Here is a 121896-nt window from a genome sequence, read left to right on the forward strand (position 1 = left end):
CAGGGGAGAGCAGTTAGGGGCAACCAGGCTGGCAAGGGAGGGCAGTTAGGGGCCATCGGGCTGGCAGGGGAGCAGTTAGGCGTTTATCAGGCTGGCAGGTAGAAGAGGTTAGGGTCAATCAGGCAGGCAGGCAGGCGAGCAGTTGGGAGGCAGCAGTCCTGGATTGTGAGAGGGTTGTCCAACTGCCTATTTAGGCCTGATCCCAGTGGGGAACCAAGACAGCTTGTGGTGTAATTCAGTCCAAGTCTGAAGGCCTGAGAACTCAGAACCTGTCCAAGGACATGATATGATGGATGTTCAGCTCAGGCAAAGAGCCTGGGATCGGGCCTAAACGGGCAGTCAGACGTCCTTCGGGGGGTCCCAGATTGGAGAGGGTGCAGGCTGGGCTGAGGGACACACACCCCGCCGCAATGCACAAATTTTGTGCACTAAGCCTCTAGTATTCTTAATAAATGTCTTGCCACCTTCTATACCAACACTTGATCTGAGCCACCATCAACTCTCACCTGGGTTGTTTCAAAAGCCTTCTAATGATTCCTCTGCTTCCATGCTGCCCCCTTTTAAGCAATTTTCAAAAGAATAGCTAGAGCAATTGTGATAAAACCCCTACTCTTTTCCTCACTCCCCTCTACATTCTAGGTCATGGGTAACGTTCTTTGGGCAAATCAGGCATAAACATGTCTCAGGGCTCTTACACTTGCCATTTCCACTGCCTGGAACATTCTTCCCCCAGATGTCCAAAGGGTTTACTCTCCACCCCTTCCTCCAGGATTTACTCAGAGATCAGCTTCTCAGTGACCAACATGTAAAATTGGACATGTCCCCTCAATATTTCTTATCCCCCTTCTCTGCTTTTCTCCACAGCACTATGTATTGCATACACAAACTGTGTATCACACTTGTTTATTTGGCTTATTGTCTAGATTAAGTTCCAAGTGGACAGATATTTTTGTCTCTTTTATTCACTGTTATATACTCCATGCCTAGTGTATATAAGCATCCAATAATATATGTTGACTCAATTAAGTAATTATTTTACTGAGTGTTAATTTCAATATAATTCAGTGTTTTATCAGTATTCATGAGGGTTGTATCAAGAAAAATTATGTCCTATAAATATCATTGGCACCATCAAAAGCCAGGTAGATAATATCCTGACTTAAAAGCATATATTTAGCAATCAGAGATGGGTACAAACCCCACCTCTACCACCTTCTGGTCATATTATGAAAGGAATGTTCGTTAATCTCCCTGCATCTGAGATTTTTCATCTGTAAAATGTGGGTGACAGCTCTTGGATTATTGAGAGGGTTGAATGCAATAGGCATAAAAAGTGCTTAACATAGTGTGTAGCACATAATTAGTGATTTATAAGCATAAGCATCATCATTATAACCACATTATTAGTATAATAAGAAGATGAATAGATTAATTCTTTGGAACTCTTTGTCCTTGTTTTTGTACCTGACCCAGTCAGCCCAAATGTCTCTGAACAGAATGTATGAGGCATTGAACTTCTTTCCATTTACTTTTTAAAAATAAATAAGAGGGTAGCAGAACTGTTCTGTATCTTGATGTGGTGGTGGTGACATGGCTGTATGCATTTGTCAAAACTCACAGAGGGTGAATTTCACTATATGTAAGTTATGACATTTCAAAATTATAAATGAGAACATTAGGGCAAATATGTGGAACCAATCATAGTAGTCAGAATTAATTACTTGCTTCCTCCCAATGAGAAGCAACACCACAAGGGATGATCTAATGACATCAGAAGTAGGGAATTTCCTCCTCAGTGTATGGGAGACACAAAATGACTATGCTTGCCTAATTCCAGGTAAAGACATTATTTCAAAACACAACAAAATAATGTATGTGCTAGCATTGCATAGCAATTGGCTGACTCTCTTGTCTCTCTCATATACTAAGGGAAAGGTAGCAGCAGTTACAACCTTGACCCAAATATATGAAATAACCTTATATGAAATTATACATGTATAATTTTATAGTTCCTAATACTTTTGAAGCAAATTTAAATTAATCTAAAAATAGCTCTTAAATGTAATATCACTCAGAAATTTTTATGTTTAAATGCTAAAGCAACATATTCAATTTTTTACTATTCTTTTGATGAATTAATGTTTAGACTTTAACAATATTGTCAGTCCTAATGAAATTTATACAAATATGTATCAATGAGTAGAATAGAAAAAGAATGCTGGTTTAAAATATATGTTTATAGTTTAAATGACCCAGTTTCCTCAAAGATTAAAGCTGCAATAGTTTCCAATGTGGCAACATGTAATGTGGTCAACAGGGAGGAGAGAAATCCAAACCTTTATTTTTAAAAGATATTTTCAAAAAGATTATATTTCAAGGTAAACTTCCACTTAATTCATTTATTATAAATTTTTCCTAAGTGTTTGGCAACGCTGACTGGCTGCCATATAAAGAAGGACAAATAAAAAAACAATTGCAAATTATTTGCTTAAAGCTAATAACCAAATTTTTGTAGAAATTTCTCACTAGTATGCACCTTAAAATAAAATAAAATTAACAATTCTTATTTCCTAATCCCTGATTAAGGACTCAAGGCAAAATTACTCAGAGATTTAGCTAGACAAGCTAAATAAATACAGCAGAAACAGGACCCATTTGAATTGAATTGAAACAGCTGTCTGTGGTGTCTAGACCATAAATGATATTGTATTTCGAAAACAAAATGCTACATGGTTAAGTATTTCCAGGGTCTAAGATAGAAGCACAAAGTGAAATCATTTCTGTCTAAGCATTTGGATTTCCCCAGATATTTCTTAACACCTGTCTCAAGGAAATATTTTTTTGTTTAAATGGTGAAAGGATTCAAATCAAGGAATAAGGTCACTATGACATGGGCTTGAATTCCTAAACATATTAATGTGTAGGACGGTAACTGGCAAGGATAGAATTTTTTTTTTTCCTAGAGAAAGTAGTCTAAATGAAACATAATAAAGGGCAGATGGTAAATTGGGGAGAGTTGGTGGTTAGAATTATGGAAGTTATGCAGTTCATTTTCTTGTTGTAAAAACTATTTGTAAGCACCAGATCAAGTATAATTTTTATATTTCAAACCACTGAGATTAATACAAAGCAGGGTGGTTTATGGACAATCCTGCTCCTTGTGATGAAAAAACTGCCTCCGAGGCAAGCCAGAATCTGCGGTGGTGTGGTGACGATTTAAAACAGTAAAATAAAAGTAGCAGTAAGCGTCCTCAGAGCCTTGTGGGATCCTACTCTATGCAGTCACTTAAAAGTTGAGTATTGTGCACATTTCTGGTCTCCACCAATTACAAGAGATATAGGGAATCTGCACAAACTTCAAAGCAAATCAATACAGATGATTAAAGAGTTGGAAAGCATGCCTATGGGCAAAGGTGAAAGGAACTGGAACCGCCTTATTTAGCTCCCTCAGGGCAGGGATTTTGAGTCCTATTTCTTTTGCATCCCTCAAAACAGTGAGTACAATATACCAGGTGAAGTAAGTGCTTGGTAGAAACCTGTTGGTTGGCCTAGGGAGTGGTCAGAAAACTCATTAGTCAACAGAGCGGCAAACCGCGGCTCGCGAGCCTCAGTTTGCCGACCACTGGCCTAGGGGGGGAAAGCGAAAAGAATGACATGATAACGGTCTTCAGATATGTGAAGGGTTGTAATTTTGAAAAATGGTAACCAGCTGTCTCCGTCTCAAGCAGTAAAAAGAGCAAAGATAGAAGGAACAAACTCATCAGGATAGGTTAGCGTTCATCTACAGTGACCAACTTGTTCCAGTTTGCCCAGGACTTTCCCAGTTTGAGCAATGAAAGTCCCACCCAGACAAACCCATAACTCATGGGCAGTGGGTCATCTGACACTGCCGATGTCTAAACAGAAGAGATTTTTATCTGACTGAAGGAAGTTAGATGAACTTACCTAAATGCAAGGAGAGAAAAACTAAGTATACTTTCATGAGGTTTTTCAGGTATGCGTTCTACTGGTATCATTACTATCACAATTATTAATTATCAGAGGCAATAATGACAGTGATAGAATAGTAGTGGTTTTATCTTCTACCTGCCAAAGTGAGTTGTATTGACATTATTAGGTCACCAAAACTCCATTAAGTTGGTGTTTTAACCCTGAGCAGAAGAGCTAAGAACATTCCCATTTATAAAGGAATACATGTGAACCACAAAAAATGGAGTTCTGGCTGCATCACAGTGATGACTTCTAGATGCATAACAAGCCAGTCTATGCTGGGATGTGCTTGAGGTTGATCAGGCCAAATAAAGCATGGCCAAGTGGTTAACAGCAGGCTTAGAATTCTGCAGGTCTAGTGTGAGTGCTTGTTGCTGATGAAATGGCCTCAGACAAACTACAAAACTCTCTAAGCATCAGTTTCCTCATCTATAAAATGGTAGATAATGTCATCACCTGCTTGTAATAAGAAGTTTGTAAGACTTTGTTTTAGGGAGCCTCACTACAAAATAATGGCATCATGGAAAGTAAGTCTATGAAATGAAGACATAATTGGGTTCAGGAACTGAGGCCTCTGGTTACAATAGCTAATATTTTAAATACTTTCTATGTGTCAGAAACTTTCTCAGCACATATCATGCATTACACGTTAAATATAACAACCCTTTGAGGATTATTATGCTCATTTTCATTTTATAGATTAGGGAACTGAAGTACAGAACATTTAGGCATTTTGCCCAAGATCACATAGGTAGAAAGCAGCAGAGTTTATATTATGGTCAAGTAGTATTCCATTGTGTAAATGAACCATAGCCTTTATACCCTCTCATCTACTAATGGACACCTGGGCTGCTATTGTAAATAACACAACAATGAACAAAGGGATTCATATAGTCTTTCAGGACTCTTTGAGTATTTTATCAAAAGTAAAATCGCTGTGTCCAAGGCAGTTCCATTTTTAATTTTTTGTGGAAACTCCATACTATTTTCCATAGTGACTGCAAAATTTGCATCTCCACCAACAGTGCACGAGGATTCCCATTTCTTCACATCCTCACCAGCACTTGCTGTTTATTGAGTTATTGATGCTAGCCATTCTGACAGGTATGAGGTAATATCTCATTGTGGGTTCCCTACATCAAACTAACAAGTTTTTGCACAGCACAGGAAACCATCAACAAAATGTAAAGGCAACCCATTGACTGAAAGAACATATTCATCAATGATATACCTGATAAGGGACAAATATCCAAAATTTATAAAGAACTTATACAACTCAACACACACAAAAAAAAATCTGATTTAAAAAAAAATGGGCAAAAGACCTGAATAGACACTTCTCCAAAGACGGTATACAGATGGCCAATAGGTATGTGAAAAGATGCTCAACATCACTAATCATCAGAGAAATGCAAATTAAAACCACAATGAAGATTATATGTTTTTAGTCTCTATGTCATTTACTTCCACTCTAATCTTTATTATTTCCTTCCTTCTACTTACTTTGTTTGTTGTTCTTTTTTCTAGTTCTTTTAGGTTTAAAGTTAGATGATTTGAGATTTTTCTTTCTTTTTGCGGTAGGCCTGTAATGCCTGCAGTGTGGAAGAGTGACTAAGCACAGGGATCCTGGTAGCTGTCCCTTCAGCTCTCCTCCAAGAGCCACAATCCCCAGTCTCTCCTCACACAACTCCAGTCCCTCCACCGGAGCCCAGAGTGAATGGCTGTGAACAAGATTTTGCGCATTGGCCCTTTAAGAGGGCACCTGTGTCTCTAGCAGACTCCTGTCTTTCCCTGGCAGACAGAATCCCACTGATTTTTATAGTCAGATGTTATAGAGACACCTTTTCTCAGCTCAGGCATTCTGGGGTGGAGATTCCATGCTCCTCAGGGGGAATCTCTGCAGCTGAGATAACCCTCCAGAATCTCAGATGCCACCCATGAGCAGGGCCAGACCTTTTCACATCTCTGTCCTGCCTACCAATCTCGATGTGACTTTTTCTGTGAAATCCTCAGTTACAAGACTTCAGTTTAGCTAATCTTCAGTTGGTTATTCAGGTTGATTGTCCTGTATGTTAGTTGTAACTTCAGTTTGTCCTGGAAGGAGATAAATTTAATATCAATCTAGTCTGTCACCATCTTGGAAAAGTTTATCTGTGTCTTTTGCCCACATTTTCGAATGAGTTGTTTGTGTTTCTATTATCTATACTAATAAAAGGTTAGTATGCTAATTAGGGTGGAGGTCTTCCGGATGTCCATCCAACAAAGCCACAGTGGCTGCGAGCCCTAGCGGCTGCAAGGCCTGGGACTCAGGCAGCCGTGAGCCCTGGCACCTGTGAGGCTTGGGGCTCAGGCCTAGCAGCCGCCACGGCTGGCAGTGACAGCAGCAGCAGGGTGATGGGGGCAGTGCCTTCCCCTGATCAGCCAGGTCGCCTTCCACAGAGGGAGGCCAGAATGCGGCTTAGGCCCCGGGGGGAGCGGGCCTAAGCCATCAGTAGGACATCCCCTGAGGGCTCCCAGACTGTGAGAGGGGGCAGGCTGGGCTGAGGGACCTCCCCGCCCAGTGCACGAATTTTCATGCACCAGGCCTCTAGTTAACTTATAGGTAATTCTTTATCTTTTCTGAACCCAAATTGTTTGTTGACTTTGTACTTGCAAATACTTTTCCCCCCAGATTTTGGTGTGTCATGTCATTTTTAATGATGTCCTTTGATGAACAGATGTTTTTCATTCAAGCAGAAGTGAATTATTTATCTTTTTCTCTATGTTTCTTTCTATAGCTTGTTTGAAAAATGTTTCCTATCATAAGGTTATAAAACTAATCTCCTATATTTCCTCCTAAAAGTTTTTAGTTTTGGTTTTTACATTAATGTATTAAAAACATCTGGAATAAAGTTTTTAATATAGTATGAAATAGCAATTTAATTTTTTTTTCCATATGGATAGCCAATAATCCTAGCACAGTTTATTGATGTGTTTCTCTTTCTTCACTGCCCCACAGTTTTTTCCTCATTATATAACAAATTTTCCAGATATAAATGGAGCTTTTTAACATCTAACCCTGTATTCACATTATATTTATAAATTGTTATACTTTACAATAACTTTTGATATCTTTAAACTCAATCCTCAATATCCAAGATCAAGGTACCCACTGATTTGGTTCCCACTGAAAGCTCTCTTCCTGGCTTGCAGACTCTCTTTCTGCCCTCTTGCTATGACCACACATGACCTTTCCTCAGTACCTGCTAGTGGAAGGAGACCTCTGATCTCTCTTTCTCTTCCTATAAGGATGCCAGTCATATCAAGGTAGCATCCTTAGTTCTTAGTACTTTATATAATCTTAATTTCCTTCTTATAGGTTGCAAATACAGTCACTTTGGGGGTTAGGGTGTCCACATAATGAATTTGGCAGGGACACACCAGTCTATTGCAGAGGAGATGTGATGGGAAGAATCATGTATGTATGTAGATGCAAGTTACTTGTGATATTGGAGTTGGATGATGAATATTTATTACAATGATTTATAACATATGCTATGTATACTTTTTATCAAATAAGTATATTTAAAAATAATAAGCTAATGACCTATAGCTATCTATATTATAAAGCCTAATATGCAAAGTGTCCCCTTGGGAGTTCAACCAACTGGGAGTTCGATCGCTCACTATGACGTGCACTGACCACCAAGGGGTGGCGTGGAATAAAGGAAGGCCCCGGCCAGCAGCCGGCAGCTGGGGAAGGGAGGCCCCGGCCAGCAGACAGCAGCTGCTAGTGACCCTACCCGTGCATGGATTTTGTGCACTGAGACTCTAGTATGTTAAATAAACAAACTAATTAATTAATTAATTATTTTACCTTGATGTTCCTCATACTAGTTTTGGTTGTTTTGGGATCTTTCCTCCTTATTGTACAATAGTTTGTCAATTTCTATGAAAATCCTTATTAGTCACTAAATTTACTTTGATTCTCCCAATTTGTGTAGATCCGACTTTAAGTTATACCTTTTGTATGTTGCTAGAACATAGAAATACAATTAATTGTCCTATCTTAATTTCACATATACTAAAACTTGTTCAAGTTTGCTATCTGTTATTTAGGGCATTGATTAAGCTGCAATAACACAGAGACCCTGAAATAGAATGGCTTGAAGATACTCTCCCATATTAGTTTCTAGAATTTGTATGTTTTATATATCACATTTAGATTTATAATTCATTGAGGACTGATATTTGTATATGCTGTAAGTGGTGTAACATTTTGTTTCTTTTCATATAAACATTAATAATTCCAGTACCATTTATTTAAAAATCCATCCTTCCCAACTTCTCTGCAATGCCATCCTTATAAATTAAATAATCTTAATAGGTTTGTGTCTGTTTCTGAACTCTGTATCTGTTCCATTTATCTATTTGTGTATACTTAATAACACATAATACTTAATTATTATAGTCCTGACAAAGTAAATCTTCCCACTTTGTTCTTCTTCAAGATAATCTTCATTATTTCTGGCCTTTTCAATTTCCCAATTAATTTGAAAGAATTTGTTAATTTCTACAAATCAACACTAATTTGGAATTTTTATAATTTCCTAGTGCACTTTTAAAAATCCTCCTTTTTTGCTCTGAGAGAAATCCTTCCTCCCCCTGCTTGTCTCTAAAGATGTGGCACTTAGCAGATACTTAATAAATGCTAGTTTGGACCTTGGTCTATTTGGAAGAAAAGGGGACAACTGATTTAAGCTTTTAGTGAAACTTATTTGTGATAATTCAAATATAAAGTTAACAACAAAAAAAGAAAGAAAAAGAAAATGTTGTGCCACTTCCTTTAGACTTTCATAGTTTTAGATGAGAAGTTGGCCATCTTTCAAATTGGTGCTAGCCTATAGGTAATATGCTGTTTCCTTCTGGCTGCTTGTCAAAGGAGTTTCCTTTCATTTTCAAAAGTTTAATTATGAGTTGTCTTAGCATGAATTGCTTTGGGATTATCCTGTTTGGAATTTTCTCAGCTTCTTAAATCTACAGGTTTGCTTCTTTTACCAAATCTGGGGAATTTTAGCCATTAGTTCTTCAAATACTCTTTCAGCCCCAATCTTTCTCCTCTCCTGAGGCTGCAATGGTACAAATGTTAGGTCTTGGTTATCATCTCATGGGTTTCTAATTCATCTCAGTGTTGGCATCAATTGGTTGACTTAAGTTGTGGTGTGTGTTTTTTGTTTCATTTTTTTGTTGTTGTTATTCTTGCTATGACAGGTAAGCATTTATTGTATCACGGACATTTTGTCTAGCATGTTAGAAGACTCTGGGAACTTCTTAATGTATTTTATTTTAACAGGTAGTTACCCTATTTAGATTTAACATATGGGTCTTGGCCTACTTTTGTGTGCCTTGCATGATTCCAATGACAGTTTAATTTTCAGAGCCCTTTCAAAGTTATTTTTGTCTGCTTGGTCTTATCTGGTGCTACCAGGGTTTGCACTGGTTCCTGATGGTACTACCTAATTGGACAGAAAGGATTTCCACAAGCTTAAAAGGTTGCCATGTGTCTCCAGGTCAACAAGATGTATGTTTAGATCCCCCTACTGGTGCCTGCCCTCTAATAGCTTGGTGGTTATTTTTTATTCTTCATTTCTCTTTTTTCAGGTTTATACTTACACATATCTTTAGGATTCTTTGGTTGTTGGTTTCTCGAGGTTACAAGATTCAACCTAGCTTATTAATTTAATAGTTTACATAAATTAGTACTTTTACACCTAGACTAATATAATATTGTCTATCAACAGTAACTGAAAAAAGTGAAAGAAATTTTAAAAAATAAATTAGTACTTTTATAATGTAAAAACCTTAGGACGCTTTCATTGCATTCACATTCTTGTAACTACCATGATTTTTTCATATTGTATTTTAATTTAGATATATTGTAATCCCATAGATAATATTTTTGTTATTTTACACAGTAAATATTTATTTGGATTTACCCACTTATTTAACCTTTTTGGTTTTCTTCACCCCTTTCTACATCTCTCTCTCTTTTTTTTATTTCTTCCTGAAGAACACCCTTTATGATTTCCTTCAGTGTGAAAGTTAAGGTGAAGAATTCCCTCAGGTTTTGTCTGTCTGGAAATATCTTCATTTTACCTTTATTTTTACAGGATATTTTCACTAAATATAGAACTTTAGATGGCATTATATTTTCTTTAAGCATTCAGAACATGTCATTTCATTACCTCCATTAAGAAGTCATAAAAACACTGACAGCATTATTATTGCCCCTTTGCTCTCAGTGAGACTTGGTAAAATTAGTCAGTCATGACCAGAAATGGTAGTTGGTTATAATTTCAATAATCACATTTTCTTCCCATATTTTGTTATTTTTTATAATACTTTTAGAGACTTATTCCTTACTTATATTAAAACTAGAGGCCCAGTGCATGGATTCATGCACCGGTGGGGCCCTTCGGCCTGGCCTGTGGGGATCAGGACAAAACCGGCTCTCCAAGATCCGCTGAGGGGTCCTCAATTGCGAGAGGGCAGTTCTTGGATGACGCACCCCAGAATTAGGCTCCTACCTCTCTGGTTCCTGGTGCATCACCTGAGAACCACAGCTGACAAGTCACCACAGCTCAGCAGCTCCTGCATTGAGCATCTGCCCCCTGGTGGTCAGTGTGCGTCATAGCTACCAGTCGGATGGTCGAACAGTCAGATGGTCGCTTAGACTTTTATATACTTTATCTTTTATTTACTTAATGTATATATAATTATTTTATGTTGTATTTCAGGTAATTTCAATATCTAAAGTTCTTGAGGACCTAAGTTTATTATTTTTTCTAATTCATCACTTGTTTCCTCATTTTTTTGTAAATATTGATTTAATTTTTTATTTTAATTTGTGTAAGTCTATGCCTAGGATGCTTTCATATAAAGAGACTTGTGTTTGCTTCTACTAGAAACCAGATTGCCTTATCTATCTGCAAAGACATTTATTTAGTGTATTAGTTTGGGGTTTGTGAATTGCACAGGTAATATAAGTTTGGACTCCAGAACCACTTGAGGGTAAATGTATGCTAACAAGTTCTCATAATTCTCCTGAGAGTCTGGGTAGAGACACACAATTTTAAATTTTTCTTTGAAAGATCAGATTTTTTTTTATGGTCACATTTTCACTAAGGATGTAGTTCTTTTACGGGGCCCAGGAATATGTGACAATGTTAAGTTCAAGCTGCTCTCCTTACAAATCTACTTCATTTTTCCCATTATCTCTCATTGGAGTTAATATCCCAAACCCTTGATTTTGATATTTGACCCCAAGACAATTCAAGCTGCTCCTTCTACTCACCACTCTTGTTTCAGCTAACTAATGCATGCTTCCTACATTTTCTTTTCTCTTTTTTTTGTGTCCCTTGGGGTTTCCTCTTTCTTCTTTGTGATGTAAGCAATATGTGTAAAAGTATTTTGCTGTTCTTGTTGCTTATCCAGACCTACATATTTCTCGGTGTGAGGATTGTTTTAGAATGTGTAATCCATCCATACTGCTGAAAGTAAGAGTCATGTAACATCTCAAGTAACTTTCTTAAAACTCCTTTTAATGACACAAATTTTACTTGGTTCCTCTCATTTCACTGATGCTTCAGAAGAGCAACTGAACAAACAAAGTCCTTTTACTACCCTTTAGGTTAGACTTGGAAGCCAGGAAAGGTATTCAGCTTCAACTCTTCCACAAAGGCCATAACATGAAGTGAGAAGGAGCAAAATATAGCCTAAAAAGATTCTCATGTGAAGAATCCATAATCCTCCTACAACACCTCCAGAACAGACTCTTTTCAGGGTTTCCACCTCAGGTTCTTCATACATAGTGAGGAAATATACACACAGATTACCATTTTAATTTCATGTGTGATATTTCTGTTTGATAGAATTTTTCTTTCCATTTGTCAGTCAATATATGCTTTCCTCACCACTATTGTTGATTCCACATGATGTTGGATAGATGTTCATGCCATAGCTCCTTTAGATACAAACCCTTGGCATTCTCAGTGACCCCTTTTATATTATTGTCTTTTTTTCTATTCCAAATGTCCTTTTTCTTTCTTTCAGAGAGCCAGTAGTTCACTCAGCTAAATATAACTTCCCAAAAAGTATTTCTTTAGGTGACTTGATAGACAATAATAATAAGTCTGGCTAGGAAACCAAATACAAAATTTATCTTTCTTATGTGTCTGTTGCAATGAGACAGAAGGAAAATATACAAACATCTGCTACAGTTAGAGCAAACTGGAAATACTCCAGAGATTAACTGTATTGGACACTAACTTGGAAAAATATTAGTATGATATGTTTATAAAAATGAAATCCAGAGTTGCTACCCAGTTTCTTTGAGAAAGTGTCTTGCCAATTCAAAAATAAATACATGTGGTAATAATCAAGGCCTATGGCTTTTCTTGATTACTATTAAATACCCATTGTAAAATTAATCATCTATTTTTAATGACATGCTTCTTAATCTAACATTTCTATTGTTTAAAATTCTAATTATTAACATATATATTTTTAGACACTTAAAGTACATACTAGCAGAATGTTAAGATAGTAAAGGTAAAGGAAAGGTTGAGAAAAAGAGGAAGTAAAAAAGTGAAAGAAGAAATAAGAGAAAGCATGAAATAGTTCTCCCCTCCCTCCCAAAAAAAAGGAATTGGGGCAGAGTAGTCAGAGTAAAATAAAGTTGGAGGTTGAGGAGCAATAGACATAGTAAAATTATGTTGGGCGTGTAAGTAGTAGCCTATATATGAATCTGAGCTCCAGATTGATGCTTATAATAACTTCCTGTGCTTTTCCTTTGGATGAATTAGAGACATCTCAAGATCAACAGGATTTTTTAAATTTTAAAACCACCATCTATCCCTAACATACTTACCTCCCCCAATCATCTATCTAAACCTGCTGCACCCATTATTTCTAGAAGTATATCACTCCTAGATCAAAATTCTTCACATCTCTCTCTGCCCTTCTCTGACAGCCAGATGCACAAGACCCAGTGGCAGAGTCAGAGGCTCTAGGATGGCAGAGGCAATCTTAAGATCTAGGAAAGTAGAAAGAATTAGAATGTTTTACCTGCTAATGGCTTCCTTAGGCAAGGTATTATAAGATGAGCATTAAAAAGAATTGGCTTGTTTCAAGCAGAAATGAGACTAAGGTGTTTAAAGAAGCCCATTGTTACTAGACCTCTAATAATAAAAGAGTGAGAAAATCTTCAAACAAAAAATGTCCAGTTAAACTTCTTAGTTAAAATAACTCAGCCTTGTGGCAAAGAATGATGAATGTTTCTAACCTCCTATTCATGCTTATTGTTGCAGATAGCCTTAAGTTGACTCTACTATGTTGTGAAGTATGGGAGTGAGAAAATCATTTTAAGAGGAAAATTGAAAGCAAATATGGGAAGTACTGTAGAAAAAAACACACTAGGAAAGAGTGTGGTTACTGTCACATGAAACTGACTGGAAACAATAAGATCAGAAGCCTCCTACTTTTTTTACCGAGTTGTAAGGACAAAGAAATTATAAACCTTGGCATGAGTATTGAATGAGTCTTAAACATCCCTCAAGCAAGAGTGGGCTATGAAAGCTGCATCTCCTTCAAGAAAGGCAAACTCCCCAACATCTGCCTCGATGTGGTCAAGGAAGATACAAACAGGCACCAACCTCCCAGGGGATAGAACCAATGAGTTTCTCCAAGACAGCAGAGCTGGAACTAATTAAGGAATGTCCCCTACCTCCAGAAAAGGAGACTTTTCATGTCTGTCCAGTGAATTTCAGAATTGCTATACACCAGTGACCGTGTGTTGTCCATTCTTTCTCTTTCTGATGGGAGTGTTCATTTGTGCTTATTGTATTTGGGGGAGGGGTAATAAAATTTGTTATTTTAGACCATTATTCACCAAACTATGAGGAGCCCTGGATCTCAATGTAAATCATCTGCTGATTGTGCACGTTGAGCAGGATGCATGGCTAGATAGGACTTTAGGTTGACTACGATAAGTATCTTCTATGTGACAAAGGAATAGTGAAAAATACACTTGGTGGTTGGAAAGGCAGACCACATCTTTGTCTTCAGCAAAGTTCATTTTCTTCTCATTCTGGACACTCACAGAGCCTATATCTCCCAGACTCCTTTGCAAGTAGGTGTGAACATGTATATCAGTTCTGACCAATAGAATGTGACAGAAGTGATACACAAATTTCCATAAGTGGGCCCTAAAAATCTCATCACAATCCTCCACACACTCTTTCTATGCCAACCAGCTAGATGAAGGATCAAAGGAAGATTCTGAAGCCCTATGGGATTGTAGAGCCACAAAATGGAAAGAGTTTGGCTCCCTGAATGATTGTATGGAGCAGTGACACCCGCACTCAACACTACTGCTATGCATTGGGCCGTGCTATGAGAAAAAAATAAACCTTTACTGAATTAAGCCCATTAAGATTTTGAATTTTTATACCAGTCTATTTTGAATAATATATCTCTAAAGCTGAATACTAAAAATTAGTCTCAATTTCCCTCTCTCTCTCTCGCCTCTTTCATATAATCATTTATGTCTATTTTGGTACCTAAATATCTTTCAAATCCTTCTCTTTTTTGCTGCCCCTATTGCCACTGCATTAATCCAGGTCCTCATAATCTTGCATAAGTATTATTAATATAATCTTCTAATTAATAGCCCTCCATTCCAGTTCACTGTCTATACCCCTAATTCATCTTAGACACTGCTTCCAGAACATTTTTTAAAATGTAAATCTCCCTACTAAAAATCCTTCAGTGTCTTCTAAATACCTTCAGAGAATTCTAAACTTTTAAGCTTAGAGTTCTATAATTTGATCACTAACTACCTTTCTGGCCTCATTCCCCACCCCCCTCTACCACATGCTCTCAGAACTTCTTCCATACACAAGTACCTTCTAGGTTTTCCAATTATGCAGCTTCTTAAGTAACCACCTATAACTTGATTGCCTGCTTAAGGTGTGAAGAGAAAACAGGTTCCTGAAACTCTCATGTTTTATCCACTGGTAATCTCATTCCTCACCTCTTACTCCTCACTGTTCATTTATTACCCCAATTTCTTCTTGTTGTTCATTTCTCAATCCTTGGTCCACTTTCCATTAATGTCCTAATTTCACACATATTGAGAATAGTGACTAATTCTATTTCTTCTAATTCTAGTCTAACTCTAATTGACATCATCATTCAATTCTATATTCCTACTAATGGCTTTCAGGGCAACACCCTCCACTATCGCAGCATCTACTCTCTCTGCTCTTTTCCAGGACAATCAAGTCTTCTATCCTTCTCCTCGTTTTCCCACAGTGGAAGCCTTGTCTGTGTTCCCCTTCCTTCTGGGGGATGAGAACAGGACTTAACATGTGCTTCTTCAAACTTCCATTCCAGCACCCATACTCTTGACTCCATTTAAAGTATGTCCTTCTACTATTTTGCCTAGAAATTCCAAGCCATTTTTTAACTTCCAGTTCAAATATTATCTCCTCTTTGAAATTTTTCTTGAAGCTCAAAGTAGAATTTTACATTTTCTTGTCCATACTCTTGAAGCATCTTTTAATATTCCTATTTTATCACTAATCTCATTGTATTTCAACGTTTTGCTTACTGTTCATCTCTCTCTAGAAAGTAAGATTGCTGAGGACAGACATTTTCTTTTTTAGTTCTGTATTCCTGGTTCATAGCTGAAGATGGCTATGTTTCTTGAGTCACTAAATTCATAAAGTCACTGACACCAAAAATGTAGTTGAGGAAGAATAAAACAGTGGGATTCAGCTTGGCAGCATGGAATGGTCAAAAACACACTGAGTTGGATCACAAGACCTCACTCAGCACTATATCCAGGAGCAAAGTATCTAAACTCCTTAGATCATGGACTCACCAAATCAGTGATTTTGAACCATTTTCATTTTATGGCATGCATACACTAGTTACTAAAATTCTACAGCACACCAAAATATATATATATATGTATATATATATATATATTGCTGATCTGACAAAAAAAGGTATAATTTTGATTTATTCACACCAGAGAACTATTGTTGTGTTGGCTGTTGTCATTTTTTTATTTGACAATTTAAGGAAAAAGAGGTCAGAGCCCCTGACTAAAAATTCTTGCGGCACACCAGTGTGCCACAACACACTGGTTGAAAATCGTTGCATGAGATCAACTCTGAGGATTTTCCAACTCCCAATTCTAGATATCATCCAGATATGTTCTTCCCACACCAAAAATGGTGGGAGAGGGGGATGCATGCTATAATTGGTCATGGACACACCAGACTCTGCGCAGAATTTCTTCAGAATTTGGTGTGTTCAAACTGTGACAAGCTTACTTTCTCATACATTAGTAGTAGCAATATTTTGTTGATCAGAATGTCATCAACTACCTCTCATAAAATTAAGAAAAAAACTTCTTGGTTGCTTTCTCCAAACTCTGTATTTTCATGAACATGCCTTTCTTATTTTGTCTGCCTGATCACGGTCCAGCTTCCAAATCAGCAAAGCCTCTCCCAAAGTCTTGCCAGTTCACTGATAGTTACCTCTGAATATGTAAACAAAAGCACAGTGGTTTTAAAAGTAATTATTTCTAAGTCAGAAGTTAGCTGCTTCATGAGAAATATCTTACTTGTAGAAGAAAATTGCCAGTGATATTTGGCTTGGTTTAGCCCAACTTGGATAAAGGGTTCAGATCTGTCATAACTGATCCTTGCCCAAGCTTATACTCAAAGACTGAGGAACATATGCATGTTATCAAGTCATTATCTCATTACTGCCATTAGTTCTGTGTGTGTGTTGGGTAGCAGCATGTCTGTCTACCCTAAGCCTGAGAACGAAATCTTAATGCCAATAGTTATCAGGCTGCTGGGGAAATGGCAAAAACTAGACTGTGGTAAGATTAAGATTCAATTGCCTATGTAAGAAAGTTTAGAAAGCTTGAAAAAAAATAATTGGCCTGGTGAGCAAGTTTGATTTTATGCTTCTTTAACATATTTAAAAGTGTTAATATGCACACATACATAAATATATCAGTTTTTCAGTAAAGCCTGACATCTCCCAAGCCTAATAGAAAAACAAAGTATAAAAAGTATATAAAGTAAGTTCCCCTTATAGTTAGAAATGTGTCTTTAAATGAATATGTAACTTAAAATGTGTCTTGAAATTCTGAGAAAGCAACCTTTATCTTGTTATTTTTATGTTAGGAAGATTTTAAGAATCAAAACAATGTCAAGAATCTATAGGAAAGGGGTTTTTCTTTCTTTTTCATAGGGTCTTAATTATTGGGGATCCTAGATCCTATTTCCTCCTATATCAGCAGGGAGTTGCAGAAATGACAGTAGCCAGACTGTGGGAACAACGACCAAAGTGTGAGTTTTCCATGCATTTTTCTCCATTAAGCCAGAGCCATATAAGTCTGTGAAAATTTCTGCTCTTTCTAGCTCTATTTCCTCAAATATACACTCTCTGTGGCTTAAGATATAAGTCCTATATTTCTCTGAAATTTAAGAAGCCAAACCCCATAAAATCTATTAGTTAAGAAAATATCTAGTTTCTGGGTACCTAAATTATTCAGCAACAAATGTGATAATTGACTTGGATATTTTGGTGACTCAATTTCTTCCTTTAAATTTAGTATTAGAGCAAAACTAGTGAATACAAATGTAAATTTTAGTATCTTGTAAAACTCTACAGCAGCCTCTATTCCCTGATTGACTCTTCAAATTCCTGAAACTCAAATTTTTCAACACAGCATAATGTACTCAAGGAGGAGGTATAAAAGATTATTAATGCCTGGTTACCTTTAGAATGAATAAAATTCTAAAATCTAATTGACAGCTAGAATCTCTCAACACCCAACTTTTTAAAAAATTGTTGACACTATTACAGATGTCCCTCATTCCACCCTCTCTTTGCCCCCATCTACCCAGTCCCACCCCGAACCTCCTTCTGACCTTCATCACACTGTTGTCTGTGTCCATGGGCTATGCATATATATGTTAAACTCCCAACTTCTTGATATCTTTAATGGTGGCTGAAAATCCCCTGCTATTCCTCCCATCGAGAGTTACAGTCTAATTCTGCTCTTCTTGAATTGGCCTTGGTACATTGATTGATCAGTAGAATGCAGCAGGTGGATTGTTCTGGCACTTCTTGCTTTTTAAAAATATATATTTATTGATTTCAGAGAGGGAGAGAAATATAGAAACATGAAGGATGAGAGAGAATCATTGATCAGCTGCCTTCTGCATGCCCCCTACTGGGGATTGAGCCTGCAACCAGGGCATATGTCCTGCCTGAAAATTGAACCGTGTCCTCCTGGTTCATAGGTCGATGCTCAACCACTGAGCCATGCCAGCCGGACTGTTCTGGCACTTCTGAGACCAGGTGACAAGAAGCCTTGTGGTTTCTCCCATCACTAAGGGAGAGACCTGAGCCACCATGTAAGAAGTCTGACTACCCTGAGACCATCATGCTCTGAGAAGCTTAAGCCACATGGAGTGGTCCTGGAGGATGAGACACCATGTATATATAGAGAGAAAGAGGCCAAGAAGCAAATATGTGAGTGGAGAAGCCATCTTGTAAGTAGATTCTCTAGCTCTAAATACTGCAGCTGATGCCACAAATAAATAAGAGACACACTGCCCAGTGAGTCTTGACCAGAAACCCTCAGCAAAATGAAATGTGTTTTTTTTTAATTTCTTTATTGATTAAGGTGTTACATATGTGTCCTTCTTCCCCCATTACCCCCTGAAATGGTTTTTAAGCCATTACATTTTCAGGTGGTTTATTGTGCAGCTTTAGACAAAACAGAACAGAATTTGGTGCCTGAATTAAAATGTTAATATAACAAAAACCTAAAACGTGTGGCATTAACTTTTGAACCCAGATGTGAGCAAAAGCTAGAAAAACTTCTTCACAGGACATAGTTACTGAAGGCCAGAGGAGAAGGACACCCCTATTTAGTAGCGGTAGAAAAAATGGCAACACTGTGTCCCCCTGTAATTTTTTAAAAGAGAAAACTATACATATATATATATATATATATATATATGAACTAGGAAAAAAAGAAAGAAAATATACCTAATGAACTGATGAATTTGTCTAAAAAGATTTCCAGATAGAGAGCAAAGTGACAAGCAGCCCGGCCAGCGTGGCTCAGTGGTTGAGTGTCAACCTATGAACCAGGAGGTTACAGTTCGACTCTGGTCAGGGCACATACCCGGGTTGTGGGCTTGATTCCCATTGTGAGCGTGTAGGAGGCAGCCAGTCAATGATTCTCTCTCATCATTGATGTTTCTATTTCTTTCTCCCTCTCCTTTCCTCTCTGAAGTCAATAAAAATATATTTTTAAACAAAAGTGACAACCAATTTCTGATAACTGTGTTTGAGAATGTACAGAAAGACATGAATTTAAAAAAAAAAAGCCCTAGCCAGTCTTGCTCAGTGGATAGAGCATTGACCCATGGACTGAAGGGTCCCAAGTTTGATTTCAATCAAGGGCATGTATCTCAGTTGCAGGCTCAATCCCTGGCCTTGGTCGGGGCTCATGTGGGAGGCATCGATGTTTCTCTTCCTCTGTCTCTTCCTTCCTCTCTGAAATCAATAAAAATACCTTTAAAAAATAAATAAAACTGTTTTAAACCCTAGTTTTTCTAGTCAGCAAAGGCTCTCAAACTAAGGGATGGCCTTGGAGTAAGTACCAAATCCTGGGCTCTACTACTGAAGTATCCACCTTAGGGTAATTATATAAAGGATATAGCTATGAATGATCAAAGGGTGTACATACTAGGGCTTCTAAAAATCTTATGGTCCTCCTTTTCAGATCCTTTCTCCTATACAAAAGAGCCACTAGAAATCTTAATGATATTGTTGCCAAGAATCCTGACTCCTAGGTTAAAAAAAAAAATCTGGAAAGCAGTATAGTCTGGCTTTGGAGTAATGGAGTAGATTTTAATTGGATACACACAAATCCAAAGTTTTAAAATAAATTATATTAGTTTGAACTGGAAACTACAAAATGAAAAGAGGCCTTTAAATTCTTGAATTTCTTTGGAGAGACAACAAGCTAAAAAAAACACACAAAAACAACAACAACAACAAAAAACTAGCCAGCTGGAAACAGACCATTTCTTATGGAGAGGGAAGGATGATTCAGTAGGCAGAACCAAGAGCTCAGAGAACAGAACAAATAGCCAGGGGAATCATTCTCAGCAGGACCGGGTCCTCATCAAGGAAGTGGCAACAAGTGCCTACCTGGATTCCATCCTTGCTCTGTACCAGTGACTGTGAATATGACTTCTATTTTCCCGTTTTTGAGCCAGAACATCTATTGTGGTTCTCTTGTGCTGCTCCGACCCTTTTATGTTGGCTACTGGAGAGATGGAAGAAAACTTGTCTCTTCAGTTCACAGTTTTCAAAATGGTACTTAAGAACTTCATCAGAGAAACATATCCACATCTGGGCCTGATTTTGCCAATCAGATCCCAGACTTTAAGTCAATGGTCAAAAAGGATGAGGTTTGGGGTTTTGAAATATGTGAATGTGTCCTTTGTTTGGGGGGATGTAAATATTTTGTGGCCAAAAGACAGACTTTAATAAATTAAAGTTGTCCGCAAATTCTTTGCCACATCTCCCACTGGGTCTTGAGTGGCTTGCTGGACCTATAGAAAGCAGCGTAAGTGGCACAAAGGACTTCTGTGCCCAGATTATAAGAAGCCTTGCAGCTTCTGCCAGGGTTTATTGGAGCACATTCTCTGAGAGCCCTAAGCCACCATGCAAAATATCTGAATATCTTAAGACTGCCAAACTGTGAGAAGCATAAGTCATCTGCTGAGATCCTGTTGGATGAGACACCATATAGACAGAAAGGCCGAGATGCACTGAGGCACCAAATGGGTGCATAAAGAAGCCATGTCTGAAGTGGAAGATGCCGCCTGAGCTTCCCTGATTGTGCCATATGGAGCCATTCCCAAATTCCTGGTCTACATTATTGAGAGGGGAAAAAAGGAAAGAAATGGTCCCTTTAAGCCACTAAGTTTGGATGATTTTTTATACACCAATATATAACCAGAATATTTTTCTTGCTTATTTCTCTACCATGTCATGTCCTCCCCCTCCCGCCCCCCAGTTGAAATCTTTGTATTTTAGATTCTTTCCCACAAGTTTAAGCTTTTAGGCTACAATATGACATATGACACTGACTCTAGATCTGCCCTAATTGTAGATAGTTTATAGAACATTTTTACAAACATGAGTGTTCCTTATTATTTTATTCCTTCTAAACATGCTGTCAAAACTGAACTCATAATCCCACAGAGTGTTCTGCCTTTTAACCACAGTGTATGTTGATGTTACTCATTAGCTGACAAATGCCATATCGTTCCTATGCTTTTTGATAAACTCAGATAAAATTTCAATATGTTACTGTCTTACTGTAAGATCTTACTTCTTACTTAACATCTTCCCTCTCTTGCAGTATTGATCAAGATGATTTTTGTCATTTGTCTTAAAAACTACAAGTTTTCTCTTCCACTTGACTATTGCAACTGACTTACGGTCGTAGGACAGTTTTCATGTAATTTAATTAATTTATTTCTAATTCTAAAATTTCTTGTTCTTTTGTTTGAATAAGACCTACTTATTTCAAGAGTGAACATCTATAGCTGATTGTTAAGATATAATTCTAGATATTTGTAAGGCAAGAATATATATACCATAAAATTAAGAAAAAAAAGTTCTGATCAACTAAAAAAACCTCACTTGAATATATCTTAAATATGACTCATGCAGTGAATTTAAGATTCAGAACTATATAAAAAGTTATTTTTCATTGTTTTTTGAATATCATAAGTCTGAACATACAGGAATAAAATCTGCTTGATTCATCTGTACTTTAAGAAAATTCTCCTTGAGTCTGGAAGTGTAAACCTTGGAGATTGGATCATTGCCACCTTAAGCCCTCAATTAACTGTTGAACTGAAAATGGATCTTGTCTTAATAGCCTTGCAATGTGACTTAATATGAGTCATGGTAGATTCAATATTCAACTATAAGAAATCTCAATCACTATTAGTGCTAGAAGGTGCCCATGTATCAATGATACTCAGGCCACAAGGAGTTCTGTGATAATTCCCTCTGCTCCTGAAATTGGCTAATATTTAGTAAGCACCTACTGAATGAGGAGATGCATGGGATATGGTGAGATGTGAGTGGTGGATATTAATGAGAACTATATGTAGCAGATTAATTTTCACTCAATATCCTCCATTCACCTTACCAAGTGAAAAGATAAAATTGGTTTCATTCTACATGTTTTTTAAAGCATAAATATACTCTTTCAAATATGTCTATTAACTACTATGTCTAGAGTTTGTGTAACATTTGTTTATCTACTACTAGACTATATTATCTGCAAGGGAAAAAGACAGACACTCCTTTTTCTTTAACCATATAAAGATGTGGAATGTTGATCATCCCAGGCTTGAGTATAGGAGTGAATAAGTATTCTAACTAAAGTAAAATTCAAACTAAAAAAATAGTAAGAGATAAGGATAAATAGGTAAAATGTGGCCTAATTATAGACGTATTGACTTCCATTTCTGCTCATCTAATCATGATAGAGCAGTGGTCGGCAATCTGTGGCTTGCGAGCCACATGCAGCTCTTTGACCCCTTGAGTGTGGCTTTTCCATAAAATACCATGGCCTGGATGAGTCTGTTTTGAAGAAGTGGCGTTAGAAGAAGTTTAAGTTTAAAAAATTTGGCTCTCAAAAGAAATTTCAATCGTTGTACTGTTGATATTTGGCTCTGTTGACTAATGAGTTTGACTGGATTTTCCTACCTGTCTTAATTTTTAAAAGAAAAAAAAGCAATTAAAAAATATGAAACAATACTTGACAGACTTTGGGCAACAAGTAGTACAGGACAGGAATCTCTAGGTGAAGGTAAACAGGGTGAGCTCCACAAGTAACCTTGCTCACTCCTGTCTCAAGTCTAGAGATGGTTTTCCCGTGAGGCCAAGGGAGAGGGAACCCAAACAGAGCTCTGAGAGAGGACACAGAATTGAACATCAGGAGACCATTGCAACTAGAACTAGCAGAACAGAGTACTCTAGAGAAGAGAGGTGCAGAGAGAGAAAGCAAGTTCACAAATCTTCAGTGTTCTCTTGCTTTTTTGAGTATCTAACAGTATATGAAGAAACTACTAAGCCAGAGAAAGAACCACCGGAAAGGAGGAGGAAGAATGGTCCCTGGAACTCACACAGGGCTAGGAAGAGTTCCTACTAGTATTTCCACCCGCCAGTGGAAAGACCTCATAATCTGAGCATCAAGGAGAGTCCACAGAAGGGCATTGCCTTAGTAATGGTGCCAAATTAGGCATGGACTACAAGCTACTCTGGACCTGCCTAAGAATGCTTAAAAGCAAGCCTCAAAAGGATCAAACTATGCCAACCAACTAATTGCAACCCAGATCAAAGCCAAGAAATATTTAAAGAAGTATTACCCCCCGCCCCTCAGGGAAAAAAAAACCCAGTACCCACCCTTGTAAAATTCACAATATTTGGCACTTAATCAAAAATCATCAGGCATGCAAAGAGCAAGAAAATACAAATTAATGTAAAGAGCCTTAAACATCATTTGGGATAGTTTGTATTTGTTTCCTGAACTGGAAAGGGTGAAGTTCCAGGGTGGGAAATAAAGAATTTTAATGAAAGATGCAAAAAATAGAACTAAGTCACACAATTAAGGTAAAAATCTAGAAATAAACTAATAATGTTTTACTCAAGAGTTGCTGCTCTTGAATAAGGAATATATGGGATCCTCTCTAAATGTATGAACTATGGGGGCTTGCAAACCATGATGAGAAAGATGTTTAAATGCTCCATTGTTTTTTAATTAATGTAACTTGGAAATGAATGTTATCATAAAGCAACAAAGGATAGGTAAAAGATAAGATCAGCTTTGGATACGTTGAGGGTGAGGTCATTGTGGGGCATATCCAGTTGAAGATGGGCCATATGAGACTTGAAGAGAATGGAAAGAATACAGGAGATGGTGCCAACCATACTGCTTTTTGAGAGTCACAAGCCTCAAGGCATGTGGCTTTGTTATATCCTATGCATTGTTGAGTTATTCAAGTTAAATCCAAAGAGTGAATCCTATTCAATAGGACAACTCTATCAAAAAAACTAGACTTGTAGCTGAATAATCTATAATTTTGTAGGGAATTCCATCTAAAATCCCACTCCCGGGAAAGCCTGGAGACTTCTGACTTGTATCCTTCACCACAGACTCTGGACCCCTGCAGGGACCATTGCTTCTATGCTCTGGGCCCTAGTCTGCATCTCGGCTCACCTGAGCCCTTACATAGCTTTGCCCCCTCTGGCGGGGTTCTCTATAGGCTAGCTCTAAGCAAGTTCTGTCCTGCCTGGGCCTCATGGCTCACTTCTTCTCCACTTGTGTCATAGTGACTATTTCCAATACCGTGATTACCCTCCCAAGTGTGCCCTTCAAGCTACAGTGCCCTACTGCCTGGCTAGGAGAATACCAAACCAGTGAATTGGCATTTCCTCTCTGGGCCTTTGTCGTAACAACCATGTACTTGTGTCCAACCTCATCTGATAGTTAAGTCCAGAAGAATCACTAGCCTTTCTCCCTAAATATCAGACATAGTTTGCTTTAGTTATTGTGCTCAGTTTAATACAAATTGTAGAAATAAAAAAAGCTATGATGTCCGAAGCTTAGTTTCTCCTTTACAATACTTTCTATGGAGAATACTTACACGGTATTGCCTCCCAGTGATTATCAGCCTGGAATCAGAGGATTGCAGACTTGTACTTATTAGTTTCCAAAGCAGTCCTATGTGTTTTATTTTGTGCAATTTAAAAATATTCCAAGAAGGTGCCTGTATGGTATAGCTAAGTGCCCAGGTTATGGGCTCAATTCTCAGTGTGGGGCATGCAGGAGGCAGCCAATCAATGATTCTCATCATTGATGTTTCTATCTCTCTCTCTCTCTCTCCCTTCCTCTCTGAAATCAATAAAAATATATCTACCCTAATAAAAGAGGAAGATGCAAATTGACCGTACCTTCATGACACCCACCAGCCAATCAGGAGTGAGTATGCAAATTAACCCAACAAATATGGCATGTTAATTTGCATATGCAGGCGCCAAGCGGCCGGGGACGGGGTGGGATGCTTGCATCATTGCCATGGTGATGATGCAGGCATTCTGCACTGCTCTGGGCCTCTAGGCAGCGTGGGAAGGCGGAAAGGTGGCTCCGGGCCAGAGCGAAAGGTGGCTCCAGCCGGAGCGAAGGTGGTGCCAGCAGCCAGGGTAAGGAAGGCCCATTCTTGCACAAATCTTCATGCATCGGGCCTCTAGTTTAAAAATAAATAAGTAAAAATAAAAATATTCTGAGAAGGTAACAAAGGCTTCAAACTACCAAAAGCATCTATGCCACCAAAATGATTAAGAAACACAACAGATTGTCTCATTACAGAACTGTATTTTTGGATTCATGAACATATTTGGAATATTAACTACGTAGAAAGGCTTAGGAAGTTTGTGGGAAGAATGGCACATATCAAGGTGTATAAATAGTTCACATCTACTTTGGAAGATTAAGCCACAAAAAGCTGAACAAAATCACTTTCCACCACATTCCTCCATTCTGTTTTCTTCATAGATCTAATAATATTTGACATTATCTCATCTGTTTCCACTTTACTTGTCTGTTATTTATTATCTGCCTCCCCCATTTGAATGTCTGTCTTATTCACTCTAAATCTCCAGACCTAGAACAATGCCTGGCTCATAATAAGAACCCAATAAAGATGCATATATAAACAGGCAAACAATGAACACAAAGACTAGAGCAACTCTAAGACTAAAGTAGATGCTAGCTATGGACTTTGCATGCAGCACCACACACACACACACACACACACACACACACACACACACACACACAGACAGACACACACACACACATTTCCTGCTCATCATTTCCAGGTATCTTTTTGTTCCTCCCTGCAAAAGCCTACACTGAGAGAAGCATGTAAATTCTCTCCCACTCTTTCGCATCCAGAGAGTTCCCTTCACCCCATGCTGCATTCCCAAGAGGGCTGGCTCTTCACCAGTGTCCAAACTCCCCAGGCAGCTGCTGGAACTGTCATTCATCAAAGAAGTAGCAACACCTTCCAGAATTTCTGGTGGACAGAACTCTTCATCTTGTTTCGCACACTTACTTGAAAGGCTAAATTAACAGTGCAACACCCACAAGCACATAAGAGTTCAAAGAAGGGAAGGACCAACGGGCCCCGGAGTTGTCAAGAAAAACTTCATGGCAGGCGTGTGACTTGAGCTGGTGCTTAAGGGATTAGGTTGCAAGGAGTTCATACCGTGCCCTGTCCCAGGACAGGCCCCATGCAGTACAGATCAGCATTTGTAGCACTCACTGGCTGACATACAAAACGGCTCAAGAGGGGAATTGGAGCTACTATTTAAATAGGCCCAGAAGGATCCTCAGCACTGTAGGTCCATTCACAGCTTTAGTTCAAATAAAACTGAACTCTAAATTCTCCAGTAAACTTCATCACCTCCCAAACACTTATCCCTTCAGCAAACCGTGGCATATTCCCTGATTTATGAAATCTTTAGAAGGTGCTAAAGGGCCTGGAGGAAGATATTCAATTGCAAATTCCTCAGTGCCTCCCTGCCCTGGGACTCTATAATGACAGGGATACTAATACTTGGCATTTGACTAGGACTTCCCATGCAAGGTACCCAGAAACTCTTCACACATATCATCTTAGCATAATTTAGTTAGAATTTTGCATTTTAAAGATGCTTCAGGAAGCCTTCCTGCCTCTCTATCATTTCCTTACGTTTTAGTCTCAAAGTACCAACCTCTATGACCTCAAGATACCTGAGCCTACAACCATTAGGGCCACTCTTTTCTGTCTCATGGGCCACCTCTTAAAAACCAGTGCAATTCCTGAGATAGATATCACATCACAAACTGATAGAGTACTTTTCCAGACCCAGGCGGGTCTCTTAAAAAGTAGAGAGTAAGATCCTCAAGAGGTAAAGAGAAAGTGAATAGATTAAGATTGTGATAGAGAATAGAGGAAAAAAAAGAGGATAAAAGCTCCAGACCATAAACAGGGAAGAGTGTGAGACTCTTGGACAGCAAGGTGGCTAAATGAAGTCCGTGGAAGCAATGAGATAAATGACCAAAAAGAAAGAGATAGTCCCCAAACCCACGCTGAACTTACTGGATGCTGATACAGGTGTAACCAGTCTAACTGCTCAGATCATCTGTGCAAGAAGTGATGGAGCCACAAGTTGCCCTAGAACTCATGTTCTTAGTGATAACTGCATATATATATATAACTGCCCTCCCCTACAGGCCTGGTCGCCCCTAACTGCCCTCCCCTGCTTGCCTAGTCAGCCCTAACTTCCCTCCCTTGCCAGTCTGGTCACCTCTAACTGCCCTTCCCTGTTGGCCTGGTCACCCCTAACTGTGCTCCTCTTCCGGCCTGGTCGCCCCCAACTGCCCTCCCCTGCTGGCCTGGTTGCCCCTAACTGCCCACCCCTGCCGGCCTAGCCCCCCCCCCAACTGCCCTCCCCTACTGGCCTGGTCGCCCCCAACTGCCCTCCCCTGCTGGCCTGGTTGCCCCCAACTGCCCTCCCCTACAGGCCTGGTCCCCCCCAACTGCCCTCCCCTGCAGGCCTGGTCACCCCTAACTGCCCTCCCCTGCTGGCCTGATCGCCCACAACTGCCCTCCCCTGTCAGCCTGGTAGCCCCTAACTGCCCTTTCCTGCCAGCCTGATTGCCCTGAACTGCCCTCCCCTGCTGGCCTGGTCACCCTTAACTGCGCTCCCCTTCCGGCCTGGTAACCCCCAACTGCCCTCCTCTGCAGACCTGGTCCCCCGCAACTACCCTTCCCTACAGGCCTGGTCCCCCCAACTGCCCTCCCCTGCAGGCCTGGTCCCCCCCAACTGCCCTCCCTTGCAGGCCTGCCCCCCCCAACTGCCCTCCCCTGCTGGTCTGATCACCCACAACTGCCCTTCCCTGCCAGTCCAGTCACCACTAACTGCCCTCCCCTACAGGCCTGGTCGCCCCCAACATATATATATATGGCAGATTTCTACTCAAATTACTTCCAAGGCTAACCCTTGTATGCATGCTCTCTTCACTGTTTCCATCCCCTCTTCCTTTCTACTGGCATCTTTGCTTTCAGCTCTCAACAGTTCACATCTGCTTCTACCCTCTTCTGTGGTCTCAAAATTCCTCCCCTCCCCCAGCATGGATCACCATGGCTCCCTTCCTCTGTGTCCTCCTCAAGACCAGCAGCTGGTTCCTGATATGAATTCACCATTCCCCTGCTCTTCTCTATAGCAACTGAGCTAATGACACTGAAATTCATGTGACTCCCATTCTTCCAAATGTGTGTGCTTTAAAATTAATTTCTAATCCCTAAACTGCACCTCTACGATGTAACCTATACTTCTCTCATATACTCTGTATCTTTCTCAATTTCACAAGGTGAGGTAGACATACTCTGCTCAAAGAAACATTATTATTTAGAGTGATTACTAGCCTACCAAATTAGTCTTATCTATAGTTGTTTTCACTCTAAATAAAAGACCTGAAATTCTACCCATTCCATGACGTGCAACCCAATTCTGAGCATCTTCTTTTGAAAATAAGATAATAATCTTGATTTGCCTCTCCAGACTTCTTTTCAATTCTATGTACTTAAAATGTTCATGAAAATACAAACAAAACTACAGCTTCTTTCCAGAACTGAGTATCTTCAAGCAAGTCACTTGCCTTGAACAGGGAACTCAGAATAATGAAACATGTGTTTGGCTCAGTTTCAAAAGAAACACTGCTTTCCTGTTCCTCTCACTGCCAGTCCTGCAACCACGCATTGATCCCTGGGGATCTGTGAAGTTTCCACATCTCACTCACTTGAGAGCTTAAGAGAAGAAATCTTTCTAAATTACCAAGTACTAAATGATCAGTTTAAGTAAAGTGCTGTCGCTGCTTCATTAGACTATTCTCTGGACTGGAATTATTGCTCTCTTCCAATCACCTTCATATTTTTTTCCTATTGGATACAAAGATTAATACAATAATATGATAACCCCTGTGAAACTAAACAAACCACTTTTCTTTCTTTTTCCAACAATAAATCTCTTCTTACCGAGTTACATTTTGTCACTAAAACTAAAGATTCTTTCCTTAGACATCCATCAAATTAATAATATCATGCTGCGTAGTGGAAGGGGCATTCAACTAAGAGTCAAAACACCTTGGTTCTGTTCCAGAATCTGCCTCTAATTATGCAATTCTCCTAATTCCACTGGGTCTCAATTTCCTCATTAGTAAAATGAGCAAGGCCAGCTATATGATTCCATACTCTTTGCAATTTCACTGTTCATTCATTCAGCATTTATTGAAAACCTACTGTATGCTAGGCACCGTTAAGCACTGAATATATAAAATGCTATGGCCTCCAGGAGCCCACAGAGAATGAGACTTAAATATAAACAATTTATACAGAGTAAAGGGAACTTGGGAGATACACTTAGAGGGACTCCTAGATTTTCCTGAAGTTGGGAGCCTGCAGAAGTGGTGCAAAAGAAATGACACTTGCACAGGGACTTGCTGAATGCAAGGTAGTCCAGCAAACAAAAAGAGTGGGATGAGAGGCTGAGGATGAGAAGAATGCTAAACATAGAGGAGAGAATGTGCAACAAGATAATACATTGTTAGTTCTTTAGCCTTTCCCAAAGCACAGACATATGCAAAGGAATGGCGTTTGGGGGACAGGGAGATGTTTGCATTCGCTGGAATGCAGTGCATGGTGATGAAAGACAGCAGATGAGCCAGAGAGCAGAGCTGGGCCACACTGAGTAGGAGTCCTATGTGCATCTGGTTTTAGGCTTCATCCCCGGCAATGGGAAGCAGCAAAGGTTTTGAAGCAGGGGTCACATTGGCAGCAGGGTGGAAAGACTGGTGACTGCAAGTCTGGCAGTGGCAAGATCAGTTGGAATATTCCTGTAAGAATCTATGCAATAGATGAGGACCCAAAATAGTAGAGTGGCAGTGGGATGTAGAGCAGGGACCATATGTGACAGACATTTCCCAGGTATAACTGGCCCTGCTGCCTATTAAATATGGGTATAGAGCAAGAGGAAAGAATTGGGAGACCATGTTGATGTTGGTCCTACTCATTAAGATGGCAGGAGGGCCCTCGCCGGCTTGGCTCAGTGGATAGAGCATTGGCCTGTGGACTGAAGGGTTCCAGGTTTGATTCCAGCCAAGGGCACATGCCCAGGTTGTGGGCTCAATCCCAGTAGGGGGTGTGTAGGAGGCAGCCAATCAATGATTCTTTCTCATCATTGATGTTTCTATCTCTCTCTCCCCCTCCCTTCCTCTCTGAAGTCAATAAGAATATATTTAAAAATAGTTTTTTTAAAAAAAGATGGCAGGAGGAGGAAGAGGAGTCATGAGAGGCAAGATGAGATGTTCACTTGGGGACTTGCCTGTAGTGCCCACAGAGGGAGATATCCATTGGGTAGTTACACAGTCAGGTCTGGATGTTTGAGAAATAGATCAAGTTTGCAGCTTAATACAAACATTGATAATAGATGGTAGAGGTGTATTGACTTTGTTTCTTCACCCCTTAATGTTTTTCTTACATCCCCTGCACAGTGCTATTAGAATGAGGGGCTCCAGAAATGCTTTTTGGTTGATTGATTGAGTGAGTGGTTGTGATATTCATATTTCTCAGAAAACAGTACTGAAGGCTGCTTCTCTTGAAATCTGAGGAAGGGACCTGGACTTAGAAATGGAAGTAATTCTTATCCAGTGGGACCACTAAAAATCCCTAAACAAAGCATTCTAGACTAATGCCACATCCCAAAACCATTTCTTAGATTCCTTAGAGAAAAATATTCATAGTTAAGAATTTAGTGGATTGAGGAAAATAATAGAGCTGTAGGGGATCTAAGATAATATACCAATGAATTGTGATCTGAAAGTGGGATTCCACTCAAATCCTAAACTGTGCATTTAAAATTGGTGCCGTTTACTATATATGCATGTGGGCGAATGTTGAGCAAACTGCAGAGGTTTTCAGCCTCAGAGGCATAGATATAAGTGATGAAAGGTGATAGAGTCTGGAGAGAAAATGGCAACGCGAAGTTCCAGCCTGTCTGTCCCTTCAAGGTGGGAAAGTTTAAGGTTTAACGTAGAGTGATAAAGAATAAGAAGGGACACAAACCCCACACCACATTTATGCTTAGAAAAAGATGGCTACCTTGAAATCCTATACTAGTATAATAAAAGCCTAATATGCAAAGTGTCTGACCATTCATTTGACCATTCGACCAGTCACTATGACGCGCACTGACCACCAGGGCAGATGCTCCGACCGGTAGGTTAGCTTGCTGCTGGTGTCCAGCCGATCAGGACTAGGCGAGATGGCTGGACTGCCCTGGAGCACTCCCATGGTCCTTTCCTGGCTGGCCAACCTCCCGTGTCCCTCCCTGGCCCCGATAGTGCACCAATGGGGTCCCTCGGCCTGGCCTGCACCCTCTTGCAATCCGGGACCCCTCGGGGGATATCAGAGAGCCAGTTTTTGGCCCGATCCCCGCAGGCCAGACCGAGGGACCCACTGGTACACAAATCTGTGCACCAGGCCTCTAGTTTAAAATACACTTAAAACTATCAGATGGCCTATAATTTTGATAAGAAATGAATTTCTTTCAAGGTTTTCTCAGTAATCTCTCTGCATGGTAGTTGAATCCATGAAGCCATGAAAGTAAATATTTTTTAAATAAGATATGTAGAGGGAGAAGGAAAAATGGTCAAGGATGGAACCAAATCGAACACTAACATTTTCTCTTAAAGTGTTTTATGTAACAGACTGTTTGAGAATTTGGTTATAGCTATGGACCATCTCCCCAGAAAAAAACAAAAGTAATGTTCATGCAAACAAATTTTAGTATGGAATTTAAGGGGACTCATAACTCCATGATCTAAGAATCCCAAGTCAAAGAGAGGGAGAAGAGGACCCATATAACCAATTTGCATTTACCCATTTTTAAAAAAAAAAAATCATAATCTTCCCAAGAATGCTAATAGTCAGTAAATGAAACCCTTAGGGCTTTTTGTTTGTTTGTTTAATTTTGTTTGATTTTCCTGCCATTAAGAAGCCATTCTAATGTTTCTATGCATGACAAGAGAGACACTGAGAATTGGAAAATGTATATACAACCTGTTATATGTAAATTATATCTTAATTTTTAAAATGTATATACATTCCTGATATAAGATTCCATGCATACACAGCTCAGTAACATGAAATACTATAAGTAAGCAAATTACTGGATGGAGGGAGCAGGTTGGGAGAGGTCAATGGGGGAAAAGGAGACATGTGTAATACTTACAACAATAAAGGATTAAAATAAATAAATAAATAATAAAATTAAGTTTCAAAGATCTTAAAAAGTTGTATACTATAAATGAGTGAATTGTATGATATAGAAATTATATCTCAATAAAATTAACAAAATATGAAAAAAAATAAATTGACACAAGCTATATGATATGGATAAATCTCAAAAATATTATGCTATGTCAAAGAAGGTAGACACAAAAGGTTACATACTGTATGCTTCCATTTATATGCAGTGCACAGAAAAGGCAAGTTTACAGAGTCAGAAAGTAGATTAGTAGATGCTTAGGATTGGCACTAGGAGTGCATCATTTTACAAATAGACAAGAGGGAACTTCTCGAAGTGATGGAAATGTTCTAAAACTGAACTGTGATGATAGTTCTATAAATTTACTAAAATTCATTGAATTGTACACTTATAATGGGTAAAAAAATTGTTTGTAAAATGCACCTCATTTAAGCTATTTTTCAAAAGATGTCTCTGGAAGCAAATCAGCACCTCAGCATCTTCCTTAGGATTCAGAAATGGAGCATTGATAGTTGAATGCACTGTTTCATGATATTTGGAATTTATATTTAAAAAATCCTTCTGAGCCTGGCTGGCGTGACTCAGTGGTTGAGCATCAACCTATGAACCAGGAGGTCACGGTTCGATTCCTGGTCAGGGCACATGTTCACATGCCCACATGCCCAGGTTGCAGGCTTGATCCCCAGTGTGGGGTGTGCAGGAGGCAGCCAATCAATGATTCTCTCTCATCATTGATGTTTCTATCTCTCTCCCTCTCCCTTCCTCTCTGAAATCAATAAAAAAATATATTTTAAATTTTTTAATTAAAAAAAAATCCTTTTGTACCAAGTCATGAACAAACAGATGGATTGTTTTCAGAGAGTCCTATTATGTTAATCCACTGGACTATATTTGTAATTGTAAAGGAGATTAGCCTAACAACAATCTTCCATTAACTACTCTAGAAATTATTGTAGTAACTTCCTGTGGTTAGGAGGGAATGTATGACTGTGTGGAATTGATACATTCAACAGATATTCCATGAGGATCACTCGATTGGACTATCCCTTGGATAGTTTAAGTGATTTGGCTTAACATAAATATTTTTTTGTCTTCAGTAAGTATTTGTTTAAGTAGAACCATCATCATTATGCCATTAGGTTGAATTTTAGGACTTAGGCTTGTTTTTCTGGCTTTTGGTGCATTTATATTTGGTTTTCTTAGGAATTAACCACAGACCATCAGTGAAAACAATACAAAAGCAGAAAGCCTGAGCGGAGGTCTTTGGCAAAGTTTCCAGAGTTTTGCCCAGAGTTCCCAAATTCATTGACAAATATCTCTATTAAAAATCATTTTAAAAGGAAATTGTCGCCCTAACTGGTTTGGCTCAGTGGATAGAGCATTAGCCTGTGGACTGAAGGGCCCCAAGTTCGATTCCAGTCAAGGGCATGTACCTGGGTTGCGGGCACATCCCCAGTAGGAGGTGTGCGGGAGGCAGCTGATCGATGTTTCTCTCTCATCGATGTTTCTAACTCTCTATCCCTCTCCCTTCCTCTCTGTAAAAAATCAATAAAATATATTTTAAAAAGAAAATTGTCTGGAACTATTTCCACAGGAATCCTCTGAACTCATCTTCTCCCCTCCCCCACCACCTGCTCCTTGACATAGCACTCCACTTAGGCACATGGCAAAATATCAAGACTATATTACTTTTTAAAAGTAAAACAAGCCCCAGCCGGTTTGGCTCAGTGGATAGAATGTCCTCATGAGGACCAAAGGGTCGATTCCAGTAAGGACACGTACCTTGGTTGCAGTCTCCTCCTCCCGGGCACAGGCCCTGATCAGTGCTGTGTCTCTCTGTCTTTCCCTCTCTCTTCCACTCTCCCTAAAAATCAATGGAAAAATATCCTCAATGAGGATTAACAAATAATAATAATAATAATAATAATAATAAAAGTAAAAGAAGGTTCCCCTGGCCGAGTGTCTCAGTTGGTTGGAGTGTCATCTACACCAGAAGGTGGCAGTTTTGATTCCCAGTCAGGCACATATCTAGGTTGTGTTCCATTACCAGTTGGACTGCAAGCAGGAGGCAACTGATCTATGTTCTCTCTCTCTCGCCCTTCCTCTCTCTAAAGTCAATTAAAAATTTTTTAAAGAAAGTAAAACAACATTAAGCTGTTTTTGTTAAAGAAAAAGATCTGGAAGCTCCTTTTACATTTTTTAAATTTTATAAATGCCTCCACAACTACCTCCAAAATTCCGATGACTGCAGTAGGGAGGGATGTTAGGAACAATGGAGAAGGCTGGCTTTGGAAGATTCTGGTTTAACCCTCGGGTGGGTGAGGTCATATACAGGGATTATAGGTGAGGGTGAAGGATCTTTGAAAAATCTACCCAGATTAGTTTGCCTGTAGGAATTAGATATTTTCTCCTTAATACCCCCTATCACTTGGAAATAACTCTATTTTTAGTGTTTAGCATAATGTATCATTGTCTTTCTCCCTCACTAGACTAAAATGTTCAAAGATACAACTCTATCTTACACATTGTTCTATCCACAGTTTCTGGTATACTGCCTTTCACATAATGTGTGCCGCTTATTTATGTATAGGATGAATGTATCTAATAAAGCTTTAGAAAGGCTATTATAGATTTTTTAATAAATAAAAGTAATTGTGTAATGAAATAAATTTATTGAAAAAATTAGATTGATTAACAACACATTTTACCTAGGGAAAGCATGTTCTCACTTGAAAAATTTTCATCAGATTTTGTGCTCAATATCCACGTATTTATTTTTATAAGCCAGTTGCTTATGCTAATGTGCAGCATGCTATATGCCCTTGGCACCAAAAAGAGTCACTAGGAGCTTCTCTAATTAATGTCATATCAAAGAAACTTTCAAGCATGCTTTAGTAATGCTTGTGTGAAATTTCTCCCTGGTCATTAAATTATGTCAAGTCTAAATACAGAATATGTTGTATGTAGTGTTTTTAATTCTTTGTTCTGTCCTTTTTATCTATAAATGTTGCCACTTGTTTTGCAAACCAGTCAACCTGTTATGGTGATATCCATATGTAAAGCTATATAATAGTTTTTCTTTAAAAATTAAAGATACCTCAACAATATTATAAAATATTCAGAACTGACAGAACACTTTCTAATTAGATGCAATGTACTTTTGGAAAAAGTCTAACAAAATGTACCCAGTAAATAAGTTGACAAACCAAGCCTGTGAGACCATACCAAGCCTGTGAGACCATCTCTTACTCTGTTTAAGTTTTTTAACTAACATCACAATTTTCACAGGGAAGTTGAACTCTCATCACTAAAGAGTCACTAGTAAGAGGAGAAAATGAAGGGAAATACATCCAAATCAGCTCCCAATACTCTTATGAAGTTAGCTTCTATTAAATTTAAAGTATATTAAAAAAAAGAGAGTATTGATTAAATAAGTTACCACTAGTTATCTCATCACCATTAAACAACAGGAAAGCTAGACCTAAAGTCAACTGGCAGAGATCTGCCGATAAATACACAGCGAGGAAATGGCTGCATTCCAGCGACTGCCATCTGGGGACACCTTATTGAAAAACAGAGATAAGGAACAGAGAAATTATTGTGATCTTTCTTTATCCTGGATAGTTAAGAGGATGTTTACATCCACTCACCTAATGACTACATATCAAAAGTTCCTCAATATCTGACCTAAAGTAAACAGATCTTTTCATGATTGATTTCACCACAATTGAGTTGTTCATGAAGACTCCTCTGAGTCTGAAGCCTGGAAACATGTGAATGATTTTTAAGCGCCCAGGTTGGACGATAGCATGGATTCTTGTTCAAACACATTTTTCCTAAGTGGTCCATAGTGACAGTGGAAGAGAAATGATGTCTCATAGAAAGTGATGAGTTGGCTAAAGTTAAACTAGCTTTAATAGAGAGCATTGAGAGGGACTCAAAAGAATGCTTGCCCCTGGATGGTGTGGCTCTGTTGGTTGGAGCATTGTCGCTTACACCAAAAAGTGGTGTGGGTTCGATTCCCAGTAAGGACATATATTCAGGTTGTGGATTCAACCAACTCTACTCATTTGTGAGGTGTCTAAGAAGCAAAAAGTGGGAAAAGCCACATTTGGGAATCTCTTTAAACCTTCTTAAATAGAATAATGGTCATAGGTTGACTATAACCTAAAGTCTTTAATTAAATTACTTCATTTTTAAATCTGTACTTCAAGGTATATGAAATTTATATGCTTCTTTTCCTAACTGTACTATTGAAAGAATTATTTTATGTCGATGTTATATGAGAAATTTTTTACTAAACTTTTTTCTCTAAGACTAAGTAAGAGGTGTTTTGACTGGTAAAGATTAACCTAAATTTATTCTAAACTCAGAATAAATTTAATTAAGTTGGATTCTGCTCACAGTCAACTGATTTACCCATCCCTTAAGCTGATATATTATTTTAATTCTCTGAAAAAGCTATCATGTTGTAAATTGCTAGGTTTCCATTTGCCTACCATGCTATTACTTTAGAATAACCTCTCTGCCTATCCTAAAAGTCAGCATTGCTGCATGAGGAACGAGCTTGGAGTCTATTAAATAGACCTGGAGTGAAATCCAAATTTCTGTCACCTACTGGTGTGACCCAGGAAAGCTGCTTAACTTTTTCTTAGACTCAGTAAACCCACCTGTAAGAAGAGGCTAATAACTTAAGTGCTTCCTCAAAGGTCACTATAAAGATGAAATGAGATAACATATTTAGAGTGTCTGCAACATATTAGGTTCTTAATATCATTTTGCTTTCTTCTTCTGTAACACTGAAAATAAAACATTTTAATATATCCAATGGTTTTTATGGGTCAAAGATTTTACTGATCTTATATTAGACAGTGGAGAAAGTACTTATCTTCAAAGAGCTTACCCTTCTAATGTAGATAAGGAGTTGTGAGAGGTAAGGCAAGATTTTCCTCTCTCACCTCACCCCTCCCCCACGTTGTTTCATCCTCTCCACACTCTTGGTAGGAAAAGAAACTTTCATAATAATTCATAGAAGTTGTACTTTAAAAAATGTCAATATTATCAAGAGAGAGAAACTTTGGATATGTAATCATCCACTCTGCAGAATCAGAAACAAAACAAAAGGCAGCCCCTTAGGAGTAAGGTTAGAGTCTACCACACATAGAATTAGGTCATTCTCTCTATTTTCACATGAAAACTCAACAGTGTGACAACCTCCAAGTTTGCTGGCTTTGAAAGAACTGGAAGACAGTACCTTTGGCATGGACTCTGGAATTCTCATGATGGACCCCAGATACTGCTAACCATAGAGATACTGTTGGCCATTTTGAGAGCAGAGGACATCAATAAAAAGAAGGCAGACCAAGAGAGAATATGGTAGATACCACTCATAGACTGGAGCCGGTAGACTGGTTGGCTCCCCTTTGGGGAAATTGAGTGCCGAGGGAATTTGCAGGAAGGTGTCAGTTCTATAAGTCCAAGTAGCGGTTGAAATGGGCTACATTTGTAATAATAATATCAAATGCTATTTGCCAGTTACCATTCCACATGCTCACGTGAACCTTACAACTATTTTGAGAGGTAGGCACTATTATTATCCCCATGATACAAATAAAGAAACCAAAACTCAGAGTAGTTCAGTCACCTGACCAAGTAAGCTGTAGAGCTAGTGAGGTAGGCAGTGAGGGCCCGGGGTCAACATTCTTAGCCACTGCACTTCACAGTGAAGATAGTTAAGCTTGGGACTAAAAGTTAGGAATATATAATACACCCCAAATTTTGTGAGATTGTATAAACAGTATAGAAAGCAAGGTGAAAAAATACAATCAAATGTTTACATTTACTTCTGAGAGGTGTCTTCCAGGTGGCTTTTAGATTTTTAAAATATATTTTTTAATATTATCCAACATGCCTATATATAAAAATAATTGACATTAGAGGTCATTTTTAAAAGAAACTTTATAATGATTTCCTTTACTTTCTCTACAGTTCTTTTCTTTGCAGCACCTTATTAAGATAATCCCTAAATCTTCATTTTATACATGTCATAATGGAGGAAAGTAATTAATGCATTTTATAGGCCAGGAAATTGGGACAAAGAAAACAATGACAAATTATTTACTCAACCGTAAATAACATCCTGATGGGTAAACATTTGGGATATGATCACTAGTTTTTGTCAAATATTTCAGATTTTTAAACTAAGTACCTAAAAAGAAAAAGTGAACTAAATATCTGAACCACCATGAAACTTAATGCAAAATTCAAAATAAAACCTAAACTTCATGATTGCTCAACGAGTGATTTTGAGCAATTCCCTGAGTGATGCAATAAGGACTCTTACTTTCACTGGAATAGTCCTGGGTTTCAATTCACTACAAATGCAGGTTCTTGAAGAAGACACAGTGTTCTGCATTCTCCTATGGAGGCAAACTATGAGATGCTGTAGGTACGGCACCACACCACTGACCACCTGGAGCAGAGCTGCCCAATAGAAGAACATTTTATATCCACCCTGTCCCCTACAGTAGCCACTGGTTACATATGGCTATTGAGGACTTGAAATGTGGCTACCTATGATTGAGAAGTTGAACTTTTAAATGTATTCAGTTGTACTAAACTTAGATAACCATGTGTGACTATAGGCTACTATCAGCACAGATCTAGAGCTTTCCCACATATTATCTGTTTTTGGCCTATTTCTCCTATTCTTTTTAGATATGTACATAAATATTTATAACATCAACTCTACCATACTAATAGTTTCTAATAATTCATTCTCTCTCTCTCTCTCTCTCTCTCTCTCTCTCTCTCTCTCTCTCTCTCTCTTTCTCTCTCTCTCCCATTTCCTATGATACAAAAGTCTAGCCCTTAAAATATTTACACTGGTAAGGATCTCCAAATTTATTCTATTCAGAACCTATATTTACTAGAGATTCAGAAGCAAGATTGTCTGTTGAAGGAACACTCACTTAGGTTTGTACCTCACAGGAAGATGGTGTGTCACCTTGATTAAGCTTGAAGCAGTGTCTCTCATTTGTTTTTATAACAGCTTTATTGAGATATAATTCATATACTATAAACTTTACCACTTTAACATAGACAATTTGGTGGTTTTTAGTATAGTCACAAAGTGATGCAACCATTACCACTACTTAACTTTAGAATGTTTTCATCACCCCCCCCCAAAAAAAAAAAAAACTAATCCAATTCTCGGTGACTCCCTATTCTCCACTAGCTCCAGTCCGAGGCAGCCACTAATCTGCATTTAGGCTTGACACTGTCAAAGTACCTCATTCTTTAAACAACAGATCTGTACTAAGTACTCTTTTGTTTTTCATCCTTTTCTTCTTTTCATGTATTTTCTTTATCATTTTAAATGTCTCCTTTGCCCTGAATTTCTCCTTGCCTGCCCTTCTTAGCTACATTCATGTACCTGGGCTCTCTAATCTATTTACATTCAATGTGTTTAATTCTTTTAACTCAAAGGCTCAAAGGCAAGAACCATCTTATCATCAAAATATGACAAGTGAGGAAACTAGCAAATGCTTATGAGTCTGGGATTGGTAGAGAAAGTATAGGTAGAATGGGAGTGTCTCTCAACTTCAATTTAGGAACTATCTAAATAGTGTTATTCCCATCCCCACCCCAAGCTCCATGTGGTACTGTTCCAGTTCTCAGCATCTAAAACAATGCCTGGCATATAACACCCCCACTGTAAATCATTGTTGAGTGAAGAAAGGAATAAACATATCCCTCTATGATATGTTTATAGGGTTATCCCGCCCATTGAGCCATCCAGCTAGAGCATTATTTATTTTCTTTCAAAAATTGCCTAATAAATGGCATCCTGGCAGTTGGAAGACTATAGGAGATACATGTCAACTTGGAGTGTTTTTCCTAGATGCTAAATCCAGTGAATTCTCTGAATTCTTCTCTAAGGTGGACACCAAACTACGAAGAAGGCTCTCATTTAAGTGCCTGGAAAATAAAGGCCCTTACCCTTTTTCCTCACAAAACAGGAAAATATAAATACCTCCATTTGTAACTTGCATTCATTCTTTCATTAGTGTTTCTTAGGCCCCCTTTTGCCTTGTTTACGCCTCGACCGGTCTCATTCAGTGCACGCAGAGGATTTTCTTTAATGTGTAGACAGGTGAGGGGAAGGAAGAGAGGTTCCAGGGAGTGAGCTGCAAGTCTCCACACAAACCTCTCTTTCAGTTCAAGTAGGAAAGTGGAGATAAAAAGCCAAACTGCAGACGTACTGGACTCAGCAGGAGCCAAGAGCTACCTTGAAGATTGGCAGTTCCAAAAGGCATCAACAGGAATCCTTTTGGTAATTACCAGTTGGGAAATGTCATCCCATTGATTGTGACAGACACGAAGCAGCTGTGCTTTGTTGAGGGCGAACAGAGGCTGGGCCAGAGCAGTAACAAACAGTGGGCCAGCTGCAGCCTGCACTCCGACTTCCTCCCCACAAAACTCTCCCGTTTAATACTTGCCAAACACTGAAGCAATTAATCACACAGTAGAAGTGGATCTAAAATGTCTGAAACTGCCTGTTGAAGATTAACTGAATCTATCATATTTCTGGCTTGGTTTGGGGGCAGGGCGGGGAGGGGAGGGAAGAGTGTCTTTTTATTGTGAAAAGATTCTCAGTCAGATGAATTGCAAAGCTCTAGGCTGGTCATTCCAATTCTAATTGGAATTTAGAGACTCTTCTGGCCAGAAATTCTTATCCTTAAGTGAGAGACAGGAAAGAACAGAGATATCTGCCTTTATGAATTCCTGGTATGGAATCAAAGGTATAGAGCTCGAGCCAATAAAGGTCTCCCTGTTGCTTAGCCCCCATTTGAAGAGCAGTTTTTAATGTATTCTGCCTATTTTTTGTGTAAAACAGCTCCTCTGTACAAACACTCACCCTTCCCTGGTTGGAGAATTTCAATGCCTGTCAGGCATCAGAAGCCAGGAGCCTCACCCTCAGGAGAAAGTGGGTCTCTGAGATGGGCCTGCAGTGCTGCTCTCAGCTCTGTGAAACAGTCACTGCCTCTAAAAGTCATACTGTCTTGGGCTGAGGAACTCTCAGGCCACATTCAGCAAAATCAACTGCTGCCTATGGCTGTGTGCAGCAACTCACCCACATGCCTCAGGCAAAAAGCTTTGGGCAACTCCAGCCTTGGCGTGGGGAGGGGGAGAGGTGATGGGCATCTACCAGGGAATCACTGATCTCAGGACCCTGATTGTGAGTCTTGGGAAAACCCCTGGGTATTTTTATATTCTTACTAGTGGCCCAGTGCATGAAATTCGTGCATGGGGTGGGGGGGTCCCTCAGCCCAGCCTGCACCCTCTCCAATCAGGAACCGCTGGCTCCTAACCGCTAACCTGCCTGCCAGCCTGATCGCCCCTAATTGCCTCTGCCTGCCTGCCTGATTGTCCCTAACCTCTCTGCCTGCCTTCCTGATCACCCCTAACTACCCCCCCCACCAGCCTGATCTCACCCCCAATTGCCCTCTCCTGTAGGCCTGATCTTGCCCCCAACTGCCCTCCTCTGCCAGCCAATTTGATTCTGATTGGTTGGTTTTTATGCCAGTCAGTGTCAAAAGCTCTTCCTCCTCTTAGGTAGCTATTGGCTCCTCACACTTCACCCAGATTTGGTTCTGATTGGTCGGTTTCTATGCCAGTCAGCATCTCTGGGCCTATCAACGGGGCCTGATCAGAAAGGTGGGGCTGATCAGCAGCCCTGGTGGAGGCCTGGAGAGAAATGGAGGCATGGCTGCTGGCCCAGCCCAGAGAGAAAGAGAGAGGCAAATGCTGATCAACAGCTGCCACACAGGCTATGGATCAGACCCTCTTCAGGCCTCTCTCCAGGCCTCTCTCCAGGCATGATTCGCAGCCCCCTCAGCAGTCAGTGCTGGGTCACCGCGCCTGCAGCCATAGCAGTCACCACGACAACCCAGCGCTGACTGCAGGACTGACTTCTTGTTGGTCAAGCCTCTGGTCATGACAGACCCAGGGTTTTTATATATTAGGATATAGTCATTGTCCTTAAATACCTCAAACCCAGGCCTCCAGGAAAGCCCAAGAGATAGTCATTTCATAGTGTAAAATAATCATTTCTCCTTTCTAACCTCATCAATGTCTCATTTGACCCTGCCTTCTCATTCCTTTAAAAGTATCATCACTGCATGATCTAGAGGTAAGTAAGTTCACTTCTTTCTATTTGAAACTATTCATTTACATAACATTGACTCCTGCCAAAAATGCTGTTGTTGTTTTCATTTAAAAGGCTTTGTTTACATAAATATCTTCTTAAACACTTCTAAATAAGGCATAGATGAACTATTCTTAAAATAGAATAAATGACCTATAGGATCTTACAGGGAGGAAGAAAGTCCAAAATCTATGGAAAAGTGAGAAAAGCAAGAATGAGGTCAATTCCTAAAAAATAATCATACATAGTGAGAAAATAATTTTAAAGAGTATGCATTACATTGTTGACACCCAGCTGTCTCTAGAAAGAAAGATTATTGAGAACTTTTGCTTCCTACATTTTTATTTCTGTAATGCCTGAAATTTTTATAACAGATCTTGGAAACTGGAAAAAGAAATTAAAATAAATCTAATAACCTGGCAAGACCAATCATTATTTGTGATTTGAGGACAAAGAAAGCTTAAGACCCTACCTAGGGCCTCGCCACACAAAATGTGACCCCCTGAAATACCAACAGCAACATCACCCTAGTGTTTCTTAAAGACACAGAATCTTAGGCCCTGTCCTATGTCTATATTCATATTCATGTTAAAGTGGGAGATCCACAGATTGCCCATATTAACCATTACCTTCTTCACCTGGTGCATGTATATTGGTGCCTGTTCCTTTTTATAATTTTTTAACTTATAAAATAAAACAACTGTAGATATTTTTTAACTTGAACTAAGAGATAAGCAGGTTTTTGTAAGAATGGACTTTCTACCATTCAATGGACTAGGCTCCCACTGAGAGGAAAGAGGTGCTGCCCTCCTTACTGCAACAGAAAGTCAAGACTATGCCCTCCACAAGCCCCCATGGCCAAGTGAAAGATAAGCAACTAAACAGTCAGATGAAATCATATGTAAAATGGGTATAAATACAAGATCAAAAGCAATAAAAAGCTGCAATTAGTCAAAGGTTTGTTAGTTGTATTACTTGGCTAAATAAAGAATATCCAATAATGTCTTACCAGTCTGACTTAGAAGAAGGATATTGGAACAACAACTCTGGATCATCAAGGAACAATAAATTGGTGATATAAATATAAAGAAGAAAATGGGGGTGGGAAAATAGCAATGTCATTTTGAGCTTATGATATTAACAACAGCAAAAGGACAATGGTCACATTTATATTTTAGACAAGCCACAATTGATTGGAGATTCTACAATGAATACAGTTTAGTCCTGCCGGTGGCTCAGTAGATGAGCATTGACCTATGAACCAGGAGGTCATGGTTGAATTCCTGGTCAGGGCATATGCCTGGGTTGCAGGCTTGATCCCCAAAAGTGGGGCATGCAGAAGGCAGCCAATTGATGATTCTCTCTCATCTTTGATGTTTCTATCTCTCCCTCTCTCTTCCTCTCTGAAATCAATAAAAATATATATTAATTTTTTTAATGAACACAGTTTAATTATAGGGGAATGTTCTGAAAATGAATCCTTTGTCTACACATCTGTCCATAGACCAGATTGGAGGAGAAAGACATAAAGAAATATGAATGTACCCCAACATAATGAAGGCCACATATGTCAAACCTTCAGCCAACAACATACTCAACAGGCAAAAACTAAAACCATTTCCTCTAAGGACAGGAACAAGACAGGGTTGTCCATTTCCACCACTTTTATTCAACACTAGAGGCCCGGTGCATGAAAATTTGTGCACTCAGGGGCGACCCTCAGCCCTGCCTGTGCCCTCTCGCAGTCCAGGACCCCTCAGGGGATGTCCACCTGCTGGCTTAGGCCCGCTCCTTAAGGCTCCCTATGGCAGCCTGGGAGCCTTAAGCTGTCAATCAGACATCAGCGCTGCCAAGGTGGTGAGAGAGGCTCCTGCCACTGCTGCTGTGCTCATCAGCCATCAGCCCAGCTTGTGGCTGAGCAGAGCTCCCCCTGTGGGAGCACACTGATCACCAGGGGGCAGCTCCTGCATTGAGCATCTGCCCCCTAGTGGTCAGTGCATGTCATAGTGACCAGTCATTCCCAGTTGTTCCACCATTGGGGTCAATTTGCATATTACCCTTTTATTATATAGGATAGTACTGGAAGTCCTAGCCACATTGATCAAACAAGAAGAAAAAATAAAAGTCATCCAAATTAGAAAGGAGGATGTAAAACTGTCATTATTTGCAGATGACATGATATTGTACATAGAAAACTCTAAAGATTACACCAAAAATCTACTAAATTTAATAAATGAATTGGGCAATGTAGCAAGATACAAAATTAACTCCCAAAAATCAATGGCATTTTTATACACCAATAATGAACTCTCAGAAAGAGAAACTGAAAAAAACAATCCCATTTACCATTGTAACAAAAAAATTAAGATGCTTAGGAATAAACTTAACCAAGGAGATAAAAGACCTGTACTCAGAAAACTACAGAACATTGAGAAAAGAGATAGGAGAAGATATAAATAAAATGGAAGAATATACTGTGTTCATGGATTGGTAGAATTAATCTATATATATAAAAGCCTAAGTTACCAAATGACCAATGACCAAAAGACCAGTCAACCAATCGCTATGATATGCACTGACCACCAGAGGGCAGACACTCAATGCAGGAGCTGCCCCCTGGCGGTCAGTGCACTCCCACAGCCAACCTCTCACCGCCAGCCAACCTCCCGTGGTCCCTCCCCCCAGCCATGGGGTCATTGGGGCCCCAATAACCCCAATCGCAGGCCAGGCCAAGGGACCCCACCCATGTACAAATTAGTGCACAAATTCGTGCACCGGGCCTCTAGTATCATTATAATTCCCATAATACCCAAAGCAATCTATAGATTCCTTGCAATCTCTATCAAAATACCAACAGCATATTTTACAGACCTAGAACAAATACTTCAAAAAGGTATATAGAACCAAAATAGAACCTGAATAGCCACAACAATCTTGAAAGAAGAACAAAGTTGGAGGAATCACAACATCAGATATCAATTATACTACAAAGCCACTGTAATAAAAACAAACAAACAAACAAAAAAAACCTGGTAGTGGCACAAAAACAGGCATATAGATCAATGGAAAAACCAGAGAACCTAGAAATTGACCCAAACTGTTATGCTCATTAATATTTGACAAAGGAGGAGGGAAACCAAGATGGCGGCATAGGTAAACATCTAAACTGCTGCCTCACACAACAATTTCAAAACTACAACTAAAAAACAGAACGGACACCATCCAGAACCACAGGAAAGCAGGCTGAGTGAAAATTCTACAACTAGAAGGAAGGAGAAAAGCTCACAGAGAATTGGAGGTACGGCAAAGGGGCTTTGTGCGCGCAGAGAGGAATGGCGGCTGAGAGCCTGGCTGACTTCCTCTGGCGGAAGGGGGAAGGAAGCCTCCGACCGCACTGAACCCCAGTTCTGACTGCACTGAACCCCAGTTCCGGGCGAACCCCTGGGGACCCATGCTCTTACGGGGGGAGTCTGGACTCTCGGGCGGAGACTCGAGCTGGGAAAGGCAGAAGTCTGAAGGCGCACGCGGGCCAGTGCGCACAAAGGCTGCGGGGGTTGCCACAGGCTTTCCCTAGTGGAGGGGAGTCAGAGGATTCTGACTGCACTGAGCCCCAGTTCTGACTGCAGTGAACCCCAGTTCCAGGCGAGCCCCTGGGGACCCATGCTCTTGTGGGGGGAGTCTGGACTCTCGGGCGGAGACTCGGGAGCCGGGGAAGGCGGAGGACTGAAAGTGCGCACGCGCGCCCGCGCTGGTGCGCACAAGGGCTGCGGAGGTTGCCGCGGGCTTTCCCTGGTGGAGGGGAGTCAGAGGCTCCTGACGGGACTGTGCCCCAGTTCTGACTGCAGTGAACCCCGGTTCCAGGCGAGCCCCTGGGGACCCACGCTCTTGTGGGGGGAGTCTGGACTCTCAGGCGGAGACTCGAGCTGGGGAAGGCGGAGGACTGAAAGCGCACATGCGAGCAGGGGCGGGGCTGACAGGAAGCCAAGACTGAGGCTCCACCCCATCCAAGCTGAGCACAGAGGCTATTGCAATTTGGCAAGTCTAATCCTATAGGGCTGTCTCCAGCACCGGGCTTCTCCCAGCATAGACACAGCTGATCCTTACAGCCAACTGACCCGGAGGTCAATTCTTCCCAGTGATACCAACAACAATAAAGACTTAATTACAACAAGGCTGTACACACAGTCCACAAAGGGGTGCACCAAGAGTGTCCACCTCAGGTTAACTGGGGAAGCAGACCCACTGGGCCATATTGGAAACCTAGCACAAATATCTACCTTACCAACTCAGGGAATCAGTGAAAATGCGGGGTCAAAGAATCAGATCACAAACGAAAGAAATGGAGGAAAACAAACGACTGGATATAGAATTCAAAACCACGGTGATAAGACTTTTTAAGAATATCCTAGAAAAGGCCGATAAATATAACGAGACCCTCGAAGATATGAAAAAGGACCAACTAGAAATTAAACATACACTGACTGAAATAAAAAATATTATACAGAGACCCAGAAACAGAATAGAGGAACACAAGAATCAAGTCAAAGAATTGAAATACAAAGAAGCAAAAAACACTCAACCGAAAAAGCAAAAAGAAAAAAAAAAAATCCAAAAAGTTGAAGATAATGTAAGAAGACTCTGGGACAACTTCAAGCGTACCAACATCAGAATTATGGGGGTGCCAGAAGAAGAGAGAGAGCAAGATACTGAAAACCTATTTAAAGAAATAATGACCGAAAACTTCCCCCACCTGGTGAAAGAAATAGACTTACAAGTCCAGGAAGCCCACAGAACCCCAAACAAAAGGAATCCAAAGAGGACCACACCAAGACACATCATAATTAAAATGCCAAGAGCAAAAGACAAAGAGAGAATATTAAAAGCAGCAAGAGAAAAACAGTTAATTACCTACAAGGGAGCACCCATACGACTGTCAGCTGACTTCTCAACAGAAACTATGCAGGCCAGACGGGAGTGGCAAGAAATTTTCAATGTGATGAATAGCAAGAACCTACAACCAAGATTACTCTACCCAGCAAAGCTATCATTCAGAATTGAAGAGCAGATAAAGAGCTTCACAGATAAGAAAAAGCTGAAGGAGTTCATCACCACCAAACCAGTATTATATGAAATGCTGAAAGGTATTCTTAAAGAAGAGGAGGAAGAAAAAAGTAAAGAGAAAAATTATGAACAACAAATACATATCTATCAACAAGCAAACCTAAAAATCAAGTGAATTAAAAACCTGAGGAGCAGAATAATCTGGTGAATATAATAGAATCAGGGGCATAGAAAGGGAGTGGATTGATAATTCTCAGGGGGAAAGGGGTATGGGGGGTTCATGAAGAGAATGGACAAAAATCATACACCTATGGATGAGGACAGTGGGGGGGAGGTAAGGGCAGAAGGTGGGGTGGGAAAGGGGTGGAGGGGAGCTATGGGGGGAAAAAGGAGAAATAATTGTAATAATCTGAATAAAGATTTATTTAAAAAAAATATTTGACAAAGGAGGCAAGAGTATACAATGGAGTAACGACAATCTCTTCAATAAATGGTATTGGGATAATTAGACAGGTACATACAAAAAAAATGATACTAGACTACCAACATACACCATACACAAAAATAAATTTGAAATAGATAAAAGACTTAAATGTAAATTGTGAAACCATAAAAATCCTAGAAGAAATCGTAGGCAGCAAAATATCAGACACCTCACATAGCAGAATTTTCACTGATACAACACCTCTGGGCAAGAGAAACAAAGGAAAAAATAAACAAATGCGACTACATAAAAATAAAAAGCTTCTGCACAGCAAAAGAACCACCATCAAAATGAAAAAGGAATCCACTATATGGGAGTACAAATTAACTCTTACAAGGAGTTAATTTCTAAAATATATAAAGTACTCATACAACTCAACAAAAGGAAGACAACCCAATTAAAAAATGGGCAGACACTTCTCCAAAGAGGACATACAAAAGGCCAAGAGACATGAAAAAACGCTAAGTCACTAGTCCTCAGAGAGATGCAAACTAAAACAACAATGAGGTAACCAACTCACACCTGCCAGAATGGCTACCATTAGTAAATCAACAAACAACAAGTGCTGGCAAGGATGTGGAGCTCATGGAAATGCAGACTGGTACAACCACTATGGAAAACAGTGTGAAAAATTTAAAAATGGAACTGCCATTTGACCCAGTGATCCCACTTCTAGGAATATGTCCTAAGAAGCCAGAAACACCAATAATAAAGAATAGATGCACCCCTATGTTCATAGCAGCATTATTTATAATATCTAAGATCTGGAAACATCCCAAGTACCCATCAATAGATGAATGGATTAAAAAACTGTGGTACATTTACACAATGGAATACTATGCAGGTAAAAAAGAATCTCTTCTCCTTTGAGATAGCATGGAGAGACCTGGAGAGTATTATGCTAAGCGAAATACGTATGCCAGTCAGAGAAAGACAAGTATCACATGATCTCACTTATATGTGGAATCTAATGAACAAAATAAAGCAATGAACAAAAAAGATCCAGAGACATTGAAGCATGCAACAAATTGGTATATTTCAGAGGGAAGGAGGGATGGGGCAGGAAGAGATTAACCAATGAACTTATATCTATATATGCATAGCCCATGGACAGACAATAGTGTGGGGAAGGTCTGGGGAGGGGGAGAGAGAGGTGTGGAGGGGGTCAATGTAGAGGAAAAAAAGAGGACATCTGTAATACTTTCAACAATAAAGAAAAATGTAATAAAAAGAAATGTGAATGGCTCTAATGGGAGCTTTTTGGTGATTTAAAAAATTTAAAAGGTTATTACAGACAATGAATTGATAGGCAGACCATCAAAGGTTGGTGACCTTTGATTCAATATACTTATATTTGATTTGGGGTCTATATGAATACGGAAATAACATTTGTAATTTTATCCATAGATCCAATTCATTGGAGCTTAGACTGGTGAGATGAAGATGTAAAACTCTTCATGAGAGGTTATCTGTGTGCTTCCTTAGGAACTGGAGACACTGCCAATAAGAGAAAATGACAGACTATCTGGGCACTGTGCTGAAAGAAAATAAAAGGCTGGATAAAAAAGGGGCTTTGAAGTACTCTTACATGCATGACTCTGGTGGGCAGGCCTGGAGGCTAGGGAAAGAGAGGATGCACGGACCATTTAAGAATCAGGGGCCAGTCGTGCTACTATCCTAGAGTTTGACACACATCTGGAACATTTCAATAAAGGCCTTGGAGATAAGACTGACAGCTTCTTGTCAGATACAATTAGAGGAACCAGGGTTTCAATCCCTGATATGCAAGATGAAAGTAAAGTAGGACAAAAGCAGACATAATAGCAACTCTTTAGATAAAAGTGAGTAGGACAGAGATATTTGTGAAATAAATAGGGGAGATCCACCAAAGTCATTCTCTTTTGAACCCAGTAATGTCTTGACAACGCTCACTGACATTCCAATACCGGAGTCTAAAGAAATATCTTAGCAGAATCTTCCATCCAGGATTCCAGTCTTTATTATTACTTATCATTTCTAAAAGAGCATTATCATAGCTTGTTAGTTGATTTTCATTTTACCTAAATGGAAAATATGGAGGTGGAGTCTAAAACATGGTTCTAACCCATAGCTTTTTTTTTTTTTTCACACAAAAAGAAAGAGCTTCTGATTTACAGACAAAAGATGTTGCCTCATTAGAATTACTTAATATGTGGTCTATTTCTCTTAGGTTTATTTTTCAACTTAAAAGCCTTCAAATTTTTTGAAACCAGTGATGACTGGCTAAAACAATGCAATTGCATTGATTTAGGCTTCATCTTTTCAAGTAAAGGCTTGAGGCAACTTATAGCCAAAAACATGCATAATAAAATCAGTAAAATAGAAATTAAATTAAAAAAAAAAAAACAAGGAAAAGAAACAGCCAACATAACCACTCTTGTGCTTTAGAGTTCACAAGATTGCTGTGAGAGATTTGCAAGCACTGCCCTGGTGTTTCCCAGCAAAATATAATTGTTCTCATTATCACGAAAAAATATTAAACCTCTACCTATGAAATTATGTAGAAGTCCACGTTGTTTTCTTTCTTTTGTTAATATTAAGAACAAGATTAATGACCTTCAACATAATCTTTGCCCTCTTTGAAGTCCTGAAAGTACTGGTTGTACCACTAAAAGTGCTCCCCCAAACCAGCAGCACTGGCGTCACCCAGGAGCTTGTTAGAAATGGAGACTCTCGGGCCCCACCCCAGCCCTGCAGAACCAGGAGCTGCCTTCTAATGAGATCCCCAAAGGCTCTGCATACACATTGAAGTAAAGGTCTGTAACACTAATGATCACATATCATTTTGTTTTTACATAAATGTTTAATGTGTATATACCTAACACTATCAGTTCCTCAAGGCAGAAACTAGTTTATTCCCTTCTTTATTCCCACGATACCAAGCACACCAATAACATTGCAGGAGTTAAATAAAAGCATGAATAAGATTATTTCAAAATGAACAATCATAAAAGAAAAAAAATGGACTAAAAGGATCAAAACCAATTCATACAGCTCCAAATTATACTATGGATTTTACATTTTCATAACTTGATATTTTAAATAATATTGAAAAATGACTAATATTTATTACTTATAAGGTACTAATAAGGCAGGTACTAATAAGCACTTCTTATTATCTTCTTCACAGCTCTATGAGGTAGTATTACCCCCATTTTACAAATGGGGAAACAGAGATCTGGGATTAAACAAACTGTCAAAATCCACTGCTTGAATGTGGTAGAACTATAATTTAAACACAGGCTGTCTGATTATAAAAACCATATTCTTAGCCACAGTTGTTTTATGAGAGATTCTGATCACTGGGTTTCTGAATGAAATAAAACTCCAGGACCAAGTAGACAAGGAGCTAGGAAAGCTCACAATGATCAAGTGATTGGATCTAATCAAAATTAGTAAGTGAGTAGCTCACATTTTTAAACAATTTTCAGCATGATTTTATATATATATATTTATATTTATATTTATATTTATATTTATATTTATATTTATATTTATATTTATATTTATATTTATATTTATATTTATATTGTTTTGAGAGAGGAAGGGAGAGAGAGAGAGATAGAAACATCAATGATGAGAGAGAATCATTGATTGGCTGCCTTCTGCACGCCCCCTACTGGGGATTGAGCCTGTAACCCAGGAATGTGCCCTTGACCAGAATCGTACCTGGCACCCTTCAGTCCTAAGACCGAAGCTCTATCCAGATCCAAACCAGCTAGGGCTCAGCATGCTTATATTTATTTATGTGATTCTGTAAAACCACAGGCCTGATTTTACGAATTGGAAAAGTATATTCTAATATCAATGGAGATGAGAAATAGGGAAATAAACTGGATAATAGGAAATGACCACAAAGCTTATACATGACAATGACTCAAAATATTTAATGAATATTCATCCATGGGGCTGTTTGTAAGTACAAACTGTCTATATTTACTAGACAACAGTTGTCACATGTAATTTATCCTCTCTGCGACCAGAGAAACAAAGGCTCCAATAAGTCGATGTGAATCAGGGGTCTCTTCAGGTGACATGTGGCATATCATTAAGATATCCTTGTTTGGCATGACCCACTGCATTTTCTTCCTCCTATTAGTGGAAAGTGTAAAGAAAGGAGATAGCAGGTGTTTGTGTCTGTTCATGTGGGTGTTGAATTTGTATAAGGAATGTTATCATAGGTGAAGGTGAATGTATAGGCAGAAAGATACATGAAAGATGGAGGCGGTGACCTACAAGGGAGAAGAGGGTACATTCCTCCCTAAGGGCTGGAATTTTCTTTTGTTTCTCATAATATCCCCAGTGCCTAGCACTATACCTGATACTTAAAAGGTATTTAATACATTTTATTAGATGAGTATCTACCGTACGCTTAGCTAGTAAGTACTCAAAAATGACCTGTTGAAACATTACAATCAGACAGCTGGTTTTGAGCACCACTCTTACTAATTCTATGATTTTAAGTTGTTTAACCTCATCTGTAAAATAGGCACATGATGCTAACCTCATTAAGTTATGAGGATCTAGGGAGATAACATATGTAAATTGCTTAGCATGACCCGTGTCACATTAAGTGTCCAATAAATGTAGTTAGAGATATCAACTCTTCAGTGAGGTTACATTCAGCCTCAGTTGTTATGCATGACATCTTAGCCTAGCTTATGTTTTTCAGTTGTATAGACCATAAAGAACCACAAGCTGACTGCCTTTTAGTGGTAGAGCCAGGACCACAACTAGGCCCTTGACTAGGTCTAGTCCTCCTTATTCACAATTCATAAGATAAGGTATCTTTTTAGAATAAGATGTGCGTCATCTGGTTGTCTTTCTCCATTGGAAAGCATCTCTTCCAGACTTAATGTATCTCCAATGGGTGAGTGAGTTTCCCACATAAACCAAAGAAGACCCTATAATGGCGTTGTGACCACAAGGTCAAATTGCCTTCTTCATTTCTGAAGAACTATATATACCACTTCAGCTTCTTAGGCCACTCATCCTTTTGTATTCTGGAAAGTCACTCAAATCAATTACCCCCAAATTTAGATTTCCTTGAGACTCTGGGCTTTTGAGTTCTTTACATTCATTCACCTACATCCTAGAGCACATATTTAATAAACAGACTACCTAGGAACTCAAGCCTGGTGTTTCATTATCATGGATGATGATGAAAACAAGTGGAAATAAATCCAATTCATCACAAAGGAAAAAATAAGCCCTATTGGATGATGGAGTTTCTTAGGTCATTCTGAGTGTGACCACTCCAAAGATGTTAACAAGAGATGATTTAGTGAAGTGGTTAGCAGTGGTTGGAAAACTATGATCTGTGGGCCAAATCCAGCTTGTGACCTGTTTTTATGTGGCTCTCAACTTACAATCCAAGCTAAGACTGGATTTTACATTTGTAAGGGCTTAAAAAGAAAAATAATGAGAAGAAATAACAATAGAGATTACATGTTGTATACAACCTCAAATATTAAATATCCATACCTTAACAGAAATGATTTGCAGATTTCTGGTTAGACCTGATGCCACGCTGCCTGAGATCAAGGCACATTAGAATATCTTATTAAATGACCTTGGGCAAGTCACTTAGCCACTCTACAATTCAGTTTCTTTGTATTTAAAATGAAAAAAATGGTTTTTACTGTGCCTGGCACAAATAAGCCTCTATAAGTACTTGCTTTCAGTATTTATATTAAGGCAAAGGCAGAGACTGACGTGAGGTTGGTTTAAATGTAATTTCTGATTCACCATCTATTCGTATTTATCATTATACTAGTGGCCCGGTGCACGAAATTCGTGCACGGTGAGGGGGATGTTCCTCAGCCTGGCCTGCACCGCTCCAATCTGGGACCCCTCGAAGGATGTCCTACTGCCAGTTTACAGGGATTGGGCCTAAACCGGCAGTCGGACATCCCTCTCACAATCCGGGACTGCTGGCTCCAGCTGCTCACCTGCCTGCCTGCCTGCCTGCCTGCCTGATTGCCCCTAACCACTCTGCCTGCCGTCCTGCTCACCCCCAAATGCCCCCCCACCAGCCTGATCACCCCCAACTGCACCCCCTGCTGGCCTGCTCACCCCCAACTGCCCCCTGCTGGCCTGCTCACCCCCACTTTCCCTCCCCACTGGCCTGCTCACCCCCAACTGACCCCCTGCTGGCCTGCTCACTCCAAACTGCCCCCCTGCTGTCCTTCTGACTCCCACTGATGGCCTGCTTACCCCCAACTGGCCCCCCTGCTGGTCTGATTACCCCCAATGGCCCCTGCCGTCCCATCCTGGCCTGATCACCCCCCAGTAACCCAAGGTCCCAGCCCCTCCTTTTTTTCTTTTTCTTTTTTTTTTTTTTCAGCGCCTCCTTGAGCAGAGGCGAGGGCCGGCCAGGGCAGGAAGGAAGCTTGGCTTCCTCCATTGCTAGGGCAACCCAAGCCTCCTGCTTGCTCCAGCTCCGTGGCTGGCCGCCATTTTGGTTGGGTTAATTTGCATACTCACTCCTAATTGGCTGGTGGGTGTGGCTGGTGGGCGTGGCTTGTGGTGTAGCAGAGTGATGGTTAATTTGCATATTAGTCTTTTATTAGATAGGATGGCTTTGCTAGGAATAGAATGGGGAAATCTTGCATAGGGCTCTGAGAAGATCAGTACAATTGAGGGGAAAATGTATGCAACTCCCAGGGCTTAAGAAATGTGCTGTCTTGATGAATATTTCAAGGGGAACTTAAAAAGACATAAAAAAAGAAGAAGAAAAAGACATGACACCTAGGTATAATATGCTATATATCTTGGGTGGGATCCTGAAACAGAAAAAGGACATTAGGTAAAAACTACGGGAGCCTAAATAAATAATGGACTTTAATTAGTAATAGCATAACAATATTGGTTCATTAGTTGTAAAAAAAAAAAATGCATCATACTAATGTAAGCTGTTAATAATAAGGAAACTATAATATCTTCTCAGTTTTTCTGTAAATAAAATATTGTTCTAAAAATTAAGTAAATTACAAAATGTATGGGGAAAAGTAATTAATGAGGAAATACGTAACATGCTTTGACCCCAAATTAATAATTTTTGAAGGTAAGTTATAGGTACAGATAAATTATCACACTGTTTTGTCTACTAAATATGCTATAAATTTTTCATTGTAGATGTTTTAAAAAATAAATAACTTTCAATAAGAAAATAAGGTTAAGAAATACTATTCTAGACTACAATGTCCTCCACAGTTCTATTTATTGATTTATTTTACTTATTTATTTTTTTAGAGAGAGAGGAAAAGAGGGGGAGAGAGAGAGAAAAATCGATGTGAGAGTGAAACATCAATTACTGCCCCCTGCATGCCCCCTACCAAGGATCGAGCTTGAAACCTGGGCTTGTGGCCTGACCGGAAATCAAACCATCAAACTTTCAGTGCATGGGACAACACCCAACCAACTGAGCCACGCCAGCCAGGTATCCCCACGGTTCTATTTAGACATAAGTAAAATTACCAATTACTAAGAAAGTTTAAAAATAAAAAGTATGATTTTCACCTACCAATTCAATATAAAGCATCATTATTAAATCAAGTCTCCTCATGATATTTATAGCTATTGCAAATAGCTATGATCCCTATTGAAATAGATTTGTATGTATGTGTAAATTTACAGATGATATGCATCTATTCCTAAATAAATTGTCTCATATTAATATTCCTGAATAGGTTTATTCTCTACCTTCAAGATCACTGCTTCGGATTACTTTGCTAACTCTATTCACTAGACTTAGGATCAAGACCATACTAATAAATTGATGGGTGTTTATAATTCAATAACCAACACAGTATCCCCAACTCATATATTTCACATGACTTATTACATCATGGATATACTAGTATATGTAACTTTTCTGTCAAAGTTGAGTAAATATCAGAATAATGATACTTGATATATTAAATATGTGTTTTAAATGATCATGAAACGAGGAAAACTATTTTTCTCTCCCACATTATTCATTCTCTAAGATACTTTACTCTCAAAAAACAAGTCAAATTACTTACATGCAATAAAATAGTAATTAGTATAAGTGTACCTTATGATAATGGCAGAAGTAAGCAATCCAGTTTATAGACAGGGAAACTGCAGCAAGGAGAGGTTGAATCCAAACTGACAGAACTGGCAAGTGACAAAGCCAGATCTGTAAACACAAGTCTGAACAAAGTGAAAGCCCATAGTTTTTTAATTATAACAGATGCCTTCCATCTGAAAGATTCTATACAAAGACTCAAACTAAAAATTCTCAATGGCTTCTCCAGGATAGAGAACACTATCCTGTGGGTCAACACTAGTGTTCTGACAATTAGATGCCATCAAGATAGGAGACATGTAGACAGCCTGGGTTTCCTTCTGCCTTTCCTTCCATTCTCCTGTGCAACTCATTTTTCTTTATATTTTTCAAGGTATTATAATCATTCTTATTGTTATATTATTTAACCCCCAAACAACTGTTTTTCACCATTTTTTAACAATGGCATAGTTATGGGGGTTTATAGAGTCATCGAGTTCCTTTCTTACAACACAAGGGAGTTTTTCTATTATTTATTAAATGACTGATGGTGTGCAAAATATTTGCATTTGGAAGCAAGGCTAACCATATTTAAGAAACTGCCTGCAGTAAGAATTATACAGGAGTTGCACAATCTGTTCTTTCTTAATATTAACCAAAAAAGTGTCTAGACAATTGGACAATATGCTCTAAAATTCACTCAGTCACTTTAAACCTCACCTTTTGCTTCATACATTGTCATTTATTTATTCATAAATATTTGTGAAACATACTTAAGGCTTGATAACACAGTGAGAGTGGCTTAAGGGAGTAACTCACAAGTAATGTCTGACTCCTGTTAACATAGCTCACTTGGGTAGATGAGACATAGGCCCAGAAAAGCAAAAGAAAACATTTGGAGTAAATTACACCTTCAACAAACCGTCTTCACCGCCTTTCTGAACAGATAACACTTCAATCCCTCTCAATGTAGGGCTTGATGAACAAAATGAATGCGTAATGCCTGCAAGCCCCGGGAGCTTTCTGTACCATATACAGATTTTTACCCAGATTGAAACTTTAACAAGCTGCATTATTTCTGTGGGTCACCAAGAGGACTCGTTTGCCCTGAAATTATTAGCATAGCTTCTAAGTGAAAAGGCCAGTATCTTGCCAGGAGCTTCAGGACATGGAGAATTCTCAGGAACACTGAATTCTAATGTCGTTGCTAATCTTCAGCAATTAAAAAAAACAACAACAACAACTCTGCATGCTTTCGCTTCACCTACAAAAGACCTAACAGAGATTTTCTGCAGAACAAACATCAGCAGAGAGAATAATTGGAAGGCCCTTTACAAAAACAACTGTTAGGACTATTTGGAGAGAGCCAGCAATGCACAAACTTGTCCCCACTTGCTGAGAAAACCAGGAGTTGTTCTGTTGAACCACCCTTAGTCACAGAGCAGAAAAGCCTCCCAGCCGGCTCATGACGGGTCTTGTCATAATTCAGCTGGAGCCACTGGTAAATATGCACCTGTCTATTACTCATTCATAGAGAGAGACAGGATGTCAGCTGTTTCCTTGACTTGGAGAAACACAGGCTTTACCACCTTCTGGCTTACTCTCAAAGTAATATTAGAAACAATAAGGCAGACAAAGATTAAAAAAAGGACAGGAAGATGCCATGTCAAAAATAAAAATAAATCATCATTGTCTGATGGATACAAAGATTACTGCCTTTAACTCACCTTACAGGTTTTGGTAATTCACCATTCGCAGTTGGGTCATCGTCTTAGGAGGTGCAGGAAAACAAAAGTCTCCAAACTGACTTACATATTAGAGCATTTTATTCTGCTAAAGCTAATAGGTGTTTTGATCATTCATGGTTATTAACCCTCATCACTAACATTTAGATTATATAACTGGTGTTGACTTCTGTTCAGGCAGCAAATAATTTATGACATAATATTTTTTGTTATGATATGATTAAAGATCTTCCAATTTGAATTTTAAGTAGAATTGCTTGCTGTTTTCTATTTTAATTCCAGAATGTATCAATTGGATAGAAGAGACACAGCCCCAGAAAAGTGAAAGAAAACATTTGGAGTAAACTACACCTTCAGCAAACTATCTTCACCACCTTTCTAAATGGGTGACACTTCATACCTGCCCAATGTAGGGCTTGATGAACAAAATGAATGCGATAATGCCTGTAAGCCTGGAGCTTTCTGAGCTAAGATACCATATCAATTACAACACTAGTGCTTATAACAAATAAACAACACAGTATTTCAACCCAAGAGAAGTTTGTTTCTCACTCATCTTACAGTCCAGGATGTTCCGGGAGAACAGAGAGCTTTCCGCTACGGGGGGTCAGGACCTAGGTTCCGTCCATGCTAAGGTTTCCCCATTCCTTAGAACCATGTCATCATCTGCATTCAGTGGTGGGAGGGGCCAGGAAACATGAAGAAGGCACAGCACTGATCAATACCTTGGCCTGAAAGGGAGACATCACTTCTGTGGCTTTCTGCTCTTTTCTTTGTAGAAGAAATTGATAAAGTGAAAGAGGCATGAGAAAATGAGAGCCAGAGGACATGCTGAGGAGAGAAAGGACTAGGAGGGCTATGGAATCCCCTCCTCAGAGACCTTCTCAAACCTAGAGCCAGCAGCGGAGGACCCTGTGAACCTTTTCATCCCCAAGGAAACTGTGGTACAAATTCTGACCCTGGCAGTGGAAAACTGGGGGTCCTGAACTAAGCAGATCTGGAAACTCATGGTCAGTCACACCTGCAGGCAGGCAGGCTCTCATCCTTACCCAACACTAGTGCATGGCCTTTTGTCAGCTGCTGTGACAAAGGCCCTGCCTTAAACAGTTCCTATCACTCTTTTCTTATCTCCATATCTGAATAATGACTTAATTTTGCATGGCAATTTCACGAACATCACTCTCATACAATCTATATATATAAAAGGCTAATATGCAAAGTGTCCCCTGGGGAGCTCAACAAGGAAACTGGGAGTTCAATCGCTCGCTATGACGTGCACTGACCACCAGGGGGTGGTGCGGAACAAAGGAAGGCCCCAGTTGGCAGCCGGAAGGCCCCAATCAGCTCTGATCGCCGGCCAGGCCTGGGGACCCTACCTGTGCACAAATGTCATGCACCAGGTCTCTAGTCTTTACAATAATCAGGCTGTAGAGTAGGCATTTTGGGGAGGTTAAAAATTCACTCAACTTAATGCAGCTATTATGTGACAGAGCCAAGACTTGAAAGAAGACCCCTCATTCCCCATCCAATATTCTCTCCACTATGAAATGCTGCCCACTGAATACTCTTCTTCCTCTAGGCCTGAGGTATTGGGCTCTTTTGCTGACACAGACCTCTAGCCCTGTGTCTGGAATGCTGTTCCTTTGATGTCTGTATCCCACAGATAATTAAATAAGGATCACTACTATGTGCCAAGCACTTGATAATCAAATAGGCTGCTTCCCCTTATAGAAGATAGTCTATTCATCAACAAACAAATGTATAATTTATATAAGGGCAAGTATTAAAGGAAACAAATGCTGCAATATAGGAAATGCAGATGGCAGAGGTGAAGAAATAGGGAGAGGAAACCTATTTGGACAAGGCTGTCAGGAAGGTCTCTCTGAGGGGTTGACATTTAAGCCAAGACCTGAAAAATGATGAGTCAGTGGTGAGAAGAAAGTGGTTTTATTGGGTGGGTGGGAGGCTGTGTATCATAGAAGAGCTTAATAGGTATGGGGAATGGGAAGGAGGCCAATGTGTCAGCATGATGGGGAGAGGAGCAAAGATGAGCTTGGAGAGTAGGCAAGCATGAAGCAGCTTGGATTATACTAGATTTGCAATTAGGATCCACTAAAGAGTTCTTATCAGGAAAGTTATGTGATCACATTTATTAAAAGATTATTATCTGTGTTCTATGGAGAAAGGAAGGAAAGAGGAAACATGAAGGCACAGACACTGCAGTGGCCCAGGAGCAAGGTGATGGTGTCTTGGAAAATGGCAGCAACAGAGAGACAGAGCTGAGATGTGTTTCAGAGACAGAATGATAAGACTTGCTGCTGGGCTAGGAATTAATTTTGTCTTTTCAGGCCTCTGGCTTTTGCTACAAGCCATGTACCCTGATGGTAAAACCTGGCTAAGCTTTTTGAATTGGAAAGGAATGAAACTTGACTCATTTTATTGTGACCACATTTCTCAATTCCAAGATACATTTTTTCATATTTTAATGTTTCTGAAGTCAGGCAGTATCTTAACATCAATATCAAAGGAAAGCTTCAGAGAAGTAAGCTGTGACAACATTATCATCACTTGTAAATATGCAATGTGAACTTAGCCTAGGGTGGAAGGCATCTGCTCTTCAGATTATCAAGTCACCAAGGTTATTTGCACTGATTGCACAACAAATGGTGCATTTTACCATGTTTCATTTAACATGTTTGCATAGAGATTACACTATAAAGCAGTCTAGAAACAATAAGGCATTGTGTATGCAGAAGAACAAGAAAGAAATTAAATAAAGCAATAAAGCTGGAGTACACAAATTTACCATAAATGAACCACATATTTGACTCTGGAAAACAGATTGTTTTAAACTAAAACAATGGGCTAATGTTTTTCAGGGTCTGAAACCTAAAGTGATCCACAAGATGATAAACTGGAGCTGAGGCAGTGAGAAGGGTGACTGAAAGAACTATCACTGAGATATGTAAAATGTATAAGTGCCTGTCATATAGGAAGTAATGTATTAAAGGCAGTATAAATTATTCCATCCTAGGGATTTGAGCCAATTATGTACCAAACATCTATCTGACTAAAACATTCAGCGGATGTTCAAATAAGCTGTTTGAATTCTAGTGAGATGAAATTCAATTAATTGTAGTAAGATGATATGACAGACAGGTCACTTGTACTTTTTCTCTGATTTAGCAAGAAATAAAGAGTGGGGGGGACCTTGATTTGAGAGGAGGTACACTCCCACTCCACCACCTCCAGTCCCAAAGAAAGCCAAATAGACATGGAGTACCTACACTGAGTGGCCAGCTTATTATGATCTCTGAACACATAATAATCTGGGCACTCAGTGTATGTATGTATGTGTGTGTGTGTGTGTGTGTGTGTGTGTGTGTGTGTGTGTATCTATATATATGTATATATATATTAGAGGCCTGGTGCATGAATTCGTGCATGGGTGGGGTCCGGCCAGCCTGGCCAGGGAGAGGGGACATGAGTGGTTGGCCGGCCTGCCTGCTGGTCGAACTCCTGGTCGAGGGGACAATTTGCATATTAGCCTTTTATTATATAGGATATACACTGAGTGGCCAGATTATTATGTGTTCAGAGACCATAATAATCTGGCCACTTAGTGTATATTCTAAGGCATACCCAATAGGCCATCAAGTGGACAAAGAGAGAGAGCCAGCCCTTTGTATTCCAGGGGGTTAACACAGTGTGCTCTCTAGGTGGGTGAGCAGAGCCAATAAGGAGCAGCCAATCTGTGTAGAGTAACACTGGGCTAAGGAGACAACACCTGGCACTGAGAAGGCACATATTTGATCAGAATGGCACTGATGTATGCAGCAGCTTCAACAAACCATGCTGACCCATGCCAGGACCTAGGTGTGAAAATAAACAAAGGCCAACCACATGAGAAGGCAAAGGCTATTTATTCAGACTCACTGTAGCAAAGGAGTTGGCCACTGTCACTCATGTTTTAGCAGAGACTCAAAGGCAGGCAGAGGAGTGGGAAAACTTATGGTGTACTAGGTTTGGAGGCTTGGAGAGTTGGATATGAGCTAACTAGAAGCAGGGCATCCTAAGTGATTGGGTGCAGATACATATTGGCTTTCTCTGGTTGGTCCTAATTTGGAAGCAGAGGCAAAAATTAGGAAAGCTGTCAGTTACAAATCAAGTCCTGGCCATTTGGAACTTACATTTCGGGGGGTTCTGGGCTGGTTGTTAGAAATAGTGGTCTGACCTCCTACAAGTCTGACTTATAGATAGTAGGAGGCTGGCTCTAGGCTGGTTCCTGGAGATGATTGGTTTCCTGGGCAGGTTGCTACAGGCTGTGTGTCAGAGTTCTAGTTTATATATGGTCTGGCCATTGTCCATTAGTTTATTTCAGTTTCCCACAGGGTTCTGGATACCTGGCCCCAGGGGGGACCAGCAGGGGCTCAGGGAGGGAAGTCCATGCTTGGCAGCAGCACCATCTGACTTAAAAAGCACATGTTTCTAGCAGCCCATTGTTACAGGAGGAAAATGTTCATTGTGTCACAATGTCGTGGCAGAACACACTTGCTTTGGGACTTACCCAGGTAAGTGCTAAGAATTTATTTCAAAAGTATTGAGGAAGCCTAGAAATGAAATGCAATTAAATATAGATCTGAGGTGGATTGGGAGCAAGGCAGGTGGGAGGAGAACATAATTCAGCAAAGCAACCAAATTTCTGATAGAACAAAACCCCTATGAATACCATTTTATCCCTCAATTTCATTTACATCAGAACTTACAATATACCAATGAGTGTAATTAAACAAGAGATCTTTATCATTAAAAATATTTGCTAACATGACTAGGTTTAATGTTGGCATGTCAATAACCTCACATGCAGTGTTCTTGCACATTCCCTAGGGTTCTTAATTAAGGTAGCATGGATTTATAGACATACTTTATTGTAAAAAAATAATTACAAAATCCAAATTCGGGAAATAAAAATGCTATCTATATTATGACATTATTGAAAAGTAGCAAGCATCAAATATACTATAGATAATACAGATAGGATTGAGAATTTCCTTGAAGAAGAATCTATTCCTTCTTAACACTGTATTTTAGTTGAAGACAGCATCAATGGAAAATAAATTCTTTAACCTATTTTTGATCAATAATTACTTGAAGTTGCTCAACAATTGATCTGGTTGACATGAACTAATAATGCATTCATTGTTTGCCTATTCTAAGCAAGGCAATATTATTCATTCTTCTTTAAATGTAGTATTAGAATTCCATCTGTTACAACCACTGCATTATCTCATGAAGTGTTTTCTAATAAATGTTAGGATAACCTGACACAATAGATATTATTATTCCCATTTTATTGGAATGGAAACTGAGGCTTAGAGAGAGGCTTTGAGATGAAATCAAAGACAAGCAGCTAGTAAGTGTGAGAGCCAGTCTCAGTTTCTTCTTCTTCTTCAAAGCTCTTGCCCTTCCTCCCCTTTGTTTTCATGTGACAATCTTCCTTAGGGGGAAAAATAATTTAATCAGACTCTTTTATCACATTTACCAGAGCACATACAAAAATGGGTATTGCGCTTCAAAGTATTTACTTCAGGGGGCTAATTACCTATTTCAGCTTTGAACTCTTTTATAGAAACTGCCGTCAGAGCCAGTTTACAAGCTGCAGAAGACAATGAGTCTCAAGCTTGTAATCAATCCCCCTCATAACTGGAGCAAGCAGCTGCCTCCTTCACCACATGAGTTTGGGGGCATGAAAAAGTCTCAATGTCTCCCCAGATAACTGTCACCCACTGGGTGAAACCTGAAATCCCCCCAATAAGAGCTTAATCCTTTTAATTTAAAAGTTTGCTCCCATGTTAAAATGGAAAACCCTGCAAGAAGAATAACAAAGGATCTAAAAAGAAAGCAGCAAGCTGGATGGCTCTCGCTGTAATTTATACTAATTCTCTTTTATCCCATTGTAGAATGTTCATTTATTCACTTTTTTTTTTCCCCTTTGGCTCCTTAGAGAAACAAATCCATGCTAGATTGTTAATGCACCCACCTATCTTATTATCTTACTTGCCCAAGGTCATTTGTATTTTAACAGTAGTCATCTAGAAATATGTCCTGATTGGTAAAACTTTCAAGTCAATAATAGAAAGCATTTTTGCAGAGATGTCTTCCCATTCCAATAATCACTCTTTTTTAATCTCTGAAATTCCATGTCTTCTGATTAGCATATGGTTTTGGAGAACTAATCAGGTTTCACATGGAAACTTGTTTTATAGGTCAAAAAGTCCTAGGAAATGTCAATCTATACCAATCTTTCAATGAGAAGAAAAGTGGAATTACTGTGAATTTTTTACTTAGCATGAGTAGAAATCTTTCAAAAAATAAGTATGGATACTTCATTTACTATGCTTTTTGCCAATCATGCAAAGTTATTCATTTCACCACCTATAACAGAAACAAAACAAAAAAACTTATTTCCAAAACACAGAACATGATGTTTTAGAATTTAGAAAACAGACGTTCTTATCTCCTTACATGACCAAACAGAAGGTCCTAAGCCCAAACACATTCAATTTAGTGCCTAAACAATCCTAAATGCTTGTTTAGGCACTACACTTGTCACTTGTACTGCTCAGAAATGCATGGCAGGTATGAATAGAAGAAACACAGCCATGTTTGTGCTTGTGGGATTGGAGCCTCATACATCAAAACGGACTATATTACATTACCATTTTGTTACTTCCTCAGGTTCTGTTGTTACAGAAGACCAGAAAAAAACCAAGCCACACTTAGAGAAAGAGAGTTACATTTTATTAAGCACAGGCCCAGAGAAAAATGTGCCTTTCAAATTCTGCCCCCCCTCCCACATGGAGGAAACCTTTTCTATTTATACTTTTCCAAGCTCTTTTGTCTCCCAAATTTGGAATGAGACTTCCAGGCTTTCTGGGAAAGAAGGCCTACATGCTGGGAAGGGGCCATGAGACCATATCTCAAGGCCTGGCCTGGTGTCAGCACTGACAACTCTGTCTGGGGCATAGTCCACGGCCTCTCTGGAATGGCAGTAGTCTTATTTTCCTTATTATTTAAGCAAGCAAGCATTTACAGAAGCCAAAATAGCAGGGTTAAAATTTCAAACAGCAGCTTTTATATAAGATGGATGCTTCATTCCCCACTGGTTGTATGTACATGTGGCAAATCATTGACTCTTTTCGGTCATTGTTGGTGAGGGAGTTATATTGACCCATGAGGACTATAAGCTTGATAGAATTAATTCTCTGCTGAATAAAGTCAGTGGGCCTGTTTAAAAGATAAGGGCCCAGAATGAGGTCCAGGACTAATCTTTAGAGGGTCTGAAGAGTCCTGGACTCTCTATTTTGCCTGGGCTGTCTTAAGCCAGGTGTGATGAAACCACGTTGGGATCCCATCGACCTTGACTGCTGTGGGGGGGGGGGGGGTCCTTTCCAGGTAGGAGTCAGTCCTTGTGTGGCAAATTTCGTTATCCAAATAGAGTCACTGGGGTGGAAGGATGGACCGGATCAGAAGTTGGTATAGGCAGAGTACCTTGGACATGCTTCTGGACTGCTTTCTGGGTGGACTGTGAAGCCTGTAAGAACTTGAGTAAAGATTGGTTATGGATTTCAGCTTTTCTAGATTGGGTTTCCATGTAAGCTGGTGAGGTGGATAAGTCAGGGTTTGGAAGAGTCACTAGAATCTGTAGGGGCCCCACTGGTTTTAGGGCAGCCTCCCAGGCTGCTTTATCTGCAGCCTCCTTCCCTCTTGCTTCTGGGGAGTCCCCTTGTCTCACATAGGTAGAGATGGAAAGACTTAATTACATCTGGTAGTGCTAGTTGGCCCATCGTCCTTGTTCTGCTCATATCTGTCTAACTGCCTAATATATTACCTCAAGGATCTTGGCTCTGAATTCTTTTAGGGAAAATGGACGTCGGTGGGCTCTTCTAGCTACATCTTGCTGAGGTGGGTCAGAGGTTTCTCTCAGAGCCAAGAGATCCTTGCTGTCTGTCAGAGGGACAATGAGGCCTGAGCACAGAAGGAGGTGGGCTTGTGACCTGGCGGAGACAAACTGTAACAAATGGTCTGGTGGAAGGGAAAGAAAACCTTTCAGTTTTAATAACTTCTATTGTAATAGAATTTTTCTCCTCAAAATTACCCCCATGTTTATCAAAAGAGCCAAATCAAGACTAACTTATCTATTGTATTCAATTTGGCCTGATTGTTTGCATAAACATAATAAGAATGGTAACTGACTACCTTTGCCAGAATTTCATGATTGAATCTTAATGTGCCCCATAGGGCCAGGAAGCCGGGCCATCCAGCTACTGTCAGGCCTGCCTGAAGTATCTGCTGAGTTAGGTGAAGTCCTCACCTGTAGTGGCTCTACCCGGGCCCATGCCCTAGGCCTCAAGGCTTATCTCAACAGCCCTTCTACTCATTGTGGCTTAGAGTGGGGGTCCCGCAGGGACGCAGAGGCACCCTTATTGCTCCCCTTGTATTCTGACCAACTGCCAGTGATGGTAGGCCATGGGCCTGATGCTCCAGCACCAGCTATTTTCAGGGCTACCAAGTAGGATACCAGACTTTCTCCATGGCACTCTTATTGGCTTCAAGTCTTCAGAGTTCAGGCAGGGCTCTTCAAAACATGATACTCCAGTCAAAGTTTCTGGTTAATAAAACTACTATTGGAAACTGGTCTTATTAAATATATGCAAAGAAATGTATTGCCATGATTTATTTATTAAGTATTGCCAAATTTCAGAGGAATTGTATAAGGAGCTTTTATCAGTCCCTCCCTAAGTACTTTGGCATAACTATTTACCCTCTGTTTAGGGAGGCAGAATGTAAATTATTTACTCTTCCTGGCTTACTGGCCTGTATTATTTGATTTCCTTTCAACAGTTCTCTTCTCCTTCTTATTACATACACAACCTTTATAAATTTTACACTTTCAAATTAGCCTTCAAACCTTCTTTCTATGTTCTTTAAAAATGCATAACCATGCCTCAGACCTTCTACTCAGTATTCCTTATTCTTTGAAACCTCAATCCTTTAATGATTCCTAAAAAGTAAACAGATAGAATTTCTTAGATTAACATTTATGACAGAGACCTTCTGTGATAAAACTAAGAGTAGGTAAAAATATTTCTTTTTGAGAGACAGAGATTTTTAAAACTTAAACTAGTTGTAACATTAAAGATATTATATCTTAAAGTTCCTTTGCTGAATATTCCACCACCGCCCAAGAAGTATCCAGTAACCCCACCCTGCCAGGCTCAGACAATGAGATTTTCTTTATGTGTATTGGAAGGGTTAAAAAGAAGAAAATGGGGCAGAGGAAGATCCACTTGGTTTTGCAGAAAGCCTTGAGTCCAGCGTAGTTCAGTTAAGCAAGAAACCAAGGACGCCAGCAGAGCGGGTTGTAGTCAGCAAAATCAACAAAAACCTATCTCTCCCTGCTCTCCCCGCTGACGCCCTCCCTTTTCTGCATTAACCATTTACTCTGTCCTTAGCAGGGGAAATAAGGCAAGTGGTCTGAGATCCTGTATAACCAGGCTTTTTACACTTAAGGAACAGCTGCTCTCTCCCTCCCAGATTTTCCTTCTTTACTCCAAGGCCCCAGAGAATCTCAAATCCTCCTCCTCCTTCACCACTTCTGATATCTCCAACCATACTCCTGTCCCCCAGCCTAGGGCTTCTCTATCTCAGCAGGCTGAGAGTGAATTCCACCGCCTCTACCCTTTCTCACACCTGTTCCAGAGCAGTTTTCGTCTCTCTTCCTCCCCCAGAGACCCACTGTAAATCTATCAGGAAAGGCAGGCAGGTCGCAGTTCCCAGGACTACATGATTCTCTGTTTGCTAGCAGGGCTGAAAAAGGCAGCCTACAAAGCAGTTAATTATGACTAATCTTAACCTAACAAGCCTTTGTTTAAACTTCTCTGGATTGGCAACCTTCACAAATTTTATATCTTAAATTAACCCCAGAATTCCAAAATTTTAAACTAACACAGCAAAACTATAAATCAAGGCAAAGCAATTGAAAGTTCTCTGACTTCCCTCTAAAGCAGGGTTTGCACTGTCTTTCACACAGACTCTCACACTTACATTTATACACCAGACAGTCTGAGTTTTTGACTTCTACCAGATATTTACTCAGAGTTTAAAGAGTCCACCTGATTCCTCATTAATTGCCTGAGGAAGTCCTTGACTTCTGGGGAGGTGATCAAGCTACCCCTTCCACTCACTCGGAGTGGGCCTGACTGATAGGGCCCCTACCTTACTGATTCTGTCGACAGGTCCAGAAGTGTCCATCCACTCTCTCCAGATGCCAGCCAGGTCCTAGGCTGAGCTCCAGGAGCACCCTTCTGGGAAAGAAGGCCTACGTGCTGGGAAGGGGCCATGAGACCATATCTCAAGGCCTGGCCTGGTGTCAGCACTGACAACTCTGTCTGGGGCATAGTCCACGGCCTCTCTGGAATGGGAGTAGTCTTATTTTCCTTATTATTTAAGCAAGCAAGCGTTTACAGAAGCCAAAATAGCAGGGTTAAAATTTCAAACAGCAGCTTTTATATAAGATGGATGCTTTACTGTCACTCACTTAATATTGCCTTAATACTTATAAAGGATATTTGATAGAAAGGCTCTCCATCAAAGAGGCACAATTTAGATGATATATTTTGCTTACCCTGTGTCTCTCTTGATGCACATGGTAGTGAAGACAGATTTATTCTCACACCCAGCCTGTACTAACCAGCATTTAAAGCAATAGGAAAAAACAAGGCCATAATCACCCTACTTACCAGGTGTACCAGTTAATAATGCAAATTTTTTTCAATAGATGGAGTTACACTTATGTTGCTATATATGCGATTTGATATGTATGCTATTTTGTTGTATTGACAGCAAGCTTCAAAACTTCATATGTCAAATTTGCTGAAGGTGTTAACATCATAGATATTTTTACGCTTAAAAATGTCAAATTTCATACCAAAAAGAAGAGCATTTGCAGGAAGTTTTAATTCATTACTTTATTTTGAAGAAAAGTGCTGCTGAAAGTTATCGTATACTTCAGGAAGCTTATGGTGAATATGCTCCATCTCAAGATACTTGTAAATGCTGGTTTAAATGCTTTAAAAGTGATGATTTTGATGTGAAAGACAAAGAATGTCCAGGTCAACTGAAAAAGTTTGAAGACCAACAATTACAAGCATTATTGGATGAAGATGCATGTCAAACTCAAAAACAACTTGCAGAGAGAAACCAAGATGGCGGCATAGGTAAGCACCTAATCTGCTGCCTCACACAACAATTTCAAAACTACAACTAAAAGACAGAATGGACACCATCCAGAACCACAGGAAAGCTGGCTGAGTGAAAATTCTACAGCTAGAAGGAAAGAGAAAAGCTCACAGAGAATTGGAGGTACGGCAAAGGGTCTTTGTGCGCGCAGAGAGGAGGGGCGGCTGAGAGCCTGGCTGACTTTCTCTGGCGGAAGGGGGAAGGAAGCCCCCGACCGCACTAAACCCCAGTTCTGACTGCACTGAACCACAGTCCCGGGCGAAACCCCATGGACCCAGGCTCATACAGGGGGAGCCTGGACTGTCAGGTAGAGAGAAAGGCACCCGGAGACTCGGAGACCCGGGGGAGACCCGGGGGAGCCCCGGCAAGCAGGGGTCTGGAGGTGCGCGCGCCAGTGTGCACAAAGGCTGCGGAGGTTGCCACAGGCTTTCCCTAGTAGAAGGGAGTCGGAAGCTCCTGACTGCACTGAACCCCAGTTCTGACTGAACTGAACCCCAGTTCCAGGCAAGCCCCTGCGGACCCACGCTCTTGTGGGGGGAATCTGGACTCTCGGGTGGAGACTCGGGAGCCAGGGAAGGCAGAGGTCTGAAGGCACGCGCGCGCAAGGGCAAGGCTGACGGGAAGCCAAGACTGTCTGCTCCACCCCTGAGACTCCACCCCATCCAAGCTGAGCACAGAGGCTATTGCAATTTGGCAAGTCTAATCCTATAAGGCTGTCTCCAGCACCGAACTTCTCCCAGCATAGACACAGCTGATCCTTACAGCCAACTGGCCTGGAGGTCAATTCCTCCCAGTGATACCAACAACAATCAAGACTTAACTACAACAAGGCTGTACACACAGTCCACAAAGGGGTGCACCAAGAGTGTCCACCTCAGGTTAACTGGGGAGGCCGACCCACTGGGCCATATAGGAAACCTAGCACACAAATCTACCCTACCAACTCAGGGAAGCAGTGAAAATGCAGCATCAAAGAAACAGATCACAAACCAAAGAAATGGAGGAAAACAAATGACTGAATATAGAATTCAAAACCACGGTTATAAGGCTTTTCAAGAATATCCTAGAAAAGGCCGATAAATATAATGAGACTCTCGAAGATATGAAAAAGGACCAACAAGAAATTAAACATACACTGACTGAAATAAAAAATATTATACAGAGACCCAACAACAGACTAGAGGAACACAAGAATCAAGTCAAAGAATTGAAATACAAAGAAGCAAAAAACACTCAACCGGAAAAGCAAAAAGAAAAAAAAAATCCAAAAAGTTGTAGTGTAAGAAGCCTCTGGGACAACTTCAAGTGTACCAACATCAGAATTATGGGGGTGCCAGAAGAAGAGAGAGAGCAAGATACTGAAAACCTATTGGAAGAAATAATGACTGAAAACTTCCCCCACCTGGTGAAAGAAATAGACTTACAAGTCCAGGAAGCACACAGAACCCCAAACAAAAGGAATCCAAAGAGGACCACACCAAGACACATCATAATTAAAATGCCAAGAGCAAAAGACAAAGAGAGAATATTAAAAGCAGCAAGAGAAAACAGTTAATTACCTGCAGGAGAGCACCCATACGATTGTCAGCTGATTTCTCAACAGAAACTATGCAGGCCAGACGGGAGTGGCAAGAAATTTTCAAAGTGATGAATAGCAAGAACCTACAACCAAGATTACTCTACCCAGCAAAGCTATCATTCAGAATTGAAGGTCAGATAAAGAGCTTCACAGATAAGAAAAAGCTAAAGGAGTTCATCACCACCAAACCAGTATTATATGAAATGCTGAAAGGTATTCTTAAAGAAGAGGAATAAGAAAAAAGTAAAGATAAAAATTATGAACAACAAATACATATCTATCAACAAGTGAACCTAAAAATCAAGTGAATTAAAAACCTGAGGAACAGAATAATCTGGTGAATATAATAGAATCAGGGGCATAGAAAGGGAGTGGACTGATAATTCTCAGGGGGAAAGGGGAATGGGGGGGGGAGGGGGTTCAGGAAGAGACTGGACTAAAATCATACACCTGTGGATGAGGACAGTGCGGGAGAGGTAAGGGCAGAAGGTGGGGTGGGAACCGGGTGGAGGGGAGCTATGGGGGGAAAAAGAAAAAATTGTAATAATCTGAATAAAGATTTATTAAAAAAAACTTGCAGAAAGATTAAATGTTACTCAGCAAACATTTTACGATCATTTACAAGCAATGGGAAAGATTTTAAAGGAAGGAAAATGGGTGCTACATCAACTGAAGGAAAGACAAATGGAAAACCGAAAAGTCATCAGTAAAATGTTGCTTCAATGACACGAAAGAAAGTCTTTTTTGCATCTAATTGTGACTGGTAATGAAAAGTGGATTTATTTTGAGAATCCCAAATGCACAAAATCATGGGTTGATCCAGGTCAACCATCAACATCGACTGCAAGGCCAAATAGCTTCGGAAAGAAGACAATGCTCTGCGTTTGGTGGGATCAGGAAGGTGTGGTGTATTATGAGCTTCTAAAACCAGGTGAAACCATTAATACTGATCATTACCGACAACAAATAATCAATTTGAACCAAGCTTTGATCATGAAAGGACCAGGATGTGCCAGAAGACACGGCAAAGTAATTTTGCTTCATATTAATGCACCATCACACACTTCAAAACCAGTTAAAGACATGTTAAAAGATCTTGCCTGGGAAGTATTAACCCACCTGCTCTATTCACCAGATTTTGCTCCTTCAGATTACCACTTGTTCTGATCTATGGCACACACACTTTCTGAACAGCACTTCAAAACGTACGAAGAAGTGGAAAATTGGGTCTCTGAATGGTTTGCCTCAAAACAAGAAAAGTTCTATTGGGACGGTACCCACAAATTACCTGAAAGATGGGGGAAATGTGTAGCTAGCAATGGGCATTACTTTGAATGAAGCATTTTTGATGTTTCTCTTGAAATTACCGTGTTTTCTTTAATTACAAAATCTGCCATTATTAACCGGTACACCTGGTAATCTTTAATCTTTACTCTGTCCCTACCCAATGGATCTATAACTAAGAATATTAAGAGATATTTTTAAATAGAAAGACTAAAGCAAAGACTAAAAATCAAGTAAATTAAAAACCTGAGGAACAGAAGAAAGAGAAAAGAGAAAGTAAAATAGATATTCTAAAAGGGGATTGCACCTGCCTATAGTAAAACAAAAATTTAAAAGCAGATCCTCTTTACCTTCTCCCCTTCAAGCACATCGTTAAATAATTTGCAAAATGGTAGGGCAAAGAATTTTTCATTTTTGATACAACCTCCAATCTTGATGACTCAATAGCTTCATTAAGTTTTTTGGTCCATCAAATCACCTCCTGAGATTCTATTTGAATGACATTAACATTTGCCCACAGGGAATAGGACTGATATTATCAACTTACTTAACAAGGACTATGAAATTTGAGACAGGCTGTGGGAAAATGTTGTCTCAATGGATAGTACTATATTTCTGTTCCTCTTTTCTGGGCCAGAATGTCAGAGATATAAGTCTCTGAATTCACACGAGTTACTTTCCCTGCCCTTGGCTGCACACTGCATGGCAGATGGCCGAGTGTGGACTAACGTTCTTTAGTAACTTAAGTGTCGAATGGTGAAAATAAGCCAAGCTATTATCTTCACTTTTTTTCTTGATCAGAGAAACAGCCTTCAAACTCATGACCCCATTCTTACACAGTGAGATGTTTTTTGAAAAAAATATCCTGGGTCATTTTAAGTAACAAACCAGGGAGAGACTATATGTATTTATCTCTAAGCTACAAAGAACATACTTTAAGAAGAGAGGCTTTTGATGAATAAATATTTCCAAGCAATATTTTTCTTTCTTGAAAAATGTTTTTATCCTCTCATACAAACCAAATAGTATATAAAATACTTTATATACATTTTACCTAAAATGTATATAGACAAATAGATGATACCAGTATATTAAGAGGACCCCTGGGTGCCCCTACCTGGTCAGCTCTTCTTTCTCTCCAAGGTAATCACCATCCTGAATTTATTAATAATTCTTTTTTAAATAGATTTACTTCAGATGTGTGGATCACAAAACAACTTATTGCTTGGTTTTGCCTTTTTCTTTAGCTTTACATAAATAAAATCACGCAGTACGCATGCTTACATGATTTGCTTCTTTCACTCAATTTTTATTTATTTATTTTTTAATATTTTATTGATTTTTTACAGAGAGGAAGGGAGAGGGATAGAGAGTTAGAAACATCAATGAGAGAGAAACTTCGATCAGCTGCCTCCTGCACACCCCCCACTGGGGATATGCCCGCAACCAAGGTACATGCCCTTGACCGGAATCGAACCTGGCATCTTGCAGCCCGCAGGCCGACGCTCTATCCACTGAGCCAAACTGGTTAGGGCTTCACTCAATTTTTAAAGATTCTTTCACTCAATATGTAAGGTTTAAGATCTATGTTGACACTTGTAGCTTTCACTTATTTATGTGCACAGCTACATAGCATGATATAAATACATCAAACTTTATAATTTCTATAGTTGGTGAACATTTGTGTTGTTGTTTTTTTCTGGTTCTTGACTTTTCAGAACTATGCACTCATGAGCATTTATGTACATGTCCCAGGATGGTCATATTCACGGATTCTTCCAGGAGTCCTAAACATGAATTTTACCTTTACTGGGTCAAGCTAAACTGTTTTTGCAAAGGCTGCACCAGTGAACAGTACAAGACGTTTCCATTGATCTGTATCTTTTCCAATACTTAGTGGTACCTAACTTTTCACTTTTGCCAGTCTGGTAAGCATTAGATGTTATTTCATTTGAGTTTTATACTCCATTTGAGTTATTACTAATGGAATTAAACATCTCTTTATATGTTTATGAGCCAGTCATATATCCTTTTCTGTGAAAGTCTATTCAAGTCTTCTACCTAATTTACTATAGAGTAAATTTGTATATATTTTACTGTAATGTTACTTTTCCCTCTGAAATTGATAAATACCTTAGTAGAAATATTTTGGACTGTGTTAATGTTCTATTTCTCTCCAGACTTTGCCCATTGATTTTAGCATTTTGTTTGCGACAATTTTTGCTGAGGTGGTTGCCTAATGTGGTGTTTATATTTCTATCATTCCTTCTACATGTCAATTTGAATTCTCTCATAAAAAAGGGGCTATCCCCTATTCTCATTTATAATTTGTTTACATCAGTATGGACTCATGAATATCTAGTTTAATCTATGAACTATAATCCAATGCTATTATTAAATATTCGTGCGCTGGTGTGGTCCCTGGGCCTGGCCTGATCAGGACTGATCCTATATAATAAAACCCTAATATGCAAATCGACCGAACGACAGAACAATCAGTCACTATGACATGCACTGACCACCAGAGGGCAGATGCTCAACTCAGGAGCTGCCCTCTGGTGGTCAGTGCGCTCCCACAGGGGGAGTGCCGTTCAGCCAGAAGCTGGGCTCATGGTTGGTGAGCTCAGCGGTGGTGGTAGGAGCCTCTCCCGCCTCCATTGCAGGCAGGCGGTAAGGAGCGAGGGGTCCCAGACTGCAAGGGCCCTGTACTGTGAGAGGGATGTCTGACTTCCCCCAAGGGATCCCAGACTGCGAGAGGGCACAGGCTGGGCTGAGGGACACCCTCCCCCAAGTGCACAAATTTCTTGCACTGGGCCTCTAGTGTGAACATAAGATCTTCGGTTAATCTCTTCCTGCCCTCTCACCCTCCCCCTTCCCTCTGAAGATTCATCAGTCTGTTCCATGTTTCCATGCCTATGGTTCCCACACCTGAGTAGAGCATCTGCCCCCAGGTGGTCAGTGTGTATCATATCTACCGGCCAGCCAGCTGGTCGGCCAGTCACTTAGGCTTTTATATACTAGTATATAGATTGTTGGGTAAGTTATGGTAGTTTGTGTGGTTTTTGAGATATGAATCTATTCATACATGTTGTCAAACTTGTGTGTGTAAGGTTGGCTGGCTTTTATATATATAGACTTTGTTTCTAAAATTTATCCAGTTTTGGCTATTGGAGCTTCTTTACTTTGATTTTGTGTCCTTTTGACATTCCCCAATTCTTTTTTTTTTTTCATCACTTTCATTTTTTCCAGGTACCCCAAGATAATCCAGGCTTACCTTGAATATTTCCTGTTCCAATCCTATAATTTACCATTTCTCTTGGAATTCCTAGTTCCCCTTATTGGGGAATCATATTTAGAAACCTACATCTGGATGCTAGGTTTGCTTATTGCTACTGGAGTGCCATTGTTCTTAGGCCTCTCAGCAGGCAGAACTATGAACATATGTATATACTAACTCACACTTATACACACACACACATATCTATACCTATTTAATGTGTATGTGTACTTATATCTCAAATACCTTGAGTTCCAACTGATACCTCTGATTCCAAATCAATACAAGATTCATTTTAGTCTTCCTCTTTTCCTTATATTTCTCTGATAGAAATAAACCTCTCAATATCTACAATTCATTCACTTATTCCCTCAATCTTAGTATACTCACAAAGTGATTACAGAATTGTTGACCCACACCTCCCATACGAAATAGGCTTACTAACTTGAGTATAATTTTTGTTGACAGGACAGTATTTTTTCTTTTTTGTTTTGTTTTTAGCCACACAACACAGTCAAATTACACTTTCCCCAAGTTACTCGAATTAGTTTTTATCTTCCCCACTCCCTTCAGTGAAATTATGTTATTTACTTGTAATACAGTTAAGTTTATTTGTTACTGTTTATATTCAATTTTTGGATCTCTACATCCTGGTTGACTTTATATTTTCTGAGTATATGAAACATGACTGTGTTTATATGAGTCAAAGCTGTTTAAAATATACACCCAGAAAAGAGTGTAATTCTTCCTCATCCATACTATCCCATTCCCATTTTTTCCGTAGCTACCCATTTGCCCCATCTACCCAGTTCTATCTTTTTTTTCTAGTGATTACCTTTATACATTTACCTTTTTTAATGATTTTAGTATCCTGTTTTCTCATATAACTTTGTACTCTCTAGTTTATCAGGAGGTGCCCCCCCAGGATCCTTTAATGCCCCATTTATACAACAATAGCTTTTTCTATTTTCTTCTCCTCCCAATTTTTATTGCATTATTTCTATTTTGTCATGTGGCATTTGCAAATTCATTTTATAGAGTCTTAGATACAGCTTTATATATTTGTAAGTGTTCATCATCAGTTCTTTTGCTGAAATTTTCCCAGTTACCACCTGGTTGGATAAAGTTCATTCTCTAGTAGACTCTTTAAAAATAGGTGATAAGTACAGAATCCCTTAAGTTTTCCTATGCTGAGAACTGTTCTCTAATCTATAATAATACTAGGGGCCTGAAAGGAACTGTGGGCCGCGAGGCTGCGGTAGGCACAGGGGTGGGTCTTGGCCCATCCTCTGAGCCCCAGCCCAGCCCCTCCCACCGTGGCCCCGGTCCCCTGTCTGCTGGCAGCCTGCTCCCACTGCCACCGCTTCCATGCACTGACAGCACCAGCCCCGTTCGCACCTGCTGACAGCACAGAGTGATTGGGGCCAGCACCAGCAGTGGCGCGAGTGGGGCCAGCACTGTCAGTGGGTGTGAGCGGTGGCTGCTGCCCCAATCACCCCGCAGGAGCAAGGGAGGTGGAGAAGCCCACGAATTTTGTGCATCGGGCCTATAGTACCTTAATAATTGACACTTGATTGAATAAAAAATCCGTCGCTTTCACTATTTTTTTTAATGTGCTCACTTATTGCCTTTGCTTTATAAATTAGATGCCAATCTAATTGTTTTGCCTTTGAAAGTTATTTGGATGTTTTACCTGAAGGCCTTGAGGAGTTTAGCATAATTTTTGAAACTCAATAATTATTGATAAGTTATTTTGGATTTTATATATAATTATATCATCTGATACAATTATATATAAATTTTAGCATACTGTATATTCTTCCTTTCTCATTATATCTGCCAACCTGATAGTCCTACTGCCCAGGGCTTTCTTGATTATAGTCTAGTCTAGTCCCATTCCGTATGAATAATTCTCTGTAATTCCTGACTCTGTATTTAGTTCTGTCCTCTGAGTCATCCTATAAGAAATAGCCCAAGGTCACAGAAGAATAGATTTCTAAGCTTATTCCTACTGACAGTAACTTAAAAATCCAAAGTCCTCTCTTCACTTTGTGCTGGCTCTGCCCCCTTCAGCCTATGCTACTATAAACAGATATTTAACTTACCAATATAAAATGCTAAGGCAGATGGCAATAAATAAAAAGTACACTAAACACTTAAAGAGGTCATTAAGAAGCAGTTTTAGGCTCTGATGCCAGGCAGACTTGGGTCAAATGCATAATTTGCCCCTTACTAGCTCTGCAAACATGGGCTCATGTAAACTCTCTTTACTTAAGTTCTAGCATCTTAAAATGTTAATGAGATAACTCTGCCTTGAGTTAGAGATCATGGGGCAGGAGAGATTTTTATTATTCCCTATACCTCGTAGATAGTAGGTGCTCAATGAATAATTGTTAGATAAATATGGGGCTCAAAATATAGGACAATAGGATTCTAGAACATTGCTAAGATAGTGAAGCTCAGTTATCAGAACTAAGAGATCAATTCCACCCAATCGGCAAGAATGACTTAGTGCTGAATCAAGAAACCTTGTCTGAGGGACCTCTTCTGAAAGTCAAAAAGAACCTTGGAATTCAGGTAAAGTTATACCTCAGGAGTCAAATCACCTAAAGATAATGGGAAAAGGACTAGGGTAGACAAAAAATCAGGCACATACCTTTCCTCAATTTTACCTCACATGCATGAAAGTCTTTACCTTTTTTAACCCTATTTCAGCTGCCGGTAATGAGTTTCTACCTGCAACCTCGCTCCTAGGTCAGTGAGCATTGGACATCCTGGTACATTTGTAAATGGGCTATGAAAACATTTTCTTCAGGTATCTGAATCTTCATTCTCAAAGTTCACTTTGGAGGCAAGCCCATAGCTCTTAATTCCAGCTGTTTCCCCTGGAATGAAGTCTGTGTTCCTGTGGGCTCAAGTTTCTGGTGGCCCTTTTTTTGATACAAAACCCAAATTCCATAACCTGATTGCCTTTTGATACAAGGCATTGCCATTATTGAAAAAAATAATAATCAAGGATGCACCATCACCTCCCCTCACAGATAAGAATTTCCATATTTGACTCTTCCCTAGGACTGGACTCAAGTCTCTTCCCTAATCTGTGAACTTGTGGGGAAGGACTTTTCTTCACAGTCCCATGCACAGTTTTCACTTCCTCCCCTCCATCTCCTCCATGTCAGTTATATCTCTCTCTTCACTCCATCCCTGAACTTTGGCAGGAGGAGACATCTTATTTCATGACCAGAACGGACCACTTATGATATGCAGGTGATATGTCTTTATCCTAATAACTATAGCCAAATATGAGCTCCGGAAAGTTGCTTGCTTCAGAATCTCTTAACTCAGTATAAGATGATGTCCTACAAACCATTTGAAAGCTTTGGACTTGCCCAACTGGCATGGCTCAGTGGTTGAGCGTTGATCTAGGAATCAGGAGGTCATGGTTCGATTCCCGGTTAGGGCACATGCTCAAGTTGTGGGCTCGATCCCCAGTGGGGGACAGGCAGGAGGCAGCCAATCAATGATTCTCTCTCATCATTGATGTTTCTCTCTTTCTGCCCCTCTCCTTTCCTCTCTGAAATCAATAAAAATATATTTATTTTAAAAAGAAAGCTTTGGCCTTTAGTTTACAGAAACAACTCATAATCTCCTCTATTTATTAAAAGAAATAGCCAAATAAAGGTCTCTGTGGTCTGTTAGTATATCTCCAAATACTAAAAAAATAATGTATAAACTGAGGTGGACAGATGATTTGATTTACAATGTTCTGAAAGGATATTTAACTACCATTCACCCTCCATGCAGTAGGAAAAGAGCTATTATTAGTACAGAGATTTGCAATTACTTCTCTTATAATCTGAGCTTAATAAAAATATCCACTGGACATATTTACAGTTACCCAACACAAAATAATTCAGAGTAAAATCAAGCATTATCGCTCCTCATTTTAACACATGATACTGAATGCAAATACTCCTAAAATATCAAATTAATATAGCAGTTTTCCATATCAGCTCAAAATATGTCAGAGCAAAGAGCAACAGAACACTTAATTACTGTATATTCTAAAAAGTGGATAGATTGATTTTGAAAGAGCATAAAAGGCAGATGTCATCAGTAAGATTTTTGAGTTTTGTTTAATGTAAGGATAAAAGCATTTTTCTTTTGCCCAACTACATTGTTTTCATAGAGGACCCTGACACATTTTTGCCCCCCAGAAAACTATGGAATATGGGAATAAAAAACACTAATAAAGACCTTTTACCTTCTTTTCAGTTCTTAACACACACTCTAGAGTTCATGCTGTGGTTATCAGGAGAAATCTATGGAAAATAAAGTTGAACAGAAACTGCAGATCATTAACTAGCTTAACCTTGTCAAATGGGGATAAAACCGGAAGTGCCATGTGACTTTGACTGACAGAAATGAAAACTGATGATGAAACACACTGAAGCGAAGATAGTAAAAGAATTCATGAGGTTTGTACTCTACCATGGCTAAGATCAGAGAAAATTAATATACACATTATATATTTCAACAAATGTGTAAGTTGTGTAAGTTCCAGCAGCCTCTTCTAACCTTTCCATGACCTGTTCACACAATCTTTTTCTTTAGTAGTTTTTCTAATTCTTTACTTTTTAAAGTACTACATATAGTATTACATATGTCTCCTTTTCCTCCCATTGACCTTTCCCTAGCCACCCCCACCCTCCAGCACATGCCCTCAACCCCCTAATGTCTGTGTCCATTGCTTATGCTTATATGCATGCATACAAGTCCTTTAGTTGAACTCTTACCCCCACACATACACCCTCCACTGCCTTCCCACTGAAATTTGGCAGTCTGTTCAATGCTTCTCTGTCTCTGTATCTATATTCTGTTCACACAATCTTGATGACAGACAATGAGGGTCATTTGGAGAGAGAACATTTCTAATTGTTCAAATTACATTCTTGATGTCCTAATACCAAGGTTATTATAGTTAAACTAGAGGCCCAGTGCACGAAATTCGTGCACGTGGGGGGGGGGGGAGTGTCCCTCAGCCCAGCCTGCACCCTCTCCAATCTGGGACCCCTTGAGGGATGTCTGACTGCCCTCTCACAATGCAGGACTGCTGGCTCCCAACTGCTCGCCTGCCTGCCTTCCTGATTGCCCGTAACCGCTTCTGCCTGCCAGCCTGATCACCCCCTAACCACTCCCCTGCCAGCCTGATTGATGTCTAACTGTTCCCCTGCCAGCCTGTTTGCCCCCAACTTCCCTCCTCTGCAGGCCTGCTCACCCCTAACTGCCCTCCCCTGTAGGCTTGATTGCCCCCAACTGCCCCTCCTTGCAGGCCTGGTCCCTCCCAACTGCCCTCCCCTGCTGGCCGCCTTGTACAGCCATCTTGTGTCCACATGGGGACAGGATCTTTGACCACATGGGGGTACCATCTTGTTTGTTGGAGTGATGGTCAATCTGCATATTACTCTTTTATTAGGTAGGATAGAGGCCTGGTGCATGGGTGGGGGCCGGCTTGTTTGCCCTGAAGGGTGTCCCGGATCAGGGTGGGGGTTCCCTTGGGGTGTGCGGAGGCCTGGGCAAGGGGCCTGTGGTGGTTTGCAGGCCAGCCACGCCCCCCGGCAACCCAAGCGGAGGCCCTGGGATCTGGGATTTATTTATCTTCTACAATTGAAACTTTGCAGCCTGGAGCTGAGCCAAGCCTTCTGCTCGCTTCGTGGCGGCAGCCATTTCTGTTGGGATTTATTTATCTTCTATAATTGAAACTTTGTAGCCTTAAGCGGAGGCCAAAGCAGGCCAGGGCTGCAGAAGCTTGGCTTCCTCTAACACCGGGGACAACCCTAGCCTTCTGCTCTCTCCAGCTCCGTGGCTGCCACCATTTTTGTTGGGATTTATTTATCTTCTATAATTGAAACTTTGTAGCCTGGAGTGGAGGCCTGGGCCGGCCAGGGTGTGCGGAAAGCTTGGCTTCCTCCATCGCCAGGGAAACCCAAGCCTCCCTCCTGCTCTCTCTGTGGCTGCAGCCATCTTGGTTGGGTTAATTTGCATACTCGCTCCTGATTGGCTTGTGGGCGTGGCAGAGTGATGGTTAATTTGCATATTACTCTTTTATTAGATAGGACTAGAGGTCTGGTGCACAGATTTGTGCACTGGTGGGGTCCCTCAGCCTGGCCTGAGCCCTCTTGCAATCCAGGACCCCTTGGGGGATGTTGGAGAGCCACTTTCAGCCCGATCCCTGCAGGCCAGGCCGGGGGACTCCACCAGTGCACGAATCCATGCGCTGGGCCTCTAATTTGCATGTAAGATCTTTGGTTAATCTCTACCTCCCCTACCCCCTACCCTCTCTCATCTGAGATTTATCAGTCTGTTCCATGTTTCCATGCCTGTGCATTGAGCATCTGCTCCCTGGTGGTCAATGTGCATCATAGCTACCAGTCAAATGGTCGAACGGTTGATTAAGCTTTTATATATATAGAAGATTATACAGTGGACCATATGAGGTCATAAAGTAGAGGGGGGAAATGAGAATACAGTAAAACCTTTTAAAATTATAGTCTTTTTAAAAACTATGGTTTTTTAAAAATATGCATAACATAAAATTTGCCATTTTAACCAGTTTTAAATGTACAGGTTAGCATTAAGTACATCCACACTGATATATAGCCAATCTATAGAATTCTTTTCATCTTGAAAAAATAGAACTATTTCTATACCCATTAAGCAACAACTCCCCATCCTCCCTCCCCCCAGCCCCTGACAACCACCATTCTACTTCCTATCTCCATTAATTTGACTACTCTAGGTACTACATATATAAGTAGAATCACACAGGTTTTATCTTGTGACTTACTTTATTTAGCATAATGTCCTCAGTGTTTATGTTGTACATGTGTCAGAATTTTCTTCCTTCTTAAGGCTGCTTAGTATTTCATTATATGTATATACCACACTTTGTTTATCAATTGATACTTGGGTTGCATCCACCTTTTGGCTGTTGTGAATAATGCTACTATGAACTAGTGTTTCTATTTTGATCCTGTATTTAAATGTGCTGCAGATGCACATTCATGAAAAAACTGCAACATCAAGCCACTCACATTCCTGTTGAATGGAAAAACTAACCACAAAAATCCTATATAATAAAAGCCTAATATGCAAATTGTCCCCTTAGGCGGTCATTCAACTGAGAGTTCGACCAGGAGACCGGGAGTTCGACCACTCGCTATGCACTGACCACCAGGAGGCGGCTCAGAAGATGGCAGACGTTGGAGATGCAGCACTGGCAGTGGGCGGCAGTGGAGACTCTGCTGGCCTGATTGGCCCTGATGAGAGCGAGACCACAGCGGGATGGTGGAGCAGGTGAGCGGGCAGCACCAGGCCAAGGCAGGTGCATGTGGGGGCCTGATCACCCGGCCGATCACCCTGGAGATGGTGACCAGTGGCAGGGGCAGGAGGCGGGGCCACTGCCCGGCTCCCAGGTGCTGAGGGAGAAAGGGCAAATAGCAATATTAAAATATTTCTTCTAATTATTTTCCTTTCAATGTGCATGAATCCGTGCATGGGGCCACTAGTATAATATAATTTAACAAAAGGCATATTTTAAAAAGGCACTCTCCAAACATTATATTCCCTGCTCAGAATTTTTTTTCTTTTTGTTTTTTATCTAAATGAAAGCTTCCATTGTATTATTCAAGAACATTTTATTAAGTCATTCTCTGTTAATATACTCAACTAGAGGCCCAGTGTACGAACTCGTGCACCAGTGGGGTCCCTCAGCCTCCCCTGCAGGATAGGGTTGAAACCAGCTCTCCAACATCCCCCAAGGGGTCCCAGATTGCCGAGAGGGTGCAGGCCAGGCCAAGGGACCCCACTGGTGCATGATCAGGGCCAGGGAGGGACTGCAAGAAGGCTCCAGGGTTGTGTCTGGCCCGTCTTACTCAGACCTGATCAGTTGGACCCCAGCAGCAAGGTAACCTACTGGTTGGAGTGTCTGCCCCCTGGTGGTCAGTGCACATCATAGCGAGCGGTTGAGTGGCCTTAGCATATCATTAGCATACTAGAGGCCAGGTACACGAAATTCATGCACTTGTGGGGGGGGGGGCCCTCAGCCCAGCTTGTGTCCTCTCACAGTCTGGGAGCCCTCGGGGGATAGCTGGCAGTCAGACAGCCTTAGCACTTCTGCAGAGGTGGGAGAGGCTCCTGTCACCGCTGTTGCACTCGCCAGCCATGAGCACAGCTTCTGGCTGAGTAGTGCTCCCTCTGTGGGAGTGCACTGACCACCAGGGGGCAGCTCCTGCATTGAGTATCAGCCCCCTCATAGTCAGTGTGCATCATAGCGACCGGTTGTTCCACTTTTTGGTTGATTTGCATATTAGCCTTTTATTATATAAGATTACACTTTGATTGGTTGAACGGCTGACTGGATGACCAGACACTTAGCATATTAGCTTTTATTATATAGGATACTTATTGGTTAATATGTGAGTATGTGAGCTCTTGATTCTAAGAAGGAGAGATAGCTAACTACCTGTGTCTCTGAAAGAATACAAATCTATCACAACAGTTACCATTATATCCTAAGGTTAATTGAGGATAAATAAATAGATTCAAAATTGATTTTTTTTTAACGTAAGGATACACAAGGAAAGAAGAGAAATATATGAATGGAAAATTCTAGACATCCACAGACTAACATGTAACAGTATCAGAACATGGATATGCATTTTTAAAAGGTAAATTTCTATTAAAACAGGTATTCATATTACATTAAATCATTAAAACAATTGTTGGAATGGCATAGTTACTGTTTTCTGTGTGGGTCCATGAAAACACCTGCCAGAAACAGTCAGACAAAAACCTCAACAGAGTTCAGGATAATAACTCCTGACTACTGCATTCAAGTTAGCTTTAAAATTACTCCAATTTTAATGAATCCAATGTATTTTTGTGGGGCCTAAGATTAACATAAAATAAAAGGATTGTTAAAAATAACTACTGTTGAGAGGAGGGAATAATGGCAGCGGAATAGACAGACGTGTTCCGAGCCTTGTCCCGGAGCAGAAAGAAAGAACAGCTGAGGGTCGCGCAAGGAGTGTTTGTTGGCTGGTTGGGAGACAGCTGAATTCCAGAAGGAGGTGGGGGACTGCTGAACGGGGTTCCCCTGACCTGGCAGCACGAACTGCAGCTGGGTCCCCTCCCGGAGCTGCGGGCTTGGACGCGGAGTCTGCGCCATCTTGATCCGGAAAGTGGAGCTTATCTGAAGCCTGAGAATCCACAACTGCGGCACCCCAGGAACAGCTGCGAGCCCCAGAACAACGCTCCCCAACTGGCGCAAGCACACGGGTTCAGAGGAGCTCTACACTCCACCACGGAAAGGTCAGATTTCTCCTGGGATAAGGTGAGGTCTCTGGTCCCGGCGGGAGAGAGGAACGTGCCTTTTGCGGGAGCTGGAGGACCAGGGAAGTCTGTGCCTAGAAAAATCCATGGCTGTAGGGGCTGGCGTGATCTGTGACTGTGGAAAGGGGTCCTCAGAGCTGCTAAGAGAAGGGCACTCTAAAAAGCAACCCATTTTGATCTGAAGTGCAGGGACACCCTAAGAATTTCAGGCAGTCCAGACTTACGCGCAGCCCGTGCGCTCCCTGGGTGCCTGGGCTTACTCGCAGTCCCGGAGTTCGCACACTTGGGCTTTTTCCTCTTCAAATCCTTGCTTCTGATTACTAAGCCCAATACATAGGATCACCCAGTTGGGGACACCCTGGGAGACTGCAGGGGAAGGTTGTTTTTCTGGAACCTGGGGATCGGAGCGGGGAGTGACCATCGGAGAGTCAGCTCTGAGGCAGACCACTCCCACAGGCCCATGGCGAGTGCCACAGGGAAAGAAGGCTCTAACACTGCCTAGAGAGGCCATAGATAGACCCGGAAGTCAATCCAGAAACACTGCCACCCAGGGGCTGAATCACAAATTGACTCTTGTGTAATCAAAAATAAAGGAATACGAGAAATTAAGACACACCGCCTGCTTAAAATCAGGACTGGCTTACAACACCGAAGAGCAGTGGATCGCAGGGAACTGCAATACTGTCTGGACTGAGAAACAGGCGTGCCAAACAGAAAAACAGAGGAAGTGAATGACCTTCACTACTCCACATTTTATTTTTACCTTTTATTTTTTTTTAATTTTATTTTTTTTTTAATTTTCATTTTTTGCATCTTTTAATCAAGAAACTTTTTTTTCTTTTTTCATCACTTGATTTTACCTTTTTAATGATTACATTTTTATTTTCAATCCGTATTATTACTACTGCTATTTTATCTTTTTTTTTTTTTTTTTTAAGTGTCATTTTATTTTCTCTTCATTTTATTTTGGGATTAGGATTCTACATTCTATTTTTTATCTTTCCTTTAGCATCGTTTTACTCTATCTCAACTCTACCTTTAGGCCATCACTCTCTTCCTAACCTCCCCCTTTTCAGTGTCCTGTTTGTCTTACCCTTTTACTGCTTTAGATTTTCCCTATTCTTTCTGTTTACCCCTTGTTAAAATTTCACCCTACTTACATATCTAATCTCCAATCCCCTGCTCCAAGTCCACATACACCTCTCCCTTCGCTGTCTGAGTTATCCATAAACTTGTCCTTATCTCTGTCCTTTTGTTGTTGTTTGCTTGAATGTAGATTATATGCAATTTTTATGCTTTTTTTGTGAGATTGTTTTGCTTATTCTTCTTTTGTTTATTTTTTTGTTTGTTTTGTGCTTCAGCTTTCCCTTGCCTCACTCCATATTACTTGGTGTTGTAGTTTGTACTAATCCCCAGGCACTTGTTGCTGGCATTTGCTGGGATTAGTGATTGTTCTATTGGAGTTTTATCCCCAATATATATAGTTTGTTCCCCTTTCTCTCTTAGTCAATTTCTTGTCTCTCTTACTTTTTTTTTTCTCTTTACTTTCCCTTTTCCCAATTTCATTTTCACACTCCTTTTTTCTTTTTTTCTTTCTTTCTTTTTTTTTCCTCTTCTTCTTTCTCTCCTATCACCTAATTTGCCTTTCTCTGGTGGTCACCTTTATTGGAGGTTATTAATATCGTGAATACATTCCTGTTCAGTGCCTTGTGAGTTGTACCTGGTAGTGCTGTATTTTGTGCCTTTAAATCAACCCAGGAGAGAGAGAACTACATAACCAGACATCCAGAGAAGAGAGACCATGGGGAGACAAAGAAGCAGCCCGCATGTGAAAGAAAAGCAGGCATCACCAGAAAAGGAAGTAAACGAAATGGAGGCAAGCAACCTGCCAGAGAAAGAATTCAGAGAAATGGTCATAAGGTGGCTGAAAAGAATGGAAGACAAATTCGACAATATGAGCAAGAACCAAGAGGAAATGAAGAAGAACCAAGAAGAAATGAAAAATGACATCGCTGCTGTAAAGAACTCAATAGAAAGCATCAAGAGTAGACTAGAAGAAGCAGAGGACCGCATCAGTGAGCTAGAAGACAAGATGGAAAAAAATATCCAAGAAAAGCAACTTCTAGAAAAAAAAATTAAAAGGCAGGAGGAGAGTCTAAGGGAACTTTGGGACAACACGAAACAAAACAACATCCGCATAATAGGGGTTCCAGAAGGAAAGGAAGCTGAGCAAGGAATAGAAAACCTCTTTGAAGAAATAATGACAGAAAATTTCCCAGATATAGGGAAGAAAAAACCCACACAAATCCAAGAAGCTCACAGAGTCCCAAGCAAAATGAACCCCAAAAGACCGACGCCAAGGCACATTATAATTAAATTGGCAAACACCAACGACAAAGTAAGAATCTTAAAAGCAGCAAGAGAGAGACAGAAAGTTACATACAAAGGAACCCCCATCAGACTAGCAACTGATTTCTCAACAGAAACTCATCAGGCCAGAAGGGAATGGAATGAAATATACAAAGTCATGCAAAGGAAGGGGCTGAATCCAAGAATACTGTACCCAGCAAGGCTGTCAATCAAAATTGAAGGTGAAATCAGGAGCTTCACAGACAAAAAAGGACTAAGGGAATTTATTACCACCAAACCAGCAATGCAAGAAATGCTAAAGGGTCTACTGTAAAAAAAAAAAAGAAAGAAAGAAAGAAAGAAACAGGAAGCGAAGAAGTAACACAGGGGTAAAGAATAGGAATGGTGACAAATAAGTACCTATCAATAATAACTTTAAATGTAAATGGATTAAATGCCCCAATCAAAAGACATAGGGTAACAGATTGGATAAGAAAACACGACCCATATATCTGCTGTCTACAAGAAACCCACCTCAGAAAAAAAGACGCACACAGACTGAGGGTGAAGGGATGGAAAAAGGTTTTCCAGGCAAATGGAACTGAAAAAAAAGCTGGGGTAGCAATACTTATTTCTGACAAATTAGATCTCAAACTGAAGGACATAACAAGAGATAAGGAAGGCCATTTCATAATACTAAAGGGAGCAATCCAACAAGAAGAAATAACTCTGGTAAACATATATGCACCCAATACAGGAGCATCCAAATACATAAAAAAACTCCTGGAGGATATCAAGGGAGAGATTGACAGCAATACAATCATAGTAGGAGACTTTAATACCCCACTATCACCATTGGACAAATCCTCTAAACAAAACATCAGCAAAGAAACATCAATCCTAAATGACTCACTAGACCAGATGGAATTAATTGACATCTTCAGAACATTTCACCCCAAACCCACAGAATATACATTCTTCTCAAGCGCACATGGGTCATTTTCAAAGATAGACCATATGTTGGGACATAGGCAAAGTCTCTTCAAATTCAAGAAGATAGAAATCATATCAAGCATCTTCTCAGACCACAGTGGCATAAAACTGGAAATCAACTACAATAAAAACAACCCAAAGAAATCAAACACATGGAGACTAAACAGCATGCTATTAAACCATGACTGGGTTACCAGAGAGATCAAAGAAGAAATAAAAAACATCATGACAACAAATGACAATGAAAACACTACAATCCAAAATCTATGGGACACAGCGAAAGCAGTCTTGAGAGGGAAGTTCATAGCTCTACAAGCCTACTGCAAAAAACAAGAAACAGGGGTAATAAATTACCTAACCCAACAACTCAAAGAGTTAGAAAAAGAGCAACAAGAAAAGCCCAGTGTAAGCAGAAGGAAGGAAATAATAAAGATCAGAGCACAGATAAACGACATAGAGACCAAAGAAACAATACAAAAGATCAACAAAACCAAGAGCTGGTTCTTTGAAAGGATAAACAAGATTGATGAACCTCTAGCCAGGCTCACCAAGAAGCAAAGGGAGAGGACCCAAATAAACAAGATCAGAAATGAAAGAGGTGAAATAACAACAGATCCCGCCGAAATACAAAGGATTGTTAAAAAATACTACGAACAACTCTATTCCAACAAACTGGACAACCTGGAGGAAATGGACATATTCCTAGAAAAATATAACCTTCCAAAACTCAATCAGGAAGAATCTAAACAGCTCAACATGCCAGTAACTATGGAAGAAATTGAAGCAGTCATCAAAGAGCTTCCGGCAAACAAAAGCCCGGGGCCAGACGGCTTCACAGGAGAGTTCTACCAAACATTCAAGGAAGAACTAAAACCTATCCTCCTCAGACTATTCCAAAAAATTCAAGAGGAAGGAACACTTCCAAGCTCCTTCTATGAAGCCAGCATCACCCTAATACCAAATCCAGATAAAGACAACACAATGAAAGAGAATTACAGGCCAATATCCCTCATGAATGTAGATGCCAAAATCCTCAACAAAATTCTAGCAAATAGGATCCAGCAGTACATCAGAAAGATCATACACCATGACCAAGTAGGGTTTATCCCAGGAATGCAAGGATGGTTCAATATCCGCAAATCAATAAATGTGATACATCACATAAACAAATTGAGAGATAAAAATCACATAGTCATATCAATTGATGCAGAAAAAGCATTTGACAAAATCCAACACCCTTTCTTGATAAAAACTCTCAACAAGGTGGGAATAGAAGGATCATACCTCAACATCATAAAAGCTATATATGATAAACCCACAGCTAACATCATACTCAATGGGCAAAAACTAAAACCATTTCCCCTAAGAACAGGAACAAGACAGGGATGCCCACTCTCACCACTCCTGTTTGACATAGTACTGGAAGTATTAGCCACTGCAATTAGACAAGAAGAAGAAATAAAAGGCATCCAAATTGGAAAAGAAGAAGTAAAGCTGTCCTTATTTGCAGATGACATGATATTGTACATAAAAAACCCGAAAGACTCCATCAAAAAACTAACAGACTTAATAAATGAATTCGGCAATGTAGCAGGATACAAAATTAACACCAAGAAATCTATGGCATTTCTATACACCAACAATGAACTTACAGAAAGAGAGACTAAAAAAGCAATCCCATTTTCCATCGCACCAAAAAAATTAAGATACTTAGGAATAAACCTAACCAAGGAGGTAAAAGACCTATATGCGGAAAACTACAGGACACTGAAAAAAGAGATAGAGGAAGATGTAAACAGATGGAAGAACATACCATGTTCATGGATTGGTAGAATCAACATCATTAAAATGTCCATACTACCCAAAGCAATCTATAGATTCAATGCACTCCCCATTAAAATACCAACGGCGTATTTCACAGACCTAGAAAGAACTCTCCAAAAATTCATCTGGAATAAAAAAAGACCCCAAATAGCCACAGCAATCCTGAGAAAGAAGAATAAAGTAGGAGGGATCTCAATACCAGATTTCAAGCTGTATTACAAAGCCACTGTCATCAAAACAGCCTGGTACTGGCACAAGAACAGACATATAGATCAATGGAACAGAATAGAGAATCCAGATATCGACCCAAACCAATATGCGCATTTAATATTTGACAAAGGAGGCATGAGCATACAATGGAGTCAAGACAGTCTCTTTAATAAATGGTGTTGGGAAAATTGGACAGATACATGCAAAAAAATGAAACTAGATCACCAACTTACACCATACACAAAAATAAACTCAAAATGGGTACAGGACTTAAATATAAGACGGGAAACCATAAAAATACTAGAGGAATCCACAGGCAGCAAAATCTCAGACATATGCCAAAAGAACTTTTTCAGTGATACTGCCCCTAGGGCAATGGAAGCCAAACAGAAAATAAACAAATGGGACTACATCAAAATAAAAAGCTTTTGCACAGCAAAAGAAACCATCAACAAAACAACAAGAAACCCCACTGTATGGGAGAACATATTTGCAAATGGTATCACTGATAAAGGTTTAATTTCCAACATCTACAGGCAGCTTATACAACTTAATAAAAGGAAGATAAATGATCCAATAAAAAAATGGGCAACGGACCTAAATAGAAGCTTTTCGAAAGAAGACAGAAGGAAGGCCAAGAGACACATGAAAACATGCTCAAAGTCACTAATTATCCGAGAGATGCAAATCAAAACAACAATGCGATACCATCTCACACCTGTCAGAATGGCTATCATCAACAAATCAACAAACGACAAGTGTTGGCGAGGATGCGGAGAAAAAGGAACCCTCGTGCACTGCTGGTGGGAATGCAGACTGGTGCAGCCACTGTGGAGAACAGTATGGAGTTTCCTCAAAAAACTGAAAATGGAACTCCCATTTGACCCAGTAATCCCACTCCTGGGAATATATCCTAAGAAACCAGAAACACCAATCAGAAAGGATATATGCACCCCTATGTTCATAGCAGCACAATTTACAATAGCTAAGATTTGGAAACAGCCTAGGTGCCCATCAGCAGATGACTGGATCAGAAAACTATGGTACATCTACACAATGGAATACTATGCTGCCGTAAAAAAGAAGGAATTACTACCATTTGTAGGCACTTGGATGGAATTAGAGAACATTATGCTAAGTGAAATAAGCCAGTCAATGAAAGAAAAATACCACATGATCCCACCCATTTGGGGATAATGAAAAACATTATAAACTGATGAACAAAAAGATAGTTACAGAGGCAGTAAAGCATCAAACAGACTGTCAAATTACAGTGGTAAGGTTAGGGAGAGGTGGGGGAAATAAGAGATCAACTGAAGGACTTATATGCATGTATATAAGAGTAACCAACGGATGCAAAACATTGGGGGGTGAGGGCATGTATGGGAGTGGGGTGGGGGTGGGGGGCAATGGTAAGATATGTACACATATAATACCTTAATAAAAATTTGAAAAAAATAAAATAAAAAAAAAATAAAAATTCTACTGCCTTTAAAAAAAAAAAAAAAAGAAAATTCTGGTTGATATTATGATTAATATATTATTATCAACTTCTAATATTGAGACTAGGGAGAGAAAACAAAGAATGGCTTTTGTTTTGTTGATTAAAGCAGGGGGGATTTACAATTATTTTAATATTATGAGACTAGGAATGATGAAGATAAAAAAAAGAGAAAGAATAATCTATGAAGCCGAAGAGTACAATAATAAAATCTGCAGTCAAATTTAAAAAAAATAAAATAAAAAAATAACTACTGTTAAAATGTAAATCAAATAATTGCATTTGTAGTCAAGAAACTGCTTTCTAAATGAAATGGGGATGGAGTCTTGGTATATTCAGAAGTAGAAATCCGACCCTGTTATCTCCAGTCTTCCAAAGTTGTGTGAACTTCACAATTTTCATTTCACTGTAAGTGTTGGATCAACAGTGACAAATGTGTATACAAACCCCAAATCCCAAAAGGCACTAAAGGAAAAGAAGAGAAACTCATGTTTATAATACCTTTTTTAAAATTAAATTTATTGGGGCAAAATGGGTAAATATGATCATATAGGTTTCAGGTGTGAGTTTCTATGTTACAAGATCTATATATTGCACCATGTACCCAGTACCCAAAATCAAATCTTCTTCTGTCACCTTATGTTAGGCCCCCTCATTGCCACCCCATTCCCTCTGGCAATATTAATACCTTTTCTGTACTAGGCACAATATTAGATGTCTTTATATGCTTTTCATTTAAACCTGTAACAACTCTGTAAGGAAGGCAATGAGGCAGGATAGTAAGAAGTTAGGAAAATTTCCTAGCAAGTGGAATGGGGAAACCGAGACAGAGAGCTGATTCAAACTGGCCTTACCCAGCACCCTGACTCACCTGCCTCCTTCTTGTGACCACTCTCTTAAGAATTAAACCCTTAGGACAATGAGGTTCTGATCAGCATCAAATAATCTTAGGAACAAAGACTTAGGTTTGTTGACCATAGAGACAGAGTTTTGGTCAAACTAGAGGTAACATCTAGGCCTCGGTTGTGTTTCAGCTCCAAGCCCAGAAAAGTAGTAACCAGACAAAGTGACACCATGGCTGGCTGACATCAGGACCAGATGCAATAACCAATGACCCCCTATCCTAGCACCAATCGATCAGAGAGACCACAACCCTGACCCTATACACTCATTTTGGTGAATCAGTATATTAAAGGACACCTGGAAAGTTGATGAATATTCTATTGAGATCCTCCCCTGAGATCTCTCCTAAAATTCTGCCTTTAGAAAACAGCTAAAAACTCTTAAGACAAAGGACCCAGCTCATGCTCTCTCTCTAGAGGACATCCATGCCTTCTTGCTTCTAGTATGTATCTTTATTTTCTTTCTCCTAACCTCTAAGGATCCCCATGAGATTTGCAACCAGGGGACCAGTGGACAGCTCATCCTAGGCTAAACCCCTGAACTTGTCTCCAAGAAAACATCTTTTGCCTCTGCAATTTGTTTCCTGAGTCCATGCAGCCCAGCTGGCTCACTTATTGTGCCTCTGTGACTTTCTTTCTAAAAGGCCAAGGCAGCTCTCTGAGCATCTTGAGAATCTTCTCTTCAAGTGTACTTTCTCTTTGCATACTACAGTGGTCGGCAAACTGCGGCTCGTGAGCCACATGTGGCTCTTTGGTCCCTTGAGTGTGGCTCTTCCACAAAATACCATGTGTGGGCGCACACATACAGTGTGATTAAAACTTCATGACCCATGCGCAGAAGTCGGTTTTCGGCTCTCAAAAGAAATTTCAATCTTTGTACTGTTGATATTTGGCTCTGTTGACTAATGAGTTTGCCGACCACTGGCATACTAAATCAACTTTATCTTGCACTAGAGTTCTTGGCTCTAAATTCTTTCTTTGCCAAATTCAAGAACCGTGAGCTGACATCACAGGTAATATCAAGATTAGCTCCATTTTACAGATAAAGAAACCAAGGCTGAGAGAAATTATGTAATTTTCCCAGGGTCACACATCTAGTAAGTGATAAAACAAAGCTAACTACTCAGTTTTATCTGAATCTCAAACCCCCACTCTTCCTTTATTAGGGCCTTAAATTTTAGAAACTCTTACTTCAATGTTAGATGCTAAAAAAAAAAAAAAAATGTGAGGTCATACATGCAATATTTTCTGAGCTGCTTCATAATCCTAAATGAAGTATTCTAGAATATAGTTTAAGGTTTTCTTTTGCATGTATGTACCATTTGTCATACAGTAGAATCACAAATTAATAGTATTGTATAAAGGGATGTGTCAAACACCTTATTTTGTTAATATCATCTACATTTAATGACTATAAATTTTTTAATAATTGAATGAAGACACAAATATGAATAAATGAAAAAAGTGATGAAATGGCACACAATCAATCACTAAGGGGATTCCAGAAGATTCAGGAGTCCCATTTCAGGACACATATCTAGGATCCAAGAAACAAAAGACAAACATTCTATGATTCACTAGATCTTTGAAGCACAGAAAAATCCAAGAAATAACCAAGAAAAATCAGATCCATCATATACTTTCTTAAAAGTTCAGTAATTTAGCAGGTTCCTACCGACTAACACCTTTTTACACCTTAATGATGGCAAATCTCTTTTAGCTTAATCCACCTTGATATTTCAAGCTCAGCAGATGATCTCCATATTACTTGAGTTGTCCCCAATTTATTATTTCCTTAATTAATCTGCAGGTATTTCTCATGCTATTAGCTAACACCTCTATTTCCTAAATTCTCAATCTCTTAATTCCTAAAATCTATTTGTGAGCCTTACAAACTAACACTATGTAGAGAGTAATTGTTCTCAAACTCGAGTTGAGTGGGTAGGGTATCAGAATGTGCAGGGTTGAATGGGTGAAATATCAGAATTTCCTGTGTGATATTTTGAACCTCTACAACCCTTCTCCCATTCTTCTTCCTCTGATGTCTTGATGTATACCTGTAAGACACTTGCAAAAATCTTGAGGGAAAGGCATAACATATGAACTTTCAAAAATTATATCCTACCCTGGGAAAAGGGAAATAGGTTAGAATCTGGAACAGGGGCCAACCTGTATGTCTTGAAACAGCCCTAGTTATCCTGATACACTTAACTTGATACATCAGTGACTCCCTGGCTTTTAAATTTCACTGACCAGTAAGACATAAAAAATATTTCTAAAAGAAAATATTCAAAATTAAATATGGATTTTAACACAATTCCTTAAATGTAAGAGATTTACTTTGATGAAAAACTCACTTATTTGCTAGAACAAATGGAAACTTTCTGAAGCACATTCATCACACATGAACCATTTCACCCATGTGGGCTATAATGTGTAATTAGTGTGGAGTGGACGCAAGTGAACGACCACTGGAGTCCAGACCAAATTAAAATTTAGGGAGCCTTTATTAGCTGGCCAACCAGCAAGTCGCTAGCTCTGCCTTTCTCCATGCAGGGAGTCCAGAGAGCAGCCCCGACCCTTTGTGCAGGACCACTTTTAAGCATATTAACCACATCCTGTTTTTGCAAAACAAGTAACCCAAGACAAAACAGTTTTTCCTAAGCAATGTCAGGATCATGCCATTGACGACCATGTTATTTACAGGGTTATCCTGTTCTTCAGAAAGCTGACAGTGTTCTATGAAAGAAGGCCTACATGCTGGGAAGGGGCCATGAGACCGTATCTCAAGGCCTGGTCTGATGTCAGCACTGACAACTCTATCTGGGGCATAGTCCATGGCCTCTCTGGATTGGGAGTAGTAAGCATGCTCAAAAATTCCCACTCTCTAACATTCCCCACTGGTTTTATGTACATGTGTCAAATCATTGACTCTTTGGGTCATTGTTGGCAAGGGAGTTATATTGACCCATGAGGACTATAAGCTTGATAGAATTAATTCTCTGCTGAATAAAGTCAGTGGGACTGTTTAAAAGATAAGGGCCCGGAATGAGGGCCAGGACTAATCTTTAGAGGGTCCGAAGAGTCCTGGACTCTCTATTTTGCCTGGGCTGTCTTAAGCCAGGTGTGATGAAGCCACGTCAGGATCCTGTCAACCTTGACTGCTGTAGACGTGGTCCTTTCCAGGTAGGAGTCAGTCCTTGTGTGGCAAATTTCTTTACCCAAACAGAGTCACCAGGGTGGAAGGAGGGACCGGATCAGACAGGCTTCTGGACTGCTTTCTGGGTAGACTGTAAAGCCTGTAAGAACTTGAGTAAAGATTGGTTATGGATTTCAGCTTTTCTAGATTGGGTTTCCATGTAAGCTGGTGAAGTGGGTAGGTCAGGGTTTGGAAGAGTCACTAGAATCTGTAGGGGCCCCACTGGTTTTAGGGCAGCCTCCCAGGCTGCTTTATCTGCAGCCTCCTTCCCTCTTGCTTCTGGGGAGTCCCCTTGTCTCATATAGGTAGAGATGGAAAGACTTAATTACATCTGGTAGTGCTAGTTGGCCCATCGTCCTTGTTCTGCTCATATCTGTCTAACTGCCTAATATATTACCTCAAGGATCCTGGCTCTGAATTCTTTTAGGGAAAATGGACGTCGGTGGGCTCTTCTAGCTACATCTTGCTGAGGTGGGTCAGAAGTTTCTCTCAGAGCCAAGAGATCCTTGCTCTCTGTCAGAGGGACAATAAGGCCTGGGCACAGAAAGAGGTGGGTTTGTGACCTGGTGGAGACAAACTGTAATAAATGGTCTGGTGGAAGGAAAAGAAAACCTTTCAGTTTTAATAACTTCTATTGAAATAGAATTTTTCTCCTCAAAATTACCCCCATGTTTATCAAAAGAGTCAAATCAAGACTAATTTATGTATTGTATTCAATTTGGCCTGATTATTTGCATAAACATAATAAGAATGGTAACTGACTACCTTTGCCAGAATTTCATGATTGAATCTTAATGTGCCCCATAGGGCCAGGAAGCCGGGCCATCCAGCTGCTGTCAGGCCTGCCTGTAGTGTCTGCTGAGTTAGGTGAAGTTGGTAGTGGCTCTACCCAGGCCCATGCCCGAGGCTTCAAGGCCCATCTCAGCCCTCCTACTCATCACGGCTCAGAGTGCGTGGGGGTCCCGCAGGGACGCAGAGGCACCCTTATTGCTCCCCTTGTACTCTGACCAACTGCCAGTGATGGTAGGCCATGGACCTGATGCTCCAGCACCAGCTATTTTCAGGGCTACCAAGTAGGATACCAGACTTTCTCCATGGCACTCTTATTGGCTTCAAGTCTTCAGAGTTCAGGCAGGGCTCCTTAAAACATGATACTCCAGTCAAAGTTTCTGGTTAATAAAACCACTATTGGAAACTGGTCTTATTGAATTTATGCAAAGAAATGTATTGCCATGATTTATTTATTCAGTATTGCCAAATTTCAGAGGAATTATATAAGGAGAAAAATATACTGACCTGCTTTAAGATAGGATTCCCCTTGCCAGTCCTTTTTATGGACTTTCCAAAGTAATATTTTCAGAACAAACAGTAACTGTTAGATTTCTTTTATTAGTTCCTCCCTAAGTACTTTGGCATAAGCTATTTACCCTCTGTTTAGGGAGGTAAAATGCAAATTATTTACTCTTCCTGGCTTACTGGCTTGTATTATTTGATTTCTTTTCAACATTTCTCTTCTCCTTCTTATCACATACACAACCTTTATAAATTTTACACTTCCAAATTAGCCTTCAAACCTTCTTTCTATGTCCTTTAAAAATGCATAACCATGCCTCAGACCTTCTACTCAGTATTCCTTATTCTTTGAAACCTCAATCCTTTAATGAATCCTAAAAAGTAAACAGATAGAATTTCTTAGATTAATATTTATGACTTAGACCTTCTGTGATAAAACTAAGAGTAGGTAAAAATATTTCCTTTTGAGAGACAGGGATTTTTCAAACTTAAACTAGTTGTAACATTAAAGATATTATATCTTAAAGTTCCTTTGCTGAATATTCCACCACCGCCAAAGAAGTACCCAGTAACCCCGCCATGCCAGGCTCAGACAATGAGATTTTCTTTTAGAAAGCCTTGAGTCTAACATAGTTCAGATAAGCAAGAAACCAAGGATGCCAGCAGAGTGGGTTGTAGCCAGCAAAATCAACAAAAACCTATCTTTCCCTGCTCTCCCCACCGACGCCCCCCCCCCCTTTTCTGCATTAACCATTTACTCTGTCCTTAGCAGGGGAAATAAGGCAAGTGGTCTGAGATCCTGTATAACCAGGCTTTTTACACTTAAGGAACAGCTGCTCTCCCTCCCAGATTTTCCTTCTTTAATCCAAGGCCCCAAAAGATCTCAACCTTCACCACTTCTGATATCTCCAACCATCCCCTGTCCCCCAGCCTAGGGCTTCTCTATCTTAACAGGCTGAGAGTGAATTCCACTGCCTCTACCCTTTCACACACCTGTTCCGGAGCAGTTTTCGGCTCTTTTCCTCCCCAAGAGACCCACTGTAAATCTATCAGGAAGAGCAGGCAGGTCACAGTTCTCAGGACCACATGATTCTCTGTTTGCTAGCAGGGCTGAAAAAGGCAGCCTACAAAGAAGTTAATTATGACTAATCTTAACCTAACAAGCCTTTGTTTAAACTTCTCTGGATTGGCAACCTTCACAAATTAATCCTAGAATTCCAAAATTTTAAACTAACACAGCAAAATTATAAATCAAGGAAAAGCAACCAAAAGTTCTCTACTGTCTTCCCTCTAAAGCAGGGAGGTGCACTGTCTTTAAACAAATTAAACAACAGGAAGAGATAACAAATACTTTCATGTGTACAGCCAGACAGTACAAAGTAGCTTTCACTTCACACAGACTCTCACACTTACATTTATACACCAGATAGTCTGAGTTTTTGACTTACACGGCGGCGCTCCTGTGCCAGCACTTCCCCGTTCCTGTCCCATGCCTCCACCCCCTCGCTCACTCCTTCCAGCTCACAAAACTTTTGTAAATCAAAAGCGTTAACAGAGGCTCCGTATTCATCCGCTTGCCGCTTGAATTCCTGAAAATTTTTCAAAAAACATTGCAGGGGAGTACAGATAGAACATGAAGCAGACTGACCCATGACCCATTCTAATGATAGACACAATTAGACCACAATAACACAAAATAACAAAGACAATAAAAACCAACTGAGGATCGCCGGGCACCGTCATGCACCAGGATCTGGTCTCGAAAGTAGCGCTGTGTCCAGCCTTCCAGAGACCCTAGATGGGTACCCACAGAACCAGAATTAAGTTTCTTACCAGTAAGAACCAGATCCAGGAGGCTCTGATCACAGTCAATCAGGAAATTTAGCAGGTGAGGTCTCCGACCTCTACCAGTCCTGGGCTGAGGAACGTTTCTCAGAGATATCCCCCTACATCAGAGAGTCTGGGGACCCCGGTGGGCTCTGGTCACAGGACTAGTCAAAGGCTGGTTATCTCGCTGGGGCCTCCAAATGTGGAGCAGACGCGAGTGAACCACCACTGGAGTCCAGACCAAATTAAAATTTAGGGAGCCTTTATTAGCTGGCCAACCGGCTGGCCAGCCAGCCAGCGACTGCTCTGCCTTTCTCCATGCAGGGAGTCCAGAGAGCAGCCCCGACCCTTTGTGCAGGACCACTTTTAAGCACATTAACCACATCCTGTTTTTGTAGAACAAGTAACCCAAGACAAAACAGTTTTTCCTAAGCAATGTCAGGATCATGCCATTGATGACCATGTTATTTACAAGGTCATCCTGTTCTTCAGAAAGCTGACAGTGTTCTATAAAAGAAGGCCTATGTGCTGGGAAGGGGCCATGAGACTGTATCTCAAGGCCTGGCCTGGTGTCAGCACTGACAACTCTATCTGGGGCATAGTCCATGGCCTCTCTGGAATGGGAGTAGTAAGCATGCTCAAAAATTCCCACTCTCTAACAATTAGCACCTCACTAGTTACAAACCAAGCTTCCTTCCTGCCTGCCACATGATCTTCTCTGTCCTTGCCTTGAGAGAAAGGAAAGGAATGGTTATGTCCATTGCAGGTTTAAGAAAACTTCTGCTCTGGGTGGGTAAAGCATGATGCCTGAGGCAACATGATTAGGAAATGACAGAATCAAAAGAAGAGCCCTAGACCTTTTTGTGAAATACAGAACTAAGAGTGAGAGTTTAGAAACTTTTAAAGCAATTGACAGTAAATTTTCCTTGTTAAATCTAAAAAAAAGGCAATAAAAAAATGAGGGTTTGCACTTTGTATGTCTTAGAGTTTTTATTTCATTTTTCTCATAATTTTACTGTATTCTAAAAAGATATCAGTCCTCAAGAATTTGAAAATTAAAGGAAAAACTTTAATTCTTCACCACAGGAAGTTTGAGAAGCACTGTTGTACTCTTAAAATTCCTCCCCAAAACAAATCAACCCTTACATGAGTATGGGTGAAAATCATCATATATTAGCAATTCCATATACTACTACTACCTCAAAATAGTGTATAAGTAATAATTGATGAAAGCAAATATTCACAAAATATGAGAAACTTCTAACCAGTTTATAAAAGAAACTTATAATGCATAGAGAGGTAAAGATTGCAGGTTAAAATAACAGAAGAACCAAGGGCAGAATCTGAACATCCAGGTTAAATGTTACCATGAAGGCAGGATGAGTTTGACAAGACATAATTCCTTCTTCGTGGCACACAGACAAAACCCACAGCCTGCCTGACACAGCCCAGCGCTGACCTTTCCAGGTGCCCTCTAATTGTCAGCCATCCCATTAGGTCACTGAATCTCTCTCCTGGAGAGAACATCCACTGCCATCCCAGTCACCTTGGGTCACTCCACAGGTCAGGAATGGTGTCCCTGGCACCCAGCTGAATAATGGTGCAATCTGCTTAGGACAATCCTATAGTGGTTGGGTTTTTTTGTTTGTTTTTAGATAATACTTGAATCCATACAATCACAGCATTAAAACAAGATTATTTTTTGAGGTAATAAACTATGTTCTGCAGTTTTTATCTGCAGTAAGTTGGTCCTTTAAAGCCACAAAGTTTATCATAGATCTCTTAAGAACATTTTTGTAAATATAAATTGTTCCATATTAAGTTTTCTTTACATTGCCTTAATTTTTAGGTAATTATACTCCTTTGTTCCACCCCAACTAGCACTTGACTTTCTCAATATTTATACATTCAAATAACTGCAGATAGTGATCAAGGCTTATCTTTGCTGTCTCTAAGCCAAGGTGAACCCATTTCATTCTTTTAACCTGTCCTCCTAAGTCAGTCCCTCCAACCCCCTCAATCATCTTCCTGACTTCTTATCTGAACTTTTTCCAAGAAAATGTCTACATCTTCCCTGGTCTCTGGCTCTCAGAACAAATGTGGTTTTCAGGTGCCATTTCATCAGAATCACTTCCCTACCCTGGGGTAAATCTCTTGAATTTTTCACATCCCTTTGGTCTTTCCCCCTCTTCCTATACCCAGGGTGGGTCCAAGGTATTTCACTGCCCAAGGCAAAAAGATTTCTCCTTTTCTTTTATGCAACGTAATTGCATTTCAGAAAAGTTCACACTCTCCCGCACCTTTCCCCCACTCTCCAGTATGAATTACAGATACACTGTTAAATTATCTGGCTGCAAGATAAATAAATAATTAAATCCGAGGTCTTATAGTTCAGGCTCTAGGAGGCAAGAGCACAGAATCTCGAAGTTCACTCAATTTCAAAAGCCTTAGTGCCTTGGTCTTTAAAAGTGGGCAATAACATAAATAAGAACTTGTATAGAAAAAGAAGAAAAAATATTTAAAATTACTTGTAAAATCTAAGAAATATAAAGTAAGGCTTTATGTTCTTTTATTACACTAACTCAGGGTTCGTTAGAAAAAAATATATAACAAAATGACTTCACAAAAGTAAACAGTACATAAATCAGGAATACTATCTGTAATCTGAGCGCTATGTTTTCTCCCTCAAAAGTTTTCAACAGGAGCAGAGTGGAGGGGTCAATGGGGCAAAAAAAAGGGGACATCTGTAATACTTTCAACAATAAAGATAAATTTTTTTAAAAAAATGTTTTTAAAATCATGAAGGTTCTGTTGTTTAAATATATGACATTGACTCTAGTCCTAACAGGGAAGAGTAATGTGCACACTCAGTCTGTGTGTCGATTCTTTCATTACTCCTACGAAGCAACCTTTGTGTGTCTATGAAAACTTAGGTCTTAAAAACAAAAGCCACTTTTTCCATTAAGGTTGGGAAAGGAATTTAAGGTATACAGATTTTCAGACTCACTAAGAAAAAAGTTACTTTTTCTGCAGGAAATTTGTAGATCAAGGTGCTTGCTATAGCTAGCTTTAAAAAAAAGTCAGACCATTTTACTGAACATACCCAATATTGTACACTCTCAGCTTTTGTTCAAAAGTAAAAGCATTTCTTTTCCACATCATTTTGACACATCTTCCCCCACCTTAAACACTATCTTATTGTCAGCTTACTAGCAATTACAGCCATCACAGAATAAAGATTACACTCATTAGTAAAGGAAGACCCACTCACGTCCCCACTCTCACTGAATTCTCGGATGTACTGGAAACTTGGCCCAGATCCTGAACCACTCACCCTCTATTTATTGGGTGTGTGGATTGCCAACAGTTCTCAGCTGTGTCTATCTCCAGTCATGGCCTTGCATCGGAAACAATCCTCTCACCCAAAGTTCACCACCCCACTCACCTTCATCCAATGATTGGTTAATTGCAGATGTTAAAAGCCATAGAATTGGCTGAGGCCTTTGTTGCAAGCGTATTGTAATTTTTTGGTGTTTTTTTTTTTTTTTTCTCTATTAAGGTATTGCATATGTGTCCTTATCCCCTATTGCCCGCCCCCCCCCCATGCCGAGCACACTGTAGTTTAATTTCCCCCTAAGCACAACCCTCTTCCTTCATTCCCCACTGAACTCCCCAACTCTCCAATAAACTTCCTACCCTGAATCTCTGTCTCAGATTCTACTGTCCAAGGATGTAGTGTGGTCCAAAGAAGTGGACTCTGACGTGGGCTCTGAAGGATGAGCAGCTTGCCTGCCAGCCATAAGGACCCCCTCACTGGTCAGAGGAGCACAGAGAGTCCTCACGCAGGTAGCAGTGCAATTATTAAAACTTTCACCAGTGCAGATCTGGGCCTGTGTACTGGTGGAAGGGAGTGCATGAGATGATGCAATACATCTGAATGCATGTTGCTGGGATCAATCAATGATTTGGGAAAAAGACAATAAACAGCTGAGAGTGATTAATCACCAAATTAAAATAAAAATGTTCAAGCTGAGGGCCTCCTCCAGCAATAGTATATTAAAAGATCCTCATCTCTTACAACCAAAAAAACAAGAAAATTTTGGGAGAGACCCAGGACTTAATTTAAGAGTAACAGAGCTACAGGAGAGCTTGTATTCTCAACCTCGACACATTTGCTACACCAAGGTCAGGACCCCGACTGTGAAGTAGAAGGAGTGAACCTAAAATATTGGGTGAGGACATCTGAGTTGATACATTAAAAAATCTTGAGTCCCCAGATTTTTTGAGCCCTCTGGGCCTGCAGAAGTGGCCCATTTCTCCCTGTTAAAGGCTAGTGACTAACCTCCCTTTCCTAAAAAATTATGAAGAGACTTCTGCCTCACAAGATTACACACAAAACATCCCATCTCCCAACTCTTGGCCACCAGACCAATAATTGGAATTAAGTCAAAATATTATCCCACAGAACAAGTATTGGGTCTGTTGACAAAGCAAAGACATTATACCTTAACTAGTGGCCCTGTGCATGAAATTGGTGCATATTAAAAGGGGATTAATTAGAGGAAATATTTTAATATTGCTATTTGCCCTTTCTCTATAATAGAAGTATCAGAGATGAAAGAAAATTAGTAAAATGTATATGAAAATCTTCCTCCTGTCAGAGTCTGGGGCACGCTGTGGGATCCAGAGTCAAGTTCCCACCCACCCACAGTGCCTCAAAATCTGGGAGACCCAGACCCAGCCAGCCCCACCCCCACTGGGCAAGATCCAGACCCAGCCAGTCCCACCCTTGTCAAGCCCCACTGGGCGGGGGGCGCATCCTCAGGTCCCCTGTCAAGCCCCACCAGGTGGGTGGGGGAAGGGGCCTGAGATCCCCCATCAAGCCCCTCTGGGCAGGGGGCACAACCTCAGGTCCCTCGGCCCCAGGGTGGGGGGCGCGGCCTGAGGTCCCCTGGCCCAGCACCGTGGCAGGGGACACAGCCCAAGATCCCCTGTCAAGCCCCACCTGGCAGGGGCCGCAGCCTCAGGTCCCCTGCCCCGGCCCAGCACCTCACAGCCTCAGGTCTCTGCTGATTGCTCTTTAAGGCTCATTATGGGAACTTGGCCTCCACTATGGGTGCAGACATCTTGTGTTACAGAAACCCCGCCTCTGCTGTGGGTGCTGCCATCTTTGTGATGGTGTGACGGTCAATTTGCATATTCCCTCTTTATTAGATAGGATAGTGGTGAGGATAGCTCAGAGAAGCTTGGAGAAGTGATAGCCCTCCCTAGATGAATAAAAATGCCAGAAGTACTATGATAGTGGAGATGAAATCAAAAGACTCAGAGAAGTGGACATGTTCAAGTGAAATAAATAAATGGTAAAGATGAATGAATAAATAATAATCATCTGATCTTTTTTTAGTAAGGTACATTTACACATGCCCTCAGAATTACCCTTCTAAAACTAAAATCTGGTCACTTTACTCCTTAGTACGTACCAAATAAATTCAGTTCAATTGTCTTAAATTTATTATTACATATATTTTTATTATATATTCCTAACACATATTGGCACTAATAAGTATTTATTGAACCTACTAAGCTTTCAAGACTCACCTCTTCCCTCTACCTTCTCTTCTAAATTCTCTCATTTACAAGGACAGACACAATGACTTTCCCACCATTCCCCAAATACAACAGCTATCTACAGCCTATCCCAGTGGTCAGCAAACTGTGGCTCGGGATCCACATGCGGCTCTCGAGCTGCGCTTTGCCACTCTGTTGACTAATGAGTTTGCCGACCACTGGCTTATCCCTTTATACAAGCTGGTCACTGTCTCAAACTCTATTTTAACATTCTTTTATTTATTCACCAATAAATATTTATTGCATGCTATGCACACCCTCCCTGCCAACTCCAATTCACTCTTTATGGCATCCTTTCTGAGAAGAAATTTCAGTTTTCCCCAAGCCAAGTGGTGTTCGCTGGGCCATGCACTGTGGACCTTCTCCCCTAGAACTCTTCCCTTTGAATTGCTATTTGTCAGCTTATAAATAAGCCTTTCTCTGGTCTTCACTGAGTACCCTCAGGGCAGAAAGATCATCATCTAGCTCAGATCCAGGGAAAGGTGTTTTCCTTTTGTCTGCCTAGTCTCCTTTCAACATTTCTCCTGGTTACAACAATCCTACTTTGGGGGAACTGTTGCCCTTTCCCCCATCTTCCCACTCTACGTGACTCCAAATGCTAATCACAGTTGATTATCACAGAAGTCACCTATGCCCTTAGTCACAGAGGTGGGCATGTGACCCAGTTCTGCTTAGCACATCATGCTTGATCCAAAGATGGGCATGTGACCCAAGCCAGACCAATGGAATCTTTCTCTGAACTCTGAAGGGAGGAGCTCCCTCTTCCTTTTGAAGAAACTAACTTAAAGCAGTCTGTGGCTATGATCTCCTGCTCTCTCCACTGCTTTCAGGAAGTGCATTTGAAATAGGAAGTGCATGGCCAACCAGCAGAGAGAAGCAAAGTGAGAGCAGACCTAACAACATTATTTTACTCTCTCAAGTCCCCGAGGCCAGATACAACCCTAGTCATTCAGGTAAATCATCAAAATGAAATGTAAAAAACACTTTCAAAACAATGTTCACTGTCAAAACTCAATTTAAACATATCAAATTATCCCATAAATTACTACTGAGCCTCTACTATGTGCTAGGCATTCTTTTAGATGCTAGGCTGACACAAGCAAACACCTTACTCTTTTCATAATAGAATGCAATTTTATCATGTTATTTGAAATTAGCACTTACCTCAAAAAAACTAAACAAGCTCCTGGAATTTTATTAACTGTATATATTTTAGAGTGATAAACCCAACCCTTTTTTTTATTGTGTTTATATTCTTGGTTATTGGGGTGATTCCTCCTCTAATATAAAAAATGGCATAGATATTGGATCAGTAATGGCATAGATATTGGATCAGCTAACCACTAAACATAATATACCAAATGAGTTCAGGAATAAAAATGTAGCCCAGTTGGTGTGGCTCAGTGGTTGAGCATTGACCTATGAACCAGGAGGTCAAGGTTTGATTCCCAGTCAGGGCACATGCCTGGGTTGCGGGTTTGAACCCCAGTGTGGGGCCTGCAGGAGACAGTGAATCAATGATTCTCTCTCACCTTTGATATTTCTATCTGTCTTTTCTTCTCCCTTCCTCTCTGAAATCAATGCACATTTAGGTAGCATACATCTTTGGTCAACTATACTTCAGACTGGGAGGGAAATATTCCTGAACAAGTATGTGAACTTCTAATTTGTAATGAAGGGAGGGATTGAACCCAGTCTAAAAGGATCAGAATTTTAAGGGAGATAATTTCTTTTGCTCATTCATTTATTATTCAAAATCTTATATCACGTTCAATTTACTGAACTTGAAAAAGAGAATTTATTAGTTCAGTCTGAAAATGACTTAAAGAAAGTAAAAAGATATACCCAGCTAATTATGCATACTATAGAAAGTACTGAAACTATTATTTAGAAACTATAGTGAGGCTGCCCCCTGGGATTTTCTAAATAAATTGCACTCTGAGACCAAAATTAAAACCAATAAGTACAAAGCTACAAAAATCAACAAGCAGCAGGTGTGAGGGAGACAAAATATTTTAGGCTGGCACAATTCCAGAGACCATTTTAATATATGGTCAACTCTTTTTTTCTGGCGGTGGACAACCCATTTGAGCACTTTTAGGCAGTGACTAATTCACCCAATTAAGCCTTAGGGCTGGGTGTGGAGTACCAAACAGGAAGAGATTCCTAAGCAGCTCTTTAACAAGAGCAGCTCTTTCCAGGCTCTATGATTCCCATCAGTGTTTCTAAGTGTTGAGTTACATATAATATGAATTAATTTTCAACACAAAAATAGTGGGGAAGGGTTCAGATTTTTTTAAATACATTTTTATTGATTTCAGAGAGGAAGAGAGAGGGAGAGATAGGAACATCAATGATGAGAGAGAATCATTGGTTGGCTGCCTCCCACATGCCTCCTACTGGGAATCGAGCCCACAACCTGGGAATGTGCCCTTGACCGGAATCGAACTTGGGACCCTTCAGTTCCCAGGTCAACACCCTATCCACTGAACCAAACTGGCTAGGGCCAGGAGACTTTTTTTAAATAGTGACATAATGAAGTGCATATCCCTCCTATCACTAATTTAGTAATTTCATCTTATCACATCTGAAATTTCAAGAAACGGTAATATTTTTTATGCCAAGTTTACTGGTTATTAATTCATGACTCATATCAGAAGTAATGCTTACTATATTTAGAAAAGATACAATGGCACCTGCTATGCCAGGAAATTTTAAAAACTAAAGAACGGTTTGGAAAAAAAATCTCAATATCACATTGAAGAAATTTTTATTCTAAGTATATTAGAACAAATATTTGGAGTTCATGTGCTAGCATTTCTAGTTCAGAACTTCTTTTCAACTCTTCACATTCAGTCAACAACTTTCTCATTCCAAAAATCTCTAACTTCTCCTAGGCTGCATAATTGTTATTAAAGTACTCAGCTCTCAATGTAAATATTCCCAGTGTAAATATCTGTGTTTTCCGATGGTCTTAGGCTCTACAGCAGCGGTTCTCAACCTGTGGGTCGTGACCCACAGGTTGAGAACCGCTAGCAGGGTTGCCTAAGACCATTGGAAAACACGGATATTTACATTAGGATTCATTAACAGTAGCAAAATTACAGTTATGAAGTAGCAATGAAAATAATTTTATGGTTGGGGGTCACCACAACATGAGGAACTGTATTAAAGGGTCGAGGCATTATATGATCTGGCCCTACCCACCCATATTATTTATCTATTGCTCCATAACAAATTACCCCAAAACCCGGTGGCTTGAAACAATATTTATTATCTCAAAGTTTCTGTAGATACGGAATCCAAGCGCAGCTTTCCTGGGCCCTCTGCTTCAGGACTCTTGCAAGCTGCACTCAAGGTGTTAGATAGGGCCTACAGTCATCTCAGTGCTTGACTGGGGAGGATCCCCTTTGACTCTCATTCACACGGTAGTTGGCAGGATTCGGCTTGTTGAGGGCTGTTGGTCCAAGGGCCTCAGTTCTTCACGGGTGATGTAGTCTAAAGGCCACCCCTAGTTCCTTACTACATGGCTCTCTCCATAGGGTAGCTCAGCATTGTAGCTTGCTTCACCAGAGAGAGTAAGTTGAAAAGAGGCAGAGAAGAGAGAAAACAAAAAGGAGGTTACAGTTTTTTACAACCTAACCTCAGAAGTTGTAACCCTCTGGTTACATACTCCATCACGTTTGCCACATGCTATTTTTTAGAAGCGAGTCGCTAAGTCCAGCCCACACAGGAGGGGAGGGGATGACACAGGGGTGTTATTTGTAAGAGGTAGGAGCATGTCAGAAGCTGCACACCACAGCCGCTCTAACTTTATGTCTAAGCCCTCTTACCTTTGTTCTCTAGGTTCCAGACACACTGGCCTGCATCCTGTCTTTTAAATACACTGCCTTTCTCTGCACACACTAGCTAAAGTTATTATCATCCTCGAGTCCTTTTCTATCCCATATCCTAGTATTATTATTATTATTTGGTTAATTCTCACCCAAGGATTTTTTCCGTTGATTTTTAGAGAGAGTGGAAGGGAGGGAGGGAGGGAGGGAGGGAGAGAGGGAGGGAGGGAGGGAGGGATGGGGAAGAGAGAAAGAGAGAGAAACAACAATGTAAGAGAGACACATTGATTGGTTGCCTCCCACATGAGGCCCAACCGGGGCTGGGAATCAAACCTGAAATGCTTTGACTCGTAGGGCAATGCTCTAACCACTGAGAACACCAGCTAGGGCCCATATTCTATTTTATTTTGGACTTAGAACCAACTCACCAAAACAATCACTTGATTCTTCAGAGAGGACCCAAAATCAAAACCAATCAAATCAAAACAAACAAATGACAACAAAAACACTTAGAGCTGGCCAGGTTAATGGACAGATAGGAGCATGACTTCCCCAAAGTTGTGAAGCAGCAAGTAAATGAAGAGAAACCAGTGCTTTCCATCTACCCTGAAATTCATGTTGACTTCCACTGTTACCATGGGCCCTGATTGGACCCTGGGCAGCCATACAGCAAGAAAGGCGAATGTAGCAAATACATTTCAGGACGTTTTTCCCAAATTAAATATCTCCACAAATTAATAAGTTTAATTTGCCACTAACCTCAAATTTTCCTGTTGTCCCCAAAGTACAATCAGTTAAACAGAAAAAAAAAATGCTATTCCCTAGAATAGAGGTGTTGACATATGTGCTGCGAGGAGATAATTTTAATCAAAAGAAGTACATCTCTGAGAAACAGGCACTCTTAAAACTTAAGGCAGTGAGGAATCAGGAGTGTTTGGTTAGCTGAGAGAGGGAGTTCTTTGCTTCATGGCAAGTTGGAGCATGCAGAGAAATCAGAACTGTTTCATAAGATTTGCACAGTGGCTCCTTACAAACTGAAAATACTATTTGGCCAAATCTATGTATTTCCCAAAACAATGACACGGTGACTATAGCACATGCCCCACATCGATAAGGATGTTTTTATTACCCAGGGAGTTGACTTCCCAAAGGTTCAGGTTTCATTTGCAGAATGTGAGACAAGATTTAAATAAGTAAATAAATATTTGTTTAGATCGTCCTTTTTTGAATGTTGGCATGAGAGTGAGGCTGGTTAGGAAGTGTTAATATGCTGCTTGCCGTGGTATTACCTGAACTGGGTGACCTGGCCTTGCTCTCAAAGTCCCAAGGCCACCACAAGGTATATTAATCCTTGGAAAACAACAGCCACATGATACACCAGCAGGACTTACAGAACACTGTTGCAAAGCAGCAAGGACTGCTCTGGTTAGTACTTACAGTTTATGTTTCCCAGCCAAGTCTCTTAGGACAAAAAGCAGATGGCATCGCTAGGATCCATCCACCGGCTCAGGCTTTCAAGACAAAGTATTCACATGACATTATGAGAACAAACTTCCTCCCCGCCACCTCCAATTATAATGTCAGTCACAAAATTGGTGAGTGACTTCAAAGGAATATTTTTACCAAATCTAAAGACCAAAAACCAAAATAAAGAAGAATTCAAGTTCAAATGATACTTTTTCCTATTTCCTAAAGATAAATTTGTCTTGAAAAAGTGAATCAAACATCTTCAGTTTAAAAACAAAAATTGGACCAAAAAAAAAAAAAAAAGTAGAATAATACACCATGCTCTTTGATAGAAAGGCAAATATCAATTAGGATTTTTCTGAGTTAGCTTATAAAGTTAGCTTCATTCAAATAATCATATACATGGAACTTTTTAATCACATAAACTAAATGGAAAAACAAATAAAAATTTAAAAATAAAACAGCAAAAACTACAAAATTTCTGAAATGATAATGGTGGTCAGGAAGACTAGCCCTTCTCAATGTCAAGTCAATTGTAAAGCTACAGGTATTACAGACAGTATGGTTCTGTCATATAAACATGCAAATAGATCAACAAAATAGAAATTATAGAAATAAATGTAAAGTGTAATATTTGATAAAGTAAGACTTCAAATCAATGGAGAAGAAGTATTCTCCATTGAGGAAAGATATGGAGACAACTGGGTAGCCATCTCAGGGGGAAAAAGTTATTCCTTACTTCATAAAAAAAAAGAAGTTCCAGTTTGCCTAGCCAGTGTGGCTCAGTGGTTGAACATCGACCCATGAACCAAGAGATCACTGGTTCAATTCCCCATCAGGGCATATACCCAGGGTTGCAGGCTTGATCCCCAGTAGGAGACATACAGAAGGCAGCCAATTGATGATGTTTCTCTCTCATCGATGTATCTATCTCTCTATCCCTCTCCCTTTCTCTCTCTCTAAAAATCAATAAAAAAAGAAATCCCAGTTCAAGCAAATATTTAAACATGAAAATAAAACATTAAGAACATAATACTGACAAAAATTTAAGTAATTTTTGAGCAGGAAAATTCTTTCTAATATTGATACAAAAATCCAGAAATCAAAAAGTAGGACTTTAAATTTGATGACATTACAAGAGAACATTTGTACATGGTAAATATAGGTATATAAGTATATGTCTATATACCATAAATCAAGTCAAAATGCCAAAACAAACTGGGAATAATATTTGCAATTTATGTCAAAAGTGTCTAATTTCTCTCATATCTGGAGCTTCTTAATATTAATAAGAAAAAAAACAATAAAATGTTTAGAAACAGTGAAGTCATATAGTAAATGCAAATGTCTCTTGAAAATATAAAAATTCGTCAATCAAATAATAATTTTAAAATACTAATTAAAACTATAATGAAATTCCATTTTTTACCATTATCAGATTGCCAAAGTTCAAACAGTTTGCTGACCCAGGAATTAGATTGCTGCTGGTGGGCATGAAAATGAGTCCAACCTTCATGGAGAGCAATTGACAATATCCAAATTTAGCATCCCTCATTCAGAATAGAAGTAATTTCCCTTAAGTCTTTCTTTCTTTGCCTAATCCATCAGATCCCACATCCCTATCTAAAATTTAACTTGGTTAACTTTCTCTTCAACACTGTAATAGAACTAGCATATATCATCAAAATTCAAAGCAGATACATCATTATTGAGATACTAGAGGCCCAATGCACAAAAATTCGTGCAAGGGTAGGCCTTACTTCCCCTGGCTGCCGGCACGGGCTTCCCTCCTGCACCCAGGACCCGGGCAGCTTTGCTTCACCCCAGCTTTGTCCGGAAGGACATCCCATCTGGAATGACGCCCAGAAGGACATTCGGTCTAATTAGCACATTACCCTTTTATTATTATAAATTCCTTTTCCCAATGAACTCTTTAGAAGGACACTATATAAAAGGCAAGAAAAAGAAAGATAATAGGTACTGCTTATTTATTTATTTGGCAGGTGTGTATTGAAATTCTAAGAGCCTGGCCAGTGTGGCTCAGTGCTTAAGTGTCAACCTATGAACCAGAAGGTCACAGTTCAATTCTAGTCAGGGCAGATGCCCAGGTTGCAGGCTCAATCCCCAGTGGAGGGTGTGCAGGAGGCAGCTACAATGATTCTCTCTCATCATTGATGTTTCTATCTCTCCCTCTCTCTTCCTCTCTGAAATCAATAAAAATCTTATGTTGCCCTAACCGGTTTGGCTCAAGTAGATAAAGCGTCGGCCTGCAGACTGAAAGGTCCCAGGTTCAATTCCGGTCAAGGGCATGTACCTTGGTTGCGGGCACATCCCCAGTAGGGAGTGTGCAGGAGGCAGCTGATCGATGTTTCTCTCTCATCGATGTTTCTAACTCTCTATCCCTCTCCCTTCCTCTCTGTAAAAAATCAATAAAATATATATTAAAAAAAATATAAATAAATAAATAAATAAATAAATAAATAAATAAATAAATAAAAATCCTATGTAATAAAGAGGTAATATGCAAATTGACCATCACTCCAACACACAAGATGGCTGCCCCCATGTGGTCAAAGATGGCCACCCCCATTTAGACACAAGATGGCCACCACAAGATGGCCAGCAGGGGAGGGCAGTTGAGAGGGACCAGGCCTGAAAGGGAGGGCAATCAGGCCTGCAGGGGAGGGCAGTTGGGGGGGACCAGGCCTGCAGGGGAGGACAGTTAGGGGCGACCAGGCCAGCAGCGGAGGGCAGTTAGGGGTGACCAGGCCAACAGGGGAGGGCAGTTGGGGGCGATAGGGCTGGCAGGGGAGCAGTTAGGTGTTAATCAGGCCAGCAGGGAGCGGTTAGGGGGTCATCAGGCTGGCAGGCAGAAGCAGTTAGGGGCAATTAGGCAGGCAGGCAGGCGAGCGGTTAGGAGCCAGCAGTCCCAGATTGTGAGGGATTGGGCCTAAACCAGCAGTTAGACATCCCCCAAGGGGTCCCAGATTGGAGAGGGTGCAGGCTGGGCTGAGGGACACCCCCCCCCCCCAGTGCACGAATTTTGTGCACTGGGCCTCTAGTCTATAATTATAAAAGTGTAATATGCTAATTAGACCAGACAGCCAAACGATCTTCTAGACATCCTTCCAGACATCCTTCCGGATGACTTTCCTGATGAAGCTGCAGCATTGGGGGCCAAGGCAAAGACAGTTAAGGGCGATCAGGCAGGCAGGTGAGCGGTTAGGGTGATCAGGCAGGCAGGAAGAGGTGGTTAGGGGTAATCAGACAGGCAGGCAGAGGGGTTAGGGGCAATCAGGCAGGCAGGCAGGTGAGTGGTTAGGAGCCAGTGGTCCCAGAATGTGAGAGGGATGTCCGACTGCCAGTTTAGGCCTAAATTGTCAGTTGGACATCCCCCGAGGGGTCCCAGATTGTGAGAGGGTGCAGGCCAGGCTGAGGAACCCCCCGCCCTGTGCACAAATTTTGTGCACTGGGCCTCTAGTATATTTTTTTAAAAAGAAATCCTATTAGGTCTCTTGAGAGCCTGCCATGTGGCAGGTACTGTTCAAGGATCTATGATTGAAGTATTCACTGATCAGGACAGACAGGGTGGAGCTTAAGTCTGACGGGAAAACATGTCATAAATTTTACAATTGAAAAAGATGGCAATCATTAGCAGGGAACTTCACATAGTCGAGAGTTAGAAAAGTGGAGCTTAAAGAATTTGCCACCCCAAATGGAGCTGGGCAGGGTTGGTGCCCAGGCATGGAGAGGAGTAAGGTTGGAGTGAGGGATACGATGTTCATTAGAATACAGAAAAGAAGTCAGTGTACCCAGAGTGTGTGAGAGGGAAAGTGGCGAGAGAAGAGGCTGGAAAGAAAACCATTAGCTGTAAGCCATTGAATCCTTGTCAAGGAATTTGGATTTTATCCTGAGGGCATTAGGAAATCATTAAAAGATTTGAAATAGGAGAGTGATATAATCAGATTTCTATGATTTTTATTTGTGTGTATTGCTTTATTGTTTATTTGCAATGCAGAGCATGTGTTTAAGGGGAGAAGGAACAAGGCCAGGAGACCAGGTGTAATACTCCAGAGGAGAGATGCTTGTAACCTGGTCTTGTGTTGTGACAAATGGGATCAGAGAAATGGAAAGAAGCAATCTTGGCAAACCTCAAATCTGATCATGTCACTTCCATGCTTGAAACTCTTGAAACTTTTCTCATTTTTCTTAGGATACAATTTCAAAAATTCTTAACATGGCTTAAAGGTCCTTTTGTGTTCTCCACACACACACACACACACACACACACACACACACACACACCCCTTCTCCTTGCACACTGATACTATCTGCTTTGTATGTGCTAATAATCTCTTTGGATCTGAGGGTGATCACACATTACCTGCCTAGAAGCTTCAGACAGATCATCACTGTTTGATTCACTGAACAATGAGTGAATGATATGGATAATTTAAGAGATATGGAGAAAGTTAAATAAGACTTGGAGGGGAGAAGGACATAGGACATCAAGGATGAAACAAAGAGAGAAACCAAGATGGCGGCATAGGTAAGCACCTAAACTGCTGCCCTGCACAACAATTTCAAAACTAAAACTAAAAGACAGAATGGACACCATCCAGAACCACAGGAAAGCTGGCTGAGTGGAAATTCTACAACTAGAAGGAAAGAGGAAAGCTCACGGAGAAGGCGCGGCAAAGAGCTGAGGTACGGAGACACGTGCGCGCAGAGAGGAAAGGCAGCGGAGTGCCTGGCTGGCTTTCTCTGGCGGAAGGGGGAAGGAAGCCCCCAACTGCACTGAACCCCAGTTCCGACTGCACTGAACCTCAGTTCTGGGCGAAACCCTGTGGACCCAGGCTCATACAGGGGGAGTTTGGACTGTCAGGTAGAGAGAAAGGCACATGGAGACTCGGAGACTCAGGGGAGCCGCGGCGGCAGGGGTCTGGAGGCGTGAGTGCGCGCAGAGAAAACTGAATGCGGAGGTTGCCACAGGCATTCCCTAGTGGAAGGGAGTTGGAAGCTCCTGACTGCACTGAACCCTAGTTCCGACTGCACTGAACCCCAGTTCCGGGTGAGCCCTTGGGGACCCACGCTCTTACAGGGGGAATCTGGACTGTCAGGCAGAAACTCAGGGGAGTCGCAGAAGGCAGAGGTCTGGAGACTCGCACAAGGGCAGGGCTGATGGGAAGCCAAGACTGTCTGCTCTGCCCTGAGACTCCACCCCTTCCAAGCTGAGCACAGAGGCTTTTGCAATTTGGCAAGGCTAATCCTATAAGACTGTCTCCAGCACCGAACTTCTCCCAGTGTAGACACAGCTGATCCTCACAGCCAATTGGCCTGCAGGTCAATTCCTTCCAGTGATACCAAAAACAATCAAGACTTAAGTACAACAAGGCTGTCCACATAGTCCACAAAGGGGTGCACCAAGAGTGTCCACCTCGGGTTAACTGGTGAGGCCAACCCACTGAGCCATATAGGAAACCTAGCACACAAAGCCACCCTACCAACTCAGGAAAGCAGTGAAAAATGGGGAGACGAAGAAACAGATCACAAACGAAAGAAATGGAGGAAAACAAAAGACTGGATATAGAATTCAAAACCATGGTTATAAGGCTTTTCAAGAATATCCTAGAAAAGGCCGATAAATATAATGAGACCCTCGAAGATATGAAAAAGGACCAACTAGAAATTAAACATACACTGACTGAAATAAAAAATATACAGAGGCCCAACAGCAGACTAGAGGAACGCAAGAATCAAGTCAAAGATTTGAAATACAAAGAAGCAAAAAACACTCAACCGGAAAAGCAAAAAAAAAAATAAAAAAGAATCCAAAAAGTTGAAGATAGTGTAAGAAGCCTCTGGGACAACTTCAAGCGTACCAACATCAGAATTATGGGGGTGCCAGAAAAACTGAGAGAGCAAGATACTGAAAACCTATTGGAAGAAATAATGACAGAAAACTTCCCCCAGCTGGTGAAAGAAATAGACTTACAATCCAGGAAGCACACAGAACCCCAAACAAAAGGAATCCAAAGAGGACCACACCAAGACACATCATAATTAAAATGCCAAGAGCAAAAGACAAAGAGAGAATATTAAAAGCAGCAAGAGAAAAACAGTTAATTACCTACAAGGGAGCACCCATACAATTGTCAGCTGATTTCTCAACAGAAACTATGCAGGCCAGACGGGAGTGGCAAGAAATAGTCAAAGAGATGAATAGCAAGAACCTACAACCAAGACTACTCTACCCAGCAAAGCTATTATTCAGAATGGAAGGTCAGATAAAGAGCTTCACAGATAAGAAAAAGCTAAAGGAGTTCATCACCACCAAATCAGTATTATATGAAATGCTGAAAGGTATTCTTTAAGAAGAACAGAATAAACTGGTGAATATAATAGAATCAAGGGCATAGAAAGGGAGTGGACTGATAATTCTCAGGGGGAAAAGGGTGTGGGGGGTGCAGGAAGAGACTGGACAAAAATCATACACCTATGGATGAGGACAGTGTGGGGGGAGGTAAGGGCAAAGGGTGGGGTGGGAACCGGGTGGAGAGGAGCTATGGGGGGAAAAAGGAGAAACAATTGTAATAATCTGAACAATAAAGATTTATTAAATTTAAAAAAAAGGATGAAACAAAGGCTCTGGTTTGAGTAACTGGTAGCCTAGGGAACATTTGGAGAGCAGGCAGAAAAGATGGTTCAGTTTGGCTTATATTGAGTTTGCGCGCATTGTAAGTTATCTGAGGGGAGATGCTAAGTAGGCAACTGGATCTAAATACTTAGCATATGTCAGATTCTGTGCCAGGCACTTTCATATATACTATCTCATGTAATTACTGAAGTCAAATATAGATTTAAAATAAACAATTAACTATATCATCTCGTTTTAAAGTAGGCTCTACACTAATTATGTTAATTTGGACTGTGAATAGCCCACAACTATTAATCAGGGGAAATGAGCAACATATCTTGAAGGAGTTAAAAACTAATGATTTGAATCTCTTCATTTCCAAAATATCCTTATGGCACAACTATGGTAAGACTTAGAAAACAAAAACAAGTATAGAGGAGTTGGTGAATAATTTTATTCTCAAGGAGCAGTTTTAGCCTGTCCTATTGTTTTTCATGATTATTTTAATAGCTCGTTTTAAATAAGCCCAGTAGATGTAAAGAGGAAAATGTCCTGCCACCTTCACCTCCAACAACATTCCTCATTCCATATTACCTTCTACATCAACTTCTGTAAAGGTTTCCCCTTTCTGCTTTTGGCAAGGTATTGAAAGCCAAACCTGAGATGTGTTTCTTCTCCCTAGTTTATGTGTCTTATGCATCTTTGTTGTATGTCCAGGGGCAACATAAGCATTACAGAATACATTTCCACTGTGTTCTTCAAACCTTCAGACTCCATAGCGTCCCCAGCAATAGAACTAAGTTCTTTGCTCCATAATAGTTTAGAACAATGTTTCTCAAAGTTAATCTGTAGCCAAGTACACTGGCATTAAAACACAGGCTTGCCCTGGCTGGTGTGGCTCAGTGGGTAGAGCGTCAGCCTGTGGACTGAGGGGTCCCGGGTTCGATTCCGGTCAAGGGCACATGCACGGGTTGCTGGCTCGATCCCCAGTGCAGGGCGTGCAGGAGGCAGCCGATCCATGATTCTCTCTCATCATGGATGTTTCTATCTCTACCTCCCTCTCCCTTCCTCCTGAAATAAAAAATATATTAAAAAAAAAAAAAAACATAGGCTTGGGTCCTTGCCCCCAGATCTACTAAGTTAAGACAGCATTTCTTCAGGTGGTTCCCAGGAATCTGCATTTTTAAAAAGCTGCCCAGGTGCTATTTATTCTCACTAAAATTTGAGAATTTGGATATTGTTGTTGTTGTTGTTGTTGTTAAGTAAAGTAAGTAATTCTCACTTTGCTATCATAAATAGTTATGGGATACCTCCTCACAGAGAAGTAATATACCAGAACTAGAAATACATCAAATAAATATTTGAATCCTCAAGTGAAAATAAGAGGCTGTTAGAAAATGCTGAATTTTAAAGGTTTTAAAAGATTTTATCCACCTACTGCTGCTACTAGAGTAATTGCTAGAGAACTGAAATGCAAATGTTTTACACAGAACTACTAAATACCAGATAAGTAGTCACTGATTACAAAAACAACAACAAACTAATTGAAGGGGTTACTTTATAATTACATGTTTTATGGAGAGGAGGGAAGATTCACATTACAGAGTAATTCCTGGTTATGAGGATTTTGTTTTTAGATTTTGTTTTCTGTTTTACTTATTTGTTTGGCTTTTGGTAAGTGCTTTGCAAAGAAGTTTCCTAAAAGAAATGGAAAAATTGACCTACTGAATTAAACTCTCAATTTTTGCCCACAAACCTTCATTCAATGTCTGTATCATTACACGTACAGATTGAATATACATATGTACATATATTTAAATATATATAGGGGCATTTCAGTATAGTTAAAACTCTTATATTTTCCAAGACAAATAAATACTATTATTTGAAAGCTACTAGACAAATGGAGGTACAGGAGATTAGATCTCTACTTAATCTATATTTCCTACATTTTAAAAAAAGGAAAAAAAAAATCAGTTCTTTGAACTTTTTTCACTCATAAAGCTGCTTTTTTAAAAATCACATTCTAAAAGGTTAATTTTTAAGTACTTTTCTTTTGCAAAACAAATAGAAATTTCTATTATCTATCAATTAAACATAAGTAAGAAATAACAGACATTGAACAGAAGAGAGATACATATTATGCATGCAAGGAAAATTAAAACTTGGGATGTTGGGGGGGGGTGTACTTTGATGTACAAAAGAACTATTGTTAATGTAGGACAAAACCTTCCCAGTATGGAACAGAGATAAAAAGGAGGGAGTTTCTAGCAGATCAAGGTCAACTGAGATCCATGAATAACATAAATGCTATTAATCTAGCACTGAATGAATTGCGGGAGTTCAGCAGGGTATGGTTATGTGGCAGAGTTCATGGCAGGAGTGTTTTATGTCACTTTGTATTAGATAATGAGCATATTCATCAAGATTCCCTAAATACTATCCAAACTGGCATAGAAGAAGCTTTAAGGAGCTTGAGAAAGAACAAATCAAAGAACTACATCTAAGGCTCAGAAAGGTAATAGGAATGTTTAAACACTGCAGCAAGTTTAGATATTCGCAGGCATCCGTACAATCTCACTCTGCAGGAAATGGCGTGAGAAAGGATTTCTTAGTTGGGTGGCTAGCAGCTTATTACATATAATGTTGCCTCCCTCATTATGTCCTAGGTTAATAGTTAAAAGACATGCAGACAGCAATACCTTAAGAGATTGTATAATGGAAAACATGGAATTCTTTTCCTCTTATGACTACTTTCAAATGCAAAATAGTTGCTTCTCCTTTCTTCAGGGAAACTCAATATAAAATCATTAAGTTTCATTCTTTATTTTTTTCAGATTCAGATCTACCTAAATGCTTGGGATCCCTTTCATCTAAGTCTTATTAAAATATATATTTATTAAAATACTGTATATATATTTATAATCCAGACCCATACCTTTTAAAAGCCTGATTATAAGAAGCTGGGAAAATTAAAAAAACACAGAAAGAAAAAAGAACTGAGAAGAAATCAGACTTGTAACTGGTGGTAGTACTACAACACAAAATAGGAGAAAACAAAGGAAAGAGAAATAAGAAGACAGAATGTAAGGAAATAGCCCTCTCCAGGTGGTTCATCTGGTTGGAGTGTCGTCCTGTACACCAAAAGGTTGCAGGTTTGATCCTGGTCTGGGCACATATCAAGGTGCAGTTCAATCCCTGATGGGGACGCTTAATGGGGGCAACTGATTGGTGTTTCTCTCTCACATCAATGTTTCTCTCTCCCTCTCTCTCTCTCTCTCTCTCTCTCTCTCTCTCTCTCTCTCTTCCTCTCTCTCTAAAAACGTATAAAAACATATCCTTGGGTGAGGATTAAAAAAAATAAGTAGAGAAATAAATATATGATATAAAGATAAATTTTTAAAGAAGACCACAAAGTAATTCACCTTTAGCTGATAGATTGAATTTCCATCAGCCCAATAAAGCATAAAACCTTACATAAATGCATTGAAAACACATAAAGAACAAGCACCCGAACATCTTAATTTGATTGTAGCTGGCAACACGTACTGCACACCTACCATTTGGACCCTATTTCAATTTTATTCATTTATTATTCAACCAACGTTAGATGCCTTAAATATGTCTGCAGTGAATAAGACAAACATAATTCCTGCCATCATAAAGCTTATGGTTTTAAGAGTTACTTTGGTGGCAACTGCCCGGGCACCAGAGCCTACTGCTTCTCACCTCAGTGCCCGCTGCCTGCGCTGCAGCCGACGAGCAGCCCAGATGCAGGCCATCAAGTGTGTGGTGGTGGGCCCGGCTGGCATAACTCAGTGGTTGAGCATCAACCTATGAACCAGGACAGCACGGTTCACTTCCCGGTCAGGGCACATGCCTGGGTTGCAGGCTTGATCCTCAGTGTGCGGTATGCAGGAGACAGTCAATCAATGATGTTTCTATCTTTCTCCCCCTCTCCCTTCCTCTCTGAAATCAACAAAAAATGTATTTAAAATAAATAAATATAATTTTAAAATGGGGGGGGGGAGTGTGTGGTGGTGGGAGACAGCTGTAGGTAACACTTGCCTACTGATCAATTATACAACCAATGCATTTCCTGGTTATATTCTTGGAGAATAGATCCCCACCGCCTTTGACAACTGTTCTGCCAATGTTATGGTAGATAGAAAACCCGTGTATTTGCGCTTATGGGATATTGCTGGACAAGAAGATTATGACAGAGTACGTCCCCTATTTTACCCACAGACAGATGTATTTTTAATTTGCTTTTCTCTTGTGAATCCTGTGTCATTTGAAAACATTCCTACAAGGTGGTGTCCTGAAGTGTGATACCATTGTGCCAACACTCCCATCATCCTGGTGGGGACTACGCCTGATCGTAGGGGTGTGAAAGACACAAATGAGAAACTGAAGGAGGAGAAGTTGACACCCATCACCTACTCGCAGGGCTTAGCCATGGCTAAGGAGATGGGTGCTATAAAGTACCTGGAGTGCTCTGCTCTCACACTGCGAGGCCTCAAGACAGTGTTCGATGAGGCTGTTCCAGCTGTTCTCTGCCCACCTCCCGCCAAGAGGAGGAAGAGAAAATGCCTGCTGTTGTAAACGTCTGGGCCCCTCCCCCCTGCTGCCCTGTCCCCTTGTGCACTTTGCTCAAAAAAGGTAGAGCCTTTGCACTCAATGCTATGTTGTTACAGATTAGGTTTTCTATAAAGCCATTTTGAACCAATCAAGTAACTTTTAGGTTTTATTTGTTCAAAGTGTAAGAGGTCAAACTTTCACATTCTATTAAAATCTAGTCATAAACTGAAAAAAGAAAGAAAAAGATTTACTTTGGTTATAGTGATTTGAACAGTGCTCTCCAAAAATGCATGTCCACCTATAACCTCAGGATGTGACCTTTTTGGAAATGGGATTTTTGTAGACACAACTAAGGGTCTTGAGATTAAGTGAACCTGGACTTAGAGTACAGTCCTAAATCTAATGACTGGTGTCGTTAGAGGAGCAGATACAGAGACACAGAGAGAAGGCAGTGATGGGAAGATGGAGACAAAGATTGGAATGATGCATCCACACCCCAGGGAACGCCAGCCGCCACCAGAAGCTAAGAGAGAGGCATGCGATGGTTCTCCCTCAGAGCCTCAGAAGGAGCCCACCCTGCTGACACTTTGACTTCAGACCTCAGGCCTCCACAACTGGAAGAGAATACATTGCTATTGTCTTAAGCTACCTAGTTTATGGTCATTTGTCATAGTAACTCTAGGAAATTCACAAAGTGGTGCACAGA

General features: G+C 40.2%; 1 pseudogene across 1 annotated transcript; it reads left to right on the forward strand.

The window, feature by feature from the left end:
• The first annotated feature begins 62644 nt into the window (after positions 1-62644).
• On the forward strand, positions 62645-121214 carry LOC308244052 (ras-related C3 botulinum toxin substrate 1-like; annotated as a pseudogene). The gene is made up of 2 exons: positions 62645-62683; positions 120641-121214. The product of its transcript is annotated as a ras-related C3 botulinum toxin substrate 1-like (transcript).
• Positions 121215-121896: the final 682 nt, after the last annotated feature.

This window comes from Plecotus auritus, assembly GCF_963455305.1.
Source record: "Plecotus auritus genome assembly, chromosome: 3".
Lineage (NCBI taxonomy): Eukaryota > Metazoa > Chordata > Mammalia > Chiroptera > Vespertilionidae > Plecotus > Plecotus auritus.